Source organism: Colossoma macropomum, unplaced genomic scaffold, assembly GCF_904425465.1.
Source record: "Colossoma macropomum unplaced genomic scaffold, Colossoma_macropomum, whole genome shotgun sequence".
NCBI lineage: Eukaryota > Metazoa > Chordata > Actinopteri > Characiformes > Serrasalmidae > Colossoma > Colossoma macropomum.
The window spans coordinates 1,883,633-2,010,254 of NW_023494792.1; the positions used below are offsets into that span (position 1 = coordinate 1,883,633).

Genomic DNA, 126,622 nt, shown 5'->3' on the forward strand with positions numbered 1-126,622 from the left:
GAGGGGGTCTTTATCAGGTCTCTAACTGAGCTGAATAAGACTGAAGGGGGTCTTTATCAGGTCTCTAACTGAGCTCAATAAGAGTGGAGGGGGTCTTTATCAGGTCTCTAACTGAGCTGAATAAGAGTGGAGGGGGTCTTTATCAGGTCCCTAACTGAGCTGAATAAGACTGAGGGGGTCTTTATCAGGTCTCTAACTGAGCTGAATAAGACTGAAGGGGGGTCTTTATCAGGTCTCTCCCTGATCTGTGAATAAGACTGAGGGGGTCTTTATCAGGTCTCTAACTGAGCTGAATAAAACTGAGGGGGTCTTTATCAGGTCCCTAACTGAGCTGAATAAGAGTGGAGGGGGTCTTTATCAGTACTCTAACTGAGCTGAATAAGACTGAGGGGGTCTTTATCAGGTCTCTCACTGAGCTGAATAAGAGTGGAGGGGGTCTTTATCAGGTCTCTAACTGAGCTGAATAAGACTGAAGGGGGTCTTTATCAGGTCTCTAACTGAGCTCAATAAGATTGGAGGGGGTCTTTATCAGGTCTCTAACTGAGCTGAATAAGAGTGGAGGGGGTCTTTATCAGGTCTCTGACTGAGCTGAATAAGACTGAAGGGGGGTCTTTATCAGGTCTCTCACTGATCTGTGAATAAGACTGAGGGGGTCTTTATCAGGTCTCTAACTGAGCTGAATAAAACTGAGGGGGTCTTTATCAGGTCCCTAACTGAGCTGAATAAGAGTGGAGGGGGTCTTTATCAGTACTTTAACTGAGCTGAATAAGACTGAGGGGGTCTTTATCAGGTCTCTCACTGAGCTGAATAAGAGTGGAGGGGGTCTTTATCAGGTCTCTAACTGAGCTGAATAAGACTGAAGGGGGTCTTTATCAGGTCTCCCCCTGATCTGTGAATAAGACTGAAGGGGGTCTTTATCAGGTCTCTAACTGAGCTGAATAAGACTGAGGGGGTCTTTATCAGGTCCCTAACTGAGCTGAATAAGAGTGGAGGGGGTCTTTATCAGGTCTCTAACTGAGCTGAATAAGACTGAGGGGGTCTTTATCAGGTCTCTAACTGAGCTGAATAAAACTGAGGGGGTCTTTATCAGGTCCCTAACTGAGCTGAATAAGAGTGGAGGGGGTCTTTATCAGGTCTCTAACTGAGCTGAATAAGACTGAGGGGGTCTCGCCGCGAAGGTAAACAGAAAGAAGGGGGCGTGGACGGGTTCGAAGCGCCGCCGCTGCCAATGACGCCACATAGGCAGACATCAGTTCAGCCGGAGCGGACCAATCAGAAACGCGGAGCTGCTCCGCGCCCCGCCCTAGAACGCTTTCCCTGCGCTGGGATTGGCTCTTTGGTTCAGACTCACGAGCAGTTCGACCGTCCGCGATCTAACTAGCCAATCGCAGCGCCGGCGTGGCGAGGGTGGGGCTTAGCGCGGCAGAGAGCGCACGGCCAACCCCTGCACAGAGGGGCGGGGCTACAACAGTAACGCCACCGCATGTGGAGCGTGACTGACAGGCGGCTCTGGCCAATAGAAGGCGCCGCTGTGTCAGGCGGTGGGCGGGGCCGTGGCCGGTGGTGACCGTTAAGATGTGAGGGCGAAATAAAGAGGTTCTAGTTCTCTGGGTGAGAAGAACGACGGAGAACGTGTGAAGGAACGAAGATGACCGTGTTTGAGGTTAGCAACCAGCTAATAGAAAACACGGTGGAGAAGATGAGCGAGAACCTGCCGTCCATGGTTCTAGCAGCGACCGCGTTCACCCTCACGGTGGCGTACCTGTCTAAGATTCTGTTCGGGCAGCAGCAGAGAGAGGACGGCCCCGAGGAGGCGGTGAGTGCAGCGTTCAGGTACTCGGACCACGCGAGCTGACTGTCCGGCTGTCTGATCCGAATTACCCGTTCCACCTTAAATGGTGCTGCAAGTACAGCGAGCTGACTGTCCGGCTATCTGATTCGATTTTCGCGTTCCACCTTAAATGGTGCTGCAGGTACAGCGAGCTGACTGTCCGGCTATCTGATTCGATTTTCTCCGTTCCACCTTAAATGGTGCTGCAGGTACAGCGAGCTGACTCTCTGGCTATCTGATTCCAAATTTCCCGTTCCACCTTAAATGGTGCTGCAGGTACAGCGAGCTGACTGTCCGGCTATCTGATTCGATTTTCTCCGTTCCGCCTTAAATGATGCTGCAGGTACAGCGAGCTGACTCTCTGGCTATCTGATTCCAAATTTCCCGTTCCACCTTAAATGGTGCTGCAGTTACAGCGAGCTGACTGTCCGGCTATCTGATTCGATTTTCTCCGTTCCACCTTAAATGATGCTGCAGGTACAGCGAGCTGACTCTCTGGCTATCTGATTCCAAATTTCCCGTTCCACCTTAAATGGTGCTGCAGGTACAGCGAGCTGACTCTCTGGCTATCTGATTCCAAATTTCCCGTTCCACCTTAAATGGTGCTGCAGGTACAGCGAGCTGACTGTCCGGCTATCTGATTCGATTTTCTCCGTTCCACCTTAAATGGTGCTGCAGGTACAGCGAGCTGACTCTCTGGCTATCTGATTCCAAATTTCCCGTTCCACCTTAAATGGTGCTGCAGGTACGGCTGGCGCCTCAGCGCTGCCGCGACAGAACGTAGCCGCTGCGCCGTTTAAGGTGGAATGGGAAAGTTCGAGCGAGAGGCGTGAGAATGTGATGAGAAAGGTCTGAAATGCGGTCCGCATCGCTTCTCTGGGCACAAACGGGCAACAAACGGACAAACGGATCAACAGGCAGGAGTGAAGGGGAGTGTTTATCGCTTACCGCGCTCGGTTCACCTCCTGCTCCCGACTACTAAACCAAATAATAGTTTTCGCGTGAACAAAACTGTGAGAAGTTCAGATGTGCGCTGATGGAGGCCGATCCGAGCTGTCATCCCCGTAGAGCAGTCATACAGGTTCTACTTCACCGTTCCTCTCACGCTAATTGGAGGTGGGTGGGTTAATTAAAGGGTTAATTGGTGAGTTAATGACTGTTTTCATTGTTTGTATTCCCCCTACAGAAGTACCCTCCCTACATCCCGTCCAGCGTGCCCTTCCTGGGTCAGGCCATTGCGTTTGGGAGAAGCCCCATCGAGTTTCTGGAGAACGCGTATGAGAAGGTAACTCACCTGCACAGTTCACCTGTCGCTACGGTAAAGGGTGACGTCAGTGCTGTCAGTAATGTTACAGCGCAGCTTCAGTACAGACTCAGACTAAATCAGACTTTAGACTCAGACTAAATCAGACTGAGTTTGAGCAGCTGAAGCTTTCTCAAGCTTCGTCCTTAACCACATAATCACAACATACCATATTATACTATACTATATTATGATATACCATACTGTACTATGATATACAATATTGTACTATACTATACTGCACTGTGATATACAGTATTACACTATATTGTGCTCTGATATACTATACTAGAGTTTACTGTACTATCATATACAATATTATACTACACTATAACATACTATACTATGATTGTACCATGTTATACTATAGTATACCATACTATGATTTATCATGTTACACTACATTACACTATATTACGATATATCATTATTATACTATACTATAATGCAGTATACTGCATTATAATATTCCATATTATAACACACTATGCAGTACAATGATATACCATGTTGTATTTAACATACCATACTGTGATTTATCATGTTGCACAACATTATACTGTATTATATCATATTATACTATACTGTAATGAGGTATACTGTACTATAATGTACTACACTATTATACTATATATAATGTAATATAATGCACTGTACTTTACTATAATATACTATACTGCACTGTTATACTGTACTGTAGTAAACAGTGCTGTTATAGTCTTTAATATACTGTATTATGCTACACTGTTATAGTATAGTACATGTAATAACTATATTATAATAGGTATTATAATATAATACTGCAGATGTGTTATATTATGTAGTATGATAGTATAGCGCTCGGATGCAGCATCACGCTTCGTCGAGTCTGAGACCGCTCATTGATTATTGCTTTTTAAAATGCCTACAGCATACAATATGATACAATACACACACAATACATTTCCAATCATTACAGTTTCCAGTAATTTAAGTTAAATTCAATAATCACAATAAATAATTCTTCCACCATTCACCATGTAGGTCATGTAATACTTACAGTATCCTGATGTAGTCATATATAATGATATAACACAGGGTTCCTGCATTACCTGTCAGTTCAGCGGTTCTCGTGAGAGGAATACCGGTCCAATCACAGCGCAGTGTTTCAGTGATGCGTTATCACAGAGTCCAGTTACGAGGAGGTCAGTGATGAGAACGTGGGGTGTTTCATACGCAGCTCAGCCAATCAGGTTTCAGCACTGCGTTATCACAGCACACCGACATTAGTAGTGCATCGTTAGTGCAGTGAGTACTACGTCTGATTTGGTTGAGCTGCGGTCATCTTTTCGGAGGTCATATTCTGTGGTCTGTCCCTGCAGTACGGCCCCGTGGTCAGCTTCACGATGGTGGGGAAGACCTTCACCTACCTGCTGGGAGGCGACGCTGCGGCTCTGCTCTTCAACAGTAAGAACGAGGAGCTCAACGCCGAGGACGTTTACTCCCGACTCACGACCCCCGTCTTCGGGAAGGGGGTCGCCTACGATGTCCCCAACCCGGTAGGTTCAGTCCGCCGGTCGCTGAGGGAACCTGAGGAACCACGTAAAGCAGGGCTGCCCAGTGTGTGACCCACTCGCTGGGGTGCAGAGCGTGAGGATACTGGATTTGGTCACAAAGTGACCCTTACCCCCTTCACATTTATTTTTAATGTTATTAATTATTAATTAAAGAAATGGGACTCCTAAAACTGCACCTTGGATTCAGTAACTAATATAAAGAAGTTTGTGGGTCACAAAACAGCTAAACATGGCAAAAGAAACCACATGACTCTGAAAACACACCCAAGCAAAGCCGCAGAGCACTTCTGAAGAGTCCGTTTTTACTTCACCTGTATAGATTATACAGCACCGTTCATACACTGCTGTCATTCAGTGCTTTACAGATGAGAAAATACAGAGTCGTTTAGTAACAAAGTAAACAAGAATAAACATTAAAAACATGATTAAAACAACAGAGAAAATCATGAGTCAATTAAAAATCAAATAAATCAATAAAACATTAAATTAGAGATTAAATTAGGATAGTTAAAAATAGGATCTGTGGCAGTTAAAGAAAAGCTTCTGATGTCTCAGCTTTGAGATGCTAATCTTGAAAGGGATCACACAGCTTAAATCAATGTTCGTAAACAGGGACGGGGGAACACGTTTTAAATTGGGGGCCCTGAAATTTCAAGCACAATGACTTTGTGCAAAAAAAATCTCTGTTTCCATTTGTTTTTTTTGCTAATTTCCATCAAACAGAATGTGCTATACTGCGAGGCGACAGTGTGTAACTGACATAACTGACACATTAATGCGCTGGTGCACGTCCTCTCTCTGCTCTCTCATTCTGGACAAACCTCATGCAAATTAACTGAGCCATTAATTCTGACCAATCAGAGTGTTCATATGTGGCGCGGTAACTGATTGTGTCGCGGCCACAGTCACGTGGTGAAAGTGCAGGAGATAAAACGTAACCATAGAGAACAACTGATAAAAATCATTATTACATTAGCTCAGCGGTCGACAACCTGCAGCTCTTTCACTGCCCCCTGTTGGCTCCACAGCTGAATTAGATCTGTAGGTAAAAATAAAATAATCCTCCTTTACAGTAAAATAAAGCTCTGCTGATCGTTCAACACAGTTTAACAATAAATGGTCTTAAACTCTGGAGTTAATGTAGAACTGCTGATTCACCCTTTAACCCTGAAGATCAGCGCAGACTGCTGGTCACCATAGCAACACAGACAACAGTCTCGCCTAGCTAGTAGCTAACGAAACGGCACAGAGAGATATTTAAGATGAACATCGATAATTTGGAGATGAATGGACTGATTAGTGTTTATAATCACTCCAGCTGGTTTCCTGATACGTTTAATCTGCAACGAGAAACTGAAAAACACTAAGAAGACACGTCAGTTTCTCATTCACCAGCGTCTTGTTCAAATTTTCCCATTCCACCTTAAATGGTGCAGCAGTTACATCCTGGCACCTCAGGCACCATTTAAGGTGGAACGGGAAAATTTGAGGAAAAGTTTCCAGCTGGAGATAGTTGGGTTAGATGATTCTTTTTAAGCTTAAAAAACAATATCGGGCTGTTTGGGGTTCAGAACAGGCCCACATTCCGTCTATGTGTGTTTGAGCGACGCCCCCGCAGCGGCGGACCACTGTCGGCTCACTGTAATAAAAATAGGACGTTCTCTTAAACAGCGCAGGGCTGCGGGAGACCTTTACAATATAAAATACAAGCTCCACTTTAAGACAAGCACACGTGGGTCTTTACTGCGCTCGGATCTTAATGAAGTTCATGATGCTTTATAATTAGAATTGGTTTTAGCAGAAGACATCCCGAAATCCGCCCCTCAGCACCCCCGCTTCTTGTGGCACACTGTACAGTAAATCCACATTAACGGACAAACTGTTGGCAGTCACAGTATAGCTGTGTTGTGTTTGAGGCCGTAATGTCAAACGTACCCAAGTATGTCCTGGATTTTCCCGCTCTCTAAAGCAGGCAGGGCTGCTAAAAGCAGTGTTACCTCCTCTGATCCTCTGTGTTCAACACTCACAGCTGAAACCACAGCCTAGAGAGTTCTTTACTGTTCCAGGAGGAGACGAGGTCCCCAGCACCGTCACATCACCAGCAGGGTTTAGCAGAGAGTTCGACACGAGGAGGCTAAAAGCTACCGCTAACGGGAGTTTATACCAGCAGCCACAGAGCAAGTGTCTTAGCTCACATTTGACAGAGGTGTTTCAGAGACTCTAAACAGAGAGTTATGAGAAAAAAAGAAAAACCAGCAAGATGGAGAACAAGAGACCAAAGAAACCCACAAATGTGAGAATTTTCTCTGTTAAAAAATTAAAATAACCACTGTTTTATCTTAGTTTAATGTTGTTTCAGTGTATTTTGGTCTTTTTCTTCATAACAAGCATAAAAAATCGCTAATAGCATGCTAATGTCTCGCTAGCTAGCTAAATTACCCCTTCAACCTTAAATAGTCCAGCAGTTCTGATACCTGAAGCGCCAGAATGTAACCGCTGCTCCATTTAAGGTGGAACGGGAAAATTGGAACGAGAATCTGGTGAAAATCTGACTTCAGCTTCGTATCACTGAAGAATTAGGGGTGGGTGATAATAAATAACTGCCCCCCTCTTTGAAGATCATATGATCCCTAAATGTAACTAAAGCCCAGCAGTGAGGAGCTGAACTTTACCCTCCTCTGCTGTCACTGCAGACTGGCAGGGTCGCCTACAGAGCAGCGCTGGTAGCTGTTAATGAAGTGATGCTCTTTTTATTTGAGGGTCCCATTTCAGAGGGAAGACCCTGTAACTCAGTTCCAAGGGGTTAGAGTGACACTCAAAAACAAGGGGTAGGGGTAAGAAGAGGAAATGGGACTGGGCCTTAGTCTCCTAGTAAACTTATGCCACCTCAGTGATCTCTTTACAAAGTAATAATTCTAAAAACTTCACTCGACACATCGCTCTGATTCACATTCCGGAGCTTTTGTTGGTGAGGCAGTAGTGCTGGGCAACTTCCTCTTTAACAGGAAAAGTGAGGAAGTCTCTAAACTGCTGTTAGCTCCATTTGAAGGTGTTCTCAGAGACAGAGGAAGGAACAGGTTGTGATACTTTGTGAGGTGGAAAAATGGCTCGAAACACCTTAATTTTCTCAGGCCTTTTTAAATGCACTGGTGCTGTTTTGCTGGAGCGTTTTGTCGGTTCTAACTTGTTCACAACCCTCAGAAAAAGGATATAGATCACGATATATGCTGTGTAAAACTGTGTATCTCTGCCACCCTGTCCGACAGTTACCTGTCCTGTGAGAGCTGCTGGTGGACGTGTGTCCTGTGTGTTTTGCAGGTGTTCCTGGAGCAGAAGAAGATGCTGAAGACGGGCCTGAACATCGCCCACTTTAAACAGCACGTGGAGATCATCGAGGAGGAGACGAGGGAGTATTTCAAGCGCTGGGGGGACAGCGGAGAGAAAAGTGAGAGAGAAGGGTGAAGAAGACAGAAGATGAAGATATAATGTGATCATAACTGTCCTGATCCTCTTGTCCTCCCTCTCCTCTCAGACCTGTTTGAGGCTCTCTCTGAGCTCATTATTCTAACGGCGAGCAGGTGTTTACACGGCCGAGAGATTCGCAGCATGCTGGACGAAAAGGTGGCGCAGCTCTACGCAGACCTGGATGGAGGTTTTACCCACGCTGCCTGGCTCCTGCCGGGCTGGCTGCCCCTGCCCAGCTTCAGGTACACAAACGCACCTGTCCAGCTGCAGGTACACAAATGCACCTGTGCAGCTATAGGCATACCTGTCCAGATTCAGGTACACAGACGCACCTGTCTAGCTTCAGGTACACAAATGCACATACCTAGCTTCAGGTACTCAAACACACCTGTCCAGCTGCAGGCACACAAACGCACCTGTCCAGATTCAGGTACACAAACGCACCTGTCCAGATTCAGGTACACAAACGCACCTGTCTTGCTTCAGGTACTCAGACACACCTGTCCAGCTGCAGGCACACAAACGCACCTGTCCAGATTCAGGTACACAAACGCACCTGTCCAGATTCAGGTACACAAACGCACCTGTCTTGCTTCAGGTACTCAGACACACCTGTCCAGCTGCAGGCACACAAATGCACCTGTCCAGATTCAGGTACACAAACGCACCTGTCTTGCTTCAGGTACTCAAACACACCTGTCCAGCTGCAGGCATGCAAACGCACCTGTCCAGATTCAGGTACACAGACGCACCTGTCTTGCTTCAGGTACTCAAACACACCTGTCCAGCTGCAGGCATGCAAACGCACCTGTCCAGATTCAGGTACACAAACGCACCTGTCCAGGTTCAGGTTTACAAGTGCACCTGTCCAGCTGCAGGTACACAAACGCACCTATCCAGCTGCAGGTACACAAACGCAACTGTCCAGCTTCAGGTTCACATAAACGTACCTTTCCAGCTTTAGGTACATAAACACACCAATCCAGCTTTGGGTGCACAAAACTACACCTGTGTAGCTGTAGGTACGTAAACACACCTATTCAGTATCAGTTGCACGAAAACACACCTGTCCAATTTTGGCTGCACAAAAACACTCCCGTCCAGCTTCGGGTGCACAGAAACTCACCTCTCCAGCTTTAGATGCACAAACACACACCTGTTCAGCTTCAGGTGCACAAACACACACCTGTTCATCTACGGGTGCACAAAACTACACCTTTCCATAATTAGGTACATCAACACCTGTCCAGCTTTGGGTGCATAAAAACACATCTGTCCAGCTTTAGGTACATAAACACACCTGTCCAACTTCGGCTGCACAAAAACACACCTGTCCAGCTTTAGGTACATAAACACACATGTCCAACTTCGGCTGCACAAAAACACACCTGTCCAGCTTTAGGTACATAAACACACATGTCCAACTTCGGCTGCACAAAAACACACCTGTCCAGCTTCGGGTGCACAAAATCACACCTGTCCAGCTACAGGTACATAAACACACCTGTCCAGCTTCGGGTGCAAAGAAACACACCTGTCCAGCTACAGGTACATAAACACACCTGTCCAGCTTCGGGTGCAAAGAAACACACCTGTCCAGCTTCGGGTGCAAAGAAACACACCTGTCCGGCTACAGGTACATAAACACACCTGTCCAGCTTCGGGTGCAAAGAAACACACCTGTCCGGCTACAGGTACATAAACACACCTGTCCAGCTTCGGGTGCACATAAACACACATGTCCAGCTACAGGTACATAAACACACCTGTCCGGCTACAGGTACATAAACACACCTGTCCGGCTACAGGTACATAAACACACCTGTCCAGCTTCAGGTGCACATAAACACACCTGTCCAGCTACAGGTACATAAACACACCTGTCCGGCTACAGGTACATAAACACACCTGTCCGGCTACAGGTACATAAACACACCTGTCCATCTGCTGATACACAAACGCACCTGTCATAACAAAACTAGTCTAGATGCACTAGTCTGCCTCCAGTGTGTTGCACTCTGTAAGTCATACTGGCTCTGAAGCAGCTGTGGTGTTGTGTGGGGCAGGCGGAGAGATCGAGCTCACAGAGAGCTGAAGAAGATCTTCTACAAAGTGATCGAGAAGCGCAGACAGACGGAGGACAAGGAGGACGACATTCTGCAGACGCTCATCGACGCCACGTACAAGTAGGACGTCCTCCGTTTTAAACATTCACCGCTGAGAGTGGACGGTCTTTCTTCTCTGCCCTTTGTATTTCATAATGAGGAACAGTGTATTACTAAATTAAACACTGTTATTAAATGTATATTAATGGGGAATTCCGTCAATTTTTGTCAAAATTTCCCCCGTAATTTAAGTTGTGTGAAATGCGTCAGATGTCTTTACAGTGGTGGTGATAGGAACCAGGGGTCGCCATGACAACAACACAAATATAGACATTTTATTTACTATCCAGAACCACCAGTGAACCTACACGAGTCTTCTGAGTTTATATGGAATGTTGATGATGGAAAATAGTGGAAAATCTGAAATAATAAGTTTTCTTTGGGGACTATTTTGCCTCACAGCGCCCTGCATGTATCCCTCCACCATGAATGGAGTTTAAGTTCTCTAAACGATCATAAAACAGTGTCTCAGTCATCAGGCAGTGAATTCATAACCATTTACTGTAGGAACTTTCTGTGAGGGAGCTTTTAGAGGTGGACGTCTGGTTCCTGTCACCACCACTGTGAACAGCTCTGAGTCGGTAAGTTTATCTAGAACCACTCTGAATGACTCTGTTTACATCTTAACGATTTGATCATGCAGGGAATTTAAAAAAAAATCATCTTGAATTCCCCTTTAAGTTCCCCTAACTTGAGCGTTTGCTCTGAATCTAATCAGTGATGTACCAATGTCGCCCTCATGTGGTGAGTCTGTGAATTACAGAGAATTTGGTAGTCCATCTCAGTATGTCTAAAAGCGATGCATGGAAAGGGGAGATGATTAATACAGTGGTTAGAAGATAAACCACAGAACACAGAGTCCGTTTAAACATAGCTTACATTTTTGGTTGTTTAGAAGGGGCTGCAGGTGCGCAAGGTATCTTTACCTGTTAGAACTGAACAGGCTTTTACTTTTGTTACTGTGCCTTTAATACTGATATATGTAAATGAGGTCTGTTACAATTGACTGCCCTGTAGTCTGAATGGACAGAGTTAAACCACTGACATCTCAGCAAGAATGAATTCAAAACGGGCTGTTTTCATCCCTCTAATTAATCTTATGTAAATGAACTATGTAATTAATTATGTACTTAGACAACACAGTAAAGTTATACCTATAGGCTTCACTGAGTTGAACTGAGTGTTTACACTGAGGCCCTTGTGTCTCCTTTGTGGTCACCATCTCTTTCTGTCTCTCTCTGTAGAGACGGACGTCCCCTGAATGATGATGAAATTGCAGGGATGCTGATTGGTCTGCTGTTGGCGGGTCAGCACACGTCCTCCACCACCAGCGCCTGGCTTGGCTTCTTCCTGGCACGAGATCGCCCCCTGCAGGACCGCTGCTACAAAGAGCAAAAACAAGTCTGTGGAGAAAACCTGCCTCCTCTCAACTATGACCAGGTCAGTTCAATATAACCTCAAACACTAAAGTACCCATAAACCCCCGCCTCCTCTCAGCTATGACCAGGTCAGTTCAATATAACCTCAAACACTACAGTACCCATAAACCCCTGCCTCCTCTCAACTATAACCAGGTCAGTTCAGTATAACCTCAAACACTACAGTACCCATAAACCCCTGCCTCCTCTCAACTATGACCAGGTCAGTTCAGTATTACCCCAAACACTACAGTACCCATAAACCCCTGCCTCCTCTCAACTATGACCAGGTCAGTTCAGTATAACCTCAAACACTACAGTACCCATAAACCCCTGCCTCCTCTCTACTATGACTAGGTCAGTTCAGTATAACCTAGGAATCATTAGGTCTTCTCTGAAGGCCTAGAAGGCCCAGAGGGAACAACAGTGTACCTGAGCGGTACCTTTTTTCTGAAAGTGTGGTTACTGAGTGCACCGAGGAGCCAATGGAGGTTTTGTTTATCACAGGATGAAGATACAGCGGTGCAGATTTTGCTTAGTCTGATTTCCGAATAGCGAAGTCTGTGGAGCACCTTGAACTGGATCAGTCTGTACCTAGAATTTGAGCAATAGTGTGGTATCCTGGAGAAGCTCTCCTCCCAAATGTCCTTAGTTACGGAGCTGCTGATCTCATGCTCCCAGGCCTCTCTGAGATTGCCTCAAATAGTGTATGGCCATCAGGTTTGAGTGACATTACTGATCTTCTCGTCATCTTCACGCCATCTTATGATGGAATACTCGGCCCATCTTGACAAGGTCTTTGTTGAGGAAAGTTCAGATATTCTCTGAAGAGTGAACAGGACGAGGCTCCAACAAAGCCCTTGAAAGATTTTAGGTCGTTATCAATAGGAAGGGTGTTACGCCTGCAGAATTTCTGAGAACGAGGAACCGTAGCTCAGATGCCCTGGAGCACCAGAGGATCTCAAGCTGGCCCTGCACAAGACAACCCCTTAGAAATGCCTAAGGATCTGCAAGACTTTGCAAACAGGAAAACCAAACAATCATTAATATATACTAAAGTAATCTAGCCAAGATCTTGCTGAAGGTTTGTGTGATGAACAGGTGGAGCTGAAACCAGAGCGGACCAATCCAAGATGGGACAGTCCATGTGCTGTCTTCCCCAGTGGGAGACACTTTGACAACATCCACTGAAACATCATCCACTGAAACATCATCCACTGAAGTGCCTCTAACCAAATTAGGGACGGGGTAGTTTGTGCACTACCATAGTCATCATGTTGCTTTAACCTTTTTATGATTCTTCCCTAATTAAATCCCCTACACACACTGCGGAGGTCGATGATTCTGTGGTGGTAATAATTAAAGCCTTCCTGTCTGGGATTTCAGATGCTCGTTGTCGTGACTGTGTCACTGTAAAAAGTTGTACCGGTTGGTGTTACATGTGACTGCGTGACTGAGTTTTGGCCACAGACAGTCCTTCTCAATCTCTCTCACGATTTGCTGCCAGAAGCTGCTCAACAGACTTTCATCTACAAAGGATGTGGTCAAAAGAGAGATGCACTGCTACAGTCTAGCAGTTTGGCAAAACAGCAGAAGCTCACCAGACAAAAAAAGTTGCATGAGTCAGGTTTTTGTCTAATACTTGATTCTGCATCCACTTGCCTTAAAAACAGCTCCTTTCCTCCAGTTCCAGGACTTTGTAAAAGGCAGTAATAAAATTCTTCCTTAAATGTGGATTCTGTGGGTGAACATTGTTCTGGATAGCACTCTTGGTTTAGTAGAGAACTGTTCTTACATACTGATTCACTAAATAATTTATGTTTGTGTTTATGTTTGTGTAAGTGTGACTTGTGTGACTGTTGATGTTACAACATTGGCTCGAACAGCGTTTTCTGTAAGTAGAAATGTAGCGTGCGTCTGTGTTGAACTGCAGTGTGCAGTAGTCGTGTGCAGAGTTACACAACCTCTGTTCTGCACACCACAAACTTTCGACAACACCACAGCAGCTTTTTCCTCCCACATCTAGACAGCTGCACCACAGTCTGGTTCACTAGTTGACTGTAGTTGTTGTTTGTGGTGTATTTTGATGGATAATTGACCGCAGCTGTTGTTTTTGTTGTATATTTCAGTGGATAATCGACTGTAGTTGTTGTTTGTGGTGTATTTTGATGGATAATTGACTAAAATTGTTGTTTGTCATTTTGTTTTGTGGCAGCTGAAGGACCTGAACCTGCTGGATCGATGCCTGAAGGAGACCCTGCGGCTCCGGCCGCCCATCATGACCATGATGAGGATGGCGAGATCTCCTCAGGTACCGAACACTTCCTGCTGAAAAGATCTGACAGGGATCGGCTGCCCAGTCCAGGCTTCACCCACAAACGTGTTCTTTCATGGCTACTGCTGTGAGGTTGGGCAAGCGCTTTACAGAATGCTGATGAAAATCACCTTCAACCTAACGAGAAACTGCAGCTTTAGCTGCTGTAGCGCTGTTAGCTGGCAGTTAACATTGTAGCACGGCTGGAGTTACGCACTGAAGTCATTTGTGGCTTGGTAGAGCTACCAGGCTAAAGTTTGCTCCCTGTCATTTGGATTGTGCACTATCATGATACTTCAGAACAAAGTCAGAACATGATAAGTCAGAACAAAGTAAGCCTGCTGCTGTGACATTTTACCCGGCCACAAATTTCAGATGAAAGGCAGGAGTCCCCAGACTTTGAGTATCATCAGGACTGACTGTGCAGAGTTCCTAACGTTTATGCTGAATCTTCTCCCCCATGCAGAAGGTGGGGGGCTACACCATCCCAGTGGGACACCAGGTGTGCGTGTCCCCGACAGTGAACCACCGTCTGCAGGACACCTGGATCCAGCGTCTGGAATTTAACCCTGACCGCTACCTGGGAGAAAACCCCGCCGGCGGAGAGAAGTTCTCCTACATTCCCTTCGGAGCAGGTACGTCCAGACGGAACGCTCAGGGACATGGCTTTGACCAGAGACTCACTCAGACAGAGTTCAGACGGAGTTTAACTAGAACTTCAAACAAACCCTTCAGATGAGGACTAGAGTGAGGTTCTTCACTATGAATTATTCAGTATCTACTGTGAATTATTCAGTATCTGCTATGAATTATTCAGTATCTGCTATGAATTATTCAGCATCTCCTATGAATTATTCAGTATCTACTATGAATTATTCAGCATCTCCTATGAATTATTCAGCATCTCCTATGAATTATTCAGTATCTACTATGAATTATTCAGCATCTCCTATGAATTATTCAGCATCTGCTATGAATTATTCAGCATCTCCTATGAATTATTCAGCATCTCCTATGAATTATTCAGTATCTACTATGAATTATTCAGCATCTCCTATGAATTATTCAGCATCTGCTATGAATTATTCAGCATCTCCTATGAATTATTCAGTATCTTCTATGAATTATTCAGTAACTACTATGAATTATTCAGTATCTTCTATGAATTATTCAGTAACTACTATGAATTATTCAGTATCTGCTATGAATTATTCAGCATCTACTATGAATTATTCAGTAACTACTATGAATTATTCAGTATCTTCTATGAATTATTCAGCATCTCCTATGAATTATTCAGTATCTGCTATGAATTATTCAGTAACTACTATGAATTATTCAGTATCTGCTATGAATTATTCAGCATCTACTATGAATTATTCAGTAACTACTATGAATTATTCAGTATCTTCTATGAATTATTCAGTAACTACTATGAATTATTCAGTATCTACTATGGATTATTCAGTATCTACTATGAATTATTCAGTATCTACTATGAATTATTCAGCATCTACTATGAATTATTCAGTATCTACTATGGATTATTCAGTATCTACTATGAATTATTTAGTATCTACTCTGAATTATGGGGTAAATGACCCAGTTTGGAGGTGTTAATAACATAAAGTAGATAATTATGGGGCGTGTTTAAAGTGAGCTGTCCAGGCAGACAGAGGTGGACCCTAGCTGGACTGTCATGTGCTCTGTGTTGTGTCTGGCAGGTCGTCATCGCTGCATTGGGGAGAACTTCGCCTACGTGCAGATAAAGACCATTTGGTCTACGATGCTGCGTCTGTACGAGTTTGACCTGGTGGACGGATACTTCCCCACCGTTAACTACACCACCATGATCCACACGCCCAACAACCCGGTCATCAGATACAGACGGAGAGAACAGCACTGACCGCAGAGTGGACTTCAGCAGTTCACCACACCTGGACTCACTTTAGCACCTTCACACAACACGGACTGAGAGCGGAAAACTGCAGGGACGTTTTCATCAGTTCTTTATTTACTCTGTTAGTCTCTGTTAGCACTAATCGAGTAGACACACAGCTGCGTGCAAAAGTTTGGGCACTCCTGGTCAAAGTCTATGTTTTTGTTCATTTTCCGAGTGTGAATAAATTAACACACCCTCTACAGAGAACATACTTCTGCGCACAGTTACTGTTTATTTACTGAATTTAACAAGTTTCAGAATGATGAAGATGATAAAGCATTGAATGCGGCCTGTAAAAAAAAGTTGTGGCACTTTTTAAATTTCATATTTTATTTTTTACCCAGTTTGTTGAACTAAATGTTGAGTAAACACAGATTGTGCACTAAAATGTGCAGAAGAAGTGCCCTTTTTAAGCCTGTTCTCCAGAGGATGTTTTACCTTTTTTTCACTTAACGTGGAATTTTATCTGGAACGTTCAAACTTTTGCACACGACTGTATACGATGCAGTGTGAAAGGTTTTTTTTGTACAGTTGGTGAAGTTTCTCTTTAATCAGAGTATTGATTTGGTGTTGCTGATATTTCTCCAATACACTACACTAAAGTCTATATGAAGTTTTGCAAAGAAAATGATTTTGCACACTGGAGGAATTCAAGTTTTGGTTGAGTTATTGCTTTAAAAGCAAGTGCCTTAATCCCACCATCCGTTTCACTACTGTTTTTTAACATGGCCCGCCCACTTGACCTGGTTATAAGTCACAACAATGGAATATTTAAAACACTTCCTGGTGGGGGTGGGCGATTTGAGATGAAACTCAGAGACATACTCAGAATATTTTACAGTGTGGCAGTATTTCTTTTTGCTGAGGTTTAATACAGAAGGTCTAGAAGTGGCATTAAGGACCAGCAGTGCCACATTAAAAAAATACTAACCTATAAATACATTTTTATTCACTGTTGCACTTTTGCAGTAGATCCAGTTAAACTGGACTAACTGCTCTCTCTGTAGCGCAGCGGGCAGGTCAGTGTTCTTCAGATACTGACCACATCCATGATATGCTCAGAAAAAAGTAATTGTGATGTAATTCATCATGATAACCATAAAATCCCGTCATACTGGCCACTCCCTACTTAATATTTCAAAGCTATAACATTTAATTTGCTGTTAATACTGAGTTTAAGGTAGCAAACAACTCCATTATACATGCTGGTACAACTCCGTCATTTTACTCTGCTAGCTACTCTCCAACTGACCATGTGCACTAAGTAATGTTTACTGATGCATTTGAAGTGGGAGTCACAGAGTCAATAACCAAACACAGAGTTCATAACAATACACACAGTTCATAACCATACAGAGTTCATAACCACATAGAGTTCGGGGCTGCATATACATATACACATATATAGGTGTGTGTAATCCAGACAATCCCATAGTGTGAGCAGGTACGTCTCTACATTAGAGGCACACTGGCCCCGTGCTGAGAGCAGCCAATAAAAAATAATACACTTATTTACGTCCAGATGTTTAGTGAACTTGGAAAATGTAATAAAGCTAAATATGGTACCAGCCATTAGAGCAGAAATTAGAGATTAAACGTTAGTGACCACACCAGCCAGAGGATTTCAACATCATTCAGTCTGGAAAGGATAGAAACTGCTCCTTCAGTCCAGAGAGGTTCAAGAGAAAAACATGGCTAACTGTGAGTGTTAAAACCCTCCAACTGACCATGTGCACTAATGTAATGTTTACTGATGCATTTATACGGTGTAAAATATTTACGTGGGGGTGAAAAGTCAACGCTTTAAAAAAGCTTTCAAACTTTGCATTAAACATCTGTGACGATCACTGTGAGAATGGAAATAAACATTGCCTTTTATTATTAAGCGGTTTCCAGGGTAAACAGACAGCAGGTCTTTGTTTCTGAAGATTTTACGGTGACTGTTTACAGCCAACCTTTGGAGTAAATAACGCATGAACAGACAGAAGTGTGCAGAAATCTTATGCAGCTGAGAAAACAGTATAGATCTATTTATTAGGGATGCACCATTATACTGTTGATGAACATGTCAGCTGATACTGATACATAGACATTTATACAACGTAGAATCTGCATGTATTTAAAATATAACATTTATTTGTGTTGTGATAAGTGCAAAAAATGAATGCACAAACGGAGTCAATAACCATAAACAGAGTTCATAACTGTACATAGAGTTCATAACAATACACACAGTTCATAACCATACAGAGTTCATAACCACATAGAGTTCATAAACATACAGAATTCATAACCATACACAGGGTTTATACACACAGTTCATAACCATAGAGTCCATAACCATACACAGAGTTCTTAACCACATACAGGGTTCATAACTATGCACAGTGCTTATAACCATACACTGAGTTCATAATCATATAGAGTCAATAACCATACATAGAGTTCATAACCATACACAGGGTTCATACACACAGTTCATAACCATACAGAGTCCATAACCGTACACAGAGTTCTTAACCACATACAGAATTCATAGCCATGCAGAATTCATAACCATACACAGGGTTCATAATCATACACAGGGTTCATAAACAGACTTCATAACTGTACACAGTGTTTATAACCATACACAGCGTTCATAATCATACACATAGTTCTTAACCACATACAGGGTTCATAACTATGCACAGTGCTTATAACCATACACTGAGCTCATAATCAGTCAAAAATCATACACAGAGTTCATAACCATACACAGGGTTCATACACACAGTTCATAACCATACAAAGTCAATAACCATACACAGAGTTTTTAAGCACATACAGAGTTTTTAAGCACATACAGAATTCACAACCAAACACAGGGTTGGTTCATACACTGAGTTCATAATCATACAGAATTCACAACCATACTCTGAGTTCATAACCATACACAGGGTTCATAAACAGAGTTCGTAACTATACACTGTTCATAACCATACGCAGGGTTCATACACACGGTTCATAACCATACAGAGTCAATAACCATACATAGTGTTTTTAAGCACATACAGCGTTCATAGCCATACAGAATTCAGCCAGGGTTCATACACAGAGTTCATAATCATACAGAGTTCACAACCATACTCTTAGTTCATAACCATACACAGGGTTCATAAACAGAGTTCGTAACTATACACAGTGTTCATAAGCATACACAGAGTTCATAATCATACACATAGTTCTTAACCACATACAGGGTTCATAACCATACACAGGGTTCATACACACAGTTCATAACCATACAGAGTCCATAACCGTACACAGAGTTCTTAACCACATACAGAATTCATAGCCATACAGAATTCATAACCATACACAGAGTTCATAATCATACACAGGGTTCATAAACAGAGTTCATAACTATACACAGTGTTCATAAGCATACACAGAGTTCATAATCATACATAGTTCTTAACCACATACAGGGTTCATAACTATGCACAGTGCTTATAACCATACACTGAGTTCATAATCATACATAGTTCTTAACCACATACAGGGTTCATAACTATGCACAGTGCTTATAACCATACACTGAGTTCATAATCATATACAGAGTAAATAATCATATACAGAGTTCATAACCATACACAGGGTTCATACACACGGTTCATAACCATACAGAGTCAATAACCATACACAGTGTTTTTAAGCACATACAGAGTTCATAGCCATACAGAATTCACACAGGGTTCATACACAGAGTTCATAATCATACAGAGTTCACAACCATACTCTGAGTTCATAACCATACACAGGGTTCATAAACAGAGTTCGTAACTATACACAGTGTTCATAAGCATAGACAGAGTTCATAATCATACACATAGTTCTTAACCACATACAGGGTTCATAACCATACACAGTGTTCAGAACCACCATACTCAGAGTTCATAACCATAAACAGTGTTCGTAACCACACACAGAGTTCAGAACCATACAGAGTTCATAACCACCATACACAGAGTTCATAACCATACAGTGTTCGTAACCATACACAGCGCTCAGAACCATAGTGTTCATAACCATACACAGTGTTTAGAACCACCATACACAGAGTTCATAACAATACACAGTGTTTGTAACCACACACAAAGTTCATAACCATACAGAGTTCATAACCATACACAGTGTTCAGAACCACCATACACAGAGTTCATAACCATACAGTGTTCAGAACCACCATACACAGAGTTCATAACCATAAACAGTGTTCGTAACCATACACAGAGTTCATAACCATACACAGTGTTCATAACCACATACAGAGTTCATAACAGACACAGTGTTTTTATGTTTTAATTTTTAATTCTAGTTCTTAATTTCAGTTTTGTTTCAGTTAGTTTTAATGGCACATTTATAGGTTTTTATATTGTTTATATATTTATTCATAGTTTTAGTTTCATTTTAGTTCTCAGTTAGTTTCAGTTTTAGTTGGAGTGTTTGGTTTATGATGAAACGCTGCATTAGCAGGTATTTGGTAAGAGTAGGATAAAATTTCACAGCTGTAGACTCTGTAGCTGAGAGTCCAGCTCGGCTCCAGATTTCCTTAAAGTCCAAACACACAAACACTCCTAAATTCTCTTCACACTGAAATACTAAAGCCAAAGTTTATTCTCAGGAATTCCATTTCGGTTTACTTAGTTTTGCCTTCGACATTATGGTTTAGATTTTTAGAATACACACTGTTTATTACCACACGTACTGTAACTGCAGAGCTGCCGCTACTGTTTTCCAATCCTAACAACTAAATCGAACCTGCATAGACTACAGCTCATAGTCAGTGATGTATCTAGAACCTCCAGAAGGTCTAGAGTGATGAAATTGGCCATTTTAAACCAAAGCGCTGGATTTTCCTTGCAGAATAATTCTAACTCTTTGAGTGGCCCAGAGTTTCGTGAACGTGGGACGAGTGCTGATTGGGCGTGCCCGCACTCCGAGCACTGACACGTCAGGAGTGACGAAGGGCCACTCTCCTTAGCACAATGACTGAACCACTGGTGTGGGCCCTGCTCGGCCAGATGACAGGCTTGTCCACAGGCTTCTACACACTCCTGAACGCTGCCGCCGGCCTCTGGGGACCCGAGCCAACCAAGTGTGTCACTGCTTACCAGAACACCACGACAACCATCACCTGTAAGGTAATAAAAGCAGACCCCCAAGTCTGGAGCTACGCCGGATATAATAAATATTTCTGCCGGAGCCCGTGCACCAGTTGGTCACACACGGTGGGGTCCATGAATGGGGACTGTAACACCATGCCCACAACTGAGCAAGATGGTAACACACTTAAAATCACAATTAGTAACCCCAAGGTGCACGATGCTGGGACCTATCATTGCTGTGTTGACCGCACTGGCAAGGATTATTGCTCTCAGATCATCCTCTCTGTCCCGAGCTCCGCCCACACATTTCGCACATACACATCAAGCATTTAACACCTCGAGGTGTTAAACATATGTAGATTGTCGCATTTCTTTGAATTGTTTATCCCTGGTTAATAATTAGACTGACCGTCTCTGCTTAGACATGCGTCACCCTCACTTAGAAACCATAACAGGAAGGACCTGTCTGAGCAAGCTCTTCTGTGAATGTATATATACCCAGTGCTATTTATGTTGGGGAGCTTCAAAGCCTCAGCTGTTTATAGTTTATAGTTATGAACTCTGTGTATGGCGGTTTTGAACACTGTATGGTTCTGAACTCTGTGTATGGTGGTTCTGAACACTGTGTATGGTTATGAACACTGTTTATGGTTATGAACTCTGTGTGCGGTTACGAACACTTTTTATGGTTATGAACTCTGTGTATGGCGGTTATGAACACTGTTCATGGTTATGAACTCTGTGTATGGTGGTTCTGAACTCTGTATGGTTCTGAACTCTGTGTGTGGTTCTGAACACTGTTTATGGTTATGAACTCTGTGTATGGCGGTTATGAACACTGTTCATGGTTATGAACTCTGTGTATGGTGGTTCTGAACTCTGTATGGTTCTGAACTCTGTGTATGGTTATGAACACTGTTTATGGTTATGAACTCTGTGTGCGGTTACGAACACTTTTTATGGTTATGAACTCTGTGTATGGCGGTTATGAACACTGTTCATGGTTATGAACTCTGTGTATGGTGGTTCTGAACTCTGTATGGTTCTGAACTCTGTGTGTGGTTCTGAACACTGTTTATGGTGATGAACTCTGTGTATGGTGGTTCTGAACTCTGTGTATGGTTATGAACTCTGTATGGTTCTGAACTCTGTGTTCAGAACTGCCATACACAGAGTTCATAACCATACACAGTGTTCAGAACCACCATATATAGAGTTCATAACCATAAACAGTGTTCGTAACCACACACAACGTTCATAACCATACAGTGTTCATAACCATACAGTGTTCAGAACTGCCATACAGAGTTCATAACAATACAGTGTTCAAAACCGCCATACACAGAGTTCATAACCATAAACAGTGTTCGTAACCACACACAGAGTTCAGAACCATACAGAGTTCATAACCACCATACACAGAGTTCATAACCATACAGTGTTCGTAACCATACACAGTGCTCAGAACCATAGTGTTCAGAACCATACACAGTGTTTAGAACCACCATACACAGAGTTCATAACAATACACAGTGTTTGTAACCACACACAAAGTTCATAACCATACAGAGTTCATAACCATACACAGTGTTCAGAACCACCATACACAGAGTTCATAACCATACAGTGTTCAGAACCACCATACACAGAGTTCATAACCATAAACAGTGTTCGTAACCATACACAGAGTTCATAACCATAAACAGTGTTCGTAACCACACACAGAGTTCAGAACCATACAGAGTTCAGAACCACCATACACAGAGTTCATAACCATAAACAGTGTTTGTAACCACACACAGAGTTTAGAACCATACAGAGTTCAGAACCATACACAGTGTTCAGAACCACCATAAACAGTGTTCGTATCCACACAAAGAGTTTAGAACCATACAGAGTTCATAACCATACACAGTGTTCAGAACCGCCATACAGAGTTCAGAACCATACAGTGTTCAGAACTGCCATACACAGAGTTCATAACCATACACAGTGTTCAGAACCACCATATATAGAGTTCATAACCATAAACAGTGTTCGTAACCACACACAACGTTCATAACCATACAGTGTTCATAACCATACAGTGTTCAGAACTGCCATACAGAGTTCATAACAATACAGTGTTCAAAACCGCCATACACAGAGTTCATAACCATAAACAGTGTTCGTAACCACACACAGAGTTCAGAACCATACAGAGTTCATAACCACCATACACAGAGTTCATAACCATACAGTGTTCGTAACCACACACAGAGTTTAGAACCATACAGAGTTGTAGACTCTGTAGCTGAGAGTCCAGCTCGGCTCCAGATTTCCTTAAAGTCCAAACACACAAACACTCCTAAATTCTCTTCACACTGAAATACTAAAGCCAAAGTTTATTCTCAGGAATTCCATTTCGGTTTACTTAGTTTTGCCTTCGACATTATGGTTTAGATTTTTAGAATACACACTGTTTATTACCACACGTATTGGAACCGCAGAGCTGCCGCTACTGTTTTCCAATCCTAACAACTAAATCGAACCTGCATAGACTACAGCTCATAGTCAGTGATGTATCTAGAACCTCCAGAAGGTCTAGAGTGATGAAATTGGCCATTTTAAACCAAAGCGTGATTGGTCGACTCTGTCAGTTCCTAATAATGTTGGTGGTTAATCTAACATTTCAAGACTGAAGTCCTAACCAATGAGAGAGCAGCTCCGCTGTATCTACCTAGATCCCACAGAGAGAACCATCCTGATGGGATAAAAACCTGATCAATGACACACGAGTATTGCTACAATACTTACGGAGGTAAATACAATAAAGATGATTCTATTAAATAAAAATGAACTACCTCACCTCGTCTGACTAGATCTGCTCTGAGGCAGCTCAGATCACACGTCTCAGCCCTGGTGCCCAAACTGGAACAGCCCTCTCTTCATGCTCTGCCCCTTTAGCAGCTGGTAGAGTGCTGTTGGTGCCACCATCAAGTCTCACAGTCTGTAAAGTTCTGTGTTTGATCCTCTGAAGTTCTCCATCACTGAGCTGGAGCTGCTTCTCTTTTCAAAGGTGAGTTTTGGTTTATTTCACTGTTTTCCGTCTGTGGAGTTTATTTCACTGTTTTCCGTCTGTGGAGTTTATTTCACTGTTTTCTGTCGGTGCTCTGAGTTTATGAGCTGTTTTCTTTCAAACTGAGTTAAAGACCAGCAGTAAACAAAACTGATGTTGTGATATTTTCATGTACAGCGCTGTACAGAAGTCGAAACACATTGTTTAAAACCTTTTATCTCAGCAACTATTTCAGAATTAGAAATTAGAATAAATACAAATAAACATAAGTACAGTGAAAAGTAACAATAATGCATTATTTAAAACAGTAGTTGATATCTTGTGAGCTAGTCTGAAGAATATATACACACAGTCACTGTTTATTGTATTAACATTATTTACATTTATTCTAATATCAGTGCTTTTCTATAAATAAATAATCTCACCGACCAGACAAGCAGCTTTCTGGATGTTATTTATGAGCATTTATGTGCATGTTAGTGCATCATGCTCTGATGTTGCAGCACTAACATGTTACAGTCACATGTTTCATGTTACATGTTAGTTAGTACATCATGCTCTGATGTTGCAGCACTAACATGTTAGTGTCATGTTACATGTTAGTTAGTGCATCATGCTCTGATGTTGCAGCACTAACATGTTACAGTCACATGTTTCATGTTACATGTTAGTTAGTGCATCATGCTCTGATGTTGCAGCACTAACATGTTAGTGTCATGTTACATGTTGCATGTTAGTGCATCATGCTCTGACGATGCAGCTCTAAAATGGAACAGGGGACTGTGACATGTTGTGGTTGTAACATCATTTCTTTTTTGTGATCATTCTAAACAGAAACATCCACTAAAGAAGTTGCACTCAAAGCTAATCTGTAAGAGATAATCACTGTTGATATTACTGCAAGAAATGAAATTGTATTTGCTCATCTACCTTTCGAAAGTGCCTGTAGAGAGTGAGTGGGCAGTGTTATTTAGTTATTTATTCCACTTTAGGGATGTATCTGCTACAGATTACTGATTACCTGTTAAAAACCTAACTGCAACCTAATCCAGAGGATTACTAGATTAATCTGATTATCTTCTGTTACCTTTTGATTAGAAAAGTGATCGAACTGCCACACAGCAGAGTGTACAGAAGCAGTACAGATGTTTAATAGTCTTTGCTGTAAGTTCATTAGAACACATTGTTAAATGGAGTATTGGAGAGTTGAGCTGCCTCTGCTTTACTTTACTGCTTTGAGCCCTTAAAGCCGCCCTCAGACGAGTGAGGTGGATCCTAACTGAGCCGCTCAGACTCTTGACTCAGAAATCTTGACTGTGTGTCCTGCTTTCTCCTCTCCAACAAAACCTACTTCACAGACGCTGTTTGCATGGGTTTGTGTGGTGAGACTTAGTTCCTCCTGCGTGAGTTTAGCGCTCACCACAGTGCACAGCTTCCCTTCAGCAGAACCCCAGCTGCACTGTGGTGAGCAGCACATTCGCACGAAAGACTCCGTTCACCAGCCTGGTGGTATAGCAGTGTTAGACCAAAAATGCCACACTTCACCACTCATTTTCCACTCACAGCACAATTCACTTACTTTCCCTCCATTTCTTCTTTTATCATCCTTTGTAAATTAGGCTAATAGATCATTTTAACAGTAATATCATAAACACAGATGGTTATACAGCTGTAACTAACCTAGCACTGTGTCAGAAACAGCATCCCAGGCAGTGAGCATATATCAGTCTGCTGGCTTGATAAGGTCAGCACCCCGCTGACGGTCACTTGCAACTGCTGGTCCACCCTCGGACCACCCAGATTACTGTCCTGCATACAACCTCTACCTAGTTTGAAACTCCTCAAACAGACTTTAAATGCACAGAGACGTTTATTCTAGAAGAATTAAACTAAGATAAACATCTGAGAGAGAAAAAATAAAGACTAGGCCTGATTTTATCTTTTATGCAGGGCAGTAATCTGGGTGGTCCGAGGGTGGTCCGGCAGTGACAAACAGACGACCTTATCAAGACAGCAGACTGATATATGCTGCTATCTGGATAGTGACATAAAACAGTAGCAATCAACCGGAATACTGGATTCACGTAAACACAGCCAACACTGCAGCACCTTCACTATAAAGTCTGCTCACCACAGTGTGTCCAGTGAAGACGACATAACCGAGTGAAAGGGGCACGTAGGTGATTTAACACGGCACAGTGAATGTTGTTTTCTGGAGATATTGAGATATTTATACCATTATCACCACATAACAATTCTTATCATGATAAAACAGTTTGTGTTATGTTGTGATAATAATATGAATAACTTAAGATCTTCAGAAAACAACATTCTTTTTCCTCCGATAATGACAAACATCATGAGATCTCAAGAAAGCCAATGAAAACAACTCGCTGTCCTGCAGTAAATGCCTAGTAAAATATAGGCAAGAGAAACCATCAGGACCCCCTTAAAGATTTAAAGATGAGGAACTTTAAAATCTTAACCCAACTGTCTGGGCTAAAGCGTACTGCCACAGGGGGCGGAGCTTTTTCTCCTCAAATGAAAAATCTGTACTTTATACTTACTACATTTTCAAACCAGGCTCATTACTCATTTTTGGATTTTTATTGATCTGTTTTTGTTTCTAATCTGCACCTCATCAAGTGCCAAATCGTTCCCAAATCTAAAACCTACTGGAGGTGAAACCAGAACTGAGATATACAAGATATCTGCACATTTCCACAGGTCACCTGTGATTGGCTGCTTTCACAGCTGGCACAAACGTGGGAATAGTGGTGATAGTACTTACTTACTTACAAGAACTATTTGACCCAATCAGTTCAACAAAAAACAACAACAAAAAACACAAACAAGCAAACCTGATATTAAAATCTGTCATTTGTATGATTTTACAGATGATGCGAGGACGTCTAGCATAAACCCCTATTTACGCTCACTGTCATGGTTGTGTATCGAATAAACACTCGATAAAGAACACTGTATAAACATTCTACATTTCTATAACATATTTCTATAGAGCACCAAAAAGGGTTCTATTGTTACAAGCTTTAGATTGTCTCAAAACCCTTTTTGGTGCTGTGTAGAAACATTAGAACCATATACAACACGTTCTCCATCAATCTGACGAACCATTTCACCTTGCAGAGAACCTTTTAAGCATTCAAAGGGTTCTATCAGTGTTCATGGTTCTATATAGAACCATTGTCTTTACTAAAGAACCCTTGAAGAACCCTTTTTGTAGTATGGTGTGGTTCCTGAGATACTGCACTTTTGTATGGTGTCATCATTTTCAACTTCTAACATTTAGAATTGTCCCTGTGAGAATCTCGTGTTTCGGCAGCTTTAACTAATTTTTTGACAAACCTGTTAAATCAGACGTTCAGTTAACTGAAATGAACGATTCAAAAGAACCAGTTCAGTAAAATGACCCTAACTTCCCGTCTCTAGCGGTTAGTCATAAGATCCTGTGGTTCCTGACTGGCGTCACAGGCTGCTATTCACTGATGATGTAAGGCTCATGTCAAAGCGCCTGGAGCTGTGTTTCCTCACCATGAAGCTCTTGAAGACACACCAGACCTTCTGGAAACGTAAAGACGTACCCGTCCAGATAAGCTGTTTAATCTGACTGTAAACACTCTGAGATGTGGGTGCTTTATGGATACACTGTGGAAGCTTCTGAGGAGGATGAAAGACAGAATAATCTTCTGGATCGTCAGCGAGTGAGACGACAGCTCTTTGAGTGAAATACTTCAGTGAATTAGGGAAACACATCAAAGTAGAGGCTTCCAGTAGACACTTTAATAGACCTTTCATGACGAGGATTATCCTCTCATTGTGTCACGTTAGTTCGTTTTTGAGAACTGCGTCCATAAACTCCTCAAAACCTGGTTACTGTGGTTCCTGGTCCACACAGGGAGAACTTATACCAGCAGATTCCTTCCAGAACCCGGGCAACATAAATCTGTGTTTCCTTTCCAATCAGGAAAGTTATTATTACTATATATATATATATATATATATATAAATTATTCAAATATAAATTATTATTATTATTATTATTATAGTTATATATTATTATTATTATCCTATTAATCAGGTCAATCCTGTTCTTGCAGGTAAACAGTGAATATGTACTAAGTTCACCCTTTGAATGATGTCCCACTGACCAATAAATGACCGATATGTTTCAGCACATTTCATCATCTCTCGATGTGAACTGGGCGGAGCTAATCTTGGGTAGCACTTCCATAATCGTTCCCCTGACCAATTACAAGGCTGGGTCTCTGGCCCCGCCCACACAGAACAGTTTCAGACTTAGCAAGCTAAAGCTAACCCAGCATAGCCAAAAGCTAGTGAGCTGGACCTCCTGTCTGTCGCTGCCTGTCGCCCCTTCACTCGTTAATCCACACCAGCATTGTTCAACACTGCACGTCTGATCATCTGGGACGGTTTTTGTCCAGTTGGCGTCGCATAAAAGCTGGATGTTGATGTTAGTTCTGTATGAGGGGTGGAGTCGGCTAGGAGTGTTGGACAGAGGGCTGTCAATCAAGCTGCTCATTAGCCACACCCACTCAGTGGTGTGATCATAGGTCTGATCAGCAGTTTTTAAACCATGTTTTATCAGATTTATATCATATTTTTATTCAAGCTTTGCTGGACATTTAATAGAACACTCAAGTTTAGTCATACAAGCATTTTTTAACCTTTTTTAATATTTCATATTTTTCTCTGTGCCCTGTGACTTTAATCAATGAGGCTTCTGGACGTTTTAACTGGATTTCCACCATTTTTTTCCAAATTCCTGCATAAGACGTGAAGGAAGCCATTCAGAGTGGTTTGGTGTGAAGTGGTTCACTGTAGAGAACCTTACCAGCTCAGGTTTCTCCCGGTCAGGTGACACACTGACACTGTTGATCGTCAAAGTGAAAATTAAAATGTGTTCTCTGTACAGGATGTGTTAACTTATTCACACTTATCAACAATAACATGGAAATGCACCAGGGGCGCACAAACCTTTGCACTCTTTTGCATCAATGAGCATCAACAGTACACAATTCAACTGGTTTGATGTGACCATTTTGTTACTGTGCTGTGTGGTCAAAAGTCCCAAAAAGTCCCCAAAAAACTTAAATACGATAAATAAGTGATGAAAACTGATGTTCAGCCAAGAAACTACATCTAACATAATTAATTAAGAGCTGAATTGATAACTCACTTTTACCAAAACAAGCCCCAGATTAACAAGATTACTTAAGCACTTAAGTGATAAATGACTTTTAGCAACAGCAACAAAAAAGAAATTAGATTTAACATAGTAAATTAAGTGACAACTCACTTTTTGCAAAAAACGAAAAAAAAAGGTTTTACATGACAAGAATTTAAGTTTTAAATCACTTTTAGCAAAAACAAAAAAATAGATTTAAGCACAGTTAAATGACGTACATTACGGTGATGTTACCATCATGAATGACCTACATTACCGTGACGTAACATCATGAATGACCTACATTACGGTGACGTTACCATCATGAATGACCTACATTACGGTGACGTTACCATCATGAATGACCTACATTACGGTGATGTTACCATCATGAATGACCTACGTTACGGTGATGTTACCATCATGAATGACCTACATTACGGTGATGTTACCATCATGAGTGACCTACATTACGGTGACGTTACCATCATGAATGACCGTATGTTACGGTAATGTTACCATCATGAATGACCTACATTACGGTGATGTTACCATCATGAATGACCATACGTTACGGTGATGTTACCATCATGAATGACCGTACGTTATGGTGATGTTACCATCATGAATGACCTACATTACGGTGATGTTACCATCATGAATGACCTACATTACGGTGATGTTACCATCATGAATGACCGTACATTACGGTGATGTTACCATCATGAATGACCGTACGTTACGGTGACGTTACCATCATGAATGACCTACATTACGGTGATGTTACCATCATGAATGACCGTACGTTACGGTGATGTTACCATCATGAATGACCTACATTACGGTGATGTTACCATCATGAATGACCATACGTTACGGTGATGTTACCATCATGAATGACCTACGTTACGGTGACGTTACCATCATGAATGACCTACATTACGGTGACGTTACCATCATGAATGACCGTATGTTACGGTGACGTTACCATCATGAATGACCATACGTTGCGGTGATGTTACCATCATAAATGACCATACGTTATGGTGACGTTACCATCTTGAATGACCGTATGTTACGGTGATGTTACCATCATGAGTGACCGTACGTTACGGTGATGTTACCATCATGAATGACCTACATTACGGTGACGTAACATCATGAATGACCGTACGTTACGGTGATGTTACCATCATGAATGACCGTACGTTACGGTGATGTTACCATCATGAATGACTGTACATTACGGTGATGTTACCATCATGAATGACCGTACGTTACGGTGATGTTACCATCATGAATGACTGTACATTACGGTGATGTTACCATCATGAATGACCGTACGTTACGGTGATGTTACCATCATGAATGACTGTACGTTACGGTGATGTTACCATCATGAATGACTGTACATTACGGTGATGTTACCATCATGAATGACCGTATGTTACGGTGATGTTACCATCATGAATGACCATACGTTGCGGTGACGTTACCATCATGAATGATCGTATGTTACGGTGATGTTACCATCATGAGTGACCGTACGTTATGGTGATGTTACCATCATGAATGACCTACATTACTGTGACGTAACATCATGAATGACCTACATTACGGTGACGTTACCATCATGAATGACCTACATTACGGTGACGTTACCATCATGAATGACCTACATTACCGTGACGTAACATCATGAATGACCTACATTACGGTGACGTTACCATCATGAATGACCTACATTACGGTGATGTTACCATCATGAATGACCGTACGTTACGGTGATGTTACCATCATGAATGGCCGTACGTTACGGTGATGTTACCATCATGAATGACCGTATGTTACGCTGAGTTTTAAGGTCGTCCAGTGATGGACGTTCTGCTGATCCTGCCGTGGGTGAGGGAGCTTTTTCTTGACGTGGAGGTTTATTCCTTTATTTTCTCTGACGCTGCAGCTCTGTTTTCTCCCTGCTCGGTCTCAGTCCTTTAATCTGATGGAGGCATTGTGTAATAATGTGTGTGATTCTGACTGATCCCTCATTATGTGGAGTTACACAGCATTACAGTGGGTTTCAACACCTGCTCTGGGTGTCACCCGAACAGAAGGGGATTATGGGAGGCCTGAAGAAGGTAATGAAGGCTTTGACTTTATTCTGTCCGAACAGGACGAGCTGTGGAGAACGCTAACGGACGGAGCGTGATCTCGAACAAACGCTGCACTGACTCGATACCGCTCAACTCATCATCTGCAGTCTGGACCGTCCAGCACTTCACAGAGAAGAACCTCAGGACCATCTGGACAGATGCTGAAAGAACCATTTCACCACGCAGAGAACCGTTTAATCATAGAGAACCATATACAACACGTTCTCCATCCGAAGAACCATTTCACTACGCAGAGAACCGTTTGAATCATATAGAACCATATACAACACGTTCTCCATCTGAAGAACCATTTCACTACGCAGAGAACCGTTTAATCATATAGAACCATATACAACATGTTCTCCATCTGAAGAACCAGTTAATCTTAGTTTTAGTTCACTGTTTTGAGTGAAAAACTGGATTTTCCACTGTTAGATTGTTATTTCCACATGCAGATCAAATCCGCTGTTTCAGAAATGAAACATTTGCGAGTGTTTTTTAATGTTCACACCTGTAAACCGAATTCCTGAATTCCTGAGATGAAGAATAGGGAATAGAAGCTCAGAGGGCTTTTCACAGTAAATCCAATTCCAGCATGTAACTGTTAACTACAGTAAAAATGTCCTCGAATTCTTACCAGGTATGAGACATTAAATCTACCAAACGTATAATTGTTATCATTTGAGGTTCTTTACGTCATATTTTTCCAGTATAAACATTTTCTGAATCTTTGTTTCTTGATTAAAGGTAAAAGCACCTGTGCAGAACTGCTGTCATTGGCAGAACTCAGTTTCTGAGAATTTTGGTTTTCTTTTTTTTTTTTTCATTTCTTTTTGCAGCCAATCAGAGCTTCACTTGGCAGGCCTTTAATATGTATGAGTTCATTTACATGTGGATTCTAATTGGCTCTTGTCTAGACCGCAGTGTTTAAAGACTCCAGTGTTCTGATCATGACCAGGTGACGTTATGAGCAGCTGTGATTTACTGTGCTGCAGTTAGCATAGCGATTCTCTGTTTTCCTTCAGACCTGCATTCTGGATCCTGCACTCCTCCCCCTTTATGAAGAACATCCCCCCAGAATAACCCCCAGCAGTGCAGTTACAGCTCCACCACTTTCAGTTCACTGAGTTTTCAGTAACACTTTATTCTGTTTTTATTATTATTATTTTATCATTATTATTACTGCTCTACTATTATACTATTATAACTGTTTAAGGTCTGCATCTTAATGATTTACTATTAACAAGCATTTAATAATTTTCATTTGCTATCATGCCAATAATGATCTGATTCTGCTCTGTTCATATTTCTAGATCAGAAAGAAACAGTTCAAACACGCTTGTAACTGGAAGTTTACAATTAATCAACATTTGACTCACTAATCACCAAACAGTGAATTCCTAATTTACAGAGGATCTTATTAACACATCATATAAACACATTAATGAACTTGCTTAAGAATGATATTTATTGTCTTTAAATAAAATTAAAATTTATTAATTGAGCTTCTAATAAAGTGTTACCAAATTTTCTAACATTCTGTTAATTTCCCATGTAATCAAAAGTCCCATGACAGCAAAATACTTATCACAATTTAAGTGCTACTTTTAATAAAAAAATTGATTGAACTTGAAAAATTCTTGAAAAGTTCTAAAAACTCACTTTTAGTAAAAAACAAAATAGATTTAACATGATATATTAGAAACACTTCTGAAACCACTGTGAAAACAGTTCATCACTGCATCCACAAATGTAAGTTTAAACTCTAAAACACAAAGAAGAAACCAAATATAAACAGGATCCACAAACACTGCCGCCTTCTCTGGGCCCGAGCTCATTTAAAATGGACTGAGGTGAAGTGGAAAAGTGTCCTGTGGTCCAATGAATCAACATTTGAAATTCTTTTTGGAAATCATGGACACTAATGGTGAATGATATATACATGTTCCAGACGACGTCTTTTTCAGGGAAGGCCTATTTCAGCAAGACAATGTCAAACCACATTCTGCATGTACTACAGCAGCATTGCTCCGTATTAAAAGAGTCCAGGTGCTAAACTGACCTGCCTGCAGTCCAGATGTCACCACTGAAACATCTGGCGCATTATCAAATGAAAAATACAACAAAGGAGCCCCTGAAATGTTGAGCAGCTGAAATCCTGTATCAAACAAGAACAGAAAAACATTTCACTTTCTAAACTACAGCAGTGTCTCCTCAGTTCCCAAACACTTACAGAGTGTTGATAAAGAAGAGGTGATGAAGCACAGTGGTAAACAGGCCCCCGTCCCAACTTTTTTGGAACATGTTGTTGGCATCAAATTCAAAATGGGCAAATATTTTTCAAAAGACAATAAAATTTCTCAGTTTCAACATTTGTTATGTTGTCTTTGTAGTATTTTTCTTTAAAAAATGGTTTACATGATTTACAGATCATTCCATTCTATTTTATTTACATTCTGCACAGCATCCCAACTTTTTTCGAAATGGGGTTGTAAAAAAAGGTTGAACATAATAAGTTAAGTGCTAAAAAGTCACTTTTTAGTAAATAAACTAGCTTTAAGATGACAGATTAAGTGCTAGAAACTCTCTTTTTTGCCTTATTTTGTGGTAAATTTGAACATTTTCATAGCTCAGAGCTCAGAGAACACGGACCGAGCGTGAACAGGATGGCTGTGTGGTAGTGTGTCAGTGGTGCTCTCCGTGTCTGAGATGTTATTTAGGTGAACAGGATGGCTGTGTGGGAGTGTGTCTGTGGTGGCCTCAGTGTCTGCGATGTTATCTAGGCCATACTGTCACACTGCAGCCTGTGCAGATCCCACAGTGGAAACAGATGGCACTAAAACCAGGCCACGGCTCCTCCACTCTGACCACAGTTAGCATTAGCACAGCGCTCTGTACTCACTGCACTCCTAAACACACGGTTCCCCAGGGGGTCTTTACCAAACATAAGGTTCATTTAGAACCAGGAGTTCTGTACAGAGCCATTTACATGCTTAAATGTTCTCTGCATGATGAACTGGTTCTTTAGATTGATGGAGAATGTGTTGGTTCTATGTAGCACCAAAAAAGGTTCTGCTATTGTCACGATGTCAAACTTGTATACAGAATGCTTTTGCAACACATTCTCACATGAAACCGATATTTCACTGTTATGATCATTATAGAAATCCCATATTTTGACCTACACTGATTGGTCACTTCACCTCCTTGTTTCTCCACTCACTGTCCACTGTATCGGCTCCACTGACCATATAGTCTCACTCTGTAGTTCTACAGTTACAGACTGTAGTCCATCTGTTTCTCTACGTACTGTGTTAGCCCCCTTTTACCCTGTTCTTCAGTGGTCAGGACCCCCATGGACCATCACAGAGCAGGTACTATTTGGGTGGTGGGTCATTCTCAGCACTGCAGTAACACTGACGTGGTGGTGGTGTGTTAGTGTGTGTTGTGCTGGTCTGAGTGGATCAGACACAGCAGTGCTGCTGGAGTTTTTAAACACCTCAGTGTCGCTGCTGGACTGAGAATAGTCCACCAACCAAAAATGTCCAGCCAACAGCGTCCTGTGGGCAGCGTCTTGTGACCACTGATGAAGGACTAGAGGATGACCAACACAAACTGTGCAGCAGCAGATGAGCTATCATCTCTGACTTTACATCTACAAGGTGGACTGACAAGGTAGGAGTGTCTAATAGAGTGGACAGTGAGTGGACACAGTGTTAATAACATGCCCTTATTATGTCATACTGGGTGTTTGCCTGATGTAGTTAAATAGTAATAGAAGCTCAGACTGGGTGGAGGAGTTCAGTATCTCTGATAGTCCTGATTCAGTGGTTTCTGACTCTGTATGACTCACTGTATCTATAAACCTGGACTGAAGTGCTTTAATAATTAACAAATCAGCAGCAGCTGTAGTGAAGGCTCAGTTTTGGCAGCACTTTTGTCCAGTTTTATGGATAACAGTAAGTCCTATAGAATCAAGCGATCTTGTTTAACCAGGCTGCAGTCTGATAGCTCTGAATCATCTTCTGCTGCATTTATTATCGATTATTAACTGATTATTAACTGAATTTCTCTATTACTGTACACAGCAAACAGGCTACTACTACACTGTATTATCCTGCATTACCCACAGTGTCCAGCACCCTTTTATTTTCTGAATTAAACAGACCACGTGTTTCCATTTTAGTCATTTTTATGTTCCTACACAATTTTAGAATGATAACATTTACATATTGTGAGCACATGAAGAGTGGATCGAGATAAATGGTCCAAATGAGCTCCGAATAAAATCCCTTTACCTTACATAAAAATGGAACATCTGGATTTCACAGTGTAGAAATACTGTGAGGCAGGTACAGCAGGAACGATGCACCTGAATCAGCCTTCACACTTTAAATCAAACGTTTAGTCTAAACAATGTGTTTATGTATAAAATATCAGTTCAGGTACTCATATCTGTTTAGATGGTCTTCACCTCCTGCAGCAGGTCTGTATTGAACTAAACTGCACTGCAACAAATGTCTCAATTAATAAGTCGTTGGTTCATAAGATGTTATGAAATACCTTAAATGATAATGATCATATTTCCTTTAATTCCTTATTTTATTTGTTGTTTTATTCTGTTTTATCTGAAGCTCTTGAATGATTATATTCTCAGTCCTGTGACGTCTAAATGTTCTCCTAAGCTTTATCAGCCCTTTGGAGGTTTTACAGTTTTCTATCGTGACCACTGATGATCAGTTTACAGGCTGGTGTCTCTTCACAGGAAGATGTTGTCCAGTTGCGGCTGCTGGCCAGCGGTTATTTTTGGGTCTGGAAGTGACTTGAGTACAATCGCATATGCATGTCTTAGTAAATGTTTTGGAAAATGTTTTGAAATATTTTTCTCTTTTATGTTTTTATTACTTTCTACAGTTATAATTTCGTAACTATATTTGCAAAAGCATGAGGTGCTGGTGTCCGACTCGGACAGGACTCTGTGATCACAGTCAGCCAGTCCACAGTCCAAAACCAATACACCAAAACAGGAACCATGAGGAGAGTCCAAAAAACAATGCACAAAAAACGGAAACAAGGTCAAACCAGAAATCCCATCAATACTGAGCAAAAAGGCAAGGCTGGAAAAACCAAAGCAAAGTTCATACAGAATATGGTAAACAGACAGATGGAGGGCTCTGAATAAAAAGGCAGTACTTCACACTGAGCTAAGCTAAAGCCTGGGTTTATATACTAAACCAACAGGGAACCTTAACAAGGAACAGGTGAGAGTGGTCAGTAGTCAGGTGAGGCAGAATGTTGGAGAGTCATCTGAGGGGGGTTGGTGGTCATGTGATCAGGAGTGAGGTTCTGGGTAATGGAGTCCGGAGGCTGGGAGGCAGAGACAGCGGGGACGTTCAAACTAACATTTGAAGCACTGAAGTAAAAAGATTGTAAGTAATAAAGTAAAATAAAATAAACAGTAATGAAATTAAGATCAAATAAAAAATAATAAGATTTTACAGTAAACCGCTTTTAATTGCCACTGTGTATGAAAAACACTATGCGAATAGTAAATGCGTCTAATATTTCTCATCTTAAGGTAAAATTAAAGGTAATTTAACTTAAAAAGTGCAGTTATTCAAAACAGCCATCTCAGACCTCTGAGGACTAGCATGGCTAAAAATACGTAGCCTCAGCCAAGGCCGCCGGAGCCACGGGGGGCAAACAAGCATTTCCCCACCACTTTCTGACTGAGTTTGGGTCACTTTCATAATAAATCCTCGTTTTACTTTTTATTTTTTATTTTTTATTTGAAGCTCTTGAATCATATCACATCTAAATGTTCTCCTAAGCTTTTTAGGCTCTTTGGAGGTTTTAGTTTAGTGGTTGGTATCACTTCACAGTTTGTGCTGGTCAGCGCTAATTTTGGAGCTCTTCCTCACTCAGGGTTCTGGAAATGACTTGATACAATCGCATATGCAGAGAAAGTCAATCCCTATTTCAGCTGGGGGGCGGGACTTTTCCCGAACAGTAAAGCCTCGGTGAGTTGCTGTTCAGCGAGAGGAGCTGCTGCTCACTGATCTGGTAAACATGTTTCTGCTGAGGTACAGGAGCTGATGCAGTGAGCCACGGTCTGAATTCACTGAAGGTCAGTTTTAAAGGGGACCTATTGTGCTCTCCCAGTGTTCCTCTTTCCTTTAGTGTGTTGCAGCTTTTTGTGCATGTAGATGTTCTGCAGCGTCCCAAAGCCAAGCGTTATACAGAGACGTGTTACTAGCGTGACACGGCAGGTAGCTGCAGTCGCTCAGTCAGCGGGCCGCTTGCATTATGTGTCACGTGGCTGTCTTATTGTTGTTTTAAACAGGTTTTGTCATGTTTGGCTGCGTGACACCACCCTGGGCACCTTCTTCAAGGCTGAGCTCTGTCTATACTTGTCACCTCTGAAACTTTAAGGAAGTGGAGTGACCCGAATGGATGACTTATTACATGCTGATTAATGTGCAATGCAGAGATAGGGAACTCAGGAGCCGAGAGGAGATCTCTCACTGCTTTACTCCTCACTGAGCAGGAGAGGAGGCTTCCTAACTCCACAATCCTGTTTACTTTGTGTTCTGAAAACTTCCTCAGATCCCCTTCCTGTACACCCTGAGCACTGGAGCACAGCCGCAGAGGGTCCGGAGAGCGAGGGGGTCGTTTACTTAGAGCCTCAGAAGATGTGATAATGAAGGATGTGCCTGAAAACCGAGGTGGGTTCTGTTTTACTCTGTGTTCAGCTCCGCTCTGGTGAGCCTGAGGGAGTCCTGTTGATTAGAGAACGGAAATGCCTGATTTTAAGAGTAACAGTGTGATGTCTATTACAGGCAGGCTCATCGGAAAGCACTTCACAGAATAGACTGTGTTAATGGAATTAGATTTGCTGTTTTAAAGCTCAAAACTAAACGTTTTTACACAATGACAATCAGAAAAGACTGTTTCTACACCATTAGCTCAGAACTCAGACAGCTTTGTGTTGAATTATAGTGTAAAATGTGTAATCAGGTGAGTCATGGCTGTGGATTAGCTCCATATTAGCTTCTTGCATTACAAAACAACCCAGCCATGTATTTAATAGAACACCACAAAACTATTCACTGCCTCTAACAAACTGTAAAACCAGTATAATCTACAGTAATCTATCACAGGTAAGACATATTAGTTAAAGTCAATCACTATATGGGTCATTCTACAGAAACGTCCACTTTTCTGTCTCTCCATAGGAGTCACTGGTGTTACTGATCCTCATTGGTGTTCCACATAATAAAGGAACACCAGAGACATTTTAATGAACAATGCATTTTACAGAATAACTGCTACAGAGCATCAAACCACATGTTGTCAATCGTGGAATATCCACTAAAATATGGAATTTAATCCATTTGTGTTCTATTTTTTTCACACTTACCTCAGAATAAAGTCGGTCACGCCAGTGACTTCAGCTAAAAGCTTCATATGAAATCATGAGCTAAATGAGAAAATCTCTGATAACTGAAAGACACAGTGGACTCACCATGTGCTTTTCTTCATAGATCCTCAGAAAACAGGTAAAAGGAAGTGAAGTGATGTCATCAGTGTGACTTTTATTTCAAAATAAGAGATTTTTTGTTACGCAGTAACACCAGTGACACGACTCCTGGGGACAACAGCTTTCATTATATATTTTATAATATTTATTTGGCATTTGTTTTCTTATGTCATTTAATTTATATATATATGTCATAGTAATGTATAGATTATTGTAGTTAAAATTGCAGAAAAACGTTTTTTACTTCAAAATATGGATGCTGAAGAAGGTGTAACTGTTAAAATAACTTATTGTTTTATTTTAAAATATAAATAAATTGTAACCCCAACATGTTTTTCAAGTGTAATATGTCTTTAAACGCTAAGGACACAAAAATGGACGTTTCTGTAGAATGACCCTTAACTTTGGACCCAAATATAGCCAAAAATGGCCACTGAAAAATTTTCATCACAAATACCTCCAAGCATGAAATATAACCGTAATAAAGACCATCATGTGATGTGATGGCACTTACCACCAGCATTACAAGAGCACAAACTGGAAATGAATGAAGAAAATCAGTTTATTTTGTTATGTATGAAAAGATGACGACATTAAAATACAGGAAGACAGGACCTCTGGCTATTTCTCATCTTATGTCATGTTCATGAATCATAATTTCCCAGATGAGAAGCTCCCGCTTCTCACCTCAGTGTGCTCTCTCAGTTTCAGTCGTCTGCGGTCAGATGATTAACAGGCATTTCCCAAGAGTTCCCAATCGCAAGCTTTGTAAATATTTAGGCCTCTCTATATTTTAATTATTTTTATTTACTTTTATTTTATGTACTTCTATGTTTTTATTATTTTCCACTTTCTGTTAGTTATGCTTTTGTTACTATTTTTGCAAAAGCCTTTCTGAGGAGCTGGATCTCAGTACTGTTATAAGCTTATTATTCAATGCTATTAATTTTTGTGTAAAACATATTGAATTGGCATTGTGTATGAAAGGTGCTGTACAAATAAACTCGCCTTGCTTTGCCATAAAAACCTTAAAATACACTATTACGTTTTGCTGCCATAGAGGTTGTAACTCTTTCTGCACTGTTAGAAATGAAGGTTCTGTTCAGGTACATTTTTCATTCATCAAGGTACAAACAGTGTAAATGTTCCCTCAAAGCTCCAACAGTGGTTTTAAGGTCTGATTGTGAACCTTAAATAAGTTTTTCCAGGTGAAAAGTTTGTATTTGTACCTTTTCATAACCGAATGTTTTAAACAGAACAGTAAAATAAAAGCCTGGAGACGAGACGGGGTGTGTGGAGTCAGTACAGCTTAGAACATATCATTTCAGTGGATTATGGTTCAGTTATGTTCCCTGACTAAAGGTACTGAGATGGAGCCTTGAGGGTTCCACCCCAGTGACAAGAGGGGAACTGACCCAGAGACAGTTTAGTACCTTTATTTCTGGGGGGGGGATTATGAGTTTGAGGACATTAAGTCAGTCTTTATCATTCTTGGAAGTTGAAAACTTCCATATTCTCTGACTCTGTCGTGAATGCTGGATTAGTCAACTGTGGGACAAATTTAATTCTTCCACTTTTTTTTCGTGTTTGGTCCCATTTTGTTTGGCAATGATTGGCAATGCTGTTAACTATGATTAGTCAACACTCCAAATGCGTCTCCTAAAGAAGATCAAATCTGACTCACCTGCCTCAGATCAACATGACGGATCCCCTGGCTCAGCTAAAGCAAATGATAAAGGCTGAGCTTTCTGTGATGAGGGGGGGGATTCGCAACCCACATGTCTATGATTCAAAGCGGGTGTTTAGAGCTTGGCTGACCTTACAGGCCATCAGAGAGAGCAGAAGAAGGTTCTGTCAGAGCTCTCATGTCACTCGGAGGCCCTTGAACAGAACGTGGTTAGACTGCACGACTAAAGCAGCAAGATCTCAGCAGGCCCTGCGCCTTCATCTTCAAGCTACTACGTTACAATGACCGGGATGGTGAATATTTTACCTGGAATTCGTTTTTTAGTTACATGATTACCTACATGACCTCCTCTCATGGAGTACTGGACAACACTTTCTCAAACACTGTCCTCATATATTTGGATTGGCAAACGACCACGGATAAAAATGTCCACCAAATTTCATAACATAAGCTCAAAACTTCACCCTTAGTCAGTTTGGCTAAATCTAAATACTTCAACGCCCTGGCGTTCGGTGGAAGAGTCTCTTGTAGCTCTTTATAGGTTACAGGATCTTATATTTTATGATGTTCCTGCTAGACTCTGTAAACTGCACTTTGGACCCATAACGTCTCACCTCATGTCAACATGGCGAAAAGCAACCGGACTCGAATATGAAATGGCGTTATCACTCTCTCCACTCTTGCACTATCACAACCTGCTGATAGAGAATTCTCTGTTTCGCTGCACCCAGAGGGATCAGGAGTTCCAGAGGCCGTGTTTGGGAAACCATCTGTTTATCTTCAGGAAACCCAAATCACCAAATGAGACACTGGAAATTCTGAAATAGATTTTATTTGACACCATTAAGGCGGTTTCATATGAATCTTACAGAGTCTCCAGTTTGTAATTTGTGCTCCTCGGGGGAGCGCCCGCACTTTTTTACATTACTTTTGGTTTTATTACAAGGTCATTAAGTTTTGGCTTCAGGTTGACATTATTTTTCCTCACTTAATCTCTCAGTTCAGCAGAAACGACTGTTGCACTTTAACAGCTGCAAAAAAATTGCTGGTCAATCGATGGAATCCTCCTCACTCCATCTCAGGACGGAAATGTCTTCTCTTCATATTATTTCACTGGAACATTCAGTCGGGGCTTAGTCGAGAACTACTGATGGAAGAAGGCGCTCTAATCAGTGGAGTCTTTACTAAGCTCTTGTTAGAGTTGTCATTATTTATCGGTTGTTTTTTTTTATTTTAAAAAAATTCCCACCTGTTAACCCACGTATGTATTTGTGTATTGTTTTGGTCTTTTGTTTTAATGAAGCTATGTTATATAATATATAAGGGGAGGGGGAGGTGGGGAGGGAAAGGGTATTTTCTGTGATCTTATGTTATCATACATGCCAACATATGTTAAAAGAAAATGAAACAAATGTTCACAACAATTCTTTCACTTTCACATCAACTCACCATCTCCTTTTTAGGAATAAGAGTGAGTGATTAAATGCTAAGAAGTATATATAGATCAGGAGTCACAGGACAGAGATTATGTGAGACAGAAAGCAAACTGGAAGAGCTTTTTTTAATAAAAACTAGTGGGCCAAGAACTGAGCCCTGGGGAACACCATAGAAGATGTAGTTCAAGAAGATGGGTTCAAATATGCCAGGATCGACATTGATCCCCATCCTTTGGATTGTAGTGGGGCATCTCTACCGATCTTAACTGGTCTAGTCTATGAAACACTGACTCTCAGTCAGAGCCATGATATACAACTGGGCTAAAACATAGCAGTGAACAGAAGATGGATAACGTAAGCTGGTATACATGTGCATTCTTATTTAACTCAAATGACCACCTTTTTGTTTGTACTGTGCTTTTCACATTGATGTAGCTGCTTCTGAATGTTGAGTGGTGGTAGAAACATTTACCTTTTACTTCTCTTTTCTCTGCAGGATACAGGATGATGAATATGAAGCACTGCCTAGTAGTTTTCAGTCTGCTGCTGTGCTTTGGAGTAATATTCTACATATACTACAAGCCAACCATTAGCTGGTTGCCGTGTCCTGAAGTCACAGTGTCCGTACATGATGTCTGTATGGACGCATGCTTCGACGTCTTCAAGACGGAGAACCTTATCCAAAATATAAACAACACCTGTACACTTAATTACACCTTAGTGAAGCAGCAGATATCAAACAAGCAGCTCGATGACACTGAAGAAAAAAATAAGAAACTCCATCAGTCTGATACCATCATTCTAATCTGGGTTTGGCCTTTTGGTCAGAGTTTTGATGTGGGTTCCTGTGATGCACTGTATGGCATCACAGGCTGTTATTTAACAGCCGACCGAAGTTTCTATGACAAAGCCCATGGCGTGATGTTCCATCTCAGAGACATTTATGGTCACTTACCAAACCTGCTGAAAATGCCACGACCTCGTCGGCAGAAGTGGGTGTGGATGAACATGGAGTCTCCAGACAATGCAGCAAGACTCAGCGCTCCAGACCTGTTCAATCTGACGTCAAACTATCGGCGAGATTCGGACGTCTGGGTGCCTTACGGACAAATCGTAGAAGCTTCGGAGGAGGACAAAGTCTTTCAAATACCGGAAAAAAACAAATTAATCTGCTGGATCGTCAGTAACTGGAACAATAACTTTAAGCGGGTAAAATATTTTAACGAGTTAAGCCGCCATATTAAAATCGAGGCCTACGGACGCTATTTCGGGAAATACGTGAGCGACGAAAATTATCCTGAGATTGTGTCGAGCTGCAAGTTCTACCTGTCGTTTGAGAACTCCGTCTATAAAGACTACATCACAGAGAAGCTCTTCAACCCAATGAAACTCGGCACGGTTCCCGTGGTTCTTGGTCCGTCCAGGGAGAACTATGAGGAATTCGTACCAAAAGATTCCTTCATCCATGTGGACGATTTCAAAACACCTCAAGAACTGGCAGAACATCTCAAACTTCTGGACCAGAACCAGGAGATGTATGAACAGTACTTTCGTTGGAGGAAACACTTTGTGGCCAGGGGTTCATATTTTGGTTTGGAGCATGCTTGTCGTATTTGTGATCATGTCAGAAGAAATAAGGGGTACAGAGTGTTTAAAAATCTTGACAAATGGTACTGGGGCTAGTTGGCTTAGTCCAGCCTCAAGATACGCTGCTCTGGAGACGATCAGTGAGGAGCTGACTATTGACGTTTACTAGCCAGCAGTCATGTGGCATCTTTTGAATTTGGCCAGTTTTATAGGTCCGTTAGAAAAAAAATTACAGAAATCAAATGTGTAAATAAAGAGGGATATATATATATATATAGAAATCGATTTTTTAAATGATTTTTATGCTGCCATTAATTCATTATTTATTAATTTTTACAGTGTTTTTGATTAGATTTGGTTACTAGACGTCGATTCTTTCCTAAGCCATGATGGAAATAGCACTGATGACTCAATTAATTTCTAGGGTTGAACAATTTGGGGTAATATAATTATAATTATAATTGTTCTGAGCAATTTTGCTATTTCAGTGTGATTATGTTTTATAAATTTAGCTCCAGGTTTTTTTTCCACCAAGAAGATTTCTTCAGGATCAAACTTGAACATCAAACATAATCTGCCAGACTGCTAGTTTATGAGCTTTATGTAATTATTTTAAATTTACCGAATTAAAATGTTGAATATTATGAGGTCTAATTAAAATCACAATTTGAAAACTGCACTAAATTGTGATTTTGATATAAAAATAATTAATTGTTCAGCCTTATAGTGCTGTATAAACCGAGAGCACCTGAAAGCAGAATCTCCACAAGAAACTGGGAAACACTTGATTACGCTGTCCAGCTTGAAACTGTTTACAGTCTAATTATCAAACTAGTTGAGATAGCTGTGCCTGTAGGTGGAGTTTGAGCTGTGCCTTTAGGCAGAGTTTGAGTTGGAGTGGGGAGTGCACGGCTCCCCCTACTGACTGAACTTTATAGTTCAATAGTCAGGCGTTATTATGACCACTGGAAAGAATAAAATATGAAATAAACTAAATGCCTCAGTGTTTTTAAGACGGTAGAATGGTGTGACTGTAATTATTTTCCTAAGTTAACATATTTAAATGCTGTATTGTTGCAGTGTACGACATTGGCTGTGCTTTGTTTTGTTTTTTTTGTGTTTATTTTGTGGGCGGAGTCAGTAGTATAAAACAATAGTACAGTGTGATTTGCCCTTGAATGAAACCTGGAATAGTTTCAGCATTTGTTTGTATCAATAAAGTAAGTACATCCACGTTTGTACTGGATTACTATGAACACAAATTATTACTATCATTGGTTCTCCAATCTTCTGGTAAGTGTGTTCTTGAGAAAGATCCTAAGAAACAGTCTTCGTCAGATTCATGACGTGTTCTTAAAGCGCAGAACTGTTCTACCTCTGTGCTCTTCAGTGTGTGTAGATTCTGTTCTCACCTAAGAACAAATCCCAGATAAGAGAACACTGGTGAATCAGAATCTTCGTCAAAACTGCGTAAGTGGGTTTTAAAGAGAATTTTCTTCGTAAGAACGCTTGGTGAATTATTTTCAGTTTTTATCCTTATTATTGGTATTATAGAAAATATTTACACTAATTTGAGTTATTAAACTATTATAAAAATTTTAAACAAATTTCTATAGTAATTTCTACGATTTCTATTCTAGTCTTTCTGCAGTGCCCCCTAGTGGCCATTCCACCAGCAGAATGGAAATCGGCTCAGAGAGTTTAAATGAATATAATTATTTTATTCTTTTTTTATTAGGACACTGTCAGTGTGAAATGTTGTGACTCTGTGTGGAGCTGTTAGTGAGCAGTGAGGGGTGAAAGGGAGGATAAGAACTCCCTGCTGTGAAAAACTGTTCACACCTCTCCACAAATCTGGCCATGCTGAGTTAAAACGGACGACTGCAGGTTTCAGCATATCAATCACACAATAAACACAGCATTTAAACAAATAACACTTTGAGAAATGTTGACTTGCTCGCTGGATCCAGCTTCTGTTTTTTAAATCAGTCATATTAACATTCAAATATATTTCATAAACTTTTATATAAACATTTATACGTTTTTAAAAAACAACCGGTGAAAATCACATTGAATGGCTGTTGAAAAGGATTAATGATTTCTGTTGTTCCAGAAGTGCTTTGTGTTACAGTTAAGCAGTTGAAACTGTAATGGTACAAAATGTTTACATCAGTCAGACCCTGTTTGATATCAAAAGCTGTAAATCAGAAGTTGATTGATTTCAGAAGCTGCAGTCAGTTAATCCTTACAAAACTCATGATTCCCAGCTTCAATCAGGGCCTCGGACTGATATGAACTTTTGTCACACAACTGAACTCAAAATTCCAATTACAAAATTATCAGCCAAGAAAACTTTTATACAACTGAAAGACAATAGTGTTGAATGCTTTATATGTTTGAGGGTAAAACTGTCAAAAATTCTCATCATTCTTAAATTCAAATACACAACAATAATTAGCAAAATCTTAATTATTACAAACACTGTAGCTTAGAAAAGGGCAATTCTGTCTGTTCGTTACTGTGTCAAACACGCCTTTTATGGATACTGGTGTTTTATCAGCAGTGTTGGAACAGATGGATCTCATATTATTTTTAAACTAACTAGCAAAATGCGAATCCATAACTATTATTGGTATTTCACATTATTATGAATAAAAATATATTTGATATACACTTCAAATCAGGACAGGGTTGGTTGTCAGCCGTTAGCTGTCAGAGTAACTGCATTTACACGCACTGTAGTGGGTCGATTTTAGCCTTAGGTTGCATTCAGACTTGGCAGGTTTGGTTGGATTAAGCGATAATATAGACCGAAGACGTCTAAATGGATCAAAGACTGAAAGAACCATCGTCTTCCCTCCGTAGAATCTCTCTGATTTGTGGAAAAGACAAGTTTCTGATGCTGCCTTTATGTGGGCGTGTGTTTATCATCTCCTCATCAGCTCTGAATCTGTAATTACAGACTGGATAGTTTGGGTTTTGAAACAATAAGTCACTGAAGTCATTATAAAATACTCCATATACACATTTGATTGTACACATAAATGATATTCTGTGTTAATGTGCTGCCGTTTCTCCATTCTGTAAAAGCAGTGAGCCACTCGAAGCTGAGGGTCTCACAGCTTACTGTTCTAACATCATGTAAAAAGAGCCAGCGGGCCGTCAACTTTTACTCGCATCACTTTTGTTTACATTTTCGTTTGATGTTAAATTTGTCAGTGTGAACGCTAAACAAACCAGTTCTATCCAAGACATGTTTACAATCTTAAAGTCATGCTATGTTAGCATTCACGTGTGTGCAGGCTGAAGGTTTTAGGTCTACTGCCTGGACGATGGCTAAGGGTGGACCTCAAGGATCAATTCTGGGGCCTCTGCTTTTTTACTGTACATATTAATAGTCTTTGTCATAATATGCCAAATGCAAATTTTCATTGTTATGCTGATGATACTCTCATCTTCTGTTCAGCACCTACTCAAAACCACGCTTTGTATAACTAACAAAATATTTTTAATATTATACAGTGCAAACTTTATAGTCTCGAACTTGTTTTAAATGCTGACAAAACTAAAACAATATTCCTTATAAAAGTCTTTTTTTATCCTTTGATGCTGAAAAGAAACTTATTTCTGCTACTTTTTTACCAGTAAATGATTACGGAGACATCATTTACATCATTTACCTTTGGTTAATTAGTTTTCCTGTTAGAATAAGGCGCAGATCTGTCCTACGGTAATCTGGGAATGTTGGTGCTGAACTAACTATCTGTCCCTCTTATCTCCCCCTCCCCCCCACCCCCCACCCCCCACCCCCCTTTCCCTGAGCAGAGCGGCTGCCTGTCCTAAGAGGGTCTGACCTGAGATGCGGCCGGCGCTCTGCACAGTGGTGTTAAACTGTATCCACTTATACTGTTTTGTGTCTGTGCTGTTATCCGGTGTCGACCAGAGGAGGATGGGTTCCCCTTTTGAGTCTGGTTCCTCTCGAAGTTTCTTCCTCCTGTTGAGGGAGTTTTTCCTTGCCACTGTTGCCAAGGCTTGCTCACTGGGGGCGTGGACCCGGATTCTCTGTAAAGCTGCTTTGTGACAACATCTGCTGTAAAAGGCGCTATATAAATAAATTTGACTTGACTTGAATTGACTACAGGCATGCTTGTACTGCTCATGCACATTAAACACTTTATCATTAAGACGCTTTAAGATTTAAAAGCAAAAATAGGATCTTCAGACAGTAGAAGTGGGTAAAACTGTGTATCAGTGTTTAAAATGATTTATTGGGGGTTTATGATTATTGAATCGTCTGTTTTACGTTTGTAATGTATTATTGTTTGCTGCCTGTCTTATGTATATGAAACTCTTTCTGAACATGGTTGTGGTTGGATCGTGAAACACTGTACTGAAAGCGGGAACGGCTTACGCCACATCCAGAACACAAAAAGGGGAACAGTTCACAGACAAAACAGGAAAAGCAAGTCATTCTGTGGTCAGCGACGCGGCAGAGCTTCAGTCTGGACCGCACGAACACTTCTGCCTCCGTCCGGCTCCCTTCATCCTGCTGAGGTCATTCAGACTGACTGCTGTCCACCTGTTCATCACGTGATCGGCCGAGATCAGCTGTGCGAGAATGATATAATCAGCACAACAGCTTCTTTACCATGTTCTCCTTTTCGCACAGCTGCTGTTCCAGAGTCACTTCACAAAGTTACTACAGTTAGTTGACTACAGTTACACTACGCTGGTGTGAGAGATCAATACAGACTAATTACTATCATTCACTACAGGACACTACGCCGGCATAGTAGATCATTACAGACTAATTACTATCGTTCACTACAGGACACTACGCCGGCATCGTAGATCAATACAGACTAATTACTATCGTTCACTACAGGACACTACGCCGGCATAGTAGATCATTACAGACTAATTACTATCGTTCACTACAGGACACTACGCCGGCATAGTAGATCATTACAGACTAATTACTATCGTTCACTACAGGACACTACGCCGGCATAGTAGATCAATACAGACTAATTACTGTCGTTCACTACAGGACACTACGCCGGTGCCGTAGATCATTACAGACCAATTACTATTGTTCACTACAGGACACTACACCGGCATCGTAGATCAATACAGACTAATTACTGTCGTTCACTACAGGACACTACGCCGGCATCGTAGATCAATACAGACTAATTACTATCGTTCACTACAGGACACTACGCCGGCATCATAGATCAATACAGACTAATTACTATCGTTCACTACAGGACACTACGCCGGTGTGAGAGATCAATACAGACTAATTACTGTCGTTCACTACAGGACACTACGCCGGCATCGTAGATCATTACAGACCAATTACTATCGTTCACTACAGGACACTACACTGGTGTCGTAGATCATTACAGACCAATTACTATAGTTCACTACAGGACACTACACTGGTGTCGTAGATTTTTACAGACTAATTAATATTAAGTACAGCTGCAGCTAATCTGACTGATTAGCCGTCTTGCTTGCTAACTAGCTGAACTGGGTAACACTTGCAAAAACAATAGCTGTGTGTGAACAAGGTCCCTTGCTCAACTCTACATTAGAAATCTGAATCCCTGTATAGAGCTCTGTTATAGGGAACAGGGCAGATGATGGCAGTAAGGGATTTAGGACATCTTATGGCTTTTTACTATAACCTCCTACACTCAGTCCATTAAAACTGCCCACTAAGTTTATTAGAACCATTAGGGAATTGGGAAGCGGCACACTGGAGACCACTCGAGACCACTGTTTTCCTGTAGAACAGTTTTAGATGTAATCAAACATTTCCTGGTTCTCTTGGCCTTCATGAATAAGCGAACAGCAGCACTGGTGTATCTGTATTTACACAGCGTTGCTGGGTGAACTCCCCTCTTATCTGTGTAATTTTTTATCACGTGAAAACGGCTGCTGTGATTCTCACTCCTCTATGAGGCTGCTGCTCTATGACGAAGCCAAGATCAGCTCAGAACTGGGTCATGGAATGACCTTCAGAACAAACTGCAGCGAAATGAATTTGTCACCCTGACTGAACTTAAAGCTTTACAAAAACTATAACTGCTGTGGTTTGTACTATGGAACTGTTTCTGTTCTACTGAAATTGTCCCGTGTTTTGTTCTTTTCCTGTAACTGGAAACATTGGGCTGTCTTGGCTGCGTCTCCCACAAGACAGAGATTTTAATCTTAACGGACTTCCTGGTTCAACAGAGGATAAATAACATTTAAAAAAACTGCATCCAGACTCAGAACACCTTGTGAAACCATTAGAGTCCTTTACAGTGTGAAATCAACCCAAAAGAACAAACACAGAAAAGCATTAGCGACTACTGCACACCCCTAGGAACCTGCAGAGCCTTTTAATCGTCTTTTTAGCAGGGAAGCTGAATCTCCAAGCCAAACAATGCAGCACATTATGGTTACCCCCTACTTATTGCAGTGCACTGTGGGATAGTTTGAGTGCACTGGATCTTCTGCGCTGTGTGTTCAGACACTGCTACAAAATGGTAGAACCCCAAAAAAGTGAGCAGGGCTCAGGTCAGGGCTAAAATTACTCAGAACCTTCTGAGGAGTCGAGCAAATCTTACATTTTCTCCCAGAAGTGTGAAAAATAAGTAAAAACCTTCTGTAGATGCCAGCATAATTAGCAAAGACCTACAAAGACCTGTAGCTGCTAGCATGCTAACTACATGAGCTCCAAGCTAGCTGCAGTTAACTCTTCACACATTTCTAAAGCAACATTCTGTGGCATTATTTGAATTTATTTTAACACTGCAGTGCCAATAAAACAGGAAGAATTAGTGTATTTTAAGCAAGCGAGTTTCCATTTGTGCATGACTGCTGTTTGTTTAAGATCACTGCATGATCTTCAGCTCATTTTGTGAAAGACTAAGTCAGTAGTGAACTGCAATGGCTGGCTTTTAACCAGGCAACCCTTCAACTCTCGTACACACAGGCCAGCTCTGAGCTGTGATCAGGAGGAGAGGCTGGCTCTCACCGTCCGGGTTCAGGACAGCAGGATCTGATCACAGGTTCCGGCAGGTATGTGTTGATCTGATTATAGGTTAGTGCAGGTAATGATCAGATTGGGTGAGAATCCACTGAACCGGACAGGGCTAGACAGGGCAGGACAGAGCTGCTTATTCTTGTCAGTGTTGGTTAGATGTGTTACTGTAAGGGTCTGATGTTTTATTGTTCATTTCTAAGCAGATCAGCTGTGAAACGGGGTTTAGGCAGTACAGCGTATTAGCACTTCAGATTATTTCCAACTTTCTGACCAATCAGCCTTCTGACCTATCAGCCTTCTGACCAAGAAAGGACAATCTTCTGACCAATCAGCCTTCTGGCCAATCAACTTCTGACTAATCAGCCCTCTAAACCAATCAGGGACAGGCTTCTGACCAGTCAGCTTTCTGACTAATCAACTTTCTGACCTATCAGCCTTCTGACCAGTCAGCTTTCTGACCAACCAGCCTTCTGACCAATCAGGGACAACTTTCTGGCCAATCAAGTTTCTGACCAATCAACTTTCTGAAAACTCAGCCTTCTGACCAATCAGCGACAGTCTTTTAACCAATCAGCCTTCTGGTCAATCAACTTTCTGACTAATCAGCCTTCTGACCAATCAACTTTCTGATCAATCAGGCTTCTGACCAATCAGGGACAGCCTTCTGACCTATCAACTTTCTGACCAATCAGGGACAGCTTTCTGACCAATCAACTCTCTGATCAATCAGGGACAGCCTTCTGACCAATCAGCCTTCTGACCAATCAGGGACTGCGTTCTGGCCAATCAACCTTCTGACTAATTAGTCTTCTGACCAATCAGGGTCAACCTACTGACCAATCAGTCTTCTGACCAATCAGGGTCAGCCTTCTCACCACTCTTTGTATGATAAAGGGTTCTTTGCGTAATAAACGTTCTTCAGATTGATGGAAAATGTGCATAAATGTGCCACATACAGTTCTACATAGAACCCTTTAGAAAAGGGTTGTACATAGAACCATCTCCAGCACGTTCTCCGTCAGTCTGAGGAGGAGTTGTTTGAATCTGCCTGTGCTCCCCTATCTTATCTAGCATCAGGAGCATGGCGGTACCGCTAGTGTCGCTAAGCTAAGTCAAAGTCCACGCCCATCACCTCAGTGCCTCAGAGTCATGGAGAGAGATGACCACGCCCCTGCGCTATTCCTGACCACAGAGGGATTTCAGACACGCCCGAGTGTCCAGCAGTCACATGACCCGAATATTTAAACAGTTATCTGGATCTGCACTGGGCGTCTGTGTCAGAGTGTTTATATGGGTTTAAAGTTCTTCTCCTCACAGATAAAGCAGTCTCACTCCTACCTGTCTGTCTCACCTTCTTCACCCTTACAGGTCTGTGTGCACTCTGCCTGATCTTCTACAGCTGGACTGCTCTTCTGACCTCCGCAGCTTTGGTGACCCAGCTTTTTCCAGACCTGCTCCAAACTTCTGGACTTGCTTCACAACTCAACACTTAAACTCTCTGTTCAAATCCAGCCCTGAAACACGTCTCTTACCTCTCACTGCGTGCATTTAATGAGTTATAACAGAACCCTTTAATCATGCCTGATTAAAGGGTTCTATGCATCACGAAAGGTTCTTCAGATTAATGGAGACTATTCGGTCCCACTTTGTATGAAGTGTCTCTAATAACTGTGTAGCTACACATGAATAACATATGGTGATTTAGCCACTGTTACAGATGGATTACAGAAATACAGCCTGTGTAATTACACATGTGTCTTTTAGACACTGCAGAGCAGAAGACTTTTCCAGCAGTTAAAGTTTGTTTTACATAATTACTGTGTAGTAACTGTGTTGTAACAAGGTGACCTTATTACATCGCATTGATTAATACCATTCAGTAATTTCACTGTACCTTTATAACAACTACACAGGAGCTTTCCTGCAGTGCAGTGTTAAAGTTACACTGTAAAATAAGTGCAAAGTTCCTGTGTAGTTCTTATATAGTAATTATATAGGTGTAATTGAGTAGTTATATAGGTATAATAATGGAGTGGCAATGCAACACATTTAATTAATGTGATAAAAGCTACATATTAAGATAAGGGGGCGTCTGCTGTTCTGTCACATTACAGAATGGTTTAAAGCTGAAACTGGTTACAGTGTCACAACACCAGCAACACAAACATTAGGAAAGCTGGCAGATTCAGTGTCAGTAATGTCTTAATGTCAGTTATTACAGACTTTTACTGCCGGAAAAGACCAGAAAACATCTGCTGTTCCAGTCTGATTATTAATGTAATTACATTTGTGTTATTACTCTTGTGTAATCACATGAGCGAGAATAGGCTGTTACAACTATTAAGATACACTTGTGTAATTACATAAGGCAAAACTGAAGTTGATACACGTGTAATTACATAGGCTGTACTTCTGCAATGTGTAACAGTGACTAAATCACCAGTAGTTACATTGTTGTTGCATTTGTTGTTCACATGTAACTACACAGTTATTAGAGACACTTCATTCAAAGTGGGTCGAATATGCTGCATGTGGTTCTGTATATAACCTTTTTGAAAAGGGTTCTATCTAGCAGCAACAAAAGGTTCTGCAAATATCAGCTGTTAATGTTAATGTTAAGCTTGTAACCATAAAAGAACGCTTTTTGGTGCTATATAGAACCATTTTCTTCAAGAACCCTTAAAAACATCTTTCTAAAGAAGTGCACTTCAATACACTAAAGAGTGGGATGGAAGTGTGTAACTAGTGAACTAACAGTACTAAAGGTTCACTTTTAGTGTAATTTCCTCCTCTGTGCTGTGATTGGTGGATTTCTGTCACTTGTTTCGTTATCTGTATGGTTTGTTTGATGTTCATCCAGATTGTGGTCTGTAAGCGTTTCTGGGTCTTTGAAAAGCACCATATGAATGTCACATATTATTATTATTATACACAGAAAAATCTGTGTGCATGCAAATCCTTAGATGCAGATGATTGTGTACCTTGCGGTCAAGAGATACGGTTTATCACACTGGATCAGAGGAAAGTGTTCTGCCTCGCCAGAGACCAGGCCTAAAGACTAAACCTCACCATGCCTGGGTTTACAGGCAGAGGGAGCTGCAGGACATCCTCACAGGCTTAGAGGTTCATTCAGCTGAGCCATTAGTATTGAGTATTGTTCCTTTACACTAAACAGTAAGTGAGCATGCTTTCAGTTCACTGTTTATACACTGACTCTTTAGTTCAAGAGGCTTTATTGTCCTTTCAGCTCTATACAAGCACAGAGTGACACAAACAACCTTCCTCCAGGACCAACACAGGAACACGGTGCAGAACAATACAGCACAGTGTATAAATACAGAAGACCTACAGTAAATACAGAACAGAACACAGGCAGCACACAGTGCTGAGAGTGTGTGGAGCTGAGCAGAGGAGGATGGACCACACTGTGACATATTAGCAGCTTAGCAGAGAGCCTAGCATATATAAGCACAGCAGTCACTGAGGCAGCAGCCAGAGCAGCCATATACAGTATACAGTGTTTGGTTGATACAGTAGCTCTAGCAGCTAACAATGTTAAAGTGAAGTAAAATGTGCAAAAATGCACGAAGTCAGATGTGAATTATATTAAGTGAAGTAATACATAATCCTTTGATTGAGATATACAATATAAGTGTGAGTGTTCACTCTGTATATATGTATATTATATTTATACTTGCAACATCTACATTTTTTAATTGTCCTTAATTGTTCATATCATAACTGTCAGTTGTCAGTTATTTACCTTCACTTTACATGTAAATAACACTGGATTTTGCACTTCTGGTTAAATGTATTTCATTGGCTCTGTACCTGAATGACAATGAATCTAATCTAATCTAATCTAATCTAATCTAATCTCATACGGAGAGTTGAAGTATGCCTGGCCTGTAGTTTGGGGTGGAACCACTCAGAGTAACCAGTACATGGGTCAAACTGAACCTGATCTTATTTGTGAATTGTAGCGAAGTACAGCCAGTTTGGGCAGCCAGGGACTGATTTCAGACACAAACTCCAACATCAAACTGTTTTATTTTGAGCTGGAACATCAATTTGAGTTCTTATGTTTTGGTATGAAATACAGTATCCGTTTGAAAATTCTGATTTATGAAAATAAAAATGTTCTTAATCCAGAGTATGTCCTGTGAGTTTTTATATGTGTAGTCCGCTGGTACTGCTCACATTAGTTAACTTTAAGTCTACTTAAAGTACAGTTGAAGATATATTACAAGTATCAATAATAAAATCTAAATAGGCACCTAGCAGTATAGTTTAAAGTGCAAAAATAATACAACCCCAATTTCAAAAAAGTTGGGACATTGTGTGAAACCTAAATAAATGTAAATAAAAACAGAATGCAATGATTTGCGAATCTCATAGACCCATATTTTATTCACAGTAGAACGTAGAACACATTTCAGATGTTGAAAGTGAGACATTTTACCGTTTCATGAAAAACTCATTTAGAACTTGATGGCAGCAACACATCTCAAAAAAGTTGGACAGAAGCAACAAAAGGCTGGAAAAGTAAGTGGTACTAATAAGAACAGATGGAGGAGTTATTTGTAACTAACTCACATGACTGAGCATATAAAGAGTATTTTAGAGAGGCAGAGTCTCTCAGAAGCAGCGACGGGCAGAGGTTCACCAATCTGAGAAAAACTGCGTCTATAAATTGTGGAACAATTTCAGAAAAATGTTCCTCAATGTAAAATTGTGAAGACTTTAGATATCCCACCATCTACAGTACGGAATATCATCAAAAGATTCAGAGAATCTGGAGAAATCCCTGTAAGGGACAAGGCCGACGGTCAGTATTGGATGCTCATGATCTTCGGGTCCTCAGGCGACACTGCACTGAAAACAGTCCTGATTCTGTACTGGAAATCACTGCATGGGCTCAGGAACACTTCTGAAAATCACTGTCTGTGAACACAAATCGCCGTGCAATCCACAAACTCAAGTTAAAGCTGTGTCATGCAGAGAAGAAGCCATCTGTCAACACCATCCAGAAACGCTGCCGTCTTCTCTGGGCCAAAGCTCATTTTAACATTTACTTACATTTTACACAGCGCCCCAACTGTTTTGGAATTGGAGTTGATATGAGTAGAAAATTATAAGCATTATGTGAAATTCATTTAAAGAGAACTGACATGTATACTTGCAGTGTAAAAACTATTAAACTATAAAAAAAAAAACGATTTTTCAAAAATACTTCAGTTAAGAATATGGTTCTAGATAGAACCAAAAGGTTCTTTGCTTCATTAAAAGAGTACTTCAAAAAGCATATAGAAAACATTCTAAAGAATGCTTTCTTGATGCAAAGAGCATTTTAATCATACAAAGGGTTCTTTGAGTGTTTATGGTTCTATCTAGAACCATTGTCTTTACTAAAGAAACCTTGAGGAACCATATTTTGAATTTGTTATATTTACAAGTCAATCTCCAATGAAGTAACACTTTTAAAAGCACCTGCCAAAGTTCTCCTACAGAACTTTCTCCAAAATGAAGCTGAAAATGTCATAAATTCCTGATAAAGTAGAAAGGATTGCCTTATCATTATAAACCATCATTACATTAGCAGTTTAGATACTGCTTTACATTTCTGGGCGAGACTACTTGATTGGGAAAGTATAATAATATTGGGTTCTAGTTAGAACATTATTATTGGGTACTTGTCAGAATGTGAACTTAAGCAAAGTGGCCTTAGTGGAACTGGTGGATATAAAGATGTTCAGTCCAGTGTGGAGGTAAACAGACTGGAATGAGGAGATGACCGAGATGACGGTTAGAGAGAATTTACAATGACCGTGTAGCTACACGTTAGCAGTACACACACCAACCGTGTATCTAACGGTGGTGTTTTCATCGTCACAGAGGGATTAGCGCAGTATAGTGTATGTAAATACACCCTTTTGTTAAATTTACTCATATAATCAAGTGTATCCTGACAGCGTGTTCTCCCTTATGCTCTTTCCTTTTAAACGTCCCATATGACTCCTTTTAAAATCATGTTTCGAAGTCTTAAAGGCAAGGCAGGTTTATTTACATGGCATCTTTCATACACTGCGCTCATTCACAGAGCCTTACAGATGAGAAAATCTAGAGATAGCTCAAAATATGAGAAGATGTAGGAGAGCAGATCACAACAATAGTAACACAATAAATTCAAAGAACAGGAAGTAAACATTAAGTTCAAATCTAATTAAACAAGGCTAACAAAGTACTGCATTGTACTGCTTGCTCTCTTTATTTGTACCTATGCCCGTGAGGGTTCTCTGTCTGTGTACTGTGTGTTCAAATACAGGTTCTGAGACAAACAAAAGAGTGTCATGTGAGTTCTGGGTTGTTGGTGACCTGGTCAGGCCAGTTGGTGTCTTTTTGAATTGCCACCAGCAGCAGAGAAAATGACCCTCACCACATCTACTCTTAAAGGTACCACACAGAGTCTGGATTCCACAACACTGGAGCGCTTTTTAATCCTACTGTTTCAGTATTTCGACTGAAGTGGTCTTCACTGTCATTTCTCCATATAATTTGTTTACAATGGAATGAAATGTGGTTCTTCAGGCCCCAAACACAACAGCAGAACATTACACTGGACTGCACAGAGTGGAGATACATGACAATTATACAATAAATACACCAGACAATAAATATTAGACAGGACAAACAACAGTGTATATGATTGGACATCATATATCTGTACATACACAAAAACATACACAGATACGCATGGACTGACATCAAGCAGCATGTTAGTGATGAACTAGTGTAAACACTGACACTGTAAACTGTACAGAAAGACTGAGTGCAGGTGGGGGTTGGAGAGGGTCTAGATTAGACAGGGTAGATGATGGAGAGGGTCTAGATTAGACAGGGTAGATGATGGAGAGGGTCTAGATTAGACAGGGTAGATGATGGAGAGGGTCTGGATTAGACAAGGTGGATAATGGAGAGGGTCTAGATTAGACAGGGTAGATGTTGGAGAGGGTCTAGATTAGACAAGGTGGATGATGGAGAGGGTCTAGATTAGACAAGGTAGATGTTGGAGAGGGTCTAGATTAGACAGGGTAGATGTTGGAGAGGGTCTAGATTAGACAGGGTAGATGATGGAGAGGGTCTAGATTAGACAAGGTGGATGATGGAGTGGGTCTAGATTAGACAAGGTAGATGTTGGAGAGGGTCTATATTAGACAGGGTAGATGTTGGAGAGGGTCTAGATTAGACAGGGTGGATGATGGAGAGGGTCTATTGTGGGATTAATTGTGGGAAAGTGTCTAGATTCGTCCAGGTTAGTCCAGCTGGATGTATAATTGTCATGTATCTCCACTCTGTGCAGTCCAGTGTAATGTTCTGCTGTTGTGTTTGGGGCCTGAAGAACCACATTTCATTCCATTGTAAACAAATTATACGAGAAATGACAGTGAAGACCACTTCAGTCGAAATACTGAAACAGTAGGATTAAAAAGCTCTCCAGTGTTGTGGAATCCAGACTCTGTGTGGTACCTTTAAGAGTAGATGTGGTGAGGGTCATTTTCTCTGCGGCTGGTGGCAATTCAAAAAGACACCAACTGGCCTGACCAGGTCACCAACAACCCAGAACTCACATGACACTCTTTTGTTTGTCTGAGAACCTGTATTCAAACTGTAAGTGAGGCATGTCAATCATTTTCTGTTTGTATATATGCCTGTAGATAGGATTTTAAAATATTTATTCATCCTGTTATATTGTTTACACCCTTACTACTATTGCTGTCCTGTGTTGTGTGACTGCTACTGGCTGCTAAATTTCCTTTGGGATCAATAAAGTATCTATCTATCTATCTATTTATCTATCTATCTATCTATCTATCTATCTATCTATCTACCTAACGAAGAGCAGAGGTCCAAGGACTGAATCCCTTTGGGACACCCAGAGAAACAATGGAAGTACAAACCCAGAAGGCAGTGATGTATAAACTGTGTTGTTCCAGGTATATAATTGAAAATTGCAAAAAGAAGGCATATTTAATAGATTTTACCTTCCTATCTAACTTTATCAATTTTGTTAAATGTACACAAATTCACAGTTTGATATCTGCAACATGTTCCAAATAAGTTGGGACAGTACAGGACTGAGAAGTTTGTAAAATGATTGAAACTATTTTGGAACTTTCCAAAAGGTGAACAGGTAACAGGCGATGCCATCATGACTGCATATAAAAGCATTCAGTCGCCACTTTGTGAAAAACTGGGTGAGCAAATAGAACCAGAAAGTTCGACCATATCAGCCCAGTTTTATCAACACTGCACTGGTTACCAGTTAAATTTCGCATTGATTACAAAATCCTCTTACTGACCTATAAAGCTCTAAACGGACTCGCCCCTCAGTACCTGAGTGAACTTCTCTCCCACTATGAACCATCCCGCCTACTTAGATCACAAGGTGCTGTTCACTATTAGTACCTAGAATTAATAAAGCTACATCAGGGGGCGGAGCTTCTCATACAAAGACCCCCAGCTTTGGAATAATCTTCCAGTCAGTGTTCGGGACTCAGACTCAGCCTCAGTCTTTAAGTCTAGGCTAAAACCCACTTGTTTAGTGGAGCCTTTGGTAATTAGTTTTCCCTGTCAGATAAAAGGTGCAGATCTGGGGTTCATGGTCAGAGTATTATGGTAAACTGGGAGTGTTGGTGCTGTCGTCCTGCTGCTCACTCACTCACTCAGGTTTGTTGACGGTGGAGCGGAGGGACGCTGACATCTCAGGGAGCCTCATGACTCCGTTACCTTTCTGGTTTCTCCCTCTTAGTGAGGCTGTAATATCTAGACCTGCTGGAGTCTCTGCTGCTCTGTTAACCCTGTAATCTGTGGTCAGTCTCTCTGTACAGAACTGACTCTCTGTGTGTTTCCTTTACTCTGCCGAGTTGAACAGCTGCCCATCCTGTGCGTCTGATGCTGTGGCTTCTTCTGCCTTGATCGGGTGCCTTCATAGGCTGGTGAGCAGTGGCACAGCCTTAGCATAGGCTTAACATAGCCTTAACATAGACTTAATATAGCCTTAATATAGCCATAACACAGGCTTAACATAGGCTTAACATGGCCTTAACATAGGCTTAATATAGCCTTAATATAGCCATAACACAGGCTTAACATAGGCTTAACATGGCCTTAACATAGGCTTAATATAGCCTTAATATAGCCATAACACAGGCTTAACATAGGCTTAACATGGCCTTAACATAGGCTTAATATAGGCTTAATATAGCCTTAACATAGGCTTAACATAGGCTTAACATGGCCTTAACATAGGCTTAATATAGCCTTAATATAGCCTTAACATAGGCTTAACATAGGCTTAACATGGCCTTAACACAGGCTTAATATAGCCTTAATATAGCCTTAACATAGGCTTAACATAGGCTTAACATGGCCTTAACACAGGCTTAATATAGCCTTAATATAGCCATAACACAGGCTTAACATAGGCTTAACATGGCCTTAACATAGGCTTAATATAGCCTTAATATAGCCTTAACATAGGCTTAACATAGGCTTAACATGGCCTTAACACAGGCTTAATATAGCCTTAATATAGCCTTAACATAGGCTTAACATAGGCTTAACATAGGCTTAATATAGCCTTAACATAGGCTTAACATAGGCTTAACATGGCCTTAACATAGGCTTAACATAGCCTTAATATAGCCTTAATATAGCCTTAACATAGCCGTAACATAGGCTTAACATAGGCTTAACATGGCCTTAACATAGGCTTAATATAGCCATAACATAGGCTTAATATAGCCTTAACATAGCCGTAACATAGGCTTAACATAGGCTTAACATGGCCTTAACATAGGCTTAATATAGCCTTAATATAGCCTTAACATAGACTTAACATAAGCTTAACATATCCTTAACATAGGCTTAATATAGCCTTAACATAGGCTTACTGGCCAATTAACGTAGGCTAGTAAATATAGCCTTACATAGGCTTAATATAGCCTTAATATAGGCTTAACATAGCCATAACATAGCCTTAACATAGGCTTAACATAGGCTTAACATGGCCTTAACATAGGTTTAATATAGCCTTAGTATAGCCTTAACATAGGCTTAACATAGGCTTAACATGGCCCTAACATAGGTTTAATATAGCCTTAACATAGGCTTAACATGGCCTTAACATAGGCTTAATATAGCCTTAATATAGCCTTAACATGGCCTTTGCATAGCCTTAACATAAGCTTAACACAGCCTTAACCTAGGCTTAACATAGCTTTAACATAGGCTTAATATAGCCTTAACATAGCCTTAATATAACCTTAACATAGGCTTTGCATAGCCTTAACATAGCCCTAACAAGGTTTAACATAGCCTTAACATAGGCTTAACACAGCCTTAACCTAGGCTTAACATAGCCTTAACATAGGCTTAACATAGGCTTAACACAGCCTTAACCTAGGCTTAACATAGCCTTAACATAGGCTTAACATAGGCTTAACACAGCCTTAACCTAGGCTTAACATAGCCTTAACCTAGGCTTACCATAAGCTACAGGCTCTGACGTTCATGGTTTTCACTGTGACTCTTTCCTAACAGCAGTTACTGGTTTACCACACTGATGCTCTCAGATCTGTTCATCGGTGTTACTCTGATCGGCCTCTGACCATCATCAGTCATCACTGATTGATCTAAACCCTTCTGGCCAATCACAGTCCAGATTCATGCTTTCCTTTTCTCTGTATTCTGTGTTGCGTGTTGACTCTAACATCTTACCCTCTGTTCTTATCACTCTTGTTGTGTTGTTGTTTTGCTGATTTTTTTGCTGAATGTCCCAAAAACATCTTTAAGGTTTAAAAAATCACACATTCAGTAACAGTGCAGCCTAAACTCAGGCCTCACCGTGAAGCTGCCGCTGTGTTCACCTACGCTAACGTACTTCGGTCCACTGTTTAGAGAGAACAGTGAGTCACAGAGTCAGAAACCACAGAATCAGGTCTGTCCGAGACACTGAACTCCCCCACACAGGCTGATGATTTAAGCATTTGCGTTTAAGCTAACTGGAGGGGTGTCACCTTCCACGGCCTGTTAGCTACATTAGCCTCGTAGCTGCGGTAACAGCAGACAGATCTTGGCTGATCAGCTGCGTTTGGGGTAGATGTGAGTGTTTAGGGCCTCTGTTGTGGCAGATAGACGATGATAGATGACAGGCGTGTTAACCCTCGGCCTCCTAGCTCCAGAGCTCAAACTGAGCGGACTCAAAGCTTAAACGGCTGAAGTTAAAGTCCTCTCCATAACGAGCTGTTAGAGTCACGTTATCTTCTGAGGGTCAGAAGTGCAGCAGGTGAAGAGGAACAGGTTGAACAGGTGAAGCACAGCTGTGTTTAATCGTGTGCTGTGTGGTCAGCAGGCTGATTCATTGGAACCGGACGCTCAGGTAAAGAACACGTGACGAACAGAAGCCTGGAGTGTCACTGCTATAAACACGCAGCACTCAGATCTCTCCGTTTGCTGAAGGCGTGTCCAAACACATTCCTCACCGCCCGCTGCACTGTGGAGAGACGGGGGGGCTAAACAATGGATTTGTGGGGGGTTAGCTGGATCTTACATGATCAGACACAATGGACTTTATACAGCGCACAACTGCCTCCCTGCCCAGTGTCAGTACTGTACCTGTAAACAGACGTGATTTACGATATAAATATCGTATCGTATTGGGTTAGGGGCTTAGAAGATCAATGAACCAATACATGAACGCACTGTTAGAAACATCTGTCAGAGCACAGCGTCAGGCACCGCTGCTAAGCTGGTTTGTTTTTAGCCTAGCTTTTAGCCCAACTGGGCAACACAGCTTTTGTTTTTTTACCTTGTTTTAATCCTTGTTTTAACTGTCAAATTTTTTTATCCGTCCGAGCCTCTGCACCGACTACCCTAAACTACGACTGCTTGTTTTATTTAATTTAAATCTACGAGCTGTTTTCGCGCTACGCCTCCCCTCAGCTCTGCAGCTGGATGTGATGGCTGTGCGCGGCTGAGCCCGAAGATTAGTGAACTGGAAGGAAGAATCTCTGTGCTCTACCAGATCAAAGACATTGACGATCTCCTCGACTCCTTGCTGGCTACAGCGCAGGCGATCAGCACCGGGCTAGACGGCAGTTTCCCTCGAACGGCTGCTACGGCTGTCCAGGACAAGGATCATTGGCCTCGGCTAGGAGCTAAACCCAAGGCCAGGGAGGTATGCTGCTCCACGCCGCACCAGACTGAGCTGTGGTCCATTGCTGATGGGGTTTTGGCGCTCCGCCCGCCACCCGATTCCACGAAAGGTTCACCTGAGCAACAGATTCTCTGTGTTGGAGGAGCTGGAAGAGGTCACTTTTGCTGACAAACAGTCGTCAGTACAGAACATTCGAGTGAGCTCTCCAGCCATAAACTTCACCCCTGCTCCATCTGGACACCCCACTGTGCAGCGGGCCCGTCACTCCACCTCTCAGTTGGACGCGGCCGGACAGCCAAACCACTGCCTACCTACCCAGACCATCTCCACCTCCACACGGCCACTCTGCTGAGCTCCCTCACAGCTTCCACACACGGACAGCCGAACCGCCGCTCCCCGCACCGGAATTCTGCCCCGCTGACCCCTCGTTTCCCGACACCACTGGTTACCAAGGAACAAACCCATCGTCCATCCCTCCTCAGCCTTGACTGACTCGCTACAGTCCTCCATCCACGCTCATGGTAGGAGACTCAATCATCAGAAACGTTAAGCACCACACAGCCGTAGTTCACTCTGTCTCTGGTGCGAAAGTCTCTGACAGCAGCTCCCCAGTCTTCCAAAGAAATACGACTCGGTGAAGAAGATAGAAACACATGTGGGATGTAACGATATCAGAAATCAGAACACAGAACTGCTGAAAAAGGACTTCACACGCCTGCTGTCTTCTGTACAAGACTGTGGTAGATCTGATTTTATCTCTGGACCAATTCCGTCACTGGGAAGAGGTTCAGGACGTTTTAGCCGCATTTTAAACCTTCACATCTGGCTCCAAAAACCTGCCTCTGCAAAGACTTGACTTTTATTGACAATTTTAACCTTTTCTGGAACCGCCCTTCTGTTTACAGAGTTGATGGGATTCATCCCAACAGGCTGGGTTCACAGATATTGGGCCACAATATATTTTATTCTGCTTTTAACTCCAGATGATTATTACACACCTCAAACTCAAGTATCTCTGTAGTTCTGGGTTGAAGACCCAGGACCAGGCCTCCATCAAAAAAAATAACAGAAGTGAAAGATTTTAATGGTTTTATTAATCCAGACAATCTGATTTTTACTGATCCAACCCCAATTACTTTACACTCACGAGAAAACCCTGCAGTAAATGCTGTAACAGATCTTGAGAGTTTTAAAAACAGAAAAGGTTTAGTCATAATTCATCTTAACGTTTCTATCTGACTTAGTGAAATCCACCTCACACTAGAAATTCCAGATGTTGACTTGGCACTAAACCACTTTAGCAAATCATTTCTAATGGTGGTAAACAAACATGCCCCCCACAAAAAGCTAAGAATGAGAGGCAGATCAAGTTCCTGGTTCTCTAGTGAAGTTTCCTCATTGTTTAAAGCCAGAAATAAAGCTTGGTCCACTGCTAGATGCACTGGAGAGAGAGGCCACTGGCTCACGTTCAGACAACTGAGAAACAGACTTATCTCTGCAGTTAGAAAGGCCAAATCAGATTATCATCTCAGCCTGATTATTATCTCAGCTCTACAAAGAACTTTTGGAAAACTGTAAAATCCCTTAAAAACAATTCCTCTACCCTTCCAACCAGCGTTATAGATGATCATATGATGATCAGCTGATATCTGATCAGAAGGAAGTCTGTAGAGCTTTTAACACACATGTCGCTGCAGCTGGGCACATTTTTGAAAATACTGACTCGGATCTGCTGTTAGGTCAAACTGATATGAACTCTGCTACCCAGAGCCATAGTCTCTTCACACTCCAGCCCTTCTCTCCAATCACAGTAGCTAAATCTCTCACTAATGTTAATCCATGAAAAACTACTGGTGAGGATGGGCTGAACCCCTTACTTCCTGCGTCTATCAGCCCCAATTATTTTAGAATACATAACATATATTTTAATCTCTGTTTTATCATGCAGAATTCCCAGGATCTGGAAAATAGCTCATGTAACTCCACTGCATAAAGGAGGTGAGGCAGCAGATGTAAATAACTACAGACCAATCTCAAAATTGTCCTGTTTAGCTGAGATTTTAGAATTTCTAGTAAATAGTCAACTTAAATCATTTCTATATGAAAATTCTGTCCTGTTTAACTACCAGTCTGGCTTTAGAGAAAGACACAGCACCATCTCTGCTACCACACTGGGTTTAAATGATCTCTATATGGCCACAGACAGAAGAAGCATTGTGCTGCTATTTTTATTGATTTATCAAAGGCTTTTGATACAGTTGAACACATTCTTCTTTTAAGGGACTTACAAAAGATCAGCTTTGATACAAACTCTCTAAAATGGACCCCAAATTACCTTTCAGACAGACAACAGTGCGCAGCACTGAGTAATTACAGATCAGATTTTTTTACCTTATCCAAAGGAGTACCACAAGGTTCAATTTTGGGTCCAGTTTTATTCAATATATATGTTAATGAACTTGCTGCCTCTGCCTCAGACTGCAAAGTACACCTGTATGCAGATGACACGGCTTTATACTGTTCAGCTGACTCTGTTTATGCTGCAATAGGAAAACTACAAAGCTCATATAATGCCCTACAGGCTGCTTTGTGTAAACACAGATTTTAAATGCTAAGAAAACTAAGTTCATGCTGTTTTCCAGATCTACTAATACTGATTGTAATTCTGTAAATATCGCTACCCTGATGATCCAACATTGAGAGAGTCACAGAGTATAAATGCCTTGGCATAAGGCTGGATGATAAACTCACTGTAAACCCCATATTAATAAACTGGTTAGCAAATGTAGACAGAAGCTCAGTTTTCTATATAGAAATAAACCCTGTTTCCTCATGTATGCTAGAAAAAGAATTGCTGAGGCAGCCTTACTGTCTGTTATGGTCTACGGTGATGTAATTTACATACACGCATCTGCCAGTTCCCTCAAACCACTGGACTCAGTCTCACTCTGCACTGAGGTTCATCACTGGAGACCCTTATTAACACTCATCACTGCAGACTGGATGAGAAAGTTGGTTGACCCTCACTAGCAGCGCGGCGGAAACACACTGGTTTATTTTATTTATAAACACTCTCCGGCCGTATGCCCGCATATATTACTTCAGTGATGTCTGTAAATACTGGTGTTTATCAGACTCGCTCCAGTGGCTGGATCACATGGCAGGTACTGAGGGTTTTTACTGAACTGGGAAAATCTGCTTTTAGTTTCAGAGCACCAGCGAACTGGAGTGAGGCTACAGGAACCACTACCGCTCAGCTCTCTGGGTCACTCAGTCATTTAAACTCTAACTCTCTGACCACCTCCACTCTGCCTCACACTGTTTTACCTGATTTTTACCATTTTACTTATTTTCATTATTTTACTATTTATTTGTTATCTTATCCATTATTATTCATATTCTTATTCTTACGTTAATTATTATTTTATTATTATTTGTCATTTTAATACATTTGTTTATTAGTATTTTTTTTCTTATCTTCCTCTTTTTTATTTTGATTTGATTTGATTTTAACCTTTACATTTTGTGTTTTAATTAGTTTTATTATTTTTTATTATATTTTCATGTATTTTTATTATTAATGTTTCACTTTTTATACTTACTTGATCTGAGTCTTCATTTATTAAATTGACTTTTATTATTTGATATGTTCTTAAACATTATCATATATATATATAGCCTTGCTCTGTATTAACTCGGCAACATTGTAAATGAGGGGCACCCTCAATGTTCTCCGAGATTAAACAAGGGTTGATTGATTAATTGATTGATTGATTGATTGATTGATTGATTGATTGTAAATGTACACAATGTAAAATATAAATATATACAGTGATAATATACATGTATAGTACAAATGTACATGGTAATCATGTAAATGTGCACAGTGTATAATGTAAATGTGCACAGTGTATAATGTAAATGTATATGGTAATAATGTAAATGTGCACAGTGTATAATGTAAATGTGCACAGTGTATAATGTAAATGTATATGGTGTTAATGTAAATGTGCACAGTGTATAATGTGAATGTGTAAGGTGTTAATGTAAATGTGCACAGTGTATAATGTAAATGTGCACAGTGTATAATGTAAATGTGTAAGGTGTTAATGTAAATGTGCACAGTGTATAATGTGAATGTGTAAGGTGTTAATGTAAATGTGCACAGTGTATAATGTGAATGTGTAAGGTGTTAATGTAAATGTGCACAGTGTATAATGTAAATGTATATGGTAATAATGTAAATGCACAGTGTATAATGTAAATGTGTAAGGTGTTAATGTAAATGTGCACAGTGTATAATGTAAATGTGTAAGGTGTTAATGTAAATGTGCAGTGTATAATGTAAATGTATATGGTAATAATGTAAATGTGCACAGTGTATAATATAAATGTGTAAGGTGTTAATGTAAATGTGCACAGTGTATAATATAAATGTGCACAGTGTATAATGTAAATGTGTAAGGTGTTAATGTAAATGTGCACAGTGTATAATGTAAATGTGCACAGTGTATAATGTAAATGTGTAAGGTGTTAATGTAAATGTGCAGTGTCTAATGTAAATGTATATGGTAATAATGTAAATGTGCACAGTGTATAATATAAATGTGTAAGGTGTTAATGTAAATGTGCACAGTGTATAATGTAGATGTGTAAGGTGTTAATGTAAATGTGCACAGTTTATAATGTAAATGTATGTGGTAATAATGTAAATGTGCACAGTGTATAATGTAAATGTGTAAGGTGTTAATGTAAATGTGCACAGTGTATAATGTAAATGTGCACAGTGTATAATGTAAATGTGTAAGGTGTTAATGTAAATGTGCAGTGTATAATGTAAATGTATATGGTGATAATGTAAATGTGCACAGTGTATAATATAAATGTGTAAGGTGTTAATGTAAATGTGCACAGTGTATAATATAAATGTATATGGTAATAATGTAAATGTATATGGTAATAATGTAAATGTGCACCGTGTATAATGTAAATGTGTAAGGTGTTAATGTAAATGTGCACAGTGTATAATGTAAATGTGTAAGGTGTTAATGTAAATGTGCAGTGTATAATGTAAATGTATATGGTAATAATGTTAATGTGCACAGTGTATAATGTAAATGTATATGGTAATAATGTAAATGTGCACAGTGTATAATGTAAATGTGTGAGGTGTTAATGTAAATGTGCACAGTGTATAATGTAAATGTGTAAGGTGTTAATGTTAATGTATAGTACAAATGTACATGGTAATATGTAAATGTTCATAATGTAGAATGTAAATGTATATGGTAATAATGTAAATGTGCACAGTGTATAATGTAAATGTGTAATGTGTTAATGTAAATATGCACAGTGTATAATGTAAATGTGTAAGGTGTTAATGTAAATGTGCATAGTGTATAATGTAAATGTGCACAGTGTATAATGTAAATGTGTAAGGTGTTAATGTTAATGTATAGTACAAATGTACATGGTAATATGTAAATGTTCATAATGTAGAATGTAAATGTATATGGAATAATGTAAATGAATCCAGTGTATAATATTGATGTGAGACAGACAGAATAAAGACAGTGAGAGAAGCTCTGCAGATGTTGTGGTGATGAAGAGCTCAAACAGCTGTTTCACACTGACTGACCGACTGCAGAGACGCAGCTTCCCGAGTGAGAGCTCTGATACCGAGAGACTCCAGCTGGGCAGGTGTTTAGCCCCGCCCCTCTCAGAGGGAGATGGGCAGGTGAGGTGTGTGTGTCAGAGTTCCTTAATAAACTTTACAGCTGTGTAATGATTTGCTCACCTGAATTTTGATAATAAGGAAGTCTTGAATCTGCTCAGTCACACGTCAGACGACACTGTACACAGTGCTGGACTTCCTGGATGTCTCCTCGTTCCAGTCCAGCCGGTTTGGCAGGTAGCGTCATTTCTCCAGTTCTATCTTGCTTCTTTTGCGTTGGAATGACTTTGGTGATCCATCTCAACGCTCCTGTGAAGACGCTGTGGACAGTGTCCACCGCTGAAAGTCAAAGAAGACCACCACTGAGGAGTTAGGACTTCGGTGAGTTGATGATTTCTGCTCTGTTGGTCACTCTGCACCTAAAGACATGGTTAAAAACATCTGCACTTAACAGGCTTTTCCCTGTAACCTGAGAATGAACTCATTATGACACTAATATCCAGAGAGCCTCATGTCTGAAACCTCACGGATCGAACAGCTATTCATAGTCAATTTGGGGAAATCACCAAAAATAGATTACTTAATTAAATTAAATTAATAAATGTTACAGTTTATTAATTAACAATATTTTCTACATTTTTACATTTTTTATTGTCATAACTTTTTGTTGTTCCCAGAACACTTCGTCATTCCTATTTCTGAAATAGATGTACATTTTTTTTTAATTTATTTAGCTATTTACAATTATTTTTTATTATTCATTGTGTGTATATATATATATATATACATATATACATACACACACACACACATGTGTATATATATATATATATATATATCGCTACTGTCAGAACAAAACTTTGTATTTTACCATCGTGAAATTTACCCAATGTAAGCAGCACCAGGCATTTTCAAATTACATCAAAAGCTGAAAAATGGCAAAAAGGTGATACGAGGTTTTCTTCCGAAAGCAGCGATATATTCTTATTTTGGTAATTGTACCAAACTGTCTCACTGTATCAGCAGACAATGTTGCACCTTAACACCTATCAAGCTGTGTAACATAGAGAACGAACTGACATTAATGTCCAGAAGGTCTTATGATTGAAAAGCACTGACCAGACAGCTGTTTATGATCATGTCATATGTCTGTATGTTCTCTCTTCTTCATACTCAGTAATTCTACCTCTTTCAGATTTAACCAAATGTGCTACACAGAGCTTCTTTGAAAGAGCGAATAAAGGAGAATACACCGCACTCTCGACAGAGGAGCTGTAGAAATGCAAAACAGATAATCATAATTAAAGCTCACTGGCCAAGATGTCATTTTGGCAACTTGTTTAAAAATGTGCCTCCAGGGGGCGCCATTCCTGTCTGTAGCCCAGACCCTGTGTACAGGTTATGATTCAGTAACAGTTACTAATGTGACACAGATGATTCAGAGCGTTAGATGATGCTGTAACAGCTGAAGAAGCTGTAGAGCATCAGGAGTGAACTTAGAATCTAATTCATTTCAAAAAAATATTTCAGATATATTTCACCAATATTTCATATTTCAAACAGCTATTTGCAAGAAAACCCATGGGGAGAAATGTATAGGGACATGTATTTTTATATATTCAAACACACTGCAGTGCTGAAATACATGAACCAAATATGTCTTTAAATGTGTTTATTTTAAAATGTTACACATGTTTAAATGAGTTTATCAAATCCATCTGAAAATGTAGGAAAACAGCCAAAATCCTGTCTGATGCTCTTCACTGTCTGATAGCTTTAGAAATGAATTTGTATTCATTCTTTTAATATGTGAATTTTATATATTTGCAGATTTTTTCCATGTGGGTGAACTAATATAAATAATTATTTTGAAATTTTGTTCTTATTTTTTGTCATAACTTCTTGTTGATCTCTAAATATGTTAAAGCGGTTCAGGCTCCAGTGTCTACAACTTAAAATAAAATAACGACTTATTAATACAACGCATGGTTCCAAACTTTCGAATGGTAACGTAACAGAACACCATGTGGAGAAACGCTGTGTTTCCTCGATCTGTACGGCGTAAACAGGCTCTCACTCTCAGCTCCTGTACAGAAACAGCGACGAAAACTCTGTTTATCATTAGAATGAATGTAAATAAGCTTAAATACAGTAAACAGCAACAAGGAGTTCTTCTACTGAAGTATTAAACAGACAAAGCAGGCATTGATGATTAACTCCAGTCACTTCTGGGCTTCTGTGAGGAGAGGAGAGGGCAGGAAAGGGTTAAACACACATTAACACACATAAAACACAAAAACACGGCTCACCGTATCAATCTTACCTGTATTTATTCTAATATCAGTGTTAATACACACACACAGAAACTCACTGCACAGATTCTGATTCAAATAGAGAGATTTTTAAATGTTACAATTAATATTTTACTGACTCATAAACTTTCACTGACTCGTAGAGGTTACTGACTCTATCATCAATCCTGATGGAATTTAACAGAAGACTTTCTAGATGAAAACTGATCTTTCTCATTTAAGGAGAATCATACGATCACAGAGCCACTGTCTTCAGTGGATACAGTGATTTCCAGTTAATCAGTATCCTCCTCCGAGCCCGACGGGAGCAAAGGCCAAGGCCTCCTTAGTCCCACCTGGAGTTTCGAATCGGTTTTGTTTTTTGTGAATTTAAAGGACCTTCATACTTTCGCATATATAGCACACACACACACACTCATATATATATATATATATATATATATATATATATAAACACACACACACACACACACACACACATATATATATATATATATATAAAAACACACACACACATATATATATATATATATAAAAACACACACACACATATATATATATATATATATATATATATATATATATAAAAACACACACACACACACACACACACATATATATATATATATATATATAAACACACACACACACACATATATATATATATATATATATATATATATATATAAAAACACACACACACACACACACACACACATATATATATATATATATATATAAAAACACACACACACACATATATATATATATATATATATATATATATATATATATATATATAAAAACACACACACACACACACACACACATATATATATATAAAAACACACACACACATATATATATATATATATATATATATATATATAAAAACACACACACACACACACACACACATATATATATATATATATATATAAAAACACACACACTCATATATATATATATATATATATATATATATATAAACACACACACACACACACACATATATATATATATATATATATAAAAACACACACACATATATATATATATATATATATATATATATAAAAACACACACACACACACACACACACATATATATATATATATATATAAAAACACACACACTCATATATATATATATATATATATAAAAACACACACACACACACACATATATATATATATATATATAAACACACACACACACACACACACACACACACACACATATATATATATATATATATATATATAAAAACACACACACACACACACACACACACACACATATATATATATATATATATATATATTTATATAAAAACACACACACACACACATACATATATATATATATATATATATATATATATATATATATATAAAAACACACACATATATATATATATATATATATATATATATATATATATATACACACACAGTGGCAAGAAAAAGTACGTGAAGCTTTTGGAATTTTAATTTTTAATAATTTTAATAAGTTTTCTGCATTCATTTGTCATAAAATGTGATCTGATCCTCATCCAAGTCAAGTGTAGTGACAAATATAATGTGCCTAAAATAATAACACAAAAGAAATATGATCTTGCAGGTCTTTACTGCACACAGTCCATTCAGCATTCAAAGTGGAATTAACAGCTGGTTGCCCCCCCTTGGCAGCAGTAACCTCAACCAGGTGCTTCCTGTAGCTGTGGGTCAGACCTGCACGTCGTCCAGGAGGAGTTTTAGCCCGTTCTTCCTGGCAGAACTGCTTTAGCTCCGTCGTGTTCCTGGACGCCTCATGTGTACGGCTCTCTTCAAGTCAATCCATAGCGTTTCTACAGGGTTGAGATTTGGGCTCTGACACTCCGAAAGGCGGGTTTTGTTTTTATAAGACGTTCTGTTGTGGACTCGCTCCAGTGTTTTGGGTCATTGTCCTGTTGCATCACCCAGCTTCTACAGAGTCCCAGCTGACGTACGGACACTCTCACATTATCCTGTAGAGGTTTTTGATACACTTGGGAATTCATCTTCCCCATTCATCCTCCTTGATTGGAAGCTGGCCAGGCCCGATGCAGCAAAGCAGGCCCAAATCATGAGGCTCCCTCCACCGTACTTTACGGTTGGGATGATATTTGCATGGTGATGTGCAGTGCCTTTTTTACGCCAGATGCAGCGCTGCGTGCTCTTTCCAAATAGTCTAATCTTAGTTTCATCTGTCCACAAGACAGTTTGCCAGCACCGTTGTGGAGTGTCAGTGTGCTCTTTGGCAAACTTCAGACAGCAGTGTTCTTTTTAGAGGGCAGTGGCTTCCTTCGGCTTTACGGACTGTCGACTGATGAACACAGACGTCAGCCTGCACCAATGGTGCCTTCAAATCTTTGGCCGTCACTCGGGGTTGTTTCTTTACCTCATTGATGAGTCTCCGTTGTGCTCTTGGGGTCATTTTGACTGGGCGCCCACTTCTTGGCAGAGTAGCCACAGTGCCAAATTGTCTATATCTGTAGATGGTTTGACTGTAGACTGGTGAATTTCTAAAGTCTTTGAAATCACTTTGTAACCCTTTCCAGCTTCATGTAAATCAGCAGTTTTTGATCGTAGATCCTCTGAACGCTCTCTTTGGCGAGGCATGGCTCACAGACGCGTGTCCTTCTTGTGCAGAGCAAACTCAGAACGTTTGAGTGGTTTTTATCAGTCAGAGTGGCTCTAGTCAAACCTCCAAACTCATTTTCTCAACAAGACTCCAGGTTCGCTAACACCTGACTCCAATTAGCTTTTCTGAGATCATTAACTCAAGGGTTCACATACTTCACCCACCAGCACTGTGAGGCTTTTATGGTTGTTCTCAATGAAGACATGAATGATCAGAATTTTTTTGTCTTATTATTTTAGGCACATTATATTTGTCAATACGCTTGACTTGGATGAGGATCAGATCACATTTTATATATATATATATATACAAACACACATTTTTGTCCAAATTGAGTTTTTCTCATATTCTTATTCTGTGACACTCCTTCACACTATGTGAGATGTTTTTAAGTTTGTGTGCATTTTTGGACTCTTCACCTAGAAAACAGGTTATACTGCATCTCCACACTCAAACTCAAAGTTCTATCTGTGAGCCAGTGAGCACTTCACATACACACAAGAGGACCAATCAGGTTCTGCTTCTTAGTGATGTCACCACTCTGCTCAGTGACTGCAGTAAAAGTTTATAAAACTTTATGAAAGATGAAAACATGTTGCTGAAACTCTGCCTGTTGTCTTACATCTCTTTAAAAATGTCTTATTGTCTTAAATTTTAAATAAATTAAATTTTAAATAAATATTAAGATTTAAAAGATAATTAAATAGTGAACATGTGAACTGATCATAATTACTCATGTGAACTGATCATAATTACTCATGTGAACTGATCATAATTACAACGTAAACATTAATGTCATTCACTCACCCGTCTTTTCTTTTTCTTCTTTCTCCCAAAATAAGACATTTGGGCTCATTAGAGTCACATTTCTGATATAGAACTAAACCTCATATGGCCTTTAGACTGACCGGCTACACTGACCTGCTGGGATTTATTACAATTTATTACAGTAGCTGGTTTCTGTCCGATTAATGGTAACTTAAACTAATGGCTCTTAAAACTGACCTCTGCACTGGACAAAATACTTAGCAATTTAGACTCTTCTACTTAATCTGCAATGATTTATTGAACAAGAAAAAGATGATTCATCATAAAACAAGAAATATAGGTCATTAAATAAATAAATAATAAAAATAATGTCATAAAAACGTCACAGAAAGCTTTAAATTCATCTTTCTGATACTGTCGACACTCTGGTACACACAATTTTATCTTTTAAACCAAATTACAAGTATAAACCGTTTCGGTGCTTCTTTTCGTGTTCGAACCTTATAACTCCAAGCAGAAAGTGGGCTTTTAGGATTAGACGGTTCTGCATTTGAACTGTTACAGATCTGACACGATTTTGATTTTGCACATTTAAAATAAATGTAGGGTGTCAGTCACTGTCACAAAGATACCTGTTCACATATCAGTTCTGCTGTTCAGAACAGAAAATCTTTGAAGATCAATATCTCAAAACTGCTCAGAACACAGACAGAACCTCAAATATATACATATATACATATTTATATTTATATATATATATATATATATATATATATGTGTGTGTGTGTGTGTTTGTATTGAATACAATGGAAATATCATTTTCTCCATTATCAGTATCTGAAAGCAGAGCTAGAAAATAAATTAGGTTTCTTTCAGCTTTTCTCTGCTTTTTCTCAAACAGAGGGAACATCAACCATCAGTTTAGTGATTCTCCATGATGAAGTTAATGGTTTGGATTGAGACAGAATGAACCAACTGATGAGGCAGTTTTCAGAAGCCTGTTATTTACATATTAGAAAAGCACATGTGCAAATATATGAGAAATGCAAATGAGCTGATTTCCATAATACTCAAATGCACCTGCCAAGCAGTGGTTCCCTTTATGTAGTGCAGTCCAGATACGATCTAGACACATCAGACTAACACTAACGTAATGAGGAACACATTCAAATGTTAACGGCAGGCAGCACTTCAGGAGGAGTCACTGAATCAGGACCTGACCTTTCACCTCCGGCATGTTTGAGAAGTGGTGTTATTTATTTTTTACTTATTTTATTTTATTTTCAATTAAAGAAAAATCACTATCAAATATATGCTTGTAGTTTATTCTTCAACAGAGTTTGCTACTTTTTTATCAAGTCCTAACTTCTTGTTTTGTGATTGTAAATAAGCCTCCAGGTTATGTTTTGGTGTCAAGTTCACAACGTTTTTTAGTGATTGTTAATGTGAGAAGTGATTTCAGTCTTTTGAACAGTACAGTTTGTGACAAAATGTGGAATGATTCTTGAAAGGACACTTCCAGCTGCTGTTTTGGGGGAACAGCAACAGAAACGGTAATGAAAACAACACTGACGCTGTTTATCACTCGCGAATGCGCAACTGCTGCTGCGAAAGAGCTCATTACGTGGAGCTAAACCACCAGCTTCAATTCATTAAGTACTCAGCTCATATGGGACTAAAGTCAATAGTTTAGAACTTGGTGAACACAGTCATTAGTAACAACTGTTCATGTCAGCAGTAACACCAGGGCTCATATTCTCAAAGTAGGAGCGCTGATCCAGGATCAGAGTCCTCTCTAATTCACTGTGACCGTACAGACAGGAACAGATCCCAGGTCAGCGCTCGTACTGGAACACAGCCCAGACCTCGTTCACTCACTGCTCTGCTAACACTGCAGTGTCGTAAAGGCAGCACTGTCTGAATGGAGGGTAATGAGAACAGGTGACGGCTGCGCGTGCTCAGCGCCGGGGGTCCGATCATCATCCCCCGCTACCCCCACTACTGTCTGTACATGCCTGTACAGCATAGGTGACAAAAAGCCCCCAAATGACAGTAAACTTTGTGTGTGCTGCTGTTTTCAGTGCAGACCTGATATAAAAGGCTGGACTGATTAACACAGGAGGATCTGACTGCAGCGCTCAGCACTGGCTGTGTTTTACCACTGCGCTGTGTGTTCTGGGGAGATAAAGTGTCCTTTCTGTACTGTGGAATCTATTATCATAATCAAAACAGCAAAAAATAAAAAACAATTTAGGCAGAAATAAAAATAAACATATATTAGACAAAAATAAAAGTAGACAGAAATGCAAATAGACACAACTTAAGACAAAATAATAAATAGACATAAATTAGACAGAAATAAATATAGACATACATTAGTAGAAATAAAAATAGACAGTTATTTATTTATTTAATCTTTTTATTTCAAATGTTGAGTTTTTAAAGAAGTTGACTTTGCACTCTAACACTGTGTAACTTCTAGCCTGTTTATTTTTTACCATTTGTTTTTGCAGTAGAATGTTTATACGCTGAATGGAAGTCATGTTGATTTCTTTATTTTTATTTATATTCACTTTTATGAACTGAATTGTAATTCATGTTTTCTTTGAATGTTTAGATTTCACAAGTTTATTGTAGCACTGAAAAGTTCACACAGGAATTATAATTACTTTGTTATTATTATAATTACTTTGCTGTATTATCCAGACTCATGTTAATAATGATAGTTTTTGTAATACTTCATTCTTATGGATTGTCTTATGTTTCCATTGTATTATTCTTTTGCTCTAGTTACAGCCAAAGTGAGGTAACCGATTCCAGTATCGGAATCAGAAGAGACCAACTGGAATCGGTGTATCTGTACTTAATAGCTACTAGTTATGTTTAAATGTTGTCTACATAAAGTTTCAAGAGAATCAATGTTTCAGGGAATCAATGTTTAGACTTGATTCACTCAATTTGGTTCCAATTTGGTTCAGAATTTAAGCTGTGGCGTTAGCTTTCAATGCTTCAGCTAACTCCACGGCCAACTCCACAGCTAACTCCACAGCTAGCTAACCCTCATTCTGCTTTCAGAAACAATCTATCTTTGACCAAACTGTAACAACATGGCACTGGCATTACACAGAATAGTTGATGCTTTCAGTTACATACCACACATTTTGCTTATGTCAAACTAACCACACAGCTAAGTTTGTTGCTAATTCCAAAGCTATTTCTTATTCTACCTCCAGAACCCAATTTTGATCAAATCTATCAAAAACAAACAAGATAACACTGGGAACAGATATAAACAATACTCAGTTACACAGAACGGTTGAGGCCTTCAGTTAAACAGTTAATAGAATGCATCTAAAAGCTAACTGAGCAGCGAACTCCTCCACTGATCCCAAAGCTAACTCTCATTGTACTTTCAGTGTAGTCCAATTTTAACCAGACCTTCACAAGCCTCACTGGGCATGTTCACAGTACAGTTAATTAAAGAATAGGTGTATGAAGAATACCCAGCTTTAAAAGAAAACTAAACCGCTAACTCAAAAGCTAACTTTTGAGGGGGGAGGACCTGTGCAGGTGGAGGAGTTTAAGTATCTGGGGGTCTTGCTGACGAGTGATGGGAAGAGGGATGGTGAGATCGGCTGCAGGATGGGACAGGCGGCAGCAGTAATGCAATCACTGTACCGGACTGTAGTGGTGAAGAGGGAGCTGAGCCGTAAGTCGGTCTACATCCCCACCCTCACCTGTGGTCATGAGCTTTGAGTAATGACTGAAAGAAAGAGATCATGGAGGAGCTCAGAGTAGAGTTGCTACTCCCCCACACTGAGAGGAGCTATTTGAGGTGGTCCAGGCTTCTGATCAGAATGCCCCCTGGACGCCTCCCTGTGGGTGTTTACCAGGCACGGCCTACTGGGACGAGACCCCGGGATCGTCCTAGGACCCTCTGGAGGAAATATATCTTAAAGTTGGCCTGGGAGCGTCTTGGGGTCCCCCGGAAATACTAAAACATCTGTGGTTTTTTTGGCTATGTTTATACCTGCACTGTATGAACAGGTGCACATGTACAGGTAGTAAATAGGAACACTGGAAACAACAGACATGAAACTCATGCATCTTCTTTCTCTTTTCTCTTAAGGCCAAGAAATGACATCAAAACCTTCCACTGGATGCCTTCAGCACATCTTTATAGCCAGCGCTCTGCTGCTGTGCTCTGCAGTTATATTCTACATGTACTACAAGCCGACCATGAGCTGGTTGCCATGCTCTGATACTGCACTACCCAAACAAGACGTCTGTACAGAGGAATGCCTCCGTGTTCTTGAGGTGGAGAACCAAACTCAAATTATTACTGACTGCAGTGCAGTCCAGGAAAAGACACCAACCACTCAATCACCAGTTTTGGAAAAGGAAGACACTGCAAACCCCCACAAACCTGAGATAGTAGTCTTAGTCTGGAAGTGGCCTTTTGGAGAGCAATTTGATTTGGAATCCTGTGAGTCAAATTACGGTATCAAAGGTTGCCGTTTAACGCTTGACAGAAATCAACTTGACAAAGCCCACGCTGTAATGTTCCATGTGAGGGACATCGGAGGCGAGGTATCGAACCTGTTGACATTATCTCGACCTCCACGGCAGAAATGGGTGTGGATGAACATGGAGTCTCCGGCACACACACCACAGCTGCATGGAGCAGATGACTTATTCAACCTGACGTCAAACTATCGGAGAGATTCAGACGTCTGGGTTCCTTATGGACGACTCATAGACATCTCTGAGAAGGACGAACCCTTTAAGATACCGGAAAAAGACAAATTAGTCTGCTGGATCGTCAGCAACTGGAATGGCAACTATAGGCGAGTGGGTTACTTCAATGAACTGAGCCAACACATCAAAGTCGAGGCCTACGGGCGGCACTTTGGGAGGTACATTAACAAGGAAGATTATGCTAAAGTCATGTCAAGCTGCAAGTTCTACTTAGCGTTTGAGAACTCCGTCTTTAAAGACTACATCACAGAGAAGCTCTTCAACACAATGAGACTCGGCGCGGTTCCCGTGGTGCTTGGCCCATCCAGGGAGAACTATGAGGAATATATACCAGGAGATTCCTTCATTCATGTGGACGATTTCAAAACAGCACAAGAACTGGCAGAACATCTCAAACTTCTGGACCAGAACCAGGAGATGTATGAAAAGTACTTTGCCTGGCGAAAAGACTATGTTGTGCAGCACTCTGCTTTTGGTCAGGAGCATGCTTGCCGTATTTGTGATCATGTAAGGAGGTACAAGACCTTTAGAATATTCAAAAGTGTTAATAAGTGGTATTGGAGCTAGCTAGCTTGTTGTAAAGTCAGCCTTGTGGTGTTTCACTCAGAGTGGGAAAGCTTGATTCCATAACAAATCTAGATTCAAATGTCTTGTTTGCTATGTTGGTCATAGTCAAGATCTAAGCCATTATTTTTTAAATACCTTTCAAATATTTAAAAATTAATTCTGAGATTTAAAATCAGGTTCTATTAATTTAGGAATTAATGACTATGACTATCACCAACATAACAAACAAAACATTTGAATCAAGGTTTGAAGAAGTGACAGACCCTGAGTGCAGCAGTGACTTCACATCATCTGACATGAACCATTGTTTTACTAAATAAATTAATGGAAGATATTGAAGCTGTTAATCATAAGATGCTTCATTATAAACTTGTCTTTTCAAAAGAATTTGCGAAAACCAGATAAATTCCTCATAAACAGAAGAATGTAAAAACTTGGTGACATTCTAACACTGACAAAACAAGGATAGTTACTGGATATTTCCTTTTACTGTTTGAATGGTGTGGCTCAGGGGCATGTGCTAGTGCCAGTTTTGTTTAGTCTTTATGTATGTATATAGATGACTTTGTAATTATTGTTTATGGAAAAAGCAATTTAACAAATCGAGCAGCTCAGCTACACTGAGGTATGAAAAAGATGGCTCTTCAAGAGTTCTTTAATGAAGAAAATGGTTCTACATAGAACCATGAACACTCAAAGAACCCTTTGCCTGATTAAAGAATTCTTTGCAAGGTGAAATGGAGAATGTGCTGTTGATGGTTCTATGTAGAACTTCTGTGAAAAGGGTTCTGTATAGCACCAAAAAGGGTTTTGATGCTAGACTTGTAACAACAGAAGAACCCTTTTTGGTGCTTTACAGAACAATCTAAAGAACCATTTCACCATGCAAATAACCCTTTAATAATGCAAATCGTTCTTTGACTGTTCATAGTTCCATATAGAACAATTTTCTTTAATTAAGAACCCATGAAGAACCATCTATTTTAAGTGTGTATATAAATCTGTGACACATCTACCTGGACCAGTGGTCACCAACACACCTCCTGGAGATCTACCTGCCTACAGGTTTCACCTTCAACCCAAATCTGACGCACTTCATTCAGCTGATCATGGACTTCTGAAGGCAATAATTCGATAGATCAGGTGGGGTCAGTTAGGGTTTGAGGTAGAGGCTGCACAACTTCTGATTATTAAAAGTCAACAGTTATGCAATGAAAGTCGAGTCGATGTCAACTAATCAGAGATGATGTCATGAATGAAACCGCAAGAGAACGAAATGCTGTGAAACAAGCCACTTTAAAAATCTGACGTTAAAATTTGTGACGAAGCCACAGGTCAGTAGAGCCCTTTCCAATGAGCCCTGTATCACAATGCTAGCCTTCAGGGAACCAGAGATACAGACCCCAAAATCTCGTGAATCTCGATCTGCCCTAGGTGGTGGAGGTCCGGAGAGCCAGAGAAATGTATAGTGCCTTAAGTCGGCGAAAACAAGACTAGCCAACTTCAGTCTTTGCAGGCTTACAGGGCATTATGCCCTCTCTCCAACCAGGACTGTTTATTGTAGTCTTTTGGGTAACTGGGGATAACAGTGTTTGATATCTGATTTTGAAGCTTCGTAGATTGGTGGAGAAATGGTAGAAGCCGAACTGCACAGGTCAGTAGAGCATGACACACCCAGAACTTCACAGGTCAGTAGTGTGATGCACCCCTTCCAATGACCCCTGAATCGCATTGCTAGCCTTCAGGGCACTGGAGCTACACACTCCGAAATCACCAGCCTCCGCACCTGCTGTCTTCTCTAGGAGGTGCATGTTGTTAGTGTCATAATCACGTGATCAGCGACTCGTCGACATCAAGATTAAAGTGTCATCGCCTGGCAGCAAAGTCTGTGCAACCCCTATTTGGAGCAGAAGTCTTCAGGACCGTAGATCTCCAGGAGCGGTTTTGGTGACCACTGGCCTAAATGTTTTCACTTTCGGACTAACTGAATGTGTTTCTAAACTGTGAAGAAAGTTGTTTGGACTAGATGTACTCACTGAGGATGAAAAGCTTGAAACTGTGCCATACATTATGCTGGGAAGGTTGGTTCATATTTAATACTGGAGAAAGTCACTATGATAGAATTGGTAATAGAGTTATGTTATACATAAGTTTGGCTGCAGCTTTTAGCGTCGACACTAAACAGCTGTACTAAATCTTTCAAACTTTTTTTTTACAAATACATGGGTGCCAACCTGGGTTAACACTGGGGGATGGAGGAGGTTGTTGGGACTTAAAATAAAGACTTTTGTCAAAACTTGATGACAGTTGTTTAATTTGGGGGAGGGATGTGGACATAAGAGCAGGAACTGTGGGTGAGTATGCAAAACAATTATCTTCAACATGGTAACTTTACAGGAGAAGGCAAAAACGTTCCTTGTTTTTGTGCAGTTTGAAGGTGTAAATGTATACAATGTAAAGAGATTCTATATTTTAACAATTATGGAATATTTCTATTGGTCCATTCAGAGAAATTTTCACACAAAATAAAGGGCTGCTGTGAGGAGAGCAGAGATTTTCAGAGAGTTTCTGAATCTGTGACTGTAGAACGGAAAGGCTGAAGTTATTATAAACTCCCCATACACACTCAGCTGCACACATAGATAGTATTCTCTATTACTGTGCTGAGGTTTCCCTATTCTGTAAAAGCAGTGAGCCACTCAAGGCTGTCACACACTAATGCAGTGGGTCTCACGGCTTACGGTTCTCATGTTAATAGAACCAGCAAGCCCAGATAGAACAGAGAACAGCACAATTCAGAAAGTTTGGTGGATATTATTACAGTTACTAGACGTCATAAAATCTGCCCAATCAGTCATGACTTACTCTTGTTTACATCTTTTGGTTCTGATTTAAATATGTTAGTGTGAACACTAAACAAACCAGAACTAAAATGCAACAAGGTATCATTGTCTACTTTGATCTGGACCAGAAGAACTCAACTACACTTTAAAAAAAAAGAAGAAAAATGGTTCTATATAAACCATGAACACTCAAAGAACCTTTGCATGGTGAAATGGTTCTTTAGACTGATGGAGAATATGTTGTATATAATTCTGTATAGACAGCCAAAAAGAGTTCTGCTGTTGCAATGTCAAGCTTGTATACAATAGAAGACCCTTTTTAACGCTAGATAAAATCCTTTTCAAAAAGGTGCTACTTTTCTTCATCAATCTGAAGAACCATTTTATCATGCAGAGAACCATTTAAGCACGCAGATAGTCCTACGAGAATTTGTGGTTCTATACAGAACCTTTGACATTGCTAAAGAACCCTTGAAGAGCCATGTTTTTAAGAGGGTACAAGTATAAATGCACCCCAACACTGCTCGTCTGGCTAAGACATATTTGCGATCATGAAGTTATACTATGGCAGCGCTCATGTAAACAGGATGATATATGGCCGAGTGTGTTTATATAAGTCATGTAAATGTCTCAGCTCAGATCATTTCCCACTCAGGCTGGGAGGTGAACGTAAATGTAATTGCTGTTGTTATGTGATTGTGAAACACCAACCGTACTGAATGCTGGAACAGCTGACAGCACTGATAGAACACAAAAAGGGGAACAGATCACAGACAAAACAGGAAAAGAGAGTCATTCTGTGTTCAGCGCTGCGGCAGAGCTTCAGTCTGGACCGCACGAACACTTCTGCCTCCGTCCGGCTCCCTTCATCCTGCTGAGGTCATTCAGACTGACTGCTGTCCACCTGTTCATCGCGCGATCGGCCGAGATCAGCCCTGTGAGAATGACAATTACTATCGTTCACTACAGGACACTACACTAGCATTGTAGATCATTACAGACTACTATCATTCACTACAGGACACTACGCCGGTGTCGTAGATCATTACAGACCAGTTATTGTCATTCGCTACAGGACACTACGCCGGTGTCGTAGATCATTACAGACCAGTTATTGTCATTCACTACAGGACACTACGCCGGCGTCGTAGATCATTACAGACTAATTACTATCGTTCACTACAGGACACTATGCCGGTGTCGTAGATCATTATAGACCAGTTATTGTCATTCACTACAGGACACTACGCCGGTGTCGTAGATCATTATAGACCAGTTATTGTCATTCACTACAGGACACTACGCCGGTGTCGTTGATCATTACAGACTAATTACTATCATTCACTACAGGACACTACGCCGGCGTCGTAGATCATTATAGACCAGTTATTGTCATTCACTACAGGACACTACGCCGGTGTCGTTGATCATTACAGACTAATTACTATCATTCACTACAGGACACTACGCCGGTGTCGTAGATCATTATAGACCAGTTATTGTCATTCACTACAGGACACTACGCCGGTGTCGTTGATCATTACAGACTAATTACTATCATTCACTACAGGACACTACGCCGGTGTCGTTGATCATTACAGACTAATTACTATCATTCACTACAGGACACTACGCCGGTGTCGTAGATCATTATAGACCAGTTATTGTCATTCACTACAGGACACTACGCCGGTGTCGTTGATCATTACAGGCCAGTTATTGTCATTCACTACAGGACACTACGCCGGTGTCGTTGATCATTACAGACTAATTACTATCATTCACTACAGGACACTATGCCGGTGTCGTAGATCATTATAGACCAGTTATTGTCATTCACTACAGGACACTACGCCGGCGTCGTAGATCATTACAGACCAGTTATTGTCATTCACTACAGGACACTACGCCGGCGTCGTAGATCATTACAGACCAGTTATTGTCATTCACTACAGGACACTACGCCGGCGTCGTAGATCATTACAGGCCAGTTATTGTCATTCACTACAGGACACTACGCCGGTGTCGTAGATCATTACAGACCAGTTATTGTCATTCACTACAGGACACTACGCCGGCGTCGTAGATCATTACAGACCAGTTATTGTCATTCACTACAGGACACTACGCCGGCGTCGTAGATCATTACAGACCAGTTATTGTCATTCACTACAGGACACTATGCCGGTGTCGTAGATCATTACAGACTAATTACTATCGTTCACTACAGGACACTATGCCGGTGTCGTAGATCATTACAGACCAGTTTTTATCATTCGCTACAGGACACTACGCCGGCGTCGTAGATCATTACAGACCAGTTTTTGTCATTTGCTACAGGACACTACGCCGGTGTCATAGATCATTACAGACCAGTTATTGTCATTCGCTACAGGACACTACGCCGGCGTCGTAGATCATTACAGACCAGTTTTTGTCATTTGCTACAGGACACTACGCCGGTGTCGTAGATCATTACAGACCAGTTACTATCGTTCACTACAGGACACTACGCCGGCGTCGTAGATCATTACAGACCAGTTATTGTCATTCACTACAGGACACTACGCCGGTGTCGTAGATCATTACAGACCAGTTATTGTCATTCACTACAGGACACTACGCCGGTGTCGTAGATCATTACAGACTAATTACTATCCTTCACTACAGGACACTACGCCGGCGTCGTAGATCATTACAGACTAATTACTATCCTTCACTACAGGACACTACGCCGGCGTCGTAGATCATTACAGACTACTATCATTCACTACAGGACACTACGCCGGCGTCGTAGATCATTACAGACCAGTTATTGTCATTCACTACAGGACACTACGCCGGCGTCGTAGATCATTACAGACTACTATCCTTCACTACAGGACACTACGCCGGCATCGTAGATCATTACAGACCAGTTTTTGTCATTTGCTACAGGACACTACGCCGGCGTCGTAGATCATTACAGACTACTATCATTCACTACAGGACACTACGCCGGTGTCGTAGATCATTACAGACTACTATCATTCACTACAGGACACTACGCCGGCGTCGTAGATCATTACAGACCAATTACTATCGTTCACTACAGGACACTACGCCGGTGTCGTAGATCATTACAGACCAATTACTTCGTCATTTGCTACAGGACACTACGCCGGTGTCGTAGATCATTACAGACCAGTTACTATCGTTCACTACAGGACACTATGCCGGTGTTGTAGATCATTACAGACTAATTACTATCCTTCACTACAGGACACTACGCCGGCGTCGTAGATTATTACTGTAGTGAATGATAGTAATTAGTCTGTAATGATCAATGACGCCGGCATAGTGTCCTGTAGCGAATGACAATAACTGGTCTGTAATGATCTACGACACCGGCGAAGTGTCCTGTAGTGAATGATAGTAGTCTGTAATGATCTACAATGCTAGTGTAGTGTCCTGTAGTGAATGATAGTAGTCTGTAATGATCTACAATGCTAGTGTAGTGTCCTGTAGTGAATGATAGTAATTGTCATTCTCACAGGGCTGATCTCGGCTGATCGCGTGATGAACAGGTGGACGGCAGTCAGTCTGAATGACCTCAGCAGGATGAAGGGAGCCGGACGGAGGCAGAAGTGTGTCTCTGTGTTGGGAATTTCAGTGGGGAAAGTTACTATTGTTAACCCTCTCAGGCCTATGATGTCATATGCGACGTCGACGGACAATGTATGTAAAAGAAATAATATCTCAGGAATGCTGCATGCCAGAGAGTTTTATTTCGCCTGGAAGGTTAGCGTTGTGCACTCGACATGTCAGGATCACAGCTTTTAATTGGTCAGCAAGTCTGCAACACAGCCTCTGATTGGTCAACACGTCAGGAACACAGCCTCTGATTGGTCAACACATCAGGAACACAGCCTCCGATTGGTCAACACATCACATGAATGCGAACGACCCACTACACGCTGTTCCAGCTACCTCGGGGCGACTTTACAACACCAAGTGGGACAAACCCTAACTTGCACTACTGTCTGTTCAGAGTAAGTGAAAGGAAACCTAGTCTTATGCATTTGAAGGTTTTTGTTCCTTTCTTCCCCTTCCTGAACTCACACTGAACCGTGATGTTCAACCCGCAGTGTGGCTTCTGTGTATCGGTACACCCCCAGCAGCGAGGCTTGGAAGGTAGGGACCCAGGTGTGGCAGTGTTTGCTCATTCGGTGATGATGCTGCAAATGAGACGATAGTAACTGCTTTGAGTAACGGATCATAAAATGGTTTGCAGGAATCAAATCCTGAGATTTCAAACTTTGTAACAGTGTATTGCCTCACCGTATTTCTGGGCAATTTGATGCACAAAAACGGATGAGAATGCTTTGACGGAAGGGTGCTGGTAGCAGTACAGTGATCTAGAAAAGGTAGTATGGGAGTATGCCGAGAGACACTTTGCATGGCCACACCCCCTGCAGCAGTGTGGCCCATGGTGGACGCCACAATATAAAACAATATCACTGGGGTGGGAGAGAGACCCTCAAGAAGGATGTTGCTTATGGTCTCCAAACGTTCAGAAATGGTCCTGAAAAGCTGTTGTTATGCGTAAGCACGTAAGTTGGGTTTTGTGTTAGTGTCTCTTTTTCCCTTAACAGGCGTACCTGCTTTTGCCATCAGTCATGGGGAGGGTCTATGACCAATCGGAATCCTGGATGATGTAATTGGGAGGAGGAGCCTAAACCTTAAAAGGAGGCATTCAAGGTGGCTGAGGACGAATAGGACTGTGACCACATGTGCTGTTTGTGTTTGTGTTTAATCTCTTGTGTTAGGAGTTTGCTTTTGTTTCAGGTATTTTTTATTAGCACATCCTTAACCTTAGTTCTCAAGGGATTGTCTCTTGTCCTGGAGGAGTACATTGGTTTAGTATTTTACCTGTACACTTTTAACTCTTTTACAAGAGTTTTACACCTTTAGTTGGGTGTTTTACCAGCACATTTCCTACTTTGTTTACAGGAGACTCTGTCTCTGTGTTGGGAATTTGCGTATTTGTGGTGAATCTTTAAACCACACTAATTAACTTCAACATAGATTCATGTTGATCATTTGTACCACCTGGGCTTTCAAACAGATAAGCACATTTGCACCACTAGAGTCTACGCCATCTAGTTCCCTAGGCCAGAGGGCACCGATCCATATACTTTTGGTTATTGGCTTTTGTTTGCCTTTTGTTTCATTTGGTAGGTTAGCTAAGAACTTTTCGTTTCGGAGTTTGCATGGTTACGCTTTGTTCTTTTCTTGGGTGCCGTCCACAGTTGACTCTCCCAGTGTGGTACTAGCTGTAATGTCTGTAACGTGACAGACCCAGTCAGATGCTCGTACTAAGATATGACTTTAACTGAAAAGGGCTTGTAGTCAGTGTACATACGTGGGTCAAATCCAAAAGAGCACAAACATAGCCAAGGCAACCAAGAAGGCAAAGTCAGAATCAGAGTCCAGTACACAAAATGGCAAATAAGGAAACGCTCAGTAGCTCTACAAAGAGAAGCACTACTCGCAACTAGGCTAAGCTAAAGCCCGGGCTTGTAAACTAAAGTAAACAGGTCATACGACACATAAAGCAGGTGCAACATATCGGCACTCTGGTGGCTGTGAACGGTGTTAGGAGGATTGAGGAAGTTTGAGTCATGTGATCTCCAACAGGATTCTGGGAAATGGAGTCAGAGTGTGAGTCTGAGCCAGAGGCTGCGTGACACTATCATTTCAGTGTTTCCGTTGTGGTTGACTTTAATAAAACTGCTTCAGAAGCTCTGTCTGTTCCTTGTGATTTCATCAGTTCAGTACTATGAATGCCACGTTACTGATCCCTCAGCACCCTTGACAACTGGGGCTTAACACTGTGACTGAGAAATTGAGCTGATGATGAAATGGCCATCTTCGTGTAGTAGGTTTCGTAAGCACATTCTCAAACTCAAGCCTGACCTTTTCACCCCTTAAATAGTTCCCTTTGAAAAGGACAAAGAGGAAATAGAAGGCAAACGGTGCAGAATGTAGTAGAAACTCCAAACCCCTCCATTTCAGAGAGTTCTGCTCACCTACAGTGCTGTGCAAAAGTACTGCTGAAAATGGCCATTAAGTACAAGATATTCCTTTTCATGTGTACACATGTAACAGAAACTAAATCTAATATCGGCTGTGTGAGTCAGTGAGTCACTCTCTACCTTTATTCCAGCTTCCATTCTTTTCAGGAAACTCACTTTCAGTTCCTCAAAGAATCTGCAGACACACCTCATGATCAGCATTTTCTGCTTTTTGCGATCTAGGCTAAACCACTGTCCAAGCAGTACCATAGCAACCACCTGGGATACCATAGCAACAGCCTAGCAGCCACCTAAGATTCCACAGTAATGGCCTAGCAACACCTGGGATAACATAGCCACATCTTAGCAACCACATTGGATACCATAGCAACAGCCTAGCAGCCACCTGAGATTCCACAGTAATGGCCTAGCAACACCTGGGATAACACAGCCACATCTTAGCAACCACATGGGATACCATAGCAACAGCCTAGCAACACCTTAGCAACCACCTGGGATTCCCAAACCCATTCAGTGGTGTTGAGGTCTGGACTCTGGGGTGGTCAGTCCATCGTTCAGCTTCTTTGTTTGATGTGTCCGTCTCCTTTTCTCAGTGAGGCTCTTCTTGATCAGCTACACATCCTTTCAGACCCACAGCGCTGAGTCGTCTTCTCACAGTGGAAGGATGGACAGAAACACCTGTGGATGTTTTCAGATCTGATCAGCTTGATTTTCTCCTCTCTCTCAGAGATGAAAGCTTTAAGTGCTGTTTATCTGATGGGGGCAGCTTTGGGGTCGACCAGCTCTTCCAGGTGGCTGTTAGGAGCCACGTTTTCTCCGGAGCTTTTAATCAGTTTTGAACTCCCGTTTTGGAAACTCCTTTGTCTTTCTCCTTCCTCATGCGAGAGAATTATCTTGTGTCTTATCTCCTCACAAACATCTCCTGAAAAAGCAATCCTTTGTACTCAGTGGCTGTTTTGACCAGACATTAGATAAAAGTCTCTGACTTCTACACAGATGGGTTTAGCTTAGGCTGCAATTTCCTGTAGAGAAGTCAGTTTGATTTCTAAGAAGTAAAGTTTCCTTTTTCATTCAGTGTTTTCCTGTTGATTTTACATACACTGCAAAAAACAGTAGCTTGTCAAGTTAAATTATGTTAAATATTGACAATAAATCTAACATTTCTCCTGTTGAAATTGTTGTAAGCTTAATTTAAGATTATTTAGCTTTTTTCTAGACATTGTTTACTCGTTTTAAGTCATTTTATTAAGTAAAATTATCTCACTATACTGGCAGATCATTTTACTTGTTTTTATTTATTTATTTTTTTTACCCAATTATCTCCCCAATTTAGTCGTTTCCAATTCCACCCGCTAGTTAGGACTCCCCCAATCACACGATGCTATCAACGCTAGGAGGGTGAAGGCTACACAGGCTTCCTCCGAGACCTGTGAAGCACCACCGCTTCTTTTCGAACTGCCGCTCACGCAACGTCACTGGACAGCTGAACGCGCTCGGAGGAAAGCGCCAACCGCCAGATCTGTTACGTCAGCTAACAGACGCCTGCGCTGACTAGCATCAGCTAACAGACGCCTGCGCTGACTAGCATCGCGCTGAGTGACAGTCAGATCATTTTACTTAATAAAATTACCTAAAATAAGTAAATCCTGTCTAGAAATAAAGTAAATCATCTTAATAATCAGTGCACAACCATCTCAAAAGGGGAAATATTAGACATATCGACTAGATCTAAGATCATTTCACTTGACGAGAGACCATTTTTGGCCGTGCACATTCATTCACCATGTGGTGGTGCCAGTGATGGATGAGATCAATTAAGCTACAGTTCAGTTCAGTTGCCACCTTCATTCGTCACTGACTCACTGTCAGAGAGACACTAGAGCAAAACCTTTCCCTGTTCTGGACCTCACAGAGAAGGAGAAGCAGTAGAAGGTCGGAACAGTGGAGAATGTAGTCAGTCATCATGCAGCTACACCAAACTGCTGTATCGCAGTGACGCTCTGCAGCTGCACATTCGGTAGCTCCCATGGAAATCACTGCATTTCGACACACACGTCTCTGCTGAGTGCTGTAGGTCCCTTTGCAGCAGTGGAGCAGTCAGTGCCTGGGTCATCAGGAGAGTCCGGAGAATTCCCAGTGGGCCGGAAGCGTTTTGGGCTGTTTACTGTGAGCTAATGAATAAACTCATCAAAGCACAAGACCAGCTATAAATCATTCTATCTGCAGTAATGTGGGGGTTAAACCAGCCCCCGTCTCAGCTGCTACAGCCCCGGTTTGCTGACTGTAACCCGTACAGTGGAGAGAGACCAGATGAAGCTGAAGTTTGCTTCATGTTCTTATCTCCTGTTCCACCTTAACAGGTGTAGCACATTCAGACACCTGTCCAGGCACTAATGTGTAACAGCTGATCTGTCTTTAAGGTGGAATGGAAACTCCAATAAGAAGCTAATAGAGAGATGATCAGATTCAGCATGACGATGCGGTGCTGGCTAACACAGCGGACAGAGCTCCACTGACGTATTACTGTTTTCACAATTTTCACACGTCAATTATGTAAACATGGACAGCAGCAGGAAGAACTGCAGGTATGGAAAGCTAGTTCAGGAGGACGGGGAGACCCCTGAGCAGGCGGGCAGTGAGAAATGTTGGCAGGACGTTAAGTCACTAAGCGAATGTTAGCATCGTTTGTAGCAAATTGACTGTCATGGTGTCAGACTTAAGACAAACTTTCATCAGTTTTCATTTAATCGGTGTCTTTTTATGGCACAGTCATAATTTAACCTGGGTTATTTCTACAGTCCGTTTTATAGCGTGGCATTAATGTAACTGGGTTAGTTCTATGGCTCGTTTTATAGAATGAGATTAATATAACCTGGGATATTTCTACGGCTCGTTTTATAGAACGAGATTAATATATCCTGGGATATTTCTACGGCTCGTTTTATGGAATGAGATTAATATATCCTGGGATATTTCTACGGTTCGTTTTATGGAACGAGATTAATATATCCTGGGATATTTCTACGGCTCGTTTTATGGAACAAGATTAATATATCCTGGGATATTTCTACGGCTCGTTTTATAGAACGAGATTAATATATCCTGGGATATTTCTACGGCTCGTTTTATAGAACGAGATTAATATATCCTGGGATATTTCTACGGCTCGTTTTATAGAACGAGATTAATATATCCTGGGATATTTCTACGGTTCGTTTTATAGAACGAGATTAATATATCCTGGGATATTTCTACGGTTCGTTTTATGGAATGAGATTAATATATCCTGGGATATTTCTACGGCTCGTTTCATAGAACGAGATTAATATATCCTGGGATATTTCTACGGCTCGTTTTATAGAACGAGATTAATATATCCTGGGATATTTCTATGGCTCGTTTTATGGAACGAGATTAATATATCCTGGGATATTTCTACGGCTTGTTTTATAGAACGAGATTAATATATCCTGGGATATTTCTACGGCTCGTTTTATGGAACGAGATTAATATATCCTGGGATATTTCTACGGCTTGTTTTATAGAACGAGATTAATATATCCTGGGATATTTCTACGGCTCGTTTTATGGAACGAGATTAATATATCCTGGGATATTTCTACAGCTCGTTTTATAGAACGAGATTAATATATCCTGGGATATTTCTATGTCTTGTTTTATAGAATGAAATTAATATAACCTGGGATATGTCTATAGTCCACTTTATAGCCTGAGATTAACATAACCTGGATTATTTCTATGGCTCATTTTATAGAACGAGATTAATATATCTGGGGATATTTCTACAGTACATTGTATAGAACGAGATTAATACATCCTGGGATATTTCTACGGCTTGTTTTATAGAATGAGATTAATATATCCTGGGATATTTCCACGGCTCAACCGCTTCTCAGAAACAAAGAACTGTCTCTGTGCAGTACCTGAGCTGCAGGGCGCAGCGCCACGCCCTGTTCTGTCCAGCAGGCTGAGCGAGTTGGCCTTTCACTGAGGGACAAAGACAACAGACGACAACAAGCCTCTCCAGGTGAGGCATCAGGAGGTTATAATCAAATCTGGAGTTTAAAATCTGGAGTTTAAAATTGGATCTGGAGATCAAGCATACAGGTCTATAGTTTATAATCAGTCTGCATGATCTAGAGTTTAAAATCAGGTCTGCAGGTTCTGGAGTTTAAAATTGGATCTGGAGGTTCTGAAGTTAAAAATCAGGTTCTGTATGTTTGAGTTTGAGATGAACATGCAGTGTCTAGAGTCAGTTCTGCAGGATCTAAATGAGTTTTAAATCAAATAAAATAATATCTTAAAGTTCTGCAGTTTAAAATCAGAGCTGCAGGTTCTGGACTTTAAATCAGATTTACAGGTTCTGCAGTTTGGAATCAGACCTGTAAGTTCTAGAATCATTGTACATTATTCTGTTTTATTACATTTTTCATCAAGTACAAAACTTTGCTTTCTGGGCGTGGCCTTCCCGGAACTGAGAAGGCTTTCATCTGAATTTTTAAGTATCACCAAGAAACATTCTCAGACCCCCTTTATAATAACTGTGTAGTTACACATTAACAAAGCGTGACCCCTCAGGGTAGCTACTGCTGTATTCACTGTTACAGATGGATCTATAGCAGTATGTATATGTAAATATGTAAATACACACGTTTATCAACTTTCCTGTTTACTCAGGGATTATTAAGTGTATTTTGAAGTGTTATAATAACATAGTCAGTGTAATGTTACAAATACATTTATGATCTGCCTGCTGTCTTTATTTGTACACCTGCCTGTGAAGGTTCTCCCTCACTGTACTGAGTTTAAATACAGGTTCTGAAAGGAACAAAAGAACGCCTGATCTGGTCAGGCCAGTGTGTGTTTTTTTACCTCAAGCTAAATAACACAGGTTTACCACATTTACATCCACAGAGTCTGGATACCATAATAATAATAATAATAGTAATAATAATAATAATAATAATAATAACAATAAGAATAATAACAAAAAAGGGCGGGTCCAAGCACTAACAGCTCAATAAGGCCATATGGAGGTCTAAAGCAGTTTGGGCCTGATTAAAGGGAATCAGGGTGTATCAAAAGGCCTTCATTTGTCACAAATATAAACATTGTATATGCAAGTCTGTGTGTGCTGATCTTTCGAGGTTTGTAAAGCATACAAAAAATATTTTAACAAAGAGGTCAAAATATATGAGAAGCAGTGCAATTTCTGACTTTAGTTTTTGAGATGAAGCCTTTAATTTGCATGTCTAAATGAGGCCCACAGCACCCATAAGGGGCCTTTTTGGCAAAAAGGATAAAAGAGAAAGGGAGTCATAATTTGTCAGACGGTCTCCATAAGTTATTATTATTGATCAGGTGCCCTCAACAAAGACGTTTTTCGAGTATTGCTCAGATTAAGCTTTTGACTTTTGTATAATAAGCTCTCAAATCTTTGCTTTATATCAAAGACCTTGGAAAAAGCTGTGTCACGACAATTAAGCTCCTATTTGCATAGGAATCACATACATGGAAAATTTCAGTCTGGCTTTAGGCCACATCATAGTACAGAAACAGCACTAGTCAAAATTGTAAATGATCTATTATTATTCTCTGACCAAGATCATGTGTCCTTGTTAGTCCTCCTCGATCTTAGTGCAGCATTTGACACAATAGACCACACTGTCTTACTAGATAGACTAGAGAACCTTGTAGGGGTAACAGGAACAGCTCTTTCCTGGTTCCGGTCCTACCTCACTGATCGGTATCAGTTTGTTAATGTAAACGGTGAATCATCTGTTCTCACAAAAGTAAAATATGGTGTTCCACAAGGCTCTGTTTTAGGACCTGTATTATTCACATTATATATGCTACCACTAAGCACCATTATCAGTAAACACGGCATAAACTTCCACTGCTATGATGATGACACTCAGTTATATTTAGCAAGTGACCCAGATGATAGAATTAAACTTAGCAAGATTGAAGACTGTATACAAGACATAAAGGACTGGATGTCGAGTAACTTTCTTCTTCTAAACTCTGATAAAACAGAGGTTCTGCTTCTTGGTCCAAAAGCAGCCAGAAACAAACTGTCTAATTTAACACTTAAACTTAAAAATTTCTCAGTTGCATCAAGCTCATCTGTAAAAAGCCTTGGTGTCATTATAGACCCTGATCTGTCCTTCGACACACATATAACTAATATTACTAGAACAGCCTTCCTGCATCTCCGCAATATTGCTAGATCAAATGAATAAATCAATCAATCAACTTTAATTTAAACTCAGAATACATTACAATGTAGCCGAGCAATACAGAAATCAGGCATTGAGAAGTTGGGTAGTAAAAATAATTCAAATAATATAATTATAATAAAATAATAAAAATCATAATAGTAAAATTTAATAAGAAGAAAGTACCAATAAACCGTTAAATCAATAAACCATTAAAATTACAATACAGTAACCTAACAAGCAGCAGATCAGATAAGGATCAAACAAATAAAAACATAAATTAATGAAATAAATAGAAGAAGAATAAAATAAATAAATGAATACTAATGAAATAAATAAAAGGAATAAAAAGAATAACAAAAAGTAAAACAATAGCTAAGACATACCAAAAATGCTGCTGTGTTTAGCCTTAGGCTAATGTACTTTAGTCCCTGTTTATAGATTCAGTGAGTCACACTGAGTCAGAAACCACAGAATCAGGTCTATCAGAGATCCTGAACAACAACACAGTCTGAGGGTTTAAACTTTTGCAATTATGCTATTTGGCTGGATAGAAGCTTCCATGATGTAATCGCTACATTAGCCTCGTAGCTCCAGGGCTAAATCTCGGCACGCTTTAAGCGAACACATCTTAAATGGCTTAAATGGAATGTGACTGTTACGAACACACAGGGCTCAGTCTGTCAGATCAGTCTGTATGCTGAAGGTGTGTCCGAACACATTCCTCAGCGCCCACTGCACTGCGGAGAGACAGACGTAATCCGGGACATCCAGAATTATTGGCCAATCTGCTGTGGGGAGGGACAGCAGCTCTGAGTCTTACAGCAATCAGAAACTTTTCCCCTCACAGTAAACACCTGCCTCCTGGGTCAGCCTGAGGGATGAACGTGCTTCACGTGGGAAAAACGTACATTTATGTAATGTAAAGCTGTAATGTAAAAGTAAACAGTGTATAATGTGACTGAACATGGTAATAAAGTCAGTGTGTAATGTGTATAACCTCACTGTGTATGATAATAAATGTACATGCTGTGTGTTGTAAATGTACACAGTGTATAATGTAAATGTACACAATAATGTAAATGTATACAATGTATAACATATATGACGTTAAAATGATATGAACTCTTCCAGAAATGTCCGTACAGAGAAGAGCCCCCCGGCCCCCCTCCTGGCCCCCATACTGCCCCACCTCCTCTGCAGATGTTGTGGCGATGAAGAGCTTAAACAGCTGTTTCACACTGACTGACCGACTGCAGAGACGCAGCTTCCTGAGTGAGAGCTCTGATACCGAGAGACTCCAGCTGGGCGGGGCTGAGAGCTGTTCAGGTGTTTAGCCCCGCCCCTCTCAGAGGGAGATGGGCAGGTGAGGTGTGTGAGTATCAGAGGTGTGTGGATGGAGGAACTCAGGTCATTCAGACCGTCAGAGCTCCTTAATAAACCTTACAGCTGTTTACTGATCTGCTCGCCTGAACTCTTTACACTGAAGTCCTGATTCCTCAGTCATGTGTTGGGGACGCTGTACGCTGTGCTGGACTTCCTGGACTTCTCATTCCAGCCCGGCTGGTTTGGCAGGTAGCGGCGTCTATCTGGTCCGACCTGCTCCTTTTGTTTTGGAATGAACTGTGTGACGGGCACACGCCCGTTTCCCCATTTCTCCACCTGTCATACTCCGTGAAGGAGCTCTGGACAGCGTCCCCGTCCAGCAGTCAAAAAGGACCAACGCTGAGGACTTTCGGTGAGTTAAGGATTTCTGTTCTTCTGGTCAAATCTGCTCAGGCCATGATAAGAGGTCTTCTGTTTATTTCTTTAGGGACATATATACACACATATATATACACACACACACACACACACATACATATATATATATCACTGCTTTTGGAACAAAAGCTTGTCTCAATTTTTGTCATTTTTCAGATTTTTAAAAATTTTAAAGTAGCTGTTGGTCTTTACATTGTGTGTAAATTTCATTATGAATGGACCAAAAGAAACGGCCCAGAACTACTTGGAAAAAATTCTGGTTCCATTGACTTACATTAAAAGTGAAGTGTGTTTTTTTCTTTCTGCTGTAAAGTTACCATTTTGGAGAAACGAGGTTTCGCTCTGACAGCAGATACACACACACGCACACACACACACACACACACACACGCACACGCGCGCACGCACGCGCACGCACGCGCGCGCACGCACGCGCACGCACACGCACACACACGCACACATATATATTTATATATATAAATGAACTAAAATGCTAATGTCTAATTTCCAGAGTGCCTCATGTCACTAAAAATAAATTATTAAGGTTTATTATTTAACAACATCATCTACTTTTTTATCAGGTCATAAAGTTTGTTCTTCCCAAAACACTTCACTTTCTTCCTATTCCTGAAACAGACATACATCTGAAAAACCAGCTGCTATTTGTTACTGTTTATTTTTATTATTAATTGTCATTTATTTCTTACTTATTTTATTATTTCATTAATTGTATCCAAGTATCTTAATGTATCGGCAGAAAATGTGTGTTTCAATAATACAGTCTTACGCAGGGGTTCTCTAGAGCCATGAACACTCAAAGAACCATCTGCGAGCTTAAAGGGTTCTCTTCATGGTGAAATAGTTCTTCAGATTAATGACGAATGTGCTGTATCTGGTTCTGTGTAACACCTTTTTTGAAAATGGTTCTATGTAGCACTGAAAAGCGTTCTTTTAATGCATACAAGTTTGACACCTCCACAACAGAACAGCCCTTTTTGGTTTTCTATACAGAACCACATACAACACATTCTGCATCAACGTAAAGAACCATTTCACCATGCAGGAAACCATTTAAGCTGTGGCTGAGGTTCTATATAGAACCAAAGAAGCCTTGAGGAACCATCTTTTTCTTAAAATATGCAAAATTATCTGCAAATGTAGTGAGATAATATCACTTAAGTCACTTGACCCCTTAACATTTCAGGCTTATCTCCTACTAAGGCTTATTACTGAGTAACTGCAGGGACTTCAACACAAACTAATGGAGCTATTCTTAGACTATAGACGTGTGTAATAAAACTTCAATGGGCCCATGGCTTGGTACGGGGTTAAAAAAGTTTGGATGCAACTGGACAAGTTACATGTGACACGTGAAAGCCAGTGAACGTCAGAGAAAGCCAGTGAAAACCAGTGAAAACCAATGAAAGTCTGTGAAAATTTGTGAAAGCCAGGGAAAGCCAGTGAAAGTCTGTGAAAGCCCGTGAAAGTCTGTGAAGGCCAGTGAAAGTCTGTGAAGGCCAGTGAAAGCCAGTGAAAGTCTGTGAAGGCCAGTGAAAGTCTGTGAAGGCCAGTGAAAGTCTGTGAAGGCCAGTGAAAGCCAGTGAAAGTCTGTGAAAGCCCGTGAAAGTCTGTGAAGGCCAGGGAAAGCCAGTGAAAGTCTGTGAAAGCCCGTGAAAGTCTGTAAAGGCCAGTGAAAGTCTGTGAAGGCCAGTGAAAGCCAGTGAAAGTCTGTGAAAGCCCGTGAAAGTCTGTGAAGGCCAGTGAAAGTCTGTGAAGGCCAGTGAAAGTCAGTGAAAGCCAGTGAAAATCTGTGAAAATTTGTGAAAGCCAGTGAAAACCAATGAAAGTCTGTGAAAATTTGTGGAAGCCAGTGAAAGCCAGTGAAAGTCTGTGAAAGCCAGTGAAAGTCAGTGAAAGGCTGTGAAAATTTGTGAAAGCCAGTGAAAGTCTGTGAAGGCCAGTGAAAGCCAGTGAAAGTCTGTGAAAGCTAGTGAAAGTCAGTGAAAGTCTGTGAAAATTTGTGAAAGCCAGTGAAAGTCAGTGAAAGCCAGTGAAAGTCTGTGAACATTTGTGAAAGCCAGTGAAAGTCAGTGAAAGCCAGTGAAAGTCTGTGAACATTTGTGAAAGCCAGTGAAAGTCAGTGAAAGCCAGTGAAAGTCTGTGAACATTTGTGAAAGCCAGTGAAAGTCAGTGAAAGCCAGTGAAAGTCTGTGAACATTTGTGAAAGCCAGTGAAAGTCTGTGAAAGTCAGTAGGCTACACACCCTCTACACGCTGCACACTAAAATAAGTGTAAAATGTCATGTTTAGGTGTGTCTCTGGAGAAGACGTGTTAACTTATTTACACTCAATGACAACATGAAATTAGACAGACTTTTGCACACGATGGGGGAAATTCATTACTTGGCATGTAAACATATAACAGACATCTATAGACAAATAAAGACAGACTTCATAAAAAGATAAATAAATTAAAAAGATAAAGAAATAAAATCCACAGTGAGCACCTATCTGATCAAACTTAATCAAATGACACTCTGGGGTAGTGATAATGGAGGACCAACAGATTACAAGCACAGTGGAGGACATCTGAACATGGCCTTTTTAGAGTTTATAGATTTATTAACTACTCAGCTCATGAGACAAAAGTTTCAGACCCCAATAACACAGTCATTACTAAAAGCTGCTAATAACACCAGGGCTCATATTCTCAAAGTAGGAGCGCTGATCCAGGATCAGAGTCCTCTCTAATTCACTGTGACCGTACAGACAGGAACAGATCCCAGGTCAGCGCTCGTACTGGAACACGGCCCAGACCTCGTTCACTCACTGCTCTGCTAACACTGCAGTGTCGTAAAGGCAGCACCGTCTAAATAGAGGGTAATGAGAACAGGTGACGGCTGCGCGTGCTCAGCGCCGGGGGTCCGATCATCATCCCCCGCTACCCCCACTACTGTCTGTACATGCCTGTACAGCATAGGTGACAAAAAGCCCCCAAATGACAGTCAACTTTGTGTGTGCTGCTGTTTTCAGTGCAGACCTGATATAAAAGGCTGGACTGATTAACACAGGAGGATCTGACTGCAGCGCTCAGCACTGGCTGTGTTTTACCACTGCGCTGTGTGTTCTGGGGAGATGAAGTGTCCTTTCTGTACTGTGGAATCTATAATGATAACACATCAGACAGCGGGTTTACGGTTCCAGCAACATTGCCCTTTGGAGAAGGTTCTAAAGTTTTGAATAGATGGAAATAACTGAGGAATCAACTCAGATCAGCCAACAGTTACTAGTTAGCAGCCATGATCAAATGATGTCTACTTAAAGTTTTTCAGTTTTTACACAATTACAGAATTTTACATACATTGTTTACACAGCAGAGTCCAGGCTGCTTCCATTTTAAGTGATTTAGTGATCTAACTCCACAGCTAACACCACCACTAACACCACAGTTAACTCCACAGCTAACACCACAGCTAACTCCACAGCTAACACCACCACTAACACCACAGTTAACTCCACAGCTAACACCACCACTAACACCACAGTTAACTCCACAGCTAACTCCACAGCTAACACCACCACTAACACCACCACTAACACCACAGCTAACACCACAGTTAACTCCACAGCTAACACCACAGTTAACTCCACAGCTAACTCCACAGCTAACACCACAGTTAACTCCACAGCTAACTCCACAGCTAACACCACAGTTAACTCCACAGCTAACTCCACAGCTAACTCCACAGCTAACACCACAGTTAACTCCACAGCTAACTCCACAGCTAACACCACCACTAACACCACCACTATCACCACAGTTAACTCCACCACTAACACCACAGCTAACACCACCACTAACACCACCACTATCACCACAGTTAACTCCACCACTAACACCACAGCTAACTCCACAGCCAACTCCACAGCCAACTCCACAGCTAACTCCACCGCTAACACCACCACTAACACCACCACTAACACCACAGCTAACTCCACAGCCAACTCCACAGCTAACTCCACCGCTAACACCACCACTAACACCACCACTAACACCACCACTAACACCACAGCTAACTCCACAGCTAACACCACCACTAACACCACAGTTAACTCCACAGCTAACACCACCACTAACACCACAGTTAACTCCACAGCTAACTCCACAGCTAACACCACCACTAACACCACCACTAACACCACCACTAACACCACAGCTAACACCACAGTTAACTCCACAGCTAACACCACAGTTAACTCCACAGCTAACTCCACAGCTAACACCACAGTTAACTCCACAGCTAACTCCACAGCTAACACCACCACTAACACCACCACTATCACCACAGTTAACTCCACCACTAACACCACAGCTAACACCACCACTAACACCACCACTATCACCACAGTTAACTCCACCACTAACACCACAGCTAACTCCACAGCCAACTCCACAGCTAACTCCACAGCCAACTCCACAGCCAACTCCACAGCTAACTCCACCGCTAACACCACCTCTAACACCACCACTAACACCACAGCTAACTCCACAGCCAACTCCACAGCTAACACCACCACTAACACCACCACTAACAACACAGTTAACTCCACAGCCAACTCCACAGCTAACTCCACCATTAACTCCACAGCTAACACCACCACTAACACCACAGTTAACTCCACAGCCAACTCTACAGCTAACACCACCACTAACACCACCACTAACACCACAGCTAACTCCACAGCTAACACCACCACTAACACCACAGTTAACTCCACAGCCAACTCCACAGCTAACTCCACCACTAACACCACAGCTAACTCCACAGCTAACACCACCACTAACACCACCACTAACACCACAGTTAACTCCACAGCTAACTCCACCACTAACACCACAGTTAACTCCACAGCCAACTCCACAGCTAACACCACCACTAACACCACCACTAACACCACAGCTAACACCACAGCCAACACCACCACTAACACCACCACAGTTAACTCCACAGCTAACTCCACCACTAACACCACCACCTCCACAGCTAACACCACCACTACCTCCACAGCTAACTCGACAGCCAACTCCACAGCTAACTCCACCACTAACACCACAGTTAACTCCACAGCCAACACTACAGCTAACACCACAGCCAACACCACCACTAACACCACCACTAACACCACAGCTAACTCCACAGCTAACACCACCACTACCACCACCACTAACACCACAGTTACCTCCACAGCTAACTCCACAGCTAACTCCACAGCTAATGTTCAAACTACTATCAGAAACAATCTTTGACACTGAAATGACACTGAGCATAAAATAATTATTAAACAACACTCAGTTAACTGCTCAGTTATACAGAACAGTTGATGATTTCAGTTACATACCACATTTTTGCTTACGTCAAACTAACCAACCAGCTGACGTGTTTGCTAACCCCAAAGCTAACTTTTATTCTACCTTCAGAAAAAATCTAATTTTGATAAAATCTATCAAAAACAAACAATACTCAGTTACACAGAACAGTCGACGCCTTCTTAAACTGTTAAAAGCTCACATTTGCATGCATCAGGAAACTAACTGAGCAGCTAACTCCTCCACTGACCCCAAAGCCCTCATTGTACTTTCAGTGTAGTCTGATTTCAACCAGAGCTTCACAGGATGTCCTGGTCATGTTCACAATATAGTTAATTAATGAATAGACATATAAAGAACACTCACTCAACAGCTAGCTCTTTTGCTAACTCCAAAGCTAACTTTCATCATCAAATCATTCAGAGGCCGATACTGGTCAGGTTCACGGCTGGTTTCAGCCCTCAGGCTCATAGTCCTCAGGAAAATGACATTCTTACATCTGTATCCTGTTGCATGTGTGCTAACTTCTCCTGCTGACATCCCAAATGTGACATTTTACCACTGAATACTATCTGTAGATTTTCTTCTATACTTACCTGCACTGTTTGATGAAGCATCCAAACCTGTCACAAACCCAGGGGTATGTCTGGAGAAGTGAAGTTTATTCTTGCATGCAGATATCCAGACACCTAGCCAGCCCGTAAAACTGGACTGATGTAGTTTTATAGCTGGACTGATGCCAAGATTAGGCCCGACCTATACATGAAAGTGAGAGGAATAAACAAAAAATAGGCAGAACAGAATGATCCAAATACAATCACAGCAGAGTAACACAACCCTGAACATAATGACAACACACATCACAGAGCAGCACATTCCTCCAGTGAACAGGTACAGGTGGTAAAAGACTGAAGTGCTGAAAGAGTTCAATAGCTCTCAGTTATGTACCATGGAAACAATAGACATGTTGGTGAAACTCATGTATCGTCTTTCTCTCGTCCCTTAAGGCCAAGAAATGACGTCCAAACCTTCCACCGGACGCCTTCAGCACATCGTCATAGCCAGCGCTCTGCTGCTGTGCTCTGCAGTTATATTCTACATGTACTACAAGCCGACCATGAGCTGGTTGCCATGCTCTGATACTGCACTACCCAAACAAGACGTCTGTACAGAGGAATGCCTCCGCATCCTTAAGGTGGAGAACCAAACCCAAATTATTACTAACTGCACATCAGTCCAGGAAAAGACACCAACCACTCAATCACCAGTTTTGGAAAAGGAAGACACTACAAACACACATGAGCCTGAGATAGTAGTCTTAGTCTGGAAGTGGCCTTTCGGAGTGCCTTTTGATTTGGAATCCTGTGAGTCAAATTACGGTATCAAAGGTTGCCGTTTAACGCTTGACAGAAATGAATATGACAAAGCCCACGCTGTAATGTTCCATGTGAGGGACATCGGAGGCGAGGTATCGAACCTGCAGACATTATCTCGACCCCCACGGCAGAAATGGGTGTGGATGAACATGGAGTCTCCGGCTAACTCGCCACGACTGCCTGGAGCAGATGACTTATTCAACCTGACGTCAAACTATCGGAGAGATTCAGACATCTGGGTGCCTTACGGACAACTAATAGACATCTCTGAGAAGGACGAACCCTTTAAAATACCAGAAAAAAACAAATTAGTCTGCTGGATCGTCAGCAACTGGAACGGCAACTTGAAACGAGTGGGTTACTTCAATGAACTGAGCCAACACATCAAAGTCGAGGCCTACGGACGGCACTTTGGGAGGTACATTAACAGTGAAGATTACTCCCAAGTTGTGTCGAGCTGCAAATTCTACCTGTCCTTTGAGAACTCCGTCTATATAGACTACATCACAGAGAAGCTCTTCAACCCAATGAGACTCGGCACAGTTCCCGTGGTTCTTGGTGCATCCAGGGAGAACTATGAGGAATTTGTACCAAAAGATTCCTTCATCCATGTGGATGATTTCAAAACAGCACAAGAACTGGCAGAACATCTCAAACTTCTGGACCAGAACCAGGAGATGTATGAAAAGTACTTTGCCTGGCGAAAAGACTATGTTGTGAAAAACTCTAACTTTGGTCAGGAGCATGCTTGCCGTATTTGTGATCATGTAAGGAGGTACAAGAATTACAGAGTATTCAAAAATGTTAATAAGTGGTATTGGGGCTAGTTGTAACATCAGCTTCTAATTTTAGATTTTAATTAGAATCTAGATTAAAATTAAAGAATCGAGATTCATATGCCAAGACCTAAGCCATATTTTTATTATTATTATTTTTTTAATTTGGGAATTAGCTCTCAGTAACTGATTTATCCAGTGTATACGGTTCTAAGGCAGCTGAAGAACTAACAAATCAACATAGTTCTCATGACGTCTGACATGAACCACTATATCACTGAACAATGAATGGCTGTCAATCTTAACATGCTTCATTGGATGGAATATTCTATCACAAAGCAATGTAAAAATTCATGGCAAGACTTTTACATTTTAATTTTATATTTTTTTAAACTTTTTTTTCTGGTGGAATTTTTAACACTGATAAAAGAAGGATTGTGTTTAGATATTCCCTATTTGCTGTTTACCTCAGGGGTGTGTATCACTGCCATTGTTGTTTAATTTTAAAGTAAGTAACCTGGCAAACTTGAAATTCTTCTAATTTAATCTTTGAGTTCATTAAACTGAAGTTATTAACTTAAGTTAACAGAATATTAATTTGTGTTTTACATTTTAGCTTATTATTTATAGTTTATTAAACCCAACATTTAACGTTAACCCAGTTATTTACTTTTTGAGTTCGAAGCTGCTTCATTTTTCTACAGTGTGCATGATTTTCTCATGATTTCCTGCCAGAGACTCTTTTGTTTATGTACTTTCCATTGAAAACAGCCATTAACTGATTCATTTTTCAGCATCAAAAAAAGAAAACATATTTAACAAACTTACCCAGAAGCCTCAACAGCTAACTCTACTCTCAGCGTGCCACTCTTTCCCTTTATTCCAGCGTCCATTCTTTTCAGAAGACTCACTTCCAGTTCCTCAAAGAATCTGCAGACACACCTCCAAAGTTCAGTCGTAGAAGCTGGTTGATCATTTTCTGAAGTGATCAAACACATTCAGTGGTGTTGGTGTTAGTATTATCTTGCAATAGAATGAATTTCTACCAAATCAAATGTTTTGCAGAGAGCGTTTGATGTCCTTAAATTTGTTTGTACTGATGCCTTCAATCAAAAATAAATCACCAACTCCAGATCCCCAAACTTGCGCTGATCCTCCAGCCTGCTTTATAGAAGGTGGTAGACAGTTCGAAGAGTCCTTCACTGCTTCAACAGTACACACACTGTACTTTCCTGTTATTTGCTGTTAAATATTTTCCTGCTTCTTTCCTGGTGCTGAAAAATGAATAACTTGTAACATTTGCACTGTATAGTATGAAGATGAAACTGTGTATTTTTGTTCATGTAAAACATACTAACAGTGAGCAAAACCAAAGTTCAGCTGTAAGTAGAATCTGTGTCTAAAGACAGAATGAATGTACTTCTAAATTGTGAAGAAAGCTGTATCCGCTGAATGTATTTGCTGAAAATGATAAGCTTCAAATTGTGCCATACATTACATTGGAAGATTCATATTTAGCATTTTAAATACTCAGACTCTGGAAAAACATCTGTTCTACTACTGCACATCCTTTGATACCACTGACCATAAAAATCCTATAGACAGAATTGAGAACTGGGTTGGGCTTTCAGGAACTGTCTTAAAATGGTTCAGTTCATACCTGCAAGGAAAGAACTGCTTTGTTGAAATAGAACATAATATTTCTGAGAGAGTGTCAGTGACCTGTGGTGTCCCCCAGGGTTCAATTCTTGGGCCACTCTTATTCAATTTATACATGCTGCCTCTTGGTCAAATACTACAAGACTATGGCATATCTTATAACAGCTATGCAGATGATACTCAGACCTACTTGGCCCTCTCCCCAGACAACTATGGTCACCTTGACTCACTTTGTAAGAGCCTTGATCTCATCACTAACTGGATGGAGCAAAACTTTCTGCAGTTGAATAAAAATAAAACAGAGATAATTTTATTTGGGAATAGCAATGAGATGCAAAGACTAGCTGCTTATTTGGATTCAGGAACCTCAAAATCTAATGAACCAGTACGTAACCCCAACAGGGTCCTCACTTCTGTTTAAGGTCCGTTTCTATGGTTTTTAGGCAGCTGTGTCAGCAGCATAGTTCACTACCAGCATAATGAGCTCCATTTATTCCTACTGTAAAACGCTGCTTTCACTGTGAGATGATTTTCTTTTCTAACTCTGCGTTTTAAAGATCTCAGACGCTGCAGACTGGATCTAATAATTTACTCGTAAATCGTAATTTACTGAAGGATGTCTATGTGAAATTTAAATCCACCTCATTTCCATACAGCTTCCTCAAAGCTTGAGTTTCAGTGTGTAAATACAAAAGTAGGATTAAATATAGCAAAGTAATCAAACTTCACATTTTTTTAAGGAAAAATGTTCTAATTAATCTAAAGATATGAGATTTTGTACCATTAAAAAAGGTGCTGTGCTGGTACCAGACGCTGAACACCTTCACCTGTGAAATTTTATTATTAAATTGTAAGGCGTCCTGGTTAAGACAGTCCACCAAAGGCCTTGAACTATAAAAAAACAGGCAATTTTCTTATTTGTATTCACAAAAATATATATATATATATATGTTCAAAATACATTTGAAAGATTTCAGATATAGACATTGATAGGCTGGGCGACTACAAACTATTTTAAAGTTATCTGCTACACTCTGTAAAAAGATTGTTCTTTAGTAAAGGCAGTGGTCCAGTATAGAACCATGAGCACTCAAAGAACCAGTTGTATGCTTGAATGGTTCACCGCATGCTGAAATGGTTCTTCACATTGATGGAAAATGTGTTGTATATGGTCCTATACAGCACCAAAAAAGGTCCTGCTGCTGTTACAAGCTTGACATCTATCTAGAACCACATACAACACAATCTCCATTGACCTGAAGAACTATTTCACCATGCAGGAACAGCTGAGGTGAAGTTATAATAATCAAATATATATGTAAAATGCAGTTATTAGTATGAGTTATTATCTGTGTTCCGTTGTGTGTAATGAAGGTTCCAGATGTAACTAAACGTACTGACTTCTGTGATCTGCACTGTACTTTACATTAACCAGTATCCTGCTCAGACAGGATTTTGGATATTTTCATACATTTTCAGATGGATTTAATAAACACATTTACATTTATTTTTGTCTATGTGTAATATTTTCATATACATTTTTAAATAAATGTATTTTAAAGTATATCTGGTTAATATGGCAAAATATTCTGAAATACATTTTAGTGTTTGGATGTATTTCAGCATCGACCGCAGAGTGTTTGAAATGTGTTTCAAATATATAAAAATACCTGTCCATATAACAAACACCTGTGCTGACTAGCATTGTACTGAGTGATGGGGGGAGGTAGGGGGCCGTCCAGCCCATCCAGAGAGAGCGAGGACAACTGTGCTCTCTTGGACATGGGGCCACGGACGACTGTAGCATCAAAATCATAAAAAAGCAAAGGAAAAGAACAGAAAATGAAAAAGAGCCATTATCAAAGACTGCATGTTTCCTCTCTCTCCATTTCTACCAGCTCTTCTACACGACTCATTTATCTGCAGCTTTTATGTATCTTAAAAGTGAAATAATTACTCCATCTGCACTGTAAAAAAATGGCTCTTCAGTTCAACTGAACAAATCACACTGGTTGAAAGATTCATTCATTCAGTTTTTATTTAGGTTGAATAAAACTAGTTAATTCACTTGTCACCACTTTTTGTCAGTTGAATTGATGAGCCATTTTTTTACAGTGTGGGGAATTTTGTCAGTAACTTTCCACCTACAGCTCAGGGCTCAGGCTGGGCTGGTTTTAAATGGGCTGCCTTAAAATCTGATATCATTGTAATTCAAACACTGAGCGAACAGAACGAAGCATGCACTGTTCTGTTAACTGACTCTCACAGCGTCAGGGAACTTAAAATAGGCAGTTTACTCACTTCTGTGAGATAAAATGATTATTGTTGTTTACAGTGGAGTAGTTTTGCCCTTTGTCTATTTTTACACATAAAGAGTCAGGTGGATGTGGCCCTGAAGTAAACTGTAGATGATAAGAGTGATGTGTGGTCAGGGTGAAATGTGAAACGTTAACATTCAGTTAATAAAGTTCAGGGTGATTAAAGTTCAGGGTGATTAAAAAAAATTGAGGCTAAAGGTTCAAGGAGGTTCTGGACAACTATCCGGTGACTATTGCATGGACCTCAGGAACAGTACCCTTGGAGTGGCAGACCGGGGTGGTGGTCCCTAATTTTAAGAAAGGGGACCGGAGGGTGTGTGCCAACTACCGGGGTATCACACTGCTCAGCCTTCCTGGGAAAGTTTATGCCAAAGTGCTCCTCAGATTGAAGAGGCACAGTGCGGATTCCATCCTGGCTGTGGAACAATGGACAAGCTTTTCACCCTCTCACGGAATGTCGAGGGGGCGTGGGAATTTGACAACCCAGTCTACATGTATTTCGTGGATTTGGAGAAGGCTGTGTTCCCAAATATATCTTGTGGGATGTCCCCTGGAAGTATGGGGCACTGGGGCTACTACTCCAGGCTATTCAATCTCTGTAGTCCCTGTGTGAGAGTTGTATACTCTGCATTAAGTCAGGCTCATTCAGTGTTAGCGTTGGACTCTGCCAGGGTTGTGCTCTGTCTCCAATCCTGTTTGTGATATTCATGGACAGGGTCTCAAGGCGTAGCCGGGGTCAGGAGGGCATTACGTGTGGAGGCCGGAGGGTGGGGTCCCTGCTATTTGCAGATGATGATGTCATTTTGGCTGGATCACATGAATGCCTCCAGCACTCGCTGGAGTGATTTGCAGCTGAGTGTGAAGCGGTTGGTATGCGGATCAGCACCTCCAAGTCTGAGTCCATGGTCCTAGCCCGGAAAAGGGCGGCATGCTCACTCCAGGTAAGGGGAAAGAACCTACCCCAGGTGGAGGAGTTTAGGGAGGCTGGGACAGGCGGCAGCAGAAATGTGGTCACTGTACTGAACTGTAGTGGTGAAAAGGGAGCTGAGCCATAAGGCAAAGCTCTCTGTTTACCGGTCGGTCCCGACCCTCACCTCTGGTCATGAGCCGAGACCGAAAGAATGAGATCGCGAATACAAGCGGCGGAAATAAGCTTTCTTCACAGGGTGGTGGCTACACTCTACTGACAGGGTGAGGAGCTCTGTCATCCAGGAGGAGCCCAGAGTAGAGCCGCTACTCCTCTGCATTAAGAGAAACCAGTTGAGGTCCCCTGGATGCCTCCCAGTGGGGGTGTACCAGGCACGGCCTATTGGGACGAGACCCCGGGGTGGTCCTGGGACCCACTGGAGAGATTATATCTCCATGTTGGCTTGGGAACAGCTCAGGGTCCCCCAGAATGAGCTGAAGGTAGTTGCGGTAGTCTGCTCTCCCAACTGCTACCGCGACCCTGTCTGGACTAAGTGGTCCAGATGTGATGATGATTAGGCTAAAGCCCTCAAAGCCCAGGCCTGGCGACACCCCTGTTCAGGTTATGTTGCTCTTTAAATGGTGCAGCTGCACTATCTATATTATTTTTGCATAAAACCCATCTGAAAAAGAGAAAGTCCAGTAGTCCTTTACACTAAAACGTAATTATCCCAAAGGTTAAATCAGTTGAAGACAATCATGACCAATAAAAGAGAGTGAGTGATGTATATTGGGTGTGTCGTTCACCTTGGTTTACTCACCATCTCTGGTTTTGTGTTTCGTCCACCTGCCCTCAGCTTTACACTCAAGTTAGCTTCCTATTCGCCGAATTTTCCGTTCCACCTTAAATGGTGCAGCGGTTACACTCTGGTGCCCAAAATGTGAATTAAAATAGAAAGCAATGATATACAAATTATTTAAACTCCATATTAATTTGAAGACTGGATATGTTGCCTTTATACTATGTTGAAACTGAGAAATGGGCCCTTTTCAGAAAGAGACACCATTACTTTTAGCGTTAGCAGGTAAAACTAACTTCCGCTCCACATAACTACTGCAGAAGTGACGACACAATGCTATAGTAGCGCACTCTGATGCTCAAACATTGAGCTACAACAGGCATGTGTTAGTTTTCCTGCACTGTCGTGACAAACAGTGAGAAGAGGAAGTGGATTGAAGCACTGATAACTTTAAACAGAGCTAAAATGCTGTGTGTGGCTTTTGTTTCTAGCAGTATCTGAGCTCAGGACTGGCAAAGATACTTTCTCTGGGTAGACAAAGCACTTTTTGTAAGTCGCTCTGGATAAGAGCGTCTGCTAAATGCTGTAAATGTAAATGTATGTGTGGTGTAGTCCTGTTTACTGCTGCTGCAGCTGCCTCACATCAAGCAGTGTCTGTGTCTTTGTACAACACGCCAGCGGTTTCTGTAATATAACTTTATATTATCTATATGTATATTCTATATTCATACTATCCATATGTAGTATGAATTTGGTACACAATGATTACAGCCATTGCTAACTGTAGCTGTATTCCCAAACAAGGAAGCTAGTTTTCATGAGCTGCTGGCACCAGCTGGCTGACATGGAGCAGGTTCTGTGACTCAGCATGGCAGCGAATTCTGCAACGTTATAAACACTTTATATGTAAAGTCTGTTTTTCAGACCTTGTTTAAACTCCCTTTTAGCTTATGGTAGGCTAGCAGGCTACAGGCGCTAATTAGCTAGCCTACCAATAGCAGTTCAAGGAACACCAGCTTCATATGAGTAGCACACTTTAAAGCTAGCTGGCTAGCTATGTTAGCGATCTGCCAAACAGCATCATTCTTTTAGTTTCACGGCGATTATCTAGCTAACTTGTATCTCAGCATCGCGGTTATGCTCTGATTTTGATCTCCATTTTCTGACACAGCCAGTTGTCTGTGATCTGGGAAGAGACATGTAAGGTTTCTGACATAATGTGCCACGTTAGCTGTTTGTACCGAGCTGATCATGTAAGAATTATTTCAGTGAAATAGTTCTTAGGCCTCTTAGGCTTTTAAAGATGAGTACCAAATTAACTGGTGATGCAGAAAAGCTGCTTTATGTTAGCCGGGTAATCTAGTTTGCGATTATAGCTACTGTTAGCAGTAGCTTCTAGCCAGCGTAGCTAGCTTAATATAAACAGAGTCCATCAAATTCATGCCACATATAAAGGTTCTTCTTTTGAAAACAGAAATATTACAGAAATCACAGAGAAAGACGGAGAGGCTGTTTGATGAGAGCAGCTGCAGCAGCAGTAAACATCACACATACAGCATCTTAGCTCTGTTTAAAGTTAAATCAGTGCTTCCATCCACTTTACATGTGACTGAGTAAGACTGTCTTAGAACTTACCATCATGTTAAAAACATATCTACTTAGTATTTGGGGTTTGTACCTGACACCTACCCAGTTAATATCTAGAACCTGGTGGGACTGTAAAAGTTAGCGTCACTGAATCGTGTGAGGTACAGTTCTGGTCTTCAGACTTTGTTAAGCCCTCAGACTGAGACGTTCCGCTTTGTGCGAGTGAATAAAGGCATGTTCTTTATGTCATGCCCTGACCTGCATATCCTCCGCTGAAGACCGCCGCTAAAGAAACGAGAACCACCACATTCCAATCTTCTGTTCCAGTCACCATAAACGTCATTCCAGATAGCAAACAGTCACTGAATCCATGTTCAACCCAGCAGCAGTGCTTTGGCACCCTCAGTTGAAAACTGACACAGCATTTAATAAAAACTCCAACACTACTCTCCTAAAAAGATGGTTCTTCATGGGTTCTTTGGTAAAGGAAATGGTTCTGTATAGAATCATGACCACTCAGAGAACCCTTTACCTGATTACATGGTTCTTTGAATAATGAAAGCATTCTTCAGAGTAATGGAGAATGTGCTGTAGATGGCTCTATACAGAACCTTTTTGAAAAGGGTTCTTTTGTTGTTACAAGCTTGATATCGCTACAATAGAAGAACCCTTTTTGGTGCTATGTAGAACCAACACATTCTACATCAATCTGGGAGAATGCCTGCACCATGCAAAGAACCTTTAAGCATGCAAATGTTTCTTTAAATGCTCATGGTTCTATATAGAACATTTTTCCTTACTAAAGAACCCTTGAAGAACCTATTTTAAGAGTGTATTTAAACTAAACTGCACTTGAATTACACAATGTAAAGCATCCTGCAACTCGTTCCGCACTCAGACGCAACAGCCGCAAGCAATCTTAACTTTGTGCGACGAGTTTCAGGAAACAGTCAAAACAGCAATAAGACGTCACATGATCACACTGAACGACTCGCGATTAAACCATCCAGATCAGTGGACAAGAGCCTGAAACAGAAGACGGCTTATTGGGCGGTTGTAAAGGAGATCCTCCTGACTGACTCAGGGTTGGTAGTTGATCATTCTGTCAGTTTTCTGAGCCACGATAACAAACGTTTCTGCTAGCAGCTCCGTTACCTAGCCAGCCAATGCTAACAGCTGTTTAAACGGCTGCTTGTTGAACGTTTATTCCTCTTTATAATAATAAACAATAATAAATTCAACCTATATAGCGCCTTTCACAAACCCAAGGATGCTGAACATAGTGTCAAAAAAAAACATCTAGAAGACTAAAGAGAAGAAAAAGGAAGGTTTCTAAGCAGAGATTTGAAGGAAGACAAAGACGAGCAACTACGAAGAGTGGAAGGTAGAGAATTCCAGAGTTTGGGGGCAGCAGCACTGAAAGATCTGCCACCCATAGTAGAAAGCCTAGTTGAGGGAACTGTGAGGAGTCCAGAATTAGAAGATCGGAGAGCACGAGAGGGACGATATAATGAAAGGAGATCAGAAAGGAATGTTGGAGCCAGAGCATGTAGAGCATTGAAGGATTTTGTACTTAATCTTAGAACTAATAGGAAGTTAATGCAACTGTCGAAGAATAGGAGTAATATGAGCTGAGCGCTTGGTGGAGGTGAGAACCCTGGCTGCTGAGTTTTGGATGTACTGAAGACGATTGATTAGTTTAGCTGGAAGGCCATAGAAAAGTGAGTTACACTAATCGATGCGAGAGAAGATGAAAGCATTACTCAACATTTTAGCGTCATTATCACTCAGCATAGGGCGTAAGCGTGCAATGTTATGCAGAAGATAAAATGCAGTTTTGGTGACGAGCTTAATGTGAGACTCAAAAATGAGAGATGAATCAAGAAGACAGCCAAGGTTCTTCACATATTGGGCTGGGTTAATATCGACACCATCAATGTTGACTGAAAAGTTCAACACCTGGGAAAGTGAGGTTTTAGCTCCAACTAACAGAACCTCAGTTTTATCAGCGTTTAGTTTCAGGCAATTGTTTTGCAACCAGCGTTTTAAATCTCTGACACAAGAACTGAAAGCCTGGGCGGAGGTAGAGAGGGAAGTAGTGCTGATATAAAATTGAATGTCTTTAGCCTAGCAGTGAAAGTTAAAACCATGGTTCGGATGATCGAGTGGGGAGATGTAAACGATAAAGAGGAGAGGTCCGAGGACAGATCCTTGGGGTACACCTCAATCTACAAGAGCAATACCAGATTTATGGGAGCTCATAGAAATGTATTGATACCTATCAGCAAGGTATGACTGTAACCACTGAAGGGGAAGGCCAGTAATGCCAACAGATGACAATCTAGATATGAGAAGATTATGGTTAACAGTATCGAAAGCTGCTGTTAAATCTAAAATAACTAGGAAGTTAAGAAATCCAGCATCTGTAGACAGCAAGTCATTTACAACTTCTACAAGGGCAGACTCAGCACTGTGTAGGGTGCAGAACCCAGACAGAAAAGGCTCATATAGGTTTTTGGAGGATAGGGAGTCATGCAGCTGAGAGGCTACAACTCTTTCCATGACTTTAGCTAAGAAAGGGAGATTGGAGATTGGTCTGTAGTTGGCCAGTGAGGATGGGTCCAACCCAGGTTTCTTTAGGATACGAGTGACAGCAGCTGTTTTGAGAGGTGGAGGAACACTGCCTAATGAAAGGAATAATCATATGAGCTATAAGAGGTGAAATAACAGAAGAAGCGGACTTAAGAGCAGCTGTAGGAGCAGGATCTAGCTGAGAGCTTTATATATGGAAACCTGCTCAGTAAAAAGTGTGAAATGAACTGAAAGACCAGTTTTCTTATACAGGCGCTCTAAACGCCTGACTTTAACTTTCATGATTCTAAGCTCTGGAGTGAACAATGGTAAAGTACGAGTAGCAGGGACACATCTAGTCTTGAGAGGGGCAAGAGTATTGAGGTATAGAGAGATATCAGCGATATCACTATCAGAGATAGTGCCACTGTAGTATGTGACAAAATCTCCAGGAGAGGACAGCTGAGTAAGGTCAGAAAGAGCAGAGGTCTGGAGAAGTTTAGAGAAGGTTTTAGTGGGAATAGAGGCAAGAAACATTCAAAAATACTGCAGAGTTCGGTAGAGAGTCACAGCTGGAGTCGACATGAATATTAAAGTCACCCAGCAGCATCATAGCAGATGACATAGATGAAGCTAATGTGAATAATTCATTCAGCTCAGATAGAAAGATATTAGCTGGAGATTTAGGAGGGCGGTATGTTAACAACAACAGCAGGGGCACAGAGGAGAGAACCTTCATAGCCAAATATTCAAAAGTAGTCACATCATGAAAGTCTAACTGTTTGACATTCATATCAGTGTGGAAAACAGCAGCCAGGCCACCTCCTTTACCTGTAAGACGCAGCTTAGATAGATAAGTAAAGCGTGAGGGCACTAATAGATTTAAGTTCAGGTTATCCCCTGCTTTTTGTCACGTTTCAGTAAGAAGGAGCAGGTCCAGGGTTTTCGCAGTGATTAAGTCATTTATAAGCGATGCCTTGTTAGTAATGGAACGGGTAAGTGCTAGACTGCGCAAGAGAGCGAAGATGATCAGGAGTGATCCACCTCTGTGGCCAAATAACCGTAATGTGTGTGCACAAGGTGAAAAATATGGAAGCGCCGGGACCGGTGAACATACCTAGGTCGGCGCGTAAACCCAATATTCCGACATAGATTAAATGTCGAAGGGTCCAGATGAGCATTTCAGGTCAGTTGCTGAGTATGTAATCATCGTGAAAAATAAGGTCCAAAACACAGTAATCCACATCCAGGAGCAGCCTGTCAGTCGCAAACCAAGCCAAGGCATGATGACTTATCCATCAGGCTTGATAGACAACCACAGCATACACTACTGCTAACACCACCAAAGCACGTTAGCCAGACCAACAACCCCAACCCAACAATTTGAGTACAGGAAAGTAAAAACTGCCCAGAACGTCAGATTAATCAACAGAACTTAGCAAGGGGTACAGCAGCAGCAACAAAACACAGCAAAAACAGAACCTGGAGAGAAGAGGCAGGAACAGACGCGCACTACGTACTCTCAGTCGGACGCATAGCTGCTGTTAACGGGATCTACAGAGCCACGTTCGTTTTCTCCTCCACTGACGACCCCTGATTTTACACAGAGCTCAGATTCATTTAAGATCCAAAGAATGAAGGTAAAGTCAGAAGAGCAGACAGACAGAGATGCTCCGCAACGTGCTGTGCTTCTTGGACAGACTGAGTGAGACGTCCAGCAACGGACATGTACACATATCTGAAGACCAAATGCTGCTGATATACAGACGACTTTATAATGGAAACAATACAGTGTCAATAAATACGAGCTGCTAATTTGGCTAACTAGCAGAGTAACTGAATGTGTTGTGTGCAACGTTGTCGTTCTTCATTAACCTCAACTGTTAAGTTGCACACCCTAAAAAAAAATGGCCTGTACGCTTGCTTTACATTCATATATGTACACTGGCTCCAAATATGTTACATCAATGTAATTACTATGTGTAATTACTTAATCAGCTTAGTTAAAGTTGATAAAATTATGTAAATTCAGTGACTTTTCGTGTCAAAAGTAAAAGTTTCACAGTGTAAAATCAGCCTAATGTTTCAGTAGCAGAGTAAATGACTGTTAAACCGTTCCTTTCCTCCAGTTAGCGTAGATAATATGAACAGAGAGTTCAGCACCGTAACGCCACAGTAAACTCAGAAATGCTGATTAATGTTGAGTCCTGAAAAATGACTCTGAAATGATTTTTTTTTATTATTTACATCAAACAGAACATGCTGTAATGTGCTGTAAGAGCTGACAATATAATAACAATAATAATAATAATCATAATCATAATCATAATAATAATAATAACAACTTTATTTGCACAGCACCTTTCACACAAAAGTGCTTCACAATCAAATTAAATGAAACATCAAGATTGTATTTAAAATGTAAAATAGAAAATTGCAAAATAAAAGCAGTTTATAGAAATGCTTGTTTAATAAAAACAGTAATAATAATAAATAAATAATTGAACATTAAAATATAAAGCAAATAGAATAAAATAAACAGAATGAGAAAGAAAATTAAGAACAATAGAACAAAATATAAACAGACAGCTGATAAAGGTGAACAGTAACAGAAGAAACTATGAGTATTAATGTAAAATCATATAAGTCAATAACTCAGATCAGATCAAAGAGATATAGACCAAAGAGCCGTAGAGTTTAATGAAGCTCTGAGTTAAAGAGCTGCGTTTTCAGGTGTTTATTAAAAGTGAGCTCTGAGCTCGACTGGCTAATAAAAGCTGAACTGAGCTCCACAGTTTAGAAGCAGAATAACTGAAAGAGTCTCTCCACGTTTTCTGTATTTTACTGAAGGAGTTCAGAAGGTCCGAATCTGCAGATCTGAGATCATAAACAGACGTTCAGGAGCTTTAAGGTCATTTAGAGCTTTAAAAACCAGCAGCAGAGCTTTCCAGACATTTCAGTGAACCTTGAACACGCTTTTGTAAACAGACCCATAAAGACATTGAACAATGCTGGCTTAAGCACCATCAAGATACACTGGACACTGGGCACTTTGAAAAGGAGCATATCCAGTTTCTCCAAACTCAGGTATTATGATGTCCACAAACCCGTGACATCTGGGATGCTTTGTGGCGGAGACTGGGTGCGCCATGCCCTCAGGACGGGGCTCTTACTGCGTATGCTCCACAAACCCTGACCCAGACAGAAATGCACAATGCACAGATATGAAAGACCTCCTGACTGTTATATCTGCCTGTGCCAAATTCAGCTACTACTAAAAATCTACAAAGGGTTCTCTGCACAATACCACAGAAGAACAACTTTTGGTTCCCTAAATATCTTTCAATGGATGGTTCTATGAGATGTGTAACACCTAAACTAGTGTTGAACACAGTCTGTGCTACCCCAGGCTCAGGAAGGACACTGGAGGCAGGACTTTTTTTGCTTTTCAGTGGCTTTAAAACTAGACTTTTTTAGATTTCTCCAAAACCAAGCTTTTCAGCTCCTCAGCCTTTTTCTCTGCTGCTGCTCGTCTCTCCCTCTCTCTGTTCCCTCTCTGCTCTCTTTAAAAGCACCTTAGCCGAGAAGGAAAGAGAGCGTGTTGCTGCACCTCCATCACTGCCCCCGCTCTCCGGCTCGTCCACGAGGATCGAATGTAAGGTAAATTAAAGTGGCCTTACCGTGGGACCAGAGGCGGGGCTTGGGGCTCAGGGCTCACACGCCGTCCCCCACTCCCTTGTGGATTTCATCCTCGCCCTGCCATCTTCACAGGGTTTCACCTGGGCTTGGAGGTCGGGCCTTGCCTTCCTGCCAGCCCTCGGGGCCCAGGGGACGGGCGCATGCCACAAGAACCTTTACCTTATGTGAAGGTTCTTTAAACTTTTAGAATTTTTTCACACTCTAAAATCTCTTTTGATAACAAGACTCTGTCTTGCCTCGCTGTCATGCTCATCTGGACTTGGTCTTGACTCCCTCACTCAGTTTCCAGTACAACTCCATAAACGTACATTAAATCTTGTTCATATAGTAAAAATTGTATATCACAGATTATGCTAGTAGAATATGCTAGTATTGTCCAAGGCTTTGTCATTGTTTCTTGGATTCAGTACTTTATATGTCCTTTTTTATAAGGTGGTAGGTCTGTTTATTCTTACATTTACATTTACAGCATTTAGCAGACGCTCTCATCCAGAGCGACTTACACAAAGTGCTTTGTCTATGCAGAGAAAGTATCTTTGCTAGTTCCCAATAGGTTAGAGAGAAAGCCAGTCCTGAGCTCAGATACTGCTAGAATCAGAAAGTCATTATTGACACCTAGAGCAAAAGGAACAGAGTTAAACACAGAGCAGTGCAATACAACACAATACAATACAATACAGTACATAAGAGCTGTACAATACATTACAATCAATACTTAATTCATATAAGGGCTCTTATTATGTCTATGAAATGATAAGGTTGAATTTGGCTGGTACTGATAAATAATGACTAATTTTAAAAACCAGCACTGCAGATATTTGAAACCTATTACATAACGTTCACCTGCTGCCTGTGTAATGACCCATTCTAAAGTTGGGCCACAACAGAATGAGTAAAATAGTGGATATGCAAGGAAAGAAAAACCTCTGTAAACCTCTACAATTCAGCTGCCTCGACTGAACGTGAGGTTTAGTGAAATGATTTTGTTAAAATAAAATCTTAAGGAGGAACTTACGGTCAGTGTGACACTCATATTTGGCAGTTATTCACTATAACATGTAGGTCTCATTTCTGCAAAATGGACCTCACTATATTCTGGTCCTAGTTACGGCCCTGGCACAGTGTAACATCTGGCATCCACACAGAACGCATGTGTATTTATCAGTGCAGTGTTTGTGATAACACAGCGAGTAGCTTATATTTAAATAAACAACATTTCACTTCCTGAACACACGTCAGTCGCCATGGAGACCTAAACGAAACAGTGAAACAAACCCAGGCACCGAACACAAAAGGCAACTCGGCGTATTGTCCTTTGACCCACTGTGTCAAATTACCAGCCACCGGCCGGCACAAATTACTCGCTTTGAAATATTTACCATCCACCCTCGCTCTCCTCTAACTGCTCACAGCACTCTCTCATATGCAGCACTGAACTTTATAGAAACATTGCAGCATAAAAATATTAAATGTACACAATATTTATTTGGGTTTTGGCTGTAGAGAATGGATGTGAAGTGAGACCTTCTAGTTCTTCATTTGAAGTACACTATATGGACAAAAGTATTGGGACACCTACTCATCACACCTACTGAAGCTTTTATGACTCCCATTCTAAATCATAGGCATTAATATGGAGTTGGTTCCCCTTTGCAGCTCTAACAGCTTCCACTCTTCTGAGAAGCTTCTACAAGATGTTGAAGGGTCTGTGGGAATTTCTGCCCATTCATCCAGAAGAGCATCTGTGAGGTCAGACACTGATATTGGACGAGAGGCTCACAATCTCTGTTCTAGTTTATCCCAAAGGTGTGTGATGGGGTTGAGGTCAGGGCTCTGTGAGGGTCAGTCAAGTTCTTCCACACCAAACTCACCCAGTCAGGCCTTTATGGAGCTGCTTTGTGCACTGGGGCTCAGTCATGCTGGAACAGGAAAGGTTCTTCTCCAAACTGTTCCACAAAGTTGGAAGTGCACAATTGTCCAAAATGTCTTGTTCTGCTGAAGCATTAAGGTTTCCCTTCACTGGAACTAAGGGTTCTAGATCAACCCCTGAAAAACAGCCCCATATCATCATCATCCCTCCTCCACCAAACTTTACAGCTGGCACAGTGCAGTCAGGCAGGTAACGTTCTCCTGGCACTCGCCAAACCCAAACTCGTCCATCACACTGAAATCAGTAACTAAGAGGTGTGTCCCAATACTTTTGTCCATATAGTGTATTTCAATTGTAAGAGATGGAGAGGTTGGAAAATGGTCATGTAAAAATGAACTACTGCACATTACTCTTCATCAGCAGTGTACAGAACAGTATCCAGTGAATGACAAAATCCATGTGCAGTGATACAGGAAAGGGGCGTGACTAGACGGCCAACATTTGGGACCGAGCCAATCAGAACCATCCACTGTTTTTTGGTACATAAACCCATAAAAACATCAGGGACAAAAATAAAATACAACGAAGATTAGGACCCATCTGGACACTCCTAAAAAGGATGGTTCTTTAATGGTTGTTTAGTAATGACAGTGGTTCTATATAAAACCATAAACACTCAAAAAAAATTACTTTAGTAAAGAACCGTTGAAGAACCATCTTTTTAAGAGTGTACAGTTGAAGGGTCCTAATCTTCATTGTTATTTATTTTCATCCCCAACACTTTTATGGGTTTATGTACTTAAACATCTACATAAAACCGTAGAACCATTGAAGAACCAGGCTTTTCAAGACTGTGAAGTACACTATGTGTAAATTGCCTACTTCCATACTTTTGGAGCACCTGTTCAGTGAAACTTAGGAAACCCAGTACTGAACCATTAGAACTTCGTCACCACCTGACAGGCTTATGTTACAAATGCACACAATCCTGCAAAAACAATCGAACAACGCAGCTCTGAAAACAGACACCTGCATCCAGTCTGTTTCCAGGCTGATTTATATCTGGGAAGATCTGCACTGATAACAGCTGAAGCAGTGATGAACCTGACTAATGGAGAATCAAGGTTTTCACGGTTGCTAGTGATTAAAGCTCTCGATAAAAGACATTTAAAACGTGCTGTTATAAGCCACAGCATGCACGTTTTCTGTACTGCTTGGTTGTCTCTCTTTGCTGCAGTCTGCCACAGCTTCTTTCCCACTGTTGGGTTCAGTTCTACTCAAGTGACTCTCAACCAGGAGGAACGACACCAGTGGAAGGGGAGGAGCTTGAGCTTTAAGAACCTGAACCTCCCATTAAGAGAAATCACGCAAATTAATGACCATCCTAAATAAAGTAGAACAATCACTAAATCATATATATATACAATATAAATGATGACAGTAACACAGTTAAAATGAATGAAGTTGTTCTAAAGAGCTGTGAAGCAGCCGATCACGTCAACAACATGCAAATTCTCGTAGCTCACAGAGACGATGGAGCCTTCGGTCCGACAGCCACAGCTGTCCAGCAAAAAAACAAAAATAACCGCTCTGTGGTTTAATTTCTGCTCTGTGTTTAAATGGTGAATAAACGGCGTTTGGTGAAGTTACTCACAGTGAGCCTGATGACCACAACTGACCTGTTATTTCAGCAGAGAAAAATGTGTTTGTGAATTTAGCAAACACTAAAAAAGTCACTTTTCATTCGCCAGCTTCTCATACGAATTTTCCCGTTCCACCTTAAATAGTGCAGCAGTTACATTCTGGCACCTCAGGCACCATTTAAGGTGGAACAGGAAAAATCGAACAAGTAGCTGGCGAATGAGAAGCTTCAGCCTGGTAAAAAGTCAAACATTGAGAGACATTTTACAGGAAACTGTTCTACTTGTGGAAAAGTTTCCTGCTGGAGATGTGAGAAAAGCAGCTGTAGCTGAGCTAAAGATTAAAGCAGAGCAAAGTAAGTCTGTGTTTTCGATTTTTTTATCCTATACTAGAACATCAGCACATACTGAGATATATTTACAGCCAAGATGGTAAAACATTATTTCAATAAAATGTTCATAAAGTGTTGTGGCTCCCAAGGTGGCTTGATTTTTGTTGAAAGGACAAAATGGCTCTTCTTAACATTTGGGTTGTGACCCCTGACCTAGACTCAACTGAGGGTCAAAACACATCTTAAGACCCCTAAAGTCTGATCACCTCAAACACACTGGTGAAGACTCTCTACTCCAGCTGTGGAGCTTTATCGGGATAGGAAATCTCTAAGAGACCTGTGTGGTTTCTGACACTAGCATAGCTAAAAACCGTAGGTAGCATCCATGTTGATAGACAATAGTATATCAGACAGTCTAACAGAGTTTACCACTCACATTATTCTAATATGAGTTAATAATTAAATCTTTAGATTTAGATCATCTATGATTTAGGCATGCAGCTAGCATGGTGCTAATTGTTGAAGCTAATAAGCTTCCATTTCATGTTAGCTACATTCAGGGATGGAAAATATTCGAGTGGTTGCACTTTGGTACAGTATTTCAGTACATTCGTACTTCACTGCTGAAACTGAATACTTGTACTTCTACTCAATTATATTAGCAAAAAATAAAAAATAAGACTTTTTACTCATTCAGATTTGCTCTTTTTTGTCAAGTTGTACATTTTATTTTTTATTAAAACATCCAGTCATATTTAACTGTAAAATAAAACTTTCCTCAGCTATACTGATTTATGGTTTTGTGAGGGCTGGTCTTACTATAGGACCCCCCTCCCCCGCCACCTGCAGAGCCAGGTTCTGGGTGTGGAGTTACACCACAGTACAGTTTGTACCCTGTAGGCTAAAGAGCTACAGACAGTCTGGCCCTGAACTGTGACGTCCCTCTCACTGAGGTTCACCTCTTGCTCCTAAAACACAGTACAGTCCCATTGTGCACCTGCCACATCGCCCGGCGTCTTTCGTTACAGGCTTGTCTGTCTAGGTGACGAACTCAAAGCATTAGCAAACACCTGTTCTTTGCTAACAATGCCTTATGCTAACAGTACACGCTGGTTTGTTGGTTTTATCAGTCTGCTTTAAGCCTTTTCTGAACCTTGTCAACATCCCATATTTGAGTAAGCTGACGTTAAACAGCTTTTCACTGACATGGTTCAGTTCAACAAACCTGATTCATACTTCAAATAGAGCTTGTTAGGTAGGGACAACAAAGGCTAATCCACTAATAACTCCACCAGCGAGCGCTGTGGGCAGTCGGCTTGTTGAGGACAATTCCTGAAATTCAAAATTTGGTAAAAAGTGAACAGGAGAGGACAGAACAGCTTCTCTGCTAAACACAAAGAACGGAGGACTTTATTGGTGTGGAAGTACTACACAGTGTGACAGTACTGCACGCTGTGTAAGACTGAAATACGCTGAACTACAGCCTCGCAGGCCAAACAGAAACAACACAGAAAACTAAACAACCAATCACAGGGCTCCCAAGTGGTGAGACTGTCTAAGCGTTGGCCCTGTTATCAGGAGATCGCGAGTTTGATTCCTGGTTATGCTACAGCCGTCCGTGCCCAGGAGTCCAAGACAGCACAGGTGTCCTCGCTTTCTCTGGGTGGGCAGATGCCCCCCCCCCACTCAGGGCGATGCCAGTCAGCGCAGACGTCCGTTAGCTGAAATAAAAGGTCTGGAGGTCAGAGTCTCCTCTGAGCTCCTTCAGCTGTACAGTGACGCTGCGTTAGCGGCAGTTTGTAAAGATGAGGTGGAGCTTCTCAGAACTCAGAGAGAGACTGGGTTTACCTTCATCCTCCTAGAGCTGGGGGAGTGCGATTGGGGGAGTCTGACTAGTGGGTGGAACTGGACCCCCCCCAGGTAAGTTCTGCTGCTGAGGTTGAAGGTTCTTCTCCCCTCTGAGAGCATCTAATACACTTCACATCTAATACACTTTAAACAATCATGCAAACTTTTTTCCTCAAAAATAAGTTACTGAACAGCCTGGAGTTTAGGGTTCCTCTCTTACGGTCAGTGATCTACACTTCTGCAGTGAGTAAGGTCATTCAAACAGCCCGGTCAAGTCCACTGAGCTGCAGGAAGCTGAGGATCTGATCTGCAGGAAGAGGTTTTATAAGCTGCTGGTTCTAGTCTGATCTAAGATTTTTATTCACTGTACACTGTGTCCCTCTTGTGGCCAAATGTGGTAACTACCAGAGTTGTGTAGTAACTACTTACCTGCACTTCAGTAAAATACTGATGGACTTGTTTTATAGTACTTTTAGTTCTGCACTCTTAAAAAAATAGTTCTAAAAGGGTTCTTTAGTAAAGACAGTGGCTCCATCTAGAACCATGAACACTCAAAGAACCCTTGGCATGCTTAAATAGTTCTCTGCATGGTGAAATGGTCCTTCAGATTGATTGAGAATCCAAAAGATCTGAAGAAAAAAGAACAGAGTGTGACAGACATCGGTTCCTGTGCTGAAAGACGCTGAGGTTCCACTGCGGTTCTGAGAGTCACTCAGTAATTAAGTATTCTTCATGAAACATAATTCACACAAGTACATGAACACAGATACTTTAAGCTACACAGACGGGTTTCAAAATGTGTCACGATGCAATTCATACTGCAGCGCAAGTGTGAACGCTTTCTGAGCATTACAGCAGGGGGCACTATAGCGACAGCCAAGCCTGAGCAGCGCCAGCGTGCTTTCTCAACTGCCACAGCAGATGAGCAGTGGAGACTAATGCAAAACGGCTCCCTTACATAAACATAATGCCTGTGCGTGCTGCACACTGGCACAGCATGGCTGCCACTTTCTATCAGTTAATAATTTGTGCTGTTTTGATTGTGTGTATGTTTTAATGTTTCCTTGCTGGCTGAGGATTTACCATTGTATCCGAGTCGAGAGTGATTTTCCACCCGTGGCTCAGAGGTTTCTTGGGCTGTTTGGGTGACACTGCATCACAGTGGCTTGAATGACTCTGTATCGCATCTATGAGGCTTTCTGGACTGGGGACCCTGGCTGCTTGAGTGATGCTGCACTGCACCTGTGGGGCTGCCTGGACCGGTAGTGTTCGGCTGCCTTAGCAGCACACGTCGCAGCTACGAGGCCTCTCGGGCCGGCTGCCTAGCTACATGGCTGCCTGGACCAGGGACCTGATCGACATCACATCACGTGGCTGCCTGGACCGGGGACCTGATCGACGCTACATCACGTGGCTGCCTGGACCGGGGACCTGATCGACGCTACATCACGTGGCTGCCTGGACCGGGGACCTGATCGACGCTACATCACGTGGCTGCCTGGACCGGGGACCTGATCGACGCTACATCACGTGGCTGCCTGGACCGGGGACCTGATCGACGCTACATCACGTGGCTGCCTGGACCGGGGACCTGATCGACGCTACATCACAGTTACACGGATGCCTGGACCGGGACCTGAATGACATTACATCACGAGGCTGCCTGGACCGGCGACCTGATCAACGTTACATCACGTGGCTGCCTGGACCGGGGACCTGAATGACATTACATCACGAGGCTGCCTGGACCGGCGACCTGATCAACGTTACATCACGTGGCTGCCTGGACCAGGGACCTGAATGACATTACATCACGAGGCTGCCTGGACCGGCGACCTGATCAACGTTACATCACGTGGCTGCCTGGACCGGGGACCTGATCGACGCTACATCACAGTTACACGGATGCCTGGACCAGGGACCTGATCGACGCTACATCACGTGGCTGCCTGGACCGGGGACCTGATCGACGCTACATCACGTGGCTGCCTGGACCATCTACTTGGGTGAAGCTACCTGGACTGGTGGTGTTCGGCAGCATGAGCAGCACTATGCAGCCTATCTATCTATATCTGACAGACACAGATAGAGATAGATAGACAGACAAACAGACAGCTAGAGAGATAGATACAGACCCATAGATTGACAGATAGATAGACAGACATAGACAAATACAGACAGAGACAAAGACAGACAGACAGATGAACACAGACAGATGGTGTGACATACTAAAAAGACTAAGTAAATAAAGTGGATCCTAGCCTCTCTGGTGTTTTGTAATCTGACCCTTCAGGGCTCCCGTACTGATGTACTATTAAGAGGGCTGGTTTTATGCTTTTACCTGCTGTAGCTACAGACATTCATTCAGCTGGAGGACCAACACACAAACACACATACAGAAGGAGCAGTCCACCAAAATGAGACAAACCCAGCTGTGAAATATTATATTAATCTTTATTTCAGTGTTGACAAAATACCCAGAAAATTCAAAGCTCCTGCCTTTACAAAAATATGTCTTCTACAAATGTCCTGTTCTCAAACCGAGCTAATAAAACACAGTGTAGTGTGTCTGACGACACCGTACAGACGCACAGCGGCACACTGCGGCCTTCATAAAGCCTTCACGAAGCCTCATAAGGTAGATTAGAACCCCAAATAACATTTATAACAGCCGTCGTACGCTGCGCCGTCCGCTCGGTTACGGCACAAAGAAAGAAGAAAACACCCCGGCGCTTATCAGACGTTGTTGTAAATGTCACTCTTATGTGCTTCGTTAAGCGTTTATTAGGCGTTTATAACAGGCAACGTGCCATCTCATACAGTATCAGTGTTAGCATGAGTCCAATAGCAGCCTCCGGTAAAGCCACGCCCCCTCTACACTATCACACCCCCGCATACACAGTATAAATTAATTAAATTAGCATTCCCACAAATACACATTTACAACATGATTGACTTTGAATCAGCGACACAAACGCATCCTAACGCACACACAGCGACGCCGGCGACGGACAAGCGCGAGTACAGACGCTGGTTTGGTCCCGTTATTGATCCACGTTTATGATGAGTGTAAATCCACAGCAGCAGCTCAGCACCACCAACGGCTGCCCAGCCCTCCGTCCACTCTCTGCTTCTCCACACG

General features: G+C 41.0%; 5 protein-coding genes across 11 annotated transcripts in view; 4 read left to right on the plus strand and 1 right to left on the minus strand.

Annotated features, from left to right (window-relative positions):
* Positions 1–1,563: 1,563 nt before the first annotated feature.
* Positions 1,564–17,879, plus strand: LOC118812765 (lanosterol 14-alpha demethylase). Its single transcript, XM_036577880.1, has 10 exons — positions 1,564–1,816; positions 3,018–3,116; positions 4,496–4,672; positions 8,009–8,135; positions 8,223–8,397; positions 10,222–10,341; positions 11,565–11,760; positions 13,954–14,049; positions 14,519–14,687; positions 15,777–17,879. The coding sequence occupies exons 1-10, from the start codon at positions 1,649–1,651 to the stop codon at positions 15,956–15,958; spliced, it is 1,509 nt and encodes a 502-aa protein (XP_036433773.1). The 5' UTR covers positions 1,564–1,648; the 3' UTR covers positions 15,959–17,879.
* Positions 17,880–37,906: 20,027 nt separating this feature from the next.
* On the plus strand, positions 37,907–45,064 carry LOC118812773 (4-galactosyl-N-acetylglucosaminide 3-alpha-L-fucosyltransferase 9-like). The gene is made up of 2 exons (XM_036577890.1): positions 37,907–38,283; positions 42,718–45,064. The coding sequence occupies exons 1-2, from the start codon at positions 38,259–38,261 to the stop codon at positions 43,902–43,904; spliced, it is 1,212 nt and encodes a 403-aa protein (XP_036433783.1). The 5' UTR covers positions 37,907–38,258; the 3' UTR covers positions 43,905–45,064.
* A 23,811-nt stretch (positions 45,065–68,875) lies between these two features.
* Positions 68,876–80,506, plus strand: LOC118812780 (4-galactosyl-N-acetylglucosaminide 3-alpha-L-fucosyltransferase 9-like). The gene is made up of 2 exons (XM_036577899.1): positions 68,876–69,119; positions 78,613–80,506. The coding sequence occupies exon 2, from the start codon at positions 78,621–78,623 to the stop codon at positions 79,806–79,808; it is 1,188 nt and encodes a 395-aa protein (XP_036433792.1). The 5' UTR covers positions 68,876–69,119; positions 78,613–78,620; the 3' UTR covers positions 79,809–80,506.
* A 15,935-nt stretch (positions 80,507–96,441) lies between these two features.
* Positions 96,442–104,478, plus strand: LOC118812800 (4-galactosyl-N-acetylglucosaminide 3-alpha-L-fucosyltransferase 9-like). Its single transcript, XM_036577929.1, has 2 exons — positions 96,442–96,705; positions 103,106–104,478. Exon 2 carries the CDS (start codon positions 103,114–103,116, stop codon positions 104,299–104,301), a length of 1,188 nt encoding a protein of 395 aa, XP_036433822.1. The 5' UTR covers positions 96,442–96,705; positions 103,106–103,113; the 3' UTR covers positions 104,302–104,478.
* Positions 104,479–125,913: 21,435 nt separating this feature from the next.
* Positions 125,914–126,622, minus strand: part of akap9 (A kinase (PRKA) anchor protein 9) — a 150,334-nt gene continuing 149,625 nt past the window's right edge. For all 7 annotated transcript variants that reach the window (XM_036577852.1, XM_036577851.1, XM_036577850.1 and 4 more), the window contains one exon: positions 125,914–126,622. This exon is cut by the window's right edge and continues 71 nt beyond it. The gene's annotated coding sequence lies outside the window, so the exon portion shown is untranslated.

Excerpts from the sequence above, each read along its gene's own strand:
- LOC118812765 (XM_036577880.1), top strand. The coding sequence starts at position 1,649 with ATGACCGTGTTTGAGGTTAGCAACCAGCTAATAGAAAACACGGTGGAG. Across the intron at positions 1,817-3,017 it reads AGGACGGCCCCGAGGAGGCG|AAGTACCCTCCCTACATCCC; the intron begins GTGAGTGCAGCG and ends TTCCCCCTACAG. Across the intron at positions 4,673-8,008 it reads CCTACGATGTCCCCAACCCG|GTGTTCCTGGAGCAGAAGAA; the intron begins GTAGGTTCAGTC and ends TGTGTTTTGCAG.
- LOC118812773 (XM_036577890.1), top strand. The coding sequence starts at position 38,259 with ATGAAGGATGTGCCTGAAAACCGAG. Across the intron at positions 38,284-42,717 it reads GGATGTGCCTGAAAACCGAG|GATACAGGATGATGAATATG; the intron begins GTGGGTTCTGTT and ends TTTTCTCTGCAG.
- LOC118812780 (XM_036577899.1), top strand. The coding sequence starts at position 78,621 with ATGACATCAAAACCTTCCACTGGATGCCTTCAGCACATCTTTATAGCC.
- LOC118812800 (XM_036577929.1), top strand. The coding sequence starts at position 103,114 with ATGACGTCCAAACCTTCCACCGGACGCCTTCAGCACATCGTCATAGCC.